Below are 144179 nucleotides of genomic sequence, written 5' to 3' on the forward strand. Positions count from 1 at the left end.
ATTTATTTCCAGAGTGGCTGTAACAGCCAACACTCCCACTAAGAGTTGAGTAAGATACTTTTTTCCCATGATGTCAGCATCTGTCATTTGCAGATTTCTGACTGGAGGCCAAACTCACTGGAGTTAGATGGAACCTCAACGTGCTTTTTATTCACTTTATCCTAATAGCTAAAATACATGAGCCTTTCTTCATATGTGGTTGGCCCTTTACATTTGTTCTTTTGAAAAATCCATACTGATTCCTTCACCCACTTGTTTACAGGATTGTTTGTTTTCTTGCTTTTGAGTTTCTGAAATTCTTTAAAAATCCTGCATATTAGTTCACTAGTTGTTGTGTAGTGTGCAAAGATTTTTCTCCCATTCTGTTGTTTGCTTGTTTTCTTTGTTGATAATTTTCTTTGCTATACAGAATTTTCTCTTCTTTAAGGAGTTTGAATTTATGGTTTAAACAGTTTCATTGGAGATATTGCTTATATGAATGAATCAAAACAAGTAGCACAGTAGAGGCATTTCTTTGATGAAGGGGCTATTGCCAAAAAAATCTTAATCAGCAGATTAAGCTGGAGCGCAATCTGAGAATGTGAAATATTTTGGAGCAGAGGGGTCTTCCTTCTGTTCAGGAGTAGAGACACATACTGCAACGTATCTTCACTTCCTGGAGTTCTAGGCTTCATTCTACAGTTCATCTATGATAATAACTGTATATATTTGTTAACCTATAAATTTGTTACTTCATAATTTGAGCGACGATTGCTGTACATCAGGGGGAGCTTTTATATTTGTCCTTTTGGCATTGACATTTCACTGAGCATAATGGTCTCTAGAATAGTAGAGTTTTATTCTTTTTAATGACTGAATAGTACTCCGCAGAGTACATATGTCCTAGGTCCTGATCCATTCCTCATTTGATGGTCATGTAGCTTGTTCTCATGTCTTCACTATTGTAGATTATGCTGTTTTAACTATAGGGTTACAGGTTATTTTCTAATATACACATTTAATTACTTTGGTTGTATTTCCTGAGATGGGACAGCTGAGTTACACAGCAGGTCAATTTTCAGTTCTCTTAGCACTCTTCATACTGACTTCCATAGTGGTTGTTCTAGTCTACATTCCTACCAACAGTGAAGGAGGGCACCTTTTTCCCATATCCACACGAGCACCTGTTGTTAATAGTGTTGTGAACATAGGCTAATCTCGCTGGAGTAAAGCCTCAATGTGGTATTGACTTATATTTTCCTAATAGTTAGGTATCCTGAGCATTTTTTCATATGTGCATTAGCCACTTGCATTTATTCTGTTGAAAAATGCATGCTCAATACCTCCATGGGTTTCTTCACAGAGTTGCTTATTTTGCTGTATTGAGTTTCTGAAGCTCTTTATAAATCCTGCATATTAGTCCCCCTTTGGTTGTGTAGTGTGCAAACATTTTCTTCCATTATCTTGTTTGCATCTCTGCTTTATTAATTGTTTCTTCTGCTTCTTAGTTTGATACTTCATGAGTTCCTCAGGTCATAAAGGGCATGGGAAGGGAAGTGGAGCAGCCAGGATATGAACTTGTGCCCAAATGGGATGCCAGTACTTGGAGCTGGAGTGTTACACAGTTGACCATTGCACTAGCTTCCACAGAAAAGTCTAATGAAATTTTTCAAAGATTTATTTATTTTTTACAAAGTCAGATATATAAAGAGAGAAGAGACAGAAATATCTTCCATCCGATGATTCACTCCCCATGCGGCGGCAACAGCCGGTGCTGTGCCAATCCGAAGCCAGTGGCCAGAAGCTCTTCTGGGTCTCCCACGCAGGTGCAGGGCCCAAGGTTTTGGGCCATCCTCAACTGCCTTTCCAGGCCACAAGCAGCGAGCTGGATGTGAAAAGGGGCCGCCAGGATTAGAACTGGCGCCCATATGGGATCCCAGCACATTCAAGGTGAGAGCTTTAGCTGCTAGGCAACAGCACCAGTCCCAAGTCTAATGAACTTTGAAAGACCAGATAATTCATTGCTTGTCAAAAATCTTCCAGGGAATTAAAAATTGCTACCAACTTTTTATTTTGTTTTTCACAATCACAATAGCTTAAGCTAGTAACACTAATGCACATTAGTATAAGAATCTCAGATTAAATTGCAAAAAGTAGGCTGGTGATATGACTGAATAGCAATAACCTCAGAAATCAATCTGTATCAGAAAGTCTAGTAATGAAATGAAATTTTAATTAGTTGCTTTCTGTAAGATCATTGCAATTTCTCTGCTTTTTAAAAACATTTAAAAATTATTTTTAGTGATTTTTTTTACTATTACAATTCAGGTTTTATTATGTAATTATCTGTTTAACAATAAAATGACAACCTCAATTACATACAAAATGTATGCATAGTTTGCATGTGAAATATTATTTGTGTTATTACTATGCAAGCTAATTTTTACCTTGTTACAAAGTTATATATTAAATCACTTAGGGAGTTAAAATATTATCAAATAAAACACATTTATACAAACATTTATATTCACTTGGTCCATTACTTTTTGGATGTTTTTTATTATTTCAAGTGAATTAAGGTTATTATCCAGTGTCTTTTATTTTAAGTCTGAAAAGCTCTCTTTTACACCTTTTGAATAAAAGATTTTCAGGGAATACATTATTACAATCTTCGTTTTGGAATTTGTGACTTTCACTTCTGAAGGATAACTTTGCCAGATTAATTGTCACTCAACTTATTTTTGACAAGAGCCCCAAGGTGAAGGGCTTTTATCAAGATGAGCATCATCTATAGTCCTGGCAGAGTAGTCTGTGACGCCCGGACATGTCCGAGTGTACTTCTCAGGAAGAAGACTTTAAAGGAACTGTGCAAGTTTTCAACCCAAGTAGTCTGCTCATTATCACAGGGATGACAAGGACAAGGTTTTTATTTGTTAAGTTTATTACAGGGCTGAAAGGAAACTGGAAAGAAGTCGAGGTAAAAGTCACAAAACTTTCTAGAATAGCTTGTTAATATTTGGAGTTCTAAATAAAGCTGATGTTGGAAATTTGTAACTTTTTTTCATTTGATCTATTTGGATAAGAATATGAAGAATTCCTTATTTCTTTATCTATAACCATGTGCTTGTTACCTGTATTAATTTGGTAAACAGCCAAATACGATCAAGTCAGACTCATAAGCAACTTATATTTAGTCCCTCAATTTTGGCTTCAGAAATATAAAGTCAAATAATAGTAACAGAATTGAACCAGGCTGAAAGGTGCAAAGAAAGTTTGTTCTAGGCCTGTCTCCCTGGACTAAGTTGTAATTTTAATATTTACATGTTGTCAGGCCCGGTGCGATAGCCTAGCGGCTAAAGTCCTCACCTTGCATGCTCCAGGATCCCATTTGGGTGTCAGTTCTAATCCCAGCAGTCCCACTTCCCATCCAACTCCCTGCCTGTCACCTGGGAAAGCAGTCAAGGACTGCCCATGCTTTGGGATCCAGGGCCCACATGGAAGACCTGGAAGATGCTCCTGGCTTTGAATCAGCTCAGCTCCAGATGTTCTGACCACTTGGGGAATGGATTCTCAGACAGAAGATCTTCCTCTCGGTCTCTCCTCCTCTCTGTATATCTGACTTTCCAACAAAAATAAATAAATCTTAAAAATATGTATTTCCATGTTTGTGTGACTGCTAGGTTTTCCTCTTTTTGTAAGGCTCACACTTACTATTTAAGGATCCACTCCTTTTATGTATGTAAGAACATCGGTTAGGGCCCGGCACGGTGGCCTAGTGGCTAAAGTCCTCGCCTTACAAGTGCTGGGATCCCATATGGGTGCCGATTCTAATCCCGGCAGCTCCACTTCCCATCCAGCTCCCTGCTTGTGGCCTGGGAAAGCAGTCAAGGATGGCCCAAAGCCTTGGGACCCTGCACCTGTGTGGGAGACCTGGAGGAAGTTCCTGGCCCCTGACTTCAGATTGTCGCAGCACCAGCTGTTGCAGCCGTATGGGGAGTGAATCATCGGATGGAAGATCTTCCTCTCTGTCTCTCCTTTCTGTATATCTGACTTTGTAATAAGAAAAAAATAAAATAAATCTTTGAAAAAAAAAAGAACATTGTTTAAATAAAGTTGCCATTCCCATATGTAAAGGGCTAGTATTTCAACTGATGGTTTCATGAAGCACAATTCAGGAAAGAAACGCTATTAATTCATCAAATGTAAAGGAGTTATATAATCAAAGCCAGTGTGGTGACTTAGTAAATTGATGCTCCATCTCAGATGTCAGCATCCTGAAACGGTGTTGATGATATCCAGCTGCCCCACTTCTTTTCCACCTGTATGACATTGTCCTAAGAAATCAAAACAAACCTTTATTTAAAAAAGGAAAAACAAAGTGGTTGGTGGGGGAAAGCCTAGCAACAAAAGTCCTCACCTTGAACGTGTCAGGACCTGATATGGGCACTTGTTCTAATCCTTGCAGCCCTGCTTCCCATCCAGCTCCCTGCTGTGGCCTGGGAATACAGTCAAGGATGGCACAAGGCCTTTGGACCCTGTACCAGCATGGGAGACCCAGAAGAAGCTCCTGGCTCCTGGCTTCAGGTTGGCTCAGCTCCAGCTGTGGTGGCCACTTGGGGAGTGAACCATCAGGCAGAAAATCTATGTCTCATGTTCTCCTCCTCTCTGAATATCTGCCTTTTCAATAAAAATAATTAAATGAGAAAAGAAAAGAAAAAAGAAAAGAAGTCAGTGGAGGGTAGCCCAAGGCCTTTGGACCCAGGCACCCATGCGGGAGACAAGGAAAAAGCTCTAGCCTACTAGGTTCAGACTGGCCAAACTCTAGGCTTTCCAGCCATTTGGGGAGTGAACCAGCAGAATATCTCTCCTTCTAACCCTCTCCCTTTATATCTCTGATTTTCAAATTAAATAAATAATTTTTTTTGAAACTAAAGTTATACAATTGATTTTATGGATCATGTTATAGTATAAAGACATATTAAAAGCAAACAAATTTAGAAATCTGTATCATGTTAACATAAAATTCTGATTTAAACATGTATACAGGTGCACATGTATTAATCATTTGGGTCTTCTTTTGATGGTGGAAAGTTAGAGGTACTCCTAATATGAGAAAAAAAGAACAATTGCTATTATTTTTACATCAGCTGTATTATCCAATGCAATTAGACAATAGAAAAAATCAGATATGTGGCAGTTTGTGGTAATAACAGGATTTTTGATTGTTGAATATTTGTGGTTACAGGAGTCACTGGGAGAAGTGAAAGCACACAGGAACCTAGTACATAACAACTGACACAAAATTCCACTTTCTCTGGGACTTCACTTCCAAAATTAAAAAAAAAAGTTTGTAGGCAATTTGTCTTTCTACCAAAGCAAGTACAAAGTGAAGATTAAAATCCAAACAGAAAATATTGAATAAAAATACATATGTTTAAAGGCATTCGAGAGATGCTAAGAATCACAAATGAATGTTCATAATCTTGAGATTTCAGCCAAGTATCTTTTATCTAATAGAAAATGCACTTTCTATTTACATTTCTAGTTAGACTTATAATCAAATCACTATAGAATTCAAGCTAGAAAGTGGTCAGAGTCCATATTGAGTTCTGGTGTGAGGTCTGCTTACTTATATTTCTGTTCAGCTTTGTGCTAGGGCAGATAGTGAGCCTCCATCACCCACGTAGGAGACCTGAATGCAGTTCCTCTCTCCTGCCATCACCGCGCTCCTATCAGGGTCTCCCGCCCCTATTGCTCACCCTGGTCTTCTCCTTCCTCTCCCTCCATCTCCTCTTGTAGGTTTGCCCTTCAGATAAGTAAACATATTTTTGAAAACAAAATCAATAAATGAAGGAATACAACCAAAAAAGAAGAGTGAAATTTAAAAAGCATAGGTTAATTAATAACCCTCCATTATAATGAAAAATGACTGTGATAATAAAATTGAGACATGTAATATATGTAAGAAAATCTAATGTAGGTCTAAATTAATTTTCATAAAATGGAATAGAAGAACAGTTGGTTTAAGAGCAACTCAAAATTATAATGAAAGTGTGTAGTTCAGAATTAGTTGAATTAATGAATTTTAGAATCAGACTATTCTATTTTAGGAGTAAAAAAGGTGAAAATACATGTATAGCTCAAACGATTCTGCAAGATCAGCCAAAGTTAAAAACACTGAGATCCTATAATCAAATGCATGTTTATCTTAATTGTATTATCTATTTATTTATTTAAGGGTGTGGGGAGAACCCTCCCATCTGCTGATACACTCCCCAAATCTCTGTCACTTCAGGGACAATGGGTGGGCCAAAAAAATGAAACTAGGAATTCAATGCAGGTTTCCCATGTGGGTGACAGGAAGTCATTTACAAGCGCCATCCCCAGCACTTCCTGGAAACTACATAAGCAGGAATTTGTAGTCAAAAGGAAGAACTGAAGAAAAATGTGGCAAACAGCCTTTTGACCATTAGGCTAACCATACACTCCAAAACATATATTATTTAGAAGATTCTCTTAGAAGACACATTACAAGATCATCATCATTTTTTATATTACCAACAGTGAAATGTAGGAGACAACAGTGTAGTGTTGCTAAAGACTGAAAGAAATTGATTGCAAAAGAGAATCCTACCTAGACAAGAAAAAAAAAAAATTACCTATAGCAATTTAGGTTATGTTATTAAAACATTCACCTGAAAACACTTATTGAAAGAATATCCAGGATACAGTTAATATTTACTCATGAAATATTTGATGCATTGCATGGCAAACTGCAATGCTATGATGCTATTAAAATGGCCTACCAGTTTGTCACTGCTGAGATGAAGGGGAAATGCCAAAAGAACAAGGGTGCACACATGTTTGCCTTAATTTGAGATGAAAAGATGACAATTTGGAAGATAGTACCTGTATATTGTCATATTATTGCAATCTCTAACAGCCTGTACCCAATGCAATGAGATAATGTGAGATTATCTATAAACCAACAATTAATGTCAGACTGCTTATGATCTGCATCGAAAAACTGTAAAACCTAATACACCCTCAATACGCTATGTTAATTTGTAATGGGGGGGAGTGCAGGGAAGTCTTTCAAAACCATAAAAGAGTGAGAAAAAAGTACAATATAGCCTATCAAGATCAAATCTGGTAATTCATAGACAACAGACTCAAAGCGGCACTAGATAATAGTAGAACTACTATAGCAACGCATGAGGGAGGAATCCAGACCTATCCTGACAACCTCTTAACAGGAGGTCATGTGCGTGGAGGGTGGGGGGCACTCCAGAGTGGAGCAGGTGGTAAGGAGGAAGCTTGGATTCCAACCATGAAGACTCCCAGACCTTCACCACAGACTATTAGTACGAACAACAAGGACTACATCCCAACTGCCAAGGTGGCCACAGGGAATGGGATGCCCTCGGAGGCCGAGTACTCTGAGGTCACCCAACCCCAACCAGAGCTTCCACAGGGGATGGAAGAAGTCCAAACACTACCGTGCAGAAACCAACGTCATCAGAACGACAACCAGAAGCCCTGGGCAGTCCGCAGAAACAGAAGAACAATAAATGCACCCCGGGACCAGGGAGGAGAGCTTTCTCTGGTCCTAGCCTGGCTTGGGCACTGGACCCCCACTCTCCCTCGCAATGACCATCGGGATCGCTCCGGAAACCCCTCATAGCAAACAATCATGCAAACTAAAAAAACAAAAACAAAAACAAAAACAAAACTAAAATAAGTAGACAAACAACAAAAAGTAGAGCTTGGAATCTGACAGGAAAGAGCTGGCATGGATTGGCTCATGCCTCGCTGGGTGGGACACAAAGATTAGTCACGCCTCACCATGGTGTTAAGGATTTTCCTGCAACCCCCCCAAAAAAAATGTTCTGCACCTTAATTGTCGACAAATGTCTTGTTAGAGTTACAAGCCAGTCTAGATTGTCCTAAAATCTGCCAAGTTCAGCAAAATTATACTTCAACACAACAAACGGCTAAATACTAAAATGAAATACGCACGAGACAGCTGAATGGTACCCTATAGCCATTTTAAGGTGTATAGCAGACGGTCCTGTATATAAACTATTACTCAAAACCATGTCAATTCCATAATATTGCAAATTGCTGTTGATGTTATATTGGGACTCTGGATTGATTGGGATGATATTCTACCAGCTCTAACTTCAAACCAGAAATGGTCTCCCCAAGAAGCTGTTCAACCCATCTGGACAATAAGTAGCTGGACTCTATGCTTGGTATACGTTTGCAAGGAAAGAATCTTGATTGAATTTGAACTGTAATGCTGCAATAAGGTGGAGGAACCCACCGGGGGGAGGGGCGTGCGGAGGAGTGGGGGGATTCCCAGAGCCTATGAAACTGTCACATAATGCAAAATAATTAATAAAAAAAAATAAAGTGTGGAGAAGGAAAAAAAAAAAAAAAGAACAAGGGTACAGTCCCCACTAGTGCCTTCTGAGAAGAATGAGACCTTTTTTTGTTCAAATTTGCTATTTCTCCCATGTTATTTTGCATGTAGGAGCAATTTGGAATGTTAGATATGGAAATGTTGTTTCTTTCATATTCCAAACATAGGATTAAAACCAATGAAAATGTATCCTTTTTATTTTATATTTATTTGATTTATATAAAGCGAATGGATTTCACATATATTTGGGAAATATATATAACTGTGTAATTTATAATATAAACTTAGGAGTATTGGTATACTTCCCAACTACTTTTCCTTCTGCTTCTACCCACCTTCAAATGGTTAATTATTTTTTCTTGTAAGTTTTACAGTAGTATATTTTCATTTCATTTCACAAACAGAGTTTTAGCAATGTATCATGTAAAAATTTCTACACATAGCAATAGCTTATAAAGTAATATATTTTTTTAATTTCTCACTTTATATTGACTTAAAATATGCAACTGTTTAACTTTCACATAGTTCTCTTTGGACATCTATTGCAGTGATTATGGTTGTATGTTCTTTTAAGTAATTGTTCCTCTTTGCATTCAAAAGTACAAATTTATCTGTGAAGTATGACTCAAATTTAGCTTTGACTCAAATTTAGCTTTATGAAAAGTAAGGTTCCTTCATTTATTGTAAGCTTGTTTTTGAAACTAATGTCAGAGGGACTTCGGCAATGTGATTTCCCTAGTTACTAGGTTTTTGAAAACCAAAACAAAAATGCTCAATAATTAATTTAACACATTTTTTTTATGGATAGCATTTTCCAAATACAATTTATTCTTGTGAATGAGATAATGAAATAGAATATGGAACCACAGAGCAACCTTTGATTTTGTTATTTAAATATCTCAGGAATACCTTATATATGTTTTTTCTAATAATCAGGAATATGAAATCTACCTAACATCTGAATATGGGAAACTTACTATAGATATTTGGTCATATTTTATAGTTTCTCTAACAAGATGTGATAAATAATTGCTGTTTATATCTGTGTTTAAAAAAGATGCCATCAATTTATTACTCAGTGTGCAGTAATGTGACATTAAGTAGTCTCACAGGCCTTGCTTCAATGATAATGGTTCTCTAACACAGTCTTAGAAGATTTTAAAATATACATATTTATAGTATGCAATGTCTTATGAGAACGTAATTCCTGTAGATATAATTTTTTCATAACATTCTAACTCTGCTTGCTGATTCCATGATCGTTACTTAGTTAAGATGTTTTGAGTGCTTTTATATGTATGAAAAATCATAATAAAATACATGTTGCCCTAATAGCATTGTAGCCAGTTTTTCCAAACAACAAAAAATTATTTCTAAATGTCATTGTGTTATTTGGCAGTGAGGTACAACAGATGTATCATATTGTGAAGTTGTATAAGTGTTGAAATTGCCTCTCAACGTCATATCCAGGAGTATGCCTTTGAGATTTGTAAATGATGATTTCATGGGGATATAAACAAGAGGAAATGAAGTCATTAAAAAACATTTTTCTTAGGTAAATGTAAATGTTTTTCATCACCCAGTGTACAGTCATTAAAACCAAAATAATTTCCCTGAGAAAATATTTCAAGCATAGTGTTTTCTATTTTTTTTAACTTTCAAAGGAAATGTGCTAAATTTTAACTATTTAAATTTGGTTCCTATCTTAAAAAATAATGGGACAATTACCTGCTATTCAAACGTAAAGATGTCAGTTTATCAATCAAAGTAATAAGTGCTTGAGTTTCTTCATAATATATTTGATTCTGGTATTTCTGTATTTCCCCAGCCCTTAGATTGCTTCCAGTATTTTATGAAATTTTCTGTGGCTGAAAGAGAGTGAGAGCACCTGCCAGACTGAGACATCTGAAAATTTACCAAACAGAAGAAAGGAGAAACCAAGGGTTTATAAATGGATGCTGTACAACATCGTCCTTAAATGATATAGAATCAAATATTTTAATGTATGGTTTGGTTCACAAAATAACAATACTAGTTTTACCTATCTATGAGACGTCAGAGATGCCATGTTAGCTGTCTTAGTTTTCTAAAACACCCAAAAATCATAGTAATGAAGGCTTTTTGGACTTCAAGTTCTGCTCAGCTTTGAATCTTACTACATATATCCACAATCATTGACTCTGAAACAAGGGCAAATATATTATTTGAAAGGTGTGAAGGCCATTGAGCAGAGAGCCAGATGATAAACATTAAAGGCAAACACAGCTAACCCTGTGTGCTACAAAGCTGATTAGCACCATGGCTGAATAGAGTTTAAATTTATGGAGAAAGAATGGGAAGTGAGTCAAAACAAAATTCAGAATCAGTCCTTACCACGGAAAGAAAGGTAGGAACAGATACGACAACTCTGAGTGCTTAATGCTCCCAGGCTGAAGCAGTGAATATTACCTTAATGAACTTCTAGACTCTCAAGTGGACATGATCAGAGGGAACTTTCCTGGGTGTACAGACATATATTTGTGGCATTATGTTGCAGACCCAGTTAGTTGCAAATTTCATTGAGCAAAGGAAGCCTCAGGAATGTAAAGAAGCACTGACAATGTTGTGTGCATACTGCAAGCATGGAAACATTTCTGAAGCCTGCATTATTTTCTTTTATTTATTTTTTATTTACTCTATTTGATAATCATGTTTTCTGCATTTATTTACTAAGATATTGAAAAGGAACTAGCAGTGGACATTCTGACAGTGAGCTTAGACTACCACATAGAATCAATGAACTTACTAAATGTCTGTGTTCATTGCTAGCACACGTTTCCCCAGTGTTTAATTTCATAGAAAGTATGAAGACAATTTTCATTCTTATGAGCAGAATTCCTAAATTCAACCTCACCAGATGATTCTTTTGAACATCAAACATTTGTCCTACTATCATTTATAAATCTAAGTCAAATAATATTTCACTTGAAGAGTGATTAACATTGATCAAATATCTGATTTTTGCTAATCTTTTCATTATGTAATGACCAGGAAATGGCTTATTTGAATTCTTGCAAAATTTTAGGAGTATTTACTGTGTCTGCTACAATTCAGTAAATTAAATTGAGTTGGAGAGTTTCTTAGTTTGTTCCAAATAAAATAATGTGTGTGAAATGTGTGTTTGCATTGCATATTTTGATTCTAAGTCCCCTGTGTAAGGCAAAATATACTCATGGAAGTAAAACAATATAATGCCATAGACATATAAGCATGATTTGTTATGAAGAGTTGTCTTAGACCATAAAGGAACTGTGTAGACAAACAGGATCTGTGAAGAACACCATGAGTCAATAGGCAGGGATGGAGGCATAGAGGAGCTAAGGTTTCGCATGTTGAGCTATGTGTACTCAAACCCCATCCCTGCACTATGCTGTTCTTTTTGTATATGTACAGTCTCACTTTGTTCTGTGCAATGTAAACCACAAATTCCACAGTTTTGCAACACAGAATCTGCATCAGCTAGAAATCCCCAAGAAGGTTGCAAGCTGTGTCTGAACACTGATATCTAGGTAATTATAGTGTCACTATATTAAAAAAAATTACAATGCCTTGTATTTCCACTTTCATCATGTATCTGACACCGTGGTACTTCCAAGGTTTCCAAAACAGAAGGCACTGAAATGGGAGGTACTTAAGCCCCACCATTATACTTTGCACTCCTTAGAATATTTAGTTAAGCTTTGCCCCAGACACCATCCAGCTCATATTCTATCTGGCCTACACTTATTCCTTGATTGTGGATTTGTTTAGAATGAATAATGTTTCTCTGCTCAATTATTTTTATCTCTTGAATTCTTCCTAATTCAAGGCAGCAAGGGACTGACTGCCCTACTGCATGAGAAAGGGTAGATAGGAACTGAATAAGTCTTCATTCCCCCAGCACCCCCCCCAAATAAAAGCTTTGTTTTTTGTTTTTTTTCTCTAGCACCCCCCCTCCACCACCCAGACATATCAACTGATCCTACTAGACAAACCCAGATGATATTTAAAAATCTTAAACCCAAACCATTAGCCAGGGTGAAGCAGAGAGGGCATACTTCAGGAAATAAAAGGACAGGTTGATGGCAGATGGGCACCTGGATACTGACAGACACAGGAAACAATGAGGTGGTGTTGCAGTGACCAGATATGACCACAGCATTCATCCAGAAGTGCTCTGATCCGCACCAGCAGCTGGAACTCCGCCAGCAACCAGGTGGGAATAGAGTTCACCAGGAACTCAGGAGGTGAGCCAAAGGATTGCCCATCCTGCTGGTTCATTTGATTTGACAAGGGTCAGAGACAGAGCAGCAGATCCCAAACAGGTGGTGTTGGAACAGGTTGTATTTCACAGCCCAAAACCCCAGTAAAGTTGAAGCAGACACCATCTTATGAAGCAAGTTATGGGTCAAGATTGTGCATGCAGTAAGCTGGTAGAGAACTTATTTCAGGCTGAGTTTTGCAATGATGTGGTATCCCACAGGTTCCATCCAAAATGCTTCTGGGTAGCACCCAGACCTAACAGCCAGCAGATCAAGAACTCCAGAAGTGGCACCTCGGGTGCCATTTTATAAAGTGTGGCAAACATTTTGAGACTGCAGGGACAACAGTGAGCTGCACATGTAATTAGCTGGAAGTAAACTCACAGCTCAGTTCATTACACTGGTCCCACATCAAAAGTAATGCTGACTTTGGCATCTTATGACTCAAAATTGATCAATGTGGCCAGCAGGTTCTAGCAAAATCTGCCCCGCCAACAATCTAAATTATTAATATTTAGGAAACCTGCTGTTTCCTTAATCCTAGGAACTGGTCAAACCAGAAGTGAGAGAAACATTGTACAGACAACGGTGCAACAACAGCATGGGATCACAAGAGGTAGAGCGCTGAGGCAAGAGCTGCAGCTTCAGAGTTCTTGGTGGAAGTCTAACATATGAAGCCAGATTTGAAACTCACTGGAGGGAGTGGCACAAATGACTGCAACCAAAGAATTGTGGATTTACCACAATAAGTAAAACCTAATTGAGACCTATTGGGCAACACAGCTTAGAAATCTGCTGTAAGGAGGAAGAATCTGCTAACCAGACGTACAATGAGCAAGAGTAAAAGAAGAGACAAAGGCACAATGAATATTACTGAAGACTCCCTTGCAAAGGAGCAAAAGCCTTTACCAACATCAGAGTTTACTGGGGAACACATCATGAAAATGGGAGGTACAGAATTCAAAACACTTGCTATAAAGCTTCTCATCAATGATAAGCAGCACTTTCAGGAGTTCAAGGAATAGATCACACAGGAAATAGCAACACTGAAACAAAGTAAAGCAGAATTATTGGAAATAAAGGAAACAATAGAGCAAATTAAAAATTCAGCGGGAAGTCTCAATAATAGAACAAAGGAGGCAGAAGAAAGAATCTCAGAATTAGAAGGGATTTCTTGTCACAATGGGTAAAAATGAAAAGCTGGAAGCAGAATTGGGTCAAACTAAAAAACATTATTGAAGAATTAAGAGACACTATTAGACTGCCAAATATAAAAACTATGGGAGTTTCAGAAGGCACAGGAAGCAAAACCTGGTTTAAGAATGTATTTAGTGAAATTATAGAATAAGATTTATCTAATCTGGAGAAATAATTGGGAAACAACATCCAGGAGGGGCATAGAATTCCCAATAGATTTAGCCAAAATTAGTGTTCACCACCATACATGATAATTAAGCTCTCTTCAATCGAACATAAACAAATCATCCTTAAATGTGCTTGTGAAAAAAAAATGACATGTAGAGAACTGGCAATTAAATTCACAACTGATCTCTCACAGGTAGGTAACTGTAGAGGTCAGAGCAGAATGGAGTGACATGGTCCAGATTCTAACAACACAAAAATTTGTAGGCCCAGGATAATGTACCCAGAAAAGCTTCCCTTTGTCTTTGAAAATGAAATAAAATTCTTCCACAGCAAAGAAACCAATTAACAACCCATTGCTACCTGACAGGACCAAATTCCCACTTACATTGGATTAAAAAACAAAACCCATCTATGTGTTGCTTACGGGAGATACATATCATCATCAACGATCAGCAGAAAGTACATCTCATGGTTTTTAATGTTCCTATTTTTACTTTCATTTCTTCAAAACACTTTTTTTCTCATTAAATTCATTAATGATTCATAGATCATACGGTAGCATAATTTTCTTCAAGAAGGTTCTTGATTTTCTTATTTCTTGAATAACACACTAACCATTCAGTAGCATGCTATTTAACTTCATGGCATTGTAAATTTCTGTTTTTCTTCCTGTTGTTGACTTTGTTGTGGCTTTTCACTTGGGGAGATTTACAAAGACTGTGCAGTGGAGACTGACATGTCCAGATGTGAGAATATGGTGCAGTGTGCATCTCTACTTCTAGATCGAGGAGGGACTCCCAGTGAAAATGTTGGATGTATCTTGACAATTCGATGGTGGACACTTTGCCATTGTCCATGACATCAAACATGCGCCTATGACTGTTTATGAGGAACTATGTTGTTGTAATGATATGGAAGAAACCAGTGTGTGTGAGAGTGGGGAAGAGATAAAATCCCAGGGTCTATGCAACTGTATCATCAAATGACAATAGTAATAAAAAATTTTTAAAAATTAAAAAATAAAAAATAAGAGAATAATTTTAAAAAGCCTGAAAGCCAGTTGATACTAGGCTGTAAACACATCTACAAAATCCCTTCAGAACACTTAGATTAGTCTTGCATGACATCATTAAAGAATACATTTTAGTTAGGAAGACATGTAAAACTGACCTCACAGCTGCTATCATTAAAGCATAAAACTTCACCAAAACGAATCAGAAATCTCAAGCTTAGCAATATCAAAACCTTTCTTTAAAATAATTGTTATTTTTCCTGCTTTCCCTATCTTATTCTTAGCTAGATTTCCTTATATATAAAAAGATAATCCACAGGCTTTCTGGATTCCTTTCAATACATAGCAACATGAATTTAAAATATTTTTGCATTCAGAAGCTATTTACATATATGAACATATATGTAATGTAAATTTTGACAAACGTCTGCAAAAACGAATATGTATGTATGTTCAGCACATAGCCCAATACTGTTATGAATGATTAATTTTATTAGTATTTTAAATAAATAAATGTAAAACAAACATATACATATATACATAGTCCTCCATTAATTACAAAAGACACATCCAATATATAGATATGTAGATGGTAAGTGGGACGATAGATCTTATGTTTCATTTTTCATATTTATTGTTACGAAGCATCAAGATTAAGATAAATAGCAGTTAGTTTTCTTAGCGTCAATCCATGGTTATTTTAATAGTGTGTGAAACAGGAGGCCAGCATTTCAGTGAAGTAGGATAAGATACCACTAGCAACATTAGTATCTCATATCAGGGGCTAATTTATATTCCTGTTACTATACTTCACTTCCAACTTTCTACTATCTTGACTTAGAAAGGAGTACAAGACAGTCCCAGCACTTGACTCTGTGATACCCATAATGGAGACCATGATATACAGACTGAGAACTGATCAAATTGGACAGATATGGAATAGACATTCTAAGAAATGTGACTGGATAGTTTAAAGGAATATATACTATAACATGACATCACAATTTCAAGCAGTTTGTAATTTCACCCATATAAGCACATATATATACAAACACAATTCCAAATATTTAAGCCACAAAACTGTTTGTCAGTTCCTGTTTAGAACAAAAAGCCGATCAATGTAAAATGATGGCAGACATATTATTATTTCATGGATAATAAATGGCTTAGGAAAATTCAATTAAGAAATTCAAGGCAATCAAGCTGGTTAGTATCTATAAATTTTGAGTTTTTATAGCAATTTATCTTACTTTACTAGCTACAGGCAGAGTAACAGGTGGATTTGCATGACAAGATGAACCAAAAGCCTGGTTTTATGCAGTGGCTTATTTTCAGTCTATGTTGAATAAAGAACAAATAAAATCTCAAGAAATGAAGGTAGGGAATTAATGGTACTCATTATATTTACTAAGCAGTTTGCTACTTAGAAATGAGAAGAATGATGACCATTGAAACAGCTGTACTTATTCAAATGAAATGTGATCTCCCTTTTTTGCTTTTTCACTTCTAAAACATGAAAAAAAACTTTTAATAAGTACTCATAAGGAAGAAAAATCATTGGGATAAGGATTGCCATTAATAAAATTTAAGATATAGCATATAATACCTTCAATCAATCAAATATTTTTCTCAGAATCATTAGCAATATTAAAAAAGAAACACTTTTGCATTTATAAATTGACTTTATTTCAATTTCTTAAAAATGATGACTAATTCTGAATTGTGTTTCTCTAATTTTCAAAGTTAAAATATGCATTTTTATTTCCTACCTCTCTGAGTAGCATCATTTGAGTGCAATAAGAATAACTTTGTTTCTTAAGATTATTAAGTTGTGAAGTAGGAATTGTATTTACTTACTGCACAGGATTATTTTTCTAATTCTGCAAAGATTGCCATTGAGTCTGTAGCTTGCCATAGAGAACACAGATAATTTAATGACACTATTTTTCCAATCCACGAGAAAGGGCCATCTTTCCCTTTTTCTGTGTTCTTCATTAATCCTCTTATATATAATTTTTAAATTTTCATTGTCAAGATCTATTTGGATTTTTTATGTTTTCAATGAGAGTTCTTTCTTGTTTGCCTTTCACTAAATTCATCATAGGCATATAAAAAAGCAACTGTTTCGTGTGTTTATTTACAACCTGAAACTTTAATGAATTGATTTATCATCAGTTCTTGCAGCTTTTTGATGAAGTATTTGGGTTTTTCCATGCACAATATTTTTCTTTGAAACATTGCTATGATGATATGTTTCTTGATTTTCATTTCCTTGATGTGATGAATGATGTTTATTGATTTGTGAATATTGACATACTCTCGAATTGTTGGATAAAATTTCATTTGATTGTGATATATAATCTGTTGGAAGTAGTGCTCATATAAATAGCTAGTACTTTTTGAGAAATTTTGCATCTGTATTCATCATGCAAATAAGTCTATAGTTTTGTTTCTTGTGACCTCACTTTTGGTATTACAGTAATGTCTGTCTTATGAAAAGCGTTTGGCAACAACCCATTCTCTTTCTCTATGGTAGGCATGGATGTTGATGGCTTCATGATATGCCCCCCATCTGTGATGCCTTAAGGCACCTTGTTCTGGGGTACAGTTCGGGATCTGAAGGCCTGGTCATGGCACCTCGCCCCACAAACCATGCAGATCCATCATGACGACTTGGATAGGTTCCCGGGGAGCTGGGGTGGGCCTTGGGTAAATGGCCCAAGGCACCGTCACTGCGTCTCTGACCACGCTGGACACCTTCGTTTCTCCCTGCTTCAGACAGGCTCCTTGGGGTTTAGGTTCCTTTCTTGCACCCGCTACTCAAGGTTCAGGATGATGCCAAGGTCAGGAGCAGCAAGAGCAGTTTGGTCTGGGGCTTTTTGTTGCCCAAGCTTCTTTAAAGCTTCAACCGATGTGGCGCACGCACAGACAATCCAGCACATTATTGGCCACGCTGAGTTCCTTCCAGGGATCTGCCTTTTGATCTGGCTGGAGAAGGTCCTGTGCAGGTGCAGGCCCACACTGAATTCAGCTCCCTGCGCTCCTCTTCCGAGTGGCCGGACACCGACTAAAAGTAAAATTCAGGAAGAAAGACACCGTTTCCTGATTTTTCCTTGATGGGAGATTTTTAATTGCTTCCTTACTTTTATTCTTCCTTGTTTAATATGTTTAAATTTTCTACATATTTTTGGCTTAATCTTGATTTGTTGTACGTATAAAGGAATTTACCCGTGTCATTGAGATTTTTCAGATTGGTATTGGAGATCTTCCTTCTTGATTCTGTATGAGATTATCTGACCTTCCTATATTTGGATACCAATGTCTTATTCAGAAACTGGAACTTTTAAACAATTATTTGATTTAGTAGATTTTTCGTAGCCTCCCGCTCTTCTAATAGTATTCCTATAAAATGAATATTTTCATCACTTAATGGTCATATCTCATGTCATTTTCTTTCTTTTCTATTTTCCAATTTTTATAGTCTTTTTCCCTTTACTTTTAACCTGATTGCATTATTTCAAAAGGTTGGTTCTCCAGATCAAAATTCCTTTTCTCCATTTGGTCTGCTCCAACATTAAACATTTTAGCTGTACATTAAATTCCATTGTCTTAAGTTTTCCTCTCCAAAATTTCGGTTAGGTTCTTTTTAGTAATCTCTACCTTCTCAGTGAACGTACCATTCTTTTCATCTATTGTCTTCATAATCTTTAAGCCATCTATATTTTCTTGAAATGTCTTGTACTTTGAAAAGCATCCTTTTGAATTTTTTCTTCCATTTTATGGATTTCCTTTAGGTCACAATCAATTTCAAGAGAATTGCTGTGTTGTTTTGAAGGTAGTGCTCTGCTTTGCATCTTCATGTTTCCTATATTTCAAATAAAAATCTGTGTATCTCTTATAATGGTTTCTTCTTCCTTATGAAACATATTTATAGACAAAATGTATTATTGAGATGGGATACAGCTGTGCTGTTGAGCTAAAATTGTATGTATTGCTGAGCGAGTTCAACTGCTGCTAACATTAATAGCTACAAAAGTTGTGGTTCTATGACAGCATTGTAAATTCTACCCTATCTGTAATTTTATGGGGTGACAATAAGATTTACATGTAATTTTGTATTTGTGTATGCATCTAAAGTTTTCATATTCTGTCTGGTTCTTCTCTAGGTTTCCACCAGTTGATTTCAATGGATTTGAGAAAATCATGGATTGTCACATTCCAGGTTTACCAGGATTCAGTGGAATTTGTTTAGATAGATTTCGAAATGTGAGATCCAGATATTGGGAATGATGGTAACCTCCTGAGTAAGCAGTTATGATTAGAGGAATGTAAAAATTTGTCCTGACATTGCAATACCAACACCAGTATTCCCAGATATTCATGGCTCAGAGAGAATATTGCATGCAAAAGTGAAACTGGGCATATGCCCAGTGATTCCAGTTGAAGGTGCACAGAGCATTTCCTCAGGTTAGATCCAAATCTTTATGAATTACTTCTTGCACTAGTCCCTAGAAGCTGTAGGGAGACACCTGGGTTACATGGATCAGGTGAATGCTGCCCCAGGTGTGAGGTCCACCACTTCTAGGGTATCTGCTTTTCAATCTATTTTTTTTTTCTTTTTTTCTCTGTAGATCTCCTGGCTTCTGACAGCAGCAAGATTGTTCTTTTAGTAAGGACTAATCACAATGGAGTGAGGCTGGCATTGTTAGAGCTGCTGAAAGGGAGGACGTCAAAGAAATAGGCTATAGAGAACTCCTCAGGATGGTCTTGGAGTCATTGTGAATTGTGGAATCTTCCCAAAGTTTGGGCTGTCAGTGGTGGTGCATTGTTCCCTGTCTTGATCCGCAGAGGAAGCCAGTTTCCAATCTACAACCCATGTTAGAATAGATACGATGTGGGTGGCAATGCTTTCTGGAAGTAGCAAATCTCTGCTTGCTGCCCCTGGGGGCTCTCTTTTTTGTTCTGTCACTTCACTGAAAATGTCTCTGTCAGTTTCCTGAGAACATCTTTGGTTTTCCCTTATCTTTCTGTTGGCTAAGATCAGTGCAGTGTCTCACTATTCAGCCTTCTTAAATCTCTATTCACGATTATAATTCATATTTTTGCTCTATTACTTTCCTTTAAAGTATACCAGAATCATTTAAATTATACACTAAAGAAAGTATAAACAAAATTACTATGACAAAGTTGTGTTGTTTAAATGTTAAAATGACTACATTCAGTTGTTGATTGTTAGTACATTTACAATAAAAAAATTAAGATTTATTTATTTTTATTGGAAAGGCAGACTTCCAGAGAGGAGGAACGACAAAGATGTTCCATTCTATGATTCATTCTCCAAGTGGCTGCAATGCTGGAGTTGACCTGATCTGAAGCCAGGAGCCAGGAGCCTCTTCCGAGTCTCCCATGCAAGGTCCCAAGACTTTGGGCCATCCTCTACTGTTTTCCCAGGACACAATCAGGGAGCTGGATGGGAAGTGGGGCTGCTGAGACACAAACTATCGATGATATGGGAACCTTGCTCATGCAAGGCAATGATTTTAGCCACTAGGCATTTGCTCTGGGACCTACAATCAACTTTGAAATTCACCTCTTGGTAGAGAATAATTTGTTTCTCAATGTACATCATTTATTTTAAATATGATACATATTTATAATTAGCATGGGCTAAATCGTCAAGCATACTGTGTACCTATCTTATTTTGTTAATTAGTGAGATCTCATATGAGTCCTAACTCAAAAATAACAGGTAAAAAGGACTCAGGGGGAAGAAGTAGGTATTGATCATTTCCTTTCTATGAATAATGTGTTGATGTTCAGTGTTTAATGTATGTATTTTAATTCTAGTCAGTTAATATGTTTGAGCAAAGAAGATGAGGACTAGCATACAATAATATGTCTTCTATTATTTTTTATTGAATCAGTTCTGTTCTTTCTCAAGCCTTGCATAGCCGTCAGCAGAGAAGCTATTTGTGAAAATCTGCTGAAATGAGCTGCTTTCTGCAGGGAAGCAGCATCTGATAGGAATCTCCACACACTTGAATTTCCACAGAGCCAACAGTTTGTTTATATTGGCTTACATAATGAAAGTACTCAAAAATAGCCACAATTAGAACCATCCCAGCATTTCTTGACAACTTTCATTGTTCCTTCACAGCTAGACGTAAAGCTTTATTAAATTATTTCCCTTTCAGAATAATTCATGCATTGATGGGAATTAGATTAAAAAATCACAAAAGTCTATTATTTTGCAGGGATCTTTTATTTCTTGTCATCTATAGAAAAGCTGCTGTAATGTCATCACGTTGAGATCTATTTCCTGGGTAAACGAGTATGGAAGAGACAAAAGGCATTAGACAATATTTTCTGCCATTTGTATTAACTACAAAAATGCAATTAGAATATTGGGTGTTGGAATATGAATGTCCCTTCCTAGGGACGTTTATGATAAAGTCTAAATACATTAAAGTTGATTTATGATCTAGCTTAAAATTTTATTACATATAGAATGTTAAATCTTTGGAAATTGTCGATAGACTAAAACAGTAATAAATGGATTAAAGTATTGAATTTGTGGAGCAATTGTCAGTAATATAAAGGACAATGTTGTGTAAAATAAGTGATTTTGTTTTATTGGTTGTTAAACAATTGTGTAGCCACAAAATAGTTATGAATTTTATTGTGAATTTATAAGACAATTTAGAAATGAAACTACAATTCTCAGCTGTGTAGCGATTTATGCAATGACAAAATCTGACAAATATCTCCGTGTCTCTATCTGAAAAAGCCCACACACTCTTAACTATTAATAGTGATATATTTTAAAGAAAAGCAAAAAAACTGTGGAAACCACATTTAAATTCTTAGGAAAAATGAATAGTAATTTTGGAAAATGTAATTATTTTAAGTTACAGGTCATATATAAAAAGATGGAAAATATAACAAAGAAAATAATGAAATTTCAAAACTGAAGAATGAAGCAGAATTTTAAGTCATTGAAGTATCATAGAATTTTGAAAGATAAAGTAAAAGACAATGGCATAATGGTTCCTGTATTCAGGCTTATTGAGATCTATTCATTTTTATTACAAATTTTATTGTCCTCATATCAAAAGAAAGCATAAGATTTGAAGAAATGTATGCAAAGAAATATGTGGTTTTAAAAAGCATCCTTTCAATTAATAAAACTGAACTACTTTATTTGGAAAGAGAATGTTTATGGATCATATAAAATGTTTCCTGTTTTTGGGTCAATGACAAAATGCAATGACAGATACTACACAAATGAAGAGTTTGTGCAGAACTGGAATGGCTGTTATGTGGGTTCATCTGCCACCTGCACATATCCATGTCTTCTGAGATTCTGGCTGATACTGACACAACATCTAGAATATTTCCAACATAGTCATGTGTACAAACCTAACTTAATTACTTTCTCCATCCTTTTCTCTTACTTGGTATCTGAATATGTAGATTCTATAATAATTTTATATTTATAATAATGGCCACAAAAATGTTATAATTTAGTGCAAGAAAAAGGTACACACATGAGAAAATTGAGAAGAACCAATTGATTTCCAAGATATTTTGAAAACATATCAAACATGAGAGAATCCATGCCCTCGTGAACTGAGAAAGACTTTATAAGACAAAACCTTGAGATACAGATCAGACTTTTGCGAATGAAGGGGAAGTAAGGGAGCTCCACCTAGAAGGAGCAAGAACAAAACAACAGACAACATATGTGTATTGTTGAATTTCCAGTTGCACTATAAAGTAGGAAATCTGAAAAGAATATATATAGGGCCCGGCACAATAACCTCATGGCTAAAGTCCTTACCTTGCATGCTCCAGGATCCTATATGAGCAAGGCTCTAATCACGGTCACCCCGTTTCTCATCCAGCTGCCTGTTTGTGGTGTGGGGAAGCAGTTGAGGATGACCCAAAGTCTTGGAACCCTTCACCAGCATAGGAGACCCGGAAGAGCTCCTGGCTTCTGGCTTGAGATCTGCTCAGCTCCAGCCATTGTGGCCACTTGCTAAGTGAATCATCATACAGAAGATCATCCTCTCTGCTTCTCCTCCTCTCTGTATTTCTGGCTTTCCAATAAAAACAAATAAATCTTTAAAAAATTAAATTACATACATTTTCTTATGTACTATGTGGTAATTTTTACATATGTATTCATCTAATAACATTCAATGTATAAAACGATATTCATTTGCTCAAATATTTAACATTGTTTATAAACATTCAAAATGCTTTCTTATAGCTTCCTAAATTATAAAAACATATGGGAAAATATCATAATCTTTATCCAACCTGCTTATTAATACCATATAACACCTTACTCAGGCCCGGTGTGATAGCCTAGCAGCTTAATCCTCACCTTACATCTACAGGATGTCACATGGGTGCCAGTTCATATCCTGACTGCTGTTTCCCATCCAGCTCCCTGGCTATGGCCTGGGAAGGCAGCAGAGGACAGACCAGAGCCTTGGGGTCTTGCATCTAAAGCAAAGCCTCTGAGGAGTCTCCTGGCTTCTGGCTTCATATTGGCTCAGCTGAGGTCATTGTGGGCACTTTGGGAGTAACCAGGGGGATAAGAAAACTTTCTCTCTGTCTCTCCTTCTCTCTGTATATCTGCCATTCCAATTAATAATAATAATAATGATAATAAAAAAACTCTTTTTTTCTCTTTTACAAAATAATTTCTTTTTTATTAAGTTTATTCATTAATTACATTGTGTTGTAATTTCATAGGAACTGGGATTCTCCCCACCTCTCCCCACACTCTCCCCACATGGTGGGTTCCTCCACCTTGTCGCTTAATAATAGTTCAAGCTCATTTGAGATTCCCTCTTTGCAAGCATATGCCGAGCATAGAGTCCATCATCTTATAGTCCAGTCAAGTCCAACTACTTATTGGGGAGACCCTCTCTGGTCTGATGGCAGAGCCAGCAGAGTATCATCCCGAGCAAATAAAAGCACTAACATGCCATCAGCAACAATTGACATCATTATAGAATTGACATAGTATTGAGCAGCCAACATGTTAAAAAATAAATGTGATTACTTAGCCACATTCTGTGACCCCCCCATTCACATTTCAATTTTAGTTTATATACGATATATGACATAACATCCATAATATAACATGTTATGCATAACATCATATCATCCTAAATTAAGGCAAACATGTGGTATCTAACCTTTTGGGATTGGCTCATTTCCCTTAGCATTATGGTTTCCAGTTTGGCCCATTTGGCCACAAAGAACTGCATTTTATTTTTTTTAATAGCTGAGTAGTATTCCATGGAGTAGATGAACCATAGCTTTCTTATCCAATCCTCTGTTGATGGGCATTTTGGTTGTTTCCATGTTTTTGCAATTACTGATTGTGTGGCTATGAACATAGGAGTGCATGTTGGTTTCTCATAAAACAAGTGTTCTGGATATATTCCTAGGAGTGCTATTGCTGGATCATACGGTATGTCGATTTTGAGTTGTTTGAATATTCTCCATACTGATTTCCATAGAGGCTGTACCAGCCTGCAGCCCCACCAGCAGTGGAATAGGGTTCCCTTTTTCCTGCAGCCTCGCCAACAAGTATTGTTGGTGCTTTTATTCATGTGAGCCAATCTTACTGGCGTTAGGTGGTACCTCATTGATGTTTTAATTTGGATTTCCCTTATTGCCAGGGAGCTTGAGCATTTTTTTATATGTTTATTTGCCATTTGGGATTGTTCCTTTGTGAAATGTCTGCCCCTTTCCCATGCCCATTTCTTGACATGATAGTATCAATAGACGCAGAAAAAGCTTTCGACAAAAGCTAAAAACGCTAACCAAGGTAGGCATAGATGGAAAAATCCACAACATAATCAAAGCAATATATGAAAAACCCATCGCCAGCATCATACTGAATGCAGAAAAACTGGAACCCTTCCCACTGAGATCTGGAACAAGACAGGGATGTCCGCTTTCTCCACTACTATTCAACATAGTTCTAGAGGTACTTGCTGAGGCCATAAGACAAGAAAAAGAAATCAGAGGTATCCAAATAGGAAATGAAGAAGTCAAGCTTTCACTATATGCAGATGACATGATTCTTTATATAAAAGAGCCAAGAGGCTCAACACAGAGACTCCTAGAACTTATACGAGAGTTCAGTGGAGTGGCAGGATACAAAATTAATGAACAAAAATCAACAGCCATAGTGTTTGCAAAGCCCTAAGTTGGAAAAAGATCTAACCAGCAAGATACCATTCAAAATAACAGAGAAAAGTATGAAGTATCTGGGAATTAACCTAACCAAAAATGTAGGAGACCTATTTGAGGAAAACTACAAACTACTTAAAAAAGAAATTGAAGACCTCAAAAGATGGAGTAACATCCCATGCTCCTGGATAGGTAAAATCAATATCATTAAAATGTCTATATTGCCAAAAGCAATATATACATTCAACGCAATCCCAATCAAATTACCCAAAACATTCTTCATGGAACTGGAAACAATGATCCAAAGGTTCATCTGGAAGCACAAAAAACCACGAATAGCTAGAACCATCCTGAAGAATAGGAACTTAACAGGGGGAATCACAGTCCCAGACCTCTGGACATACTATAGCGCAGTGGTTATCAAAACAGCGTGGTACTGGCACAAAGATAGAGAGGAAGATCAATGGAGCAGAATAGAAACACCAGACGGGAACCCACACAGATACAGCCAAATAATCTTTGACAAAAGGACAAATGATAATCCAGGCAAATGGGAAGGTCTGTTCAATAAATGCTGTTGGGACAACTGGTTGATTGCCTGCAGAAACAAAAAGATAGACCCACATCTCTCACCATACACTAAGATCAAATCTAAATGGATAAAAGATCTAAACCTACATCCAGAAACCTTCAAACTTTTGGAAGAAAATGTTGGAAATACTCTGCAAGATCTAGGGGTAGGTCCCTACTTCCTAAAAAGGACACCAAAAGCAATAGAAATCAAGACCAGAATAAACAAATGGGATCTCATCAAACTAAGAAGCTTCTGTACAGCAAAGGAAACAATCAACAAAGTAAAAAAGCAGCCCACAGAATGGGAGAAGATCTTCGCGCACTACGTAGGTGATAGAGCGCTAATCTCCAGAATATACAAAGAACTACAAAACAGCCAAAATGCCAAAAAAAAAAAAACTTGCTCTTACGTACTTATAAAACAGTATGTTCTAATCAAGCATTCCTTACCCCGTATTCCTTCCTAATTTACTCTAACCAGAATTTTTCTGAATTCCACAAGATGTCTGTATTTCTTTAATTTTATTTTTTATTTTATGATACAATTCCATAGGCTCTGGGGTTTCCCTTACCCCCTCTCTAAATTCCATCCCAACCACTGATTTCCCCCATATTTTCAATTGTACATTCTTTCGTAAGCAGTCGCAAGTACATCATTCTGCCATCTAAGCGTATCCTGAAATCATAGCTACAGATAATGTCATACAGTCCATCATCCTATTGTCAAGATATATTTAAGAGTTTCATTGGGAATCCATTTTTGGTTTGGAAATAGGGATGCATACTGCATTCTATCTTCAAATCTGGATATGATAGTCTGTAATACATAGTTATGACACATTCCTTAAAATGAACATCCATACAACAAAATCAACAACAGGAATAAAGTTAAAAATTTTGCAACACCATGAATTTAAATAACATGCTACTGAATAGGCAATACTTCGATAAATAAGTGAAAAATCAAGCAAAAAACCTTCTTGGAGAAAACAATGCTACTGTATGACCAATGAGTCTGAAGAATTTAATAATAGGAAAGAAACTACTTCTGAAAAAATGAAAATAAAAATATCAAAAACCATTAGTTGCAGCAAAAACAGCATAGAAAGGTCTATTGATTTTATGTTTTGCATGAAGGTTGCCTAACATCAGAGGGAACATATCATATTTGTCTTCTTGTAATTGACTTATTTCACTGAGCATAATGTTCATCTAAAAATATAAGAGCCCACAGATGACCAAAGCAATACTGGAGAATAAAAATCAAGCTGGTGGAGTCACAATGCCAGACCTCAGGACATGCCACAGGACAGTGGTCATAAAATCAGTAAGGTATTTGTACAGAGACAGAGAAGATCAATGGAGCAGAATAGAAACACCAGAATGAGGACCAGACATGTATAACCAACTAATATTTGAGAAGAAAATGTAAAATAATCCAGGGAAACAGCCTGGTCTCTTCAAGAAATACTGTTTGGACAATTAGATAGCAGCCTGCAAAGGTAATAAATAAAACCCCACCAGTGACATTACAAAATATCAGCACTAAATGGGCCAAGAAGCTAAATCTACACCCAGAAACCAGTAAACTATTAGAAGAAAACATAGGAAACACTCTCCAAGAAAAAGAAATTGGAAAAGACTTCCTGAAAAAGACACCAAAATACAGGAATTTAAAGCCAAAAGAAATAATGGGATTACATCAAGCTAAAAAGACTCTGTACAGTAAAACAAATGGAAGTGAACAAGGAAACACAGTGATGAAGCAACCAACAGAATGGGAGAAAGTCTTGACAAGCTACACAACTGATAGGATGCTAATATTCAGGATTTACAAAATGCTCCAGAAACTCAGTGACAACAAAATAAACCTATGAAGAAATGAGTGTAGGAAATGAAGAGAAATTTTTCAGAAGATCACATTCAAATGACTAAAAAATGCTAAGGCTTTCTAGCCATCAGGGAGATACAAATGAAAACCACATTGATGTTCCACCTAACTACAGTGAGATTGGCCTACAATCAGAACTCTACTAACAACCCCTGCTGGTGTGGATGTGGGGAGAAAGGTATCCTCCTTTACTGTTGGTAGAAGTGCAGGCTAGTACAACTGCTATGGAAATCAGTATAGAGAGAGCTAACTGAAGTGAAATCAACCTGTCATATGACCCAGCTATCCCACTGCTGGGAATATATCCAAAGGAAATGAGATCTACATATGAGAAAGAGATCTGTAATCCTATATTCACAGCAACACAATCTGTAATAACAAAGACATGGAAAAGGCCAGATGCCCATTAAAACAAGAGTGAATGAAGAAACTGTGATACATCTACTCTGTGGAATTCTACTCATTAAAAAGAATGAATGTCTATCACTTGCAACGAAATGATCCTAAACACAGATGTGTTTGTTTTAAAATTACATATTTATCATAAATTGGCTATTAAAAGATTATATCATGCTTGTGTTTATGTGCTTCGCCAGGAGCTCTTCCGGGTCTCCCACGCGGGTGCAGGGTCCCAAGGCTTTGGGCCATCCTCCACTGCTTTCCCAGGCCACAGGCAGGGAGCAGGATGGGAAGCAGGGCTGCTGGGATTAGAATCAGAGCCCATATGGGATCCTGGCGCATGCAAGTTGAGGCCTTTAACCACCAGGCCATCGCACCAGGCCCCAGGATTAATCTTAAGGCTGCATTTCTGAAAGCTTATTTTCCTTTTCCCACTGATTAGAAAGTGGATGATATGACTCAATTTCAATCATGCAGATGATAGAAGATCCTTAGTATGTAAAGAAAAAATGGACTCAATATGCGACCTAATTAGCTATGGGCTATTGAGCTGACCTACAAGCATGATTTGCTTCATTCCAAACTACATGACAGAGTAATGCTTTTTAAAGTTAACCTTGTTTGAGATTGCTTTTCCATATTAGATCAGATCCCATAAAATTTAAACAAATTTTGAAAGTGATTGGGGTGAAATCTTTAAGAAATACCTTTAACCTGACCAGTTTTTGTATATCATCATATTTTTCAATGCCAGTGTTCTGGATTAAAGAGTCTTCTTTTAGATCAAACTAGTTCTGGACTAAAGAAAACATGAAGCAACTCCTATACCAGTGCATTGCGGACACGTCGTAAATGAAAGGGAATTAACCTGTGTTACTACGAGCCCATGAGATACGGGACTTGTTTGTGAGTGGAGTGTTTAAGCTTTTCTTTGCTAATTTCAGAAATTTATCCCTGACTTGACTCAATTTGATTCAGATTTTCTTCAGTTTATTCTGTTTTGTTGTGTTACAATAGAAAATGAAAAATTCCATTATTACTTGCCTTGTAGTGAGGAAGAACACACATACTACAGAATCTAAAGTATATTTATTTTATAGTAAACGTAACATAAGAACATGCTTTCAAAAAATTCAGTAGAAAAGAGGAATGAAATGGATTAGTCCTAAATAACTGATAAAATCCAAAATGTATTCACTAAAAAACAATGGGAGAAACTGAGGTTACATTTAAAGACGAACACTAACAAGTTTCTATTAGAATGAATAGAAAAAATAAGTAAAACAAGTTTTTAAATAAAAGAATGATAAATAATGCTGAGTTAAAAGAGAAAAGTGAAAGTTGGGAATAATGATCCACCAAACTGTCTGTAAGCATAGATCTGTTTGGGAATAAAGAGATTCTTAGAGATGCCTGGAAGAAGTCATTGGACACAGCACATGTGTGACCCCCACACCGAAGCAATTTAGAGCAAACTCCATAAAAACTGAAGGAAGAGAATAGGTTTTCAAGTCATTTATAATTGAAAACAGAGAACAATACATTTAGAACATAAGAAAATCAAACAGATGCATTGCAAATATTCCTGGAGATGCTTGAAAGTAAAAACAAAATAACAAAAGTTGATAGAAAGGGGATGGGGACAAAAAAAAATCTGAAAAGGTCACTGCACAAGTGAAACAAACAGAGGCCAAACAGGGGTGAAGTGTGACAAGCAGGAACTTGGATAAATATGATAACTAAGAAAAGAGATCAATGGATGATAACAGATTCACAAACTAATTACCAGTTAAAAACAGTATAAATAAAACTAACTCTCAGTCCTAATATCCCTGACTTACTATAGCCACACAGTCTGTGTTCCCTTTATGAAATAATGCTACACACACTTTCATATTATTTTAGTTTATAAAAATCAGCTAATTTTACAAGACTGAGGTTGTTTTAACTTCTTTTTCAGCAGCTTTGTGGTGAAATTCAATAAACATACAGAAAATGATGGATAAAACATCCACGCATAAATAGATTGATTCGCTTTACTATACAGCAATCCAACTAATCAAAAATAGAATACTGAAAGCTATTTTAGACCTTCTCCACATCCTACCATGTTCATAATCATGCCTATCTCCATCCTACAAGTAACTTCCGTTCACTCATTTTCCTACTGTGTAATAATTTCTTGTAGGATTATTCCACAACATATCCATTTATGGCTTTGGGAATACTGAGTCATTTCTTCACATCAGGCCATAATATCAGCACCATATATATGCTCTCTCATATATATATATATATATATATGAGAGATGTTTTTGTCGGAGCACAAATTGTTGAGATGAATTTTTAATATTCTAATCTACTTTATGACAAGTGTGAAAATTGCATAGATTTATTTCAGAAATATCCATTCTGTTGAATTTTCTAATCTACAGTGCATGAACCAAAAATTTAATATTTACTATAAACAGCAGAGTTTCTTATTTAACATTGTCCCAAGTAGTTAAGCTCAGTTGTGGTGCACATCTAACACTTGCTCAGCTGTCTTTTTCCTTCCCCCAGCATTTTGAAACTGTGTAGCATAGCAGCCACTGAGCAGAAGATTAGTCTGAACAGTCCTCAAAAATATTACTGCCAGCAAATCTGGTTTGACCCCAACTTTGTTACATTTAGTTTGAACTCACTGAAAGATAATTTGGAAGAAAAAAACCTTACTCAAGGATGTTTGACAAAGTGATAATTATTTACTTTTATGGATTTTGGGGTGATACCCTTGAGATCCTGCACAGATGTGGGAGATCTGGAAGAAGCTTCTGGCTCCTGCTTTCCTGTCTGCTCAGCTCCAGCCACGGCCACCAGTGGATGGGAAATCTTTCTCTGTCTTTCCTTCTCTTGGTGTATCTACCTTTCAAATAAAAATAAGTGAGCCTTAAAAAAAAGGATTAAAGAGAAACCAATGCAGGATACCACCACCACAAAAGCATGGGACATAAAAGTCAACAAACACAGCCGCTTTAAAATTTTCTGTTATTGGTAATTTTAATAAAAGTAATAGATTAGGCAATACAATTACAGAGCAGAGATTGGACCACACTTCAAAAGAAAAACAGTCAGTTGTGTCTCTCTTTTTTTTTTTAATGAGGACACAATTTAAACCTCAGTGCACACACAAATGAAAATACATAAGTTAAAAAAAAAAAGAAAAAGAAAAAAATGTCATCCCGAAGTATTGGAAAGGAGAGTAGAAAGAGCTATGCACAAAGAAAGAGACTTGAAACGTGATTTTCCAAGATACAAAGGACACTTTGTAAGCAGAAAATGTCACTTCATTAGGAGGGCATAGTAATTTTTATATTATTACAAGACAGCTAACAAGACGGCCCCAAAATATAGTAAAAAAATATTGCAGCATAAAAATGAAATAAAATACAATTCTATTATATTACTTAAAGATTTTAGTATTCCAGTTTTAGCATTCAGAATAAACAGGAACATCTTAGAAAGGAAACATAAGACTTAAGCAATAGCATAAAATAATTAGGCTTACTCTAAGCTTTTAAATTTGCTTCCTAAAATTTCATAACTCCATTCTGGTGCCTTAATATTAAAAATCTTTCTCATTATCTGAGCCAGTGAAATGACATAGCAGGTTCAGCCTCCATCTTTGGTGTCATCATTTCATACGGACAACCAGTTCAAGTTCAGGATGCCCCATTCTAATCCAGCTACCTGCTTATGGCATGGAAGAGCAGCACAGGCTGGCCCAAGGCCTTTGGCCTCTGTACATTAGAAGGAGATCCAGAGAAAACTCCAGGCTCCTGGATCCTGGCTTGGGACAGGCCCAATTATTGCTATTTCAAGCATTTGGAGAATGAATCAGCAGATGAAAGATCTCTCTTTCCCCTGTCTCCTCTTTATTCACTCTGTTATCTCTGCCTTTTCAACACAAATAAATGCATCTTATTTAAAAAAAAGCTCGTTATTAATACTGGTATAATTAATTTAATTTGGTGATGCTGGCAGAAGAAAATGTAACATGGAAAGTACTTCTGTTTCTGGGTATCATATCATATGTGCATTATGCTATACTAGTGTTGCTATTGATATTTTAATGTTAACCAATATATTAATATGAATTTGAAAATATTTAGAAACTGCACAGTTATGTACTTTCTCAAAACTTATTCAAACTTTATAAAGCTAAAAGCCTATCAAAGACAACAGCAATTTATTCCATCATTACAAAATTCTGATTGAGCAGCTACTTTGGGGAACTGTGGTGGAAAGAAGCAGCACATTGGAGAAGAGCCTTCCTTAACTCTGCCTTACAGATACTAAAGGTAGTCATTCATAATGATGAAAATGTGGATGGTTAGGAGGACATGACCAAAGGCAAAGTACAGTTAGACAGTTAGAAAACAGTGCAGACTGTTCACAATACGTCATTCACAGCATACAATTGGGACATTTACTAGTTGTACATGCTTAAAATAAAATGTTTTAATTTTCCAAAGAAAATAGAATTTGAAAATCTTTTTCAGTCCCCAAACAGCTTGTTTTTGTTTTGCTTTAGTTTTTAGTATCAAGTACTCTTCATTTTTGCTTTCATAATATGCTGTCATGGAAATTATAACTTAGAGTTAAAATAAAACTAGTGTCCAATAAGCCTACAGTCATAACACCAAAGTTAATAAAAAAAAACCTGAATAAAGAAGTTAGTTTCTTAATTTCCTTTCATTTTTATTCAGTTATTCTCCTGTCTTAATCATAAGGAAATCAAATTAGCATGATTATATAACAAATAAAAATAAATCTTGGATGTATACGATTGTGCCTTTATAAATGTGACTTTATAAATAGATGTAAAAGAAAAAGGAAATGTGCCTAGTCATACCTCAGGTACAGGAAATGTTCCAAATTAAGTGACACATATGTTATTTAGGATTTTAGCATTTTTAAAAAATAACATGGTATTGGGGCCTGTGTGGTGACTCCACAGGATAATTTCTAGCGTGCGGCGAACACATCTCTTATGGAAGCCGGGTTTCTAGTCGGCTTCACATCCAAGTCTGTTCCCTGCTTTTGGACTTGAAAAGCTGAGGAGCATGTCTCAAATCCTTGGGTGTCTCCACTCAAATGGAAGATATGTCTTGTTAGAGTTATAAGCCAACATGGACTATCCCAAAATCCACCAAGTTCAGTAAAAATTACTCTTCAACACTATAAACTACTAAATACAAAAATGAAAACAGACATGAGACAGCTGAATAGTACCCTATGTCCATTTTAAGGTGTATAGCAGCCAGTTGTGTATAAACTAAAATTGAAACGTCAGTGAAGTAGTCACAGGACGTGGTTAAGAACTTGCATTTTCTAACATGCTGGTCACTCAATACCATGTCAATTAACTCCATAATGTTGTAAATTGTTGTTGATGTTATGTTGTGGCTTTTAATTGATCGGGATGATATTCTGCCAGCTCTGCCTTCAAAGCAGAGATGGTCTCCCCAAGAAACTGTTGAATTTATCTGGACAATAAGATGCTGGACACTATGCAAAGTACAGGCTTGCAATGAAAGAATTATGATTGGATTTGAACTGCAATGCTGTAAAAATGTGGAGGAATCCACCAAGGGGGGAGGGAAACAGGAAGGGGTTGGGGGAATCCCAGAGCCTATGAAACTGTCATAAAATTAAATGTAATAAAAAAAGAAGAGAAAAAGAGAAATACATAGTTACTCATCCAAAATTAAGTATAAAAATGAATACTGGGCCTGGCGCGATGGCTCAGTGGTTAAATTCTCTTTTTCCAAGCACGAGGATCCCATACAGACACTGATTGATGTGTCAGCTGCTCCATTTCCCATCCAGATCCCCAAGTATGGTCTGGGAAAGCAGTAGAGGATGGTCCAAAGCCTTTAAACCCTGTACCTGTGTGGAAGATCTGGAAGAAGCTCCTGGCTCCAGGCTTTGGATTGGCTCTGTGCCAGCTATTGTGGCCACTTGGGGAGTGAACCAATGGGTGAAAGATCTGTCTCTCCTCTCTGTGGATCTGCTTTCCCAATAAAAATCAATAAATCTTTTATAGGTTAATACCTATCTATTGTGAGAAATTAAATTGTAATCATTAAAAACGCTTAAAACTGACAAATATCACAAAATGCCTTACATAACATTTGTAATACTTTTTACCCTACCGTTTGCGCTACATGCTCTTTGATAATATTTTAATGCAATGACAGCTTATATTTTCTAAAGGGAGCACAAAGAAAATTGTACTTTTTAGCATGCTTACCTATAATTTATTTTTATTTTTATTTCACAATTTTTACAGGCAAATGCAAATTCAGATGAACTTGTTGTTTTTGAGACTGCTGTTGGTTTTGCCACACAAACATAAGAATGTTGAAATATTCTGCTTTGGCGCTACAAACAATAAAAATGACATGTGTATTAAAAAAAAAGACAGGCTAGAGGTCTTTCACTTGCTGACTCACTTCCCACATAGCCATGATAGCCCGAGCAATAAGAAGTTGGAAGTCAGGTGCCTCTGGTCTCCTACCTGGGTACAAGGGCCAAAGGACTTTAAATGTCCTCTCCTGCATTCCCAGGCTGTTAGCAGGAGCCAGATGTGAAGAGAAATATCCAGGACATTAACTGGTGATACCCATATTGTAATACTGCAAGTGGAACATTAGGCTGCCAAGGCAAAGTGCAGGTGCCCAAACTTCTTTATAGTAGGCCATTATTAAGTGAGTTTTAATCAGGGAATGAAATTTTTATTTGGTGTTTAAATGTTAATCATTATGATTCATAACATTGATAAATTAAAACAGAAATAAACCATACTATTTCATGCTGTTATAATCAGATGCAGGGACTGTCTTTAATAAAATTCAGCAAATATTTTAATAGTAAAAACTCCTTGGGCAAATGTTTAGGAAGCAGTTAGGATGGTAGTTAACATGCTGATACCCCACATCAGCATGCTGGGCTCAGTTTCTGACTGTGGCATTTCAGCCCAGATTTGGACTAGGACAGGCTGAGAGAAGCAGCAGGGATGGCTCCTGCAACTGCATTCTTGCCATTCACATGCAAGACCTCTGCTCCGTTTTCATTCCTGGAATTCGCTAGTCCAATGCCAATTTTTGCAGTCATTTAAGAAGTGAGGCAATGAATGAAACCCCTCTCTCTTTCTTTTAATCTGAATACTGATAAAAATAATAAGTAATAAAAGGCAAATTCTTCAATTTGAAAAAGTGTTTCAAAAAATGCACAACATTATGAGCAGCAATGCATACCTTTCTCCTAAACTAGAGTACGTGAATGGAACATACGCTCTACAGTTTATTTTTAATTGAATTAGATATTCCAGCCAGTTTCATAAAATAAGATGTTTTCAAAATAATGGATAGAAAATGATATTTAAACAATCTGATTTGGCAAATAAAAATAACTATACCTTCATAGTTGATCGAACTAAAAAAAATGTATACAAGTAAAACGGATTTACTAAAGGTCAACTGCATTTGTGTATCTTTGAGACAATAAAAATCACAAATACATCATTAAATACAATTTACTATAGTTTCAAACAAAGCTAGGAATAAACTTAACAAAAATGATAAAATATGTTTATTCTTTTGTAGATGGACCTTAACATAGGAAAGACTATGAAACATTTAACAGACATTTTAAAAAAGAAATGAGAATAAAGGTACCAGATAAAACAGGTATGTGGGGCCATCTCTGTGGCTCAACAAGCTAACCTTCTATCTTTAAGCACCAGAAGGCCATATCTGCAGCAGTTCACGTCCAGTCTGCTCCGTTTCTGATGCAGCTTCCTGCGTTTATCCTGGAAAAGCAGGGAAGGATGACCCTTCTCTGAGAGACCCTGCACTCACATGGAAGACCAGGAAGAAGCTCCTGGCTCCTAGCTTCAGATTCACGCAGTTCTGGTCATTTCAACCATCTAGGTAGTAATCAGTCAATGGGAAATCTCTGTGTTTTTCTTTCCGCATAAATCTTCCTTTCAGGAAAAACAAATTTTTAAAAGGAGATAGGAATAAGAAGAAACAGTACCATTTCAATTCTGTATTGTTTTTTAGATTCTAGATGCTCCAAATTAAATTTCAAAGAACTATTCATAGAAAAGCATCAAAAGCAGTTATAAGATCACAAGACGTGACCTGATTCCAAGATTTTCTATGAAGCCACAGTAATGAGGGCAGTGTGCTCAGGTTAAAAGCATTCACAAAGAGGTGAATGGCACTAAATAGATACTCTGAAATAGGCTTATTCATATGCATGCTCAGTTGATTTCCTAGTAAAACACCTGGCCAATGCAAAGAAGGAATATTTAATAGTTCAATTATATAAAAATGTAAAAAGTCTGTGGAATAAGAGGAACTCTCAAATACCAATGGAGAATAAATAAAACCACTCAATGACTGAGAGAGCCCAGTAACCCCTATTTTTAATATAATTAAACATTTCTACACAGTGGTTCAGCAATTGCATTTTTGTATTCTGAACAGAAATGTAAACAATATGTCTCAAATAACTTCAACTGTAAAAAAAGATCATTTATATTATGTAAATAAAGATACAATAGAGGGTGAACAGCTATGTTTTAACAGATTAAGCAGTCAGCACTTGTGGGAAATCTATGAAAAAATATTTGCACATGGGGCAAGTTTATCCCTTATAAATAAGAACCCCATTTGTCTGCAAAATACTTACTTCAGGAAATGCTAGATGATGGTGTAATTGGCCTGCAACTTTCTTTGTTATGTCAAATTCATACCAATTTCCAAATTTGTTAGGAAATTTATTCGGATATCTTATTCAAAATGTTTCTGATAAAAAGATTTCACTTTACTATAAAACACACCCTGTTGTAGCAAATCTTTTTTAATATTTAATTCATTTTTTATTGGATAGACAGATGTTCCGAGAGGACATGCAGAGAGAAAGCTCTTCCATGCATTGTTTCACTCCCCAAGTGGCTGCATTGGCCAGAGCTGAGCCCAGAACTAAACCAGCACCCATATAAGATCCCGGAAAATGCAAAGTAAGGATTTAGCCACTAGGCTATCATGCCAGGCCCTACTGCAAACCTTTACAAGGTCTTTAATCTATGTGGCCTATCACTGGGATCCTTTGTTCATTCATGGTTATAAGTTCTTTATTGATGAGAAACCTTGTGTATCTGTTAAACAAATAGCCTAAGAGGTTAAGCACTAGGACAACTGGGCAAGATGCTTAGATGATCATTTTCCCCATTGAAGCACAAATTTGAACATGTATTCATTTAAGGTCACTTTCCAAGGAGCTACAAAAGCATGTGAAAAACCAGAGTGTATGTTTTTAGTACAATATTAAGACAAGTCAAACTGAAGAAAGCAAGAAGGAACTGCCTATACCATACCCTTGCTGCTCCAAGTGTCACAGAATGAAAACAGAAGTCTGCAGATTAGGGTGGGGGGGAGAAGCTATTGCGATTTTGATTTGACTCCTATTGCCAGCCCGACTATTAGTTTCCAAGTTGATGAGGCCGTATGTAGACAGAGTAGGTGAACCCTGCACAGGCCAGAGACCAAAGCACCCAGGAAAGAAAGGTATCCTTCAGGCACAAGGAAGGGTAAAGCCATCACTGGACAAACAAAAGCAGACAGAGTTTGTCAACACAGATTTGTCCTGGAAGACATGCTAAGTGAAGTTTTTTAACCTGAAAGAAAAACACATTAACTAGTAGGAAAGTAGAAAACTCACTGGTAACAGACAAATTTAGCATGCTTAATGTTGTAAGCAGAGTATATGAATTATTTATATCTTTAGTATTAAGACTAAAAATCAAACCAATATAAAGTACAATAACTACATTAAATGTTAATAGCAATGCAACACAGAAAAAAGTAAGGTAAGGCCTCACAAATTCAAAATGTGCAGAACAGTAAAGTTCAAATGAAGGATTGCTCATAAATATTCCCTTTTTCTTCCTGTGTCATTGTTACTCATGTTAAATTGCTACTATTTTAGATTGGCCTTGTTATACTTAAAGTGATTATTTTAAAACCTTACGATAACAACAAAGTAAAACAAATGAATAAGTACTAATTTACCATGAATAAGAGGCAGGAATCAAATACATTACTAGACAAATCAATCATGTATGAAGAAAGATTGTCAGAGGATGAAAGGAATTGACTACAATAAAATTCCAGCAGGGGGAACATGTGTGATGTGGCCCTTGAAACACTGTTTGGAATGCCCACATTTCACGTCAAAATGTCTGGCGTTTGGTCCCATGTTTCTGCTAATGCAAACCCTGAGAAGCAGCAAGTAATGACTGAGGTACTTCACTCTGCCACCCATGTGGAAGACCCACATTGACTCTGGATTCCTCAGTTTCACCTAACGAACTAACTGTGGGCGCTTCAGGAAAGAACCAACTCTCACTTTCAAATAAGATGGAAGCAAAGACATTATAATTGGGGCAATTGAAAGATATTGTCTTTTTTTTTTTACTTCTATATTTTTCATGATATAATTCCTCAGTCAGAGATTTTCCCTCTCACTCTCCTCTACCCCTCTTTCACCACTCTTTTTCCCCACATAATAACAATAAATATTGCCTCTTAATAGCTGCCTCAAATATGAGTTGATGACACTAGGCAAAAGTTATAAAGTGATTAAATAGATAAAAATGCATGATGCAAATGTAGAATGCTTACAGAAATGTGTTTTAACTGTAAAATTATGCCCTATGCCTACCTAGATTAAATGTAAAAGGACACAATAAGACAGTCCATGAAAATGTAGCCTCCTCAAAACTAGGTATAATGATAAATTTTTCAGATAAAATATATTTTAAATGAGTTACAATAAAAAGAGACAAGAAAAGTCATTATCTAAGGACAAAGAGGTCAATCCAAAAAGAAGAGATAGCATATGGATCACTGTCCAGGAGAGGTTATATGGTGGGTCAAAAAAAAAATCTCAGAACTTAAAAATTTGAGTATATTGACTATCTCTTCTGAACACGATGTGTTCAAAATAAAAATCTGCAGTAAGAAGAGCTTTGGAAATCACATGAAGACCAGACAGTTTATTCTGCAAAAAACAATGGAACATAGATACACATATCTTCAATAAAATGCTAGCAAATCAAATTCCACTGCACGTTTTAAAAGAATATTCATTGTTATCAAGTGCAATTCATCTAAGTGTTGGAACGGTGCTTCCATTTGTGCAGACAAATATTGTGGCATACCACACGCACAAGATGGACCTGAATGCCAAATGATCATCATCATAGAGGCAAAGAAAGTATTTGATAAAATCTTACATCATTGGAGAAGACAGTAGGCCTAGCCATTAGAACCTTTGCATCTCATATCAAAGTACTTCTGTTTAAATTCCAGCTACAGCTTGTAATTCCAGCTCCCTATTAATGTAGATTCTAGAACATAGCAGGAGATGTCTCGGGTGTTGGGGCTCTGTCATTCTGTGGTTTTGATTGGGCCTGGTCCATCCTCAGCCATTATTATAAGTGTATGGGAACCGAACTAACAGAAGAAAGTACAACCTCCCTATCCACTTTATTACTCCACTCCTGGTTTCTGTCCCTCAAATAAGCGGATAGGAAAAATATCAGCTTACATTCATTACACACACACCCACACACACACTGTTAAATAGGTGTTAGGGTTAGGGTTTAAGTAGGTGTTTAAATAGGTTTAAATCGGTTAAATAGGTTTAAATAAAATAGGTGTTACAATGAACATACCTCAACACACAAAGGATATATACAACAAGCCAAGAAGTAAAATCTACAGTTATAATGATATAAAATCTGTAGAAAGAAATAAGATCTGTAAAAAATCGATTGTACTCTTCATAATTTTATTCCACATATTACTAGAAGTCCTTTCCAGAGCAATTAATAAAAAAGAAAAGAAATAAGAATGTTCAAAATTTTTTGAAAAGGTCACTGTTTATGAATAACATGCTTTCAAGTACAGAAAACTCAATCACCCACCAAAAAAGCTGTTACGATGCAGGGGACATCAGTAGTGGGGTAGAGATTTGGGGAAGCAGGAAGGGAAATCCCAGAGCCCATAAGACTGTATATCATAAAATAATAAAATAAGTAAACTGAAAAAAATTAACATGTAAATCCTTGAAGTTATAGCATGCAAAGTCAGTGTACAAAAATCAATGGTGTTATTATATAGCAATAGTGAATAAGTGAAGAAAAAAATCAAGTGGTCTTATTTCTAATAGCTACAAAGAAAATGCCTAGGCAATCATTTTTACAACAAAAGGGATAAGATAATGATGAAACGATAGAAGTGAATCCGAAGAAACAGAAAAATATTTTTCGCATTGATAGATAAAAGAGTCATGGTAAGTGCCAGCAATACAATACAACAAGTGAAGCCACTGCGTGTGATTCCAGCATCCAACATGAGTACGTCTCAGTCCTAGCTGGCTGATCTCTCTGCTATTGCTCCTGGGAAGTCAGTGGAAGATGATGCGGACACTTGTGCCTCTGCCATCCACATGGGAAACTGGGCTACAGTTTCAGACTCCCAGCTTTAGCCTGACCCATCCCAACTGTTGCAGCAATTTGAGGAGGACAATACAATACCCTTTATATGAAAGCCAAGTTTAGCTTTTTAAAATGTATGTCTTCTTGTAATTAATAACTATGTTATTTGCAAAAATTTCATCTGTTTTTTACTTAAGAGTATAATCTGTCCTCTTAAAAAGATTTATTTGTATTTGTCTATTTCAAGTACAGAATGACAGAGACATGCAGAGAACACTTAGATCAGTTGGTTCACTGTCCCAACTGGCTGCCAGTGCCAGACCAGGTCAAAGCCAGTTCTGGTCTCACACACAGGTGGCAGGGGCTCTAGTCCTCGGACCAGCCTCTGCTGCTTTCTCAGTCACTGTAGCAAGATAATGGATTGGAAGCAGAGCAGCCAGAGATAAAACTGACACTTCAATATGGAAAGCCAACTTTTAAAGTGGCTTTAATTTGGGAGACCTTAGTAGAGCAGCTTTCTTTCTAAATGATGGAACTAATTACATTAAAACACCAAACACAGCTTTGTGGAATTTTGAAACAAAAATATCACAGTGCTTAAAAGCATCACTACTATATGTGTGATAGGGGAATTTTTAAAGAAAAACAAAATGGATATTTACAGTAGAAATAAGAATTAATTGATTTAGTAATTCAGAAATCAAGAATAAATGTGTTAATATATAAGAAATGACTTCTTAAACCATATAAATTGTATAGAAAATTCAGCTTCCATTGTATTTATGACTGTCTCATGGGGAAGATAACATTGAGAACAATGAAATTGTCCCTTTGACAAGATTACACCTGAGACAGAACGTTATTATTCTCCTGCCCTCATTCTGAGATCACAGCTCCACAAGGAAACACGATCGAGCTGTTTCATTACAGATCTGATTTCATTCATCTTGTGATATCATTTTTTTTCCAGAGGAATTGTCACAGACACAGAGTTTATTGGTTTTTTTCATAAGATATGTGTATTTTAAAAGTGAGATATGAAAAAAAAATGGGTCATTCTTGCCTGTGTCTGTCTTCCACTTAGATAAGTCATTCTTCATTTGTGAGAAACACTAATGTGAAAACTAACAATAAACATTAACTTTGAACCAATCTCCTGCCTAAATTGACAGAATTGTATGTCAGGCAGAAAAAAGTAGTCTGGTTAATTTGAAATATAGCAATAATTTCCACACTTTCACAATAAACCTAAGAAAAATATGCAAACTAAGTTCACAGAAACATAATACAAAATATTTTGATAAACTATAGATGGCAGGCTTGGCAGCGTGGCCTAGTGGCTAAGGTCCTCGCCTTGATCCCATATGGCCGCTGGTTCTAATCCCGGCAGCTCCACTTCCTTTCTATCTCTCCTCCTCTCAGTATATCTGACTTTGTAATAAAAATAAAATAAATCTTTAAAAAAAAAACTATAGATGGCAACCCAATTACTTTTAATTAAAAATTTAATTAATTAAAATGACATCCACTCTTAATATGTACTTGTTGTTCATCCATTTTAGTGCTTTAATGATTTCTGTTCTGATTAACCATTGTATTAGTTAAAGCACTTTTGGAAATAACAGAAATACATACGTGGAATTAAAATTAAAATTAAGAGGCATCGGGCCCAACACAGTAACCTAGCAGCTGAAGTCCTCACCTTGAACACGCAAGGATCCCATATGAGCGCGTGTCTAATCCCAGAGGCCCTGCTTCACGTCCAACTCTGTGCTTGTGGCCTGTGAAAGCGGTTGAGGACTGCCAAAACCTTGGGACCCTGCACCTGCGTGGGAGACCCGGAAAAAGCTACTGGCTCCTGGGTTCAGATCAAGTGAGTTCCAGCTGTTGTGGCCACTTGAGGAGTCAATCAGAGGATGGAAGATATTCCTCTCTATCTCTCCTCCTCTCTGTGTATGTAACTTTCCAATAAAAATAAATAAACCTTTAAAAAATAAGAGGCATAATGATGTTTGATTTTATGAAACAATATGCTAGAGCATGGCACTCGGTTGTTTGGCAAAAGGCTCACCAAATCATCAGTGTGAAGACATTTGTTAATATGAGTCATGTGTAACTTACCAATTTAGAGTAAGCACATCACCCTTAATGTAACTGAGCTCTTCAGATCTGAAGGGAAGAATGACGTCTTTAGGGAATATCAAGAATTCTTTCTCCACTAGTGACTTCAGACTCTAGGGTGTGGCATGAGCCCTTCCAAGGCTCTTTGGCCAGCATACCAGCCTCCATGATTACCAGAGTCAATTCTTTGAAATTATTCTTTCTCTCCCTCTCTCTTTCTTCTTTCCCTTCCTTAATTCCTCCACATAAATAAAATCATCCTTTGTTTGTTTTTGTTTTTGTTTTTTTACTCGGGGGTAGTGAGAACAGATTCTGGCTCCATTTTTTTCCCTGAGTTTTTTGGTTCTATTCACTAATGATTTTTGGTGTTACTTTACACTGTCTCCAACACAAAATTAGATTCCTGCGGAGTCGTAAGATCAGTCATTTCTTGAAGTTTGATTCGGCCAGCTGTTTAATATTCTATAATTGGATTCATTGCTTATTGCTCTGTTTTCATCTACACTCTGAAAATAAAATAATGCCTGCTCAAATATATGAAATTTAATTGTGATGAAGATTCTCTAAGATCTATGCAAGAACAAGTTAAATTGTGAAAAACACCTGTGACAGTGTTATGTAATAAGGGCAACATTTGATTTCTGGCTGTTCTACTTTCAATCCAACTCCTGTTAATATATCTGGGATGTTAGTGGAGAATGACCAGTATACTTGAAACCCTGGACCTACTTATTAGATGTCAAAAAATCTTGGCTCTTGGTTTGGTCTGGCCCAATTCTGGACATTGTGTGTATTTGGAGAGTGAATCATCAGATGGAAGGTCTTTCTGTCTCCTTCCTTCTAACTCTTTCAAACTATCAAAAATAGCTTCCATAAATAATTTATATACTATTAAGGTAAAGGAAGAAAACCTATTTTGGCCATTATAGTTATTCTACGTTGTTGAGTAATATGCTCTATTGATCAAGCTGCACGATTTGCCGTTACTTTGCCATAAAGAAGAAGCAAACCAAGTTAAAGAATTTTCTAAAACTACTCAATTTCACAGCACAAGAACGGTCTGTTAAAAGTAACTGAAAACATGATCTGAGTTCTCCAACAAATGCCACATATGAGCGATAAATGTTACACTTATAGAGTTAATGTTATCAGTTCATTTAAAAGGATTTATTTATTTACTTATTTATTTATTAAAAAGAAGGAAAGAAAGAGAGAGACAGAGACTGAAAGAAAGAGATGTTCTATGGATTAGGTCACTTCTCAAACAGCCACAATAGAAAGGGCTCTGTCAAACTGAAGCCCAGAGCCCAGAATTCCAACTGAGTCTCACAGATGTGGAGCAAGTGCCCCAAAACATTGATTATTTTGATGATTTTTAGGAAAATTTGTCAGGAAGCTGGGTTTGAAAACTTGCAGCCAGGACTTGGCACTTTGATTTGTGATACTTGCATTTCAAAAGCCACTTAATCCGTTATACAAAAATGACAGCCTAGCTTTATATACACATATATTCATTTATGCAAAATCCAAAATGCCTAGCATTATCTTCCTGTTTTTCATGGGTATAAAGGGGCCATGTAACCAAATAATGAGCCATTCAGAACTGAAGTAATTTGCTTTAAATTTAATCATGAACACCTGTCAAATCATTACTATTTTAACTAATAATATATTTTTAGGACTGTAATGGTTCTGTGACTAATCTACTGGTGTCAGTTTTCTTAATTTTCTGACTGCATAATTTCATTTTGATTTCTAACTATATACTTGGTTTCAGCAAAGATGTGAAGAAATAGGTTTCTGTAGCAGAAAAACAACACTTTTTTGTTTGTTTCCCCAAGGAGAGAGATGTTGCAATCAAAAAATGCCCTGGAGGAAAATACAAATCTTTAAAAAAAAAAGTTACACTACTGCACAGTAAGTATAGATTGTATGTTATCACCCTTAAGGCTTAGTTGCTGAACCTTGAACATTTCAAATCCCATTTTCAGTATAAAGCAACCAAGTTCCCTAAACAGAATTAATCACAGATTCACAAGGTGCCCTAGAGGACTTAAGTTCTAACCTCCAACTTCATTATTAGTATTTTTTCATCTTTATGTGATAAAGGTTATATTCGATATTTTAGTTTGGGAAGAAAAGTCCACTGTTTGTTTATTGCTCATATATCAGCCAAGCCAAGGAAACATGGATCCAGAATAATACTAAATCATTCTAAAAGTACATTATCTCAATTGAGTCGAAGTAAAATGGCATCACAGACAGAAAAAAAAGGAAAACATATCAAAGTAAATAACCATTCTGCATTTTGAACACAGTTTTCAAAACATAAGCTAGATAATATCATACAAAAATCTATACTTACCCACTCTGTGCAAAAATTAAGGAAATATTCACACAAGAGAGTCCTACTAAAAGGGATGTCATTTGGCCCCAATGACCTAATGTTTTACAAAACCTATACTAAATTTTTTTTTTATTATTTATTATTTAACTTCAGTAATTACATTGTATTATGTGACACAGTTACATAGATACTTGGGTTCTCCCCACCCCTCCCCAAACCCTCCCACCATGGTGGATTCCTCCACCTTGTTGCATAACCACAGCTCAAGTTCAGTTGAGATTTCCCCATTGCAAGCGTATACCAAACATAGAGTCCAGTATCTTATTGTCCCGTCAAGTTCAACGGCTTCTTAGGTATACCCTCTCCGGTCTGAAGACAGAGCCAGCAGAGTATCATCCCAGTCAATTGAAAGCTCCAACATACCATCAGCAAAAATTTACATCATTATGGAATTAATTGACATAGTAATGAGTAACCAATATGTTAAAAGTAAATGCGAGTTCCCAGCCACCTTCTGTGACCACCTCATTGACATTTCAATTTTAGTTTATACACAACATACAACATTCAAAACATAACATGTTATACATAACATCATATCATCTTAAATCAAGGCAAACATGTGGTATTTAACCTTTTGGGATTGGCTCATTTCCCTTAGCATTATGGTTTCCAGTTTGGCCCATTTGGCCACAAAGAACTGCATTTTGTTTTTTTTAATAGCTGAGTAGTATTCCATGGAGTAGATGAACCATAGCTTTCTTATCCAATCCTCTGTTGATGGGCATTTTGGTTGTTTCCATGTTTTTGCAATTACTGATTGTGCTGCTATGAACATAGGAGTGCATGCTGGTTTCTCATAGAACAAGTGTTCTGGATATATTCCTAGGAGTGCTATTGCTGGATCATACCGTATGTTGAATTTGAGTTGTTTGAATATTCTCCATACTGATTTCCATAGAGGCTGTACCAGCCTGCAGCCCCACCAGCAGTGGAGTAGGGTTCCCTTTTCCCCGCAACCTCGCCAACAAGTGTCGTTGGTGCTTTTATTCATGTGGGCCAGTCTTACTGGCGTTAGGTGGTACCTCATTGATGTTTTAATTTGGATTTCCCTTATTGCCAGGGAAGTTGAGCATTTACAGTTTTTTTTTTTATTCTCCCTATGAAGCAGAATTTATGGCAAGTATTTTATATCACAGAGATTTGTTTTCAGCTTCCTTCTTAATGAGGTTAAGAAAAAAAACCTATTCAGAAAATTATTTGGAGTTGAAACTAAACATGTTAACAACCCAAGAAACATGGCATTTTAGAACTTAAGAAATATAATATCAGAGACATATCTTTATCCTATATGCAGGTTCCTAAATTTTATACTCAACTCCAGTTTCAACTTCCATTTCCTGCTAAATAAATATCTGATCTCATAGCAATAGATCCTGGGTGTCCAACATGGCAAACCTGAACCGAGTCTTGGCCTCACCCAGTCAACAGGCGGACATTGGAGGAATGAATCAGCCGATGATAGATATTTGTTTTCTTCTCAAATAATTTTTGAAAAGATGAAAATCTTAATAGATCTATGCAAAACAGGTAACGAAAGACCACTGCAATCCATCGCTCTGGGTCTATAGTTTAGATGTCTGTAACGTGAAGTCTGTGTTAGCTTAATCATATGCATTCAGCTCTGAGAACATTTGCTTCCATAGAAATACAAGTACAGTATGATCATACTCATATATCCACAAATGTCATTGGCACCTGAGAAAAGAAATGAGCACATAAAACCAGTTTTCATTCTTTGTGTGATGGCTCCTGAGGATATTACTAAATATTCTTTACCAGGAAATCAATGCAATAAATTTCATTAGCTCTAAGGGGAAAAAATTCCCATTAAATATAATGAGACCTGGATAACTCATATTTCTCATATTCCTTGGTTGCCAATTTTCTTAGCTTATCTTTGTTGTAAATTATAAGAATGTGAGGTAAGATTTTGATTCAATATTTTTTATTTAGCTGTGTTAATTATCTTCTTGGATTTTTGTCACTTCAACTGTACCGTATGGACTTTTCAAATGATAAATAAAAGATTTTTATTATGTTAGAAAATATTAAACAATTGTGAGACTATGTAGATGGATAAATACCTATGTACATATTTATAAGATTTATGTAGCCATTATTCATAATAACATATTTAAAAATTTTACAAGTTAGCCTTATAAAATAAAATAGCTTAATTTTTCATGTAATTAGTGTAGCATTAATAGAGCATGTTTAATAATTTAAAAGTCATTTCTACTGACTTCAACACACATCATGTCATGAATAAGTCTTTACTATCAAGTCTTTGAGACCATTGAGTAATCTTCAATTTTGTACTGTATAAATATATTAGTAACATACTTATTCACTTTTTGTTCCATTTTTGTTACATTTATTTATTTATTTGAAAGCAATAGAATAAGAGAGAAACAGAGGGAGAGAAAAAGATCTTCCATTTCCAAATTGCTGCAATGGCTGGGCCTGAGATAGGCATAAGCCAGAAGACAGGAACTTTACCTTGATTTTAGTATGCTCTGCAGAACATTAGATTAAATTTTAAATTTTAAATAGTACCACAAGTTTGATGTATTTTGGTGCAGTGCGATGACATCAGTATGGATATGCACATATCAGATTAGAATGACCGAGTTCAGTTGTGGCTCCATTTTCCCTTCCATCTTGCTGATGATGTGGGCCCGTTAAGGCCACAGGTGATGGAGCAGGTCGATTTCCTGTTATCCACGTCGGAGACCTAGATTGAGTTACTGTTGTAGGCATTTGAACGGCAAACCAGCTTATAAAACAATCCCTCTCTCTGCTTCTCTCTTCCTTCTACTTAAACAACTTTTCAAGATAACACCATAACAAAACTATGTACAGTCTATAAATGCGTATTTTCAACCAATGGTGGCCTTTCCTAGCAGTTCAGATGTTAATTTCCCCCACTGATGTAGCTCTATATGATTTTGCTTCAGCAACTGACTCTAGTATTTGACTCTAACTTCTTACTGAGATAAACCTTGGGGGCCCTTGGTGATAACTCAGGTAAATGGGAACCTGACATCAACATTCAATAAACAGTTTGAGTTCCCAGCTCTGGACTTTTACCCACGTCGAGCGCTACCCATTGGCACATCAGACCAGTGAACCAGAAAATAGCAGCCGCCATTCTCTACATAGGTATCTATATCTTCTGCTTCTGAAACAAAATTTATTTTTAAAAATGTAAAGGGAAATGCTTCAAAATTCTTGTTTTCAATTGCATGTATAGTATCTTTTCATTTATAAGGATAGCGAGAGTCATATTATTTAAAAGTTCACTAAGTTATACCAGGCAAAGCGGCAGTTGTCGCTAATCCAATGAACTCCATTTACAGTGAAAATGTACCACTAAAGCATTGATTATCTTATTAATGCTAATACTTATCCTTTAGAGATTTAATACACCATTCCATATCTGTTTTTATGCATGTAGCTTCAATAAATCAAAAAGTTAATAACAGACATGACTTGATAAGTTAGTTTCCTGAATACATGAATAAAATAATAAAAATAGTAGGTACATGTTAAGCAATAAAAACAATAAGACAATGTAAAATACACCAATAATCATCAGCATAAGCCATTACACCACATTAGAAACTGATCAGGAAAGTAGTGCTGTTTATGAAGAGAAAACTGGTTTAGTGAATTGTGCTGATAAAAGATATTATATCTTAAAATGGAGACAATTACATAAAATTTTACTGAAATATATATACAAATCAAAATCTGCATATAAATGTTTATAACAAATCAAAATATGCATTAGAAAATGCAGAAGCTTTTTGCTTTTCACACAGTCATGGACCACTGTGTTTGCTGAGTGGTTTGCTTGCGGTTGTTATTCAGGGATGCGGGATGCTTACATCCACCCAAATTTCATTTATAATGACATCAGCATAAGTGAATGCAATGTATTCAAAGCTAGCTGGTTATCTTCCACCTGCACCTGACTGAAAACAGGAATTTGGGTGGGTCATACTTGTTTTCTTAAATCTTGCTTCATGGGCAGCACTTACCGTTTTCTTTGGGCCCATTAACAAAACATCCAGTTACACAGCAGATAATAATGTCAATGCTCTGATAAGCTTAAGACAAGGGAGAAATTGTTGTAAATGGACATCTAACAGCATTTACTAAGAAAAAAAACAATGTGAATAGTGTTACATGTAGCATGTTAATATTTTCAAACTAATATGTTTTATTATATAATAAGTACACATAGATATTATGGACATATCTATCTATCTATCTCTAGATATATTGGGACATCTATCTTGTAACCAATTTTTTGAGAAGTGTATACAATTCTCTGAGTTTTCCATCTTCCTAGATACAGCTGCACATCACTTTCTATACAAGATTGATGAGTAGCTGGCAGCAAGTATTCGAGCTATCACCGTAAACCTTCCTAGGTGCACATTAGCAGAAAGCTGGATTGGAAATACAGTCAGAATTTCAAAACATGGGGCCCAGCGGCGTGGCCTAGCGGCTAAAGTCCTCGCCTTGAAAGCCCCGGGATCCCATATGGGCGCCGGTTCTAGTCCCGGCAGCTCCACTTCCCATCCAGCTCCCTGCTTGTAGCCTGGGAAAGCAGTTGAGGATGGCCCAATGCATTGGGACCCTGCACCCGCGTGGGAGACCCGGAAGAGGTTCCTGGTTCCAGGCTTCAGATCGGCACGCATCGACCCGTTGCGGCTCGCTTGGGGAGTGAATCATTGGACGGAAGATCTTCCTCTCTGTTTCTCCTCCTCCTCTGTGTATATCTGACTGTAACAAAATGAATAAATCTTCAAAAAAAAAAAAAAGAATTTCAACACATGAATTCTGATATAGGATGTTTGTGTGTTAAGCGCTGTACAAAACCCTGCCACTAGGCCCCTTTTGATAGATGTGTGAATTCTGTATAAAGAGATAACTTTACTATTATTGTTATTATTACTATTGTTATTTGCTATCAGTTTCCTGTCAAGATACATCAGCCTTCTTTTTGTCTCATTTAATTGTCTAATCCATTGCAACTGTTGACTACTACTATTGATAAATGTGGAAGTGCGTCCGTGAACCAGTTTATTGGATGCCAGTGGACCCCAGAACTCATAAACTCTCAGCCGGTTGAGAGTGCTAGCAGGAAGCCGACTTGCTGTGTGGGACTGTGGCTGCCTTGCTGGCCAAGCATTGCGGGGATGCGAAGCACCTCTCTGTGCCCCCTTCCTCATTAGTTGCTTGGAGCCAAGTGAATCCCCTTCCTCAGTTAATTGGTTTGACTGTCAGAATCGTTCCAGAAAAGCAAGTTTACTACTTTGACGCTATTAGGTCTGGTAATTGTTACTTAATTCCCTTGTTTGCTATAGTTAGAGGGGCTTTATAAGCTGCCTAATATTATATATCCTGTTGAGATCAATAAAATGTGTGTGGCTTCAGTCACCTTGCATCCCTGTGTCTTGATCTCTTTCTGTATGGTGGTAACACCTCGGGGCTAGGTCCCCTCAGAGGGATCACCACAGATACACAATTGAATTGTCATATTTGAAATAAAAGGTTTGAGTTATCAAATCATCCATTAAATGGAGAAGCAGAGGGCTGGTTTGATAGGGTAGCAGCTACAGCCCTCACCTTGAACTGCAGGGATCCCATATGGGCACTGGTTCAAATCCGGGGAGCCCTGCTTCCCATCCAGCTCCCTGCTTGTGGCCCGGGAAGGGTAAGCAGAGGAAAAGCAAATAGGGCACAATCTCAGGAAGTAGGATTGGGAAGGCAGATGGCAGCAGGGCACCTGGAGACCGAGGGACATTAGGGAGCAACAGAAATCACGGGGAGCTCAAAAGCATTAGTTCAATATTCTGATGTAATGAAAATACTGCCCAGTGATGTGTTCAGTTAAATTAGAAGGTAAATGTCTTCTAGTAAGATATTTGCAATTATCATTTACTTAAAATTAGTTACTATTTTGTCATTAAAACCCAATGAATAACTAATACACATTTAAAATACATTTAGATGATTAAACTGAAACAATAGCATATACATATATATTATGGCATATAGATTTTTCTCATATCTTTTAAAACTCCAAGTCTTCCTTGAAATAATCCTTCATTCCTGGTTTGAAAAAAAATAACACAAAATAATTGATTTTATCAAGTCCCATTCATACTAGTATTCACTAAGTTCAAGAAATAGATACTTGATGTAGTGTTCATAAACCCAGATCACCTGATCACACTTGGTTGTCACTGCCCTCAGGTGAGACCGTCATACGGGAGATGCTAATGTAAGCAATGACATCCTCATTGTCTGTGGCAGTGACTCTATTTCACAAACAGATCCGATGTACTTTGCATCAGAGAACTCTCCTGAAGTGTGCCGTGAGGGCTAAGCTTGATGTTGTACAGTTGAATGTTTTGGCTGACGTGAGGATAATTCTCTCAGGTAACCCTATAAACCTGATAAAAAAGCAGGCTATAAACACTGTGTTGTAAAACTGAGAGAAGCATCACTTTGCTTCTAAAACCTGTATTGTGAAATACAAAATGTCTGTTCACTTTAAAGAAATAAAAAAGCATTTAGATTTTTTTTAAGGTTTATTTAGTTTTATTGTAAAGTCAGATCTACAGAAAGGAGGAGAGATAGAGAGAAAGATTTTCCATCCAATGATTCACTCCCCAAGTGGCCACAACAGCCAGAGCTGAGTCAATCCAAAGACCGGAGCCAGGGCATACTTTTGGTCTCCCACATAGGTTCAGGGTTCCACGGCCTTGGGCTGTCCCCGATAGATTTCCCAGGCCACAAGCAGGGAGTTAGATGAAAAACAGGGCATCAGGATTAGAACCAGTGACCATTTGAGATCCCAGTGTGTGCCGAGGATTTAGCCACTAGGCCGCTGTGCCAGGCCAAAAAATATCTAGACTTTAAAAAATTGAAATTTTTTTAATACAGTCAAAAAACTAAGTAGAGTTAAACATATTTAACAAATCTAACAACCATCATTAAGTATGATTTTTCAGAAAATAGATGAAAGTTATTGAACATTCTGAATGTTAAAGAAAAATAAATCAAATAATCAAAAGAAGTTATGGGAATATTTCAGAATAAAGCAGTGTAGCAGGAATAATTTATGTGTAAGAGTGAGCCAAGAAGAAATAGCTAAAAAAAAAATACTGAATGCACTGTTATTGCATTCCTCCTACACCTATTTCGTCACGGAATGTGATAATAATAAAAATGGTTTCAAAGAAGAAATCCTATAATCCCAACTAACTGCTATAACAAAATTAACTTAGGCGCCCACACTTTCTTCACATGGCAATCTCTTTTATAAACTTGTATGTACTTAGATAGCAAACATGAAAGAAAACATTTGATGTTTTTCATGAGGTACTTTTCATTTCACCTGAAAAATAAAGTCAACATGTTAGACAAATTTTATAATGATTAATTTCACATTTTAAAAAATCTGTGTAGAAAACAGTAGAGTAGGCATTATTTCAGAAACTATTAATTGGAGGTTTTATTTAAAATATTCTGACATAGATTAAAAGAAGATATTTATCTCTCATCATATAATACTATGATAACATCATCATATCACTATTTCATCTTTGATTGCCTGTCATTTCTGACATTGTATTGATCCATTCATTAATTAGAGTCATTTTATTTCAAAATTAACACACTAGAAACATTTTTCAGCTATAATGCAAATATGTCCTATTAAAGATTAAGTTAACATTTTACTGCTATTGACCAGAAGCAATGCCTCATGAAAAATTAGATGACTTTTCCAAAACTCCACATTCCAAACTATTTTTATTTTAACTTGTCTATGTATGCTTATAAATAAAACAGAGAAAGTGCATTTTTTTCATTCAGTGCTGCCAAAATAAAATTTCAGATTTCAAATTGCTAAGGCAAGTTCTGATTTCAATTATCTTAATCATATTTAATATCAATAAAAAGATTAGATTTTACTCCTCAACCAAAGTTGTGTTAGTGACATAATGTATTTATATTAAAGATAAGCAAATTTATAGGAATCGCTGTTACCTTTACTTGTTTTTTCCTGATTACATCAAGTAATAACATTTTCAAGTATCATTATAATTTCATCACTGAAAAATAATTAGATGAAAAAGAGAAGCAAAACTTTTGTTCATGTGTGTGATTGGAATTGGTAAGCTTTTTACTTAGCAACTTTCCACAGGCAATAGTTATGCATTAGTGTTCACCCAGAAAAATTCTGGCTCCCAGCCCTTAGGGGTTTATACAGCAAATGTCACATTTTCCAAGTACAGATAAATTCATAAATCAATGAGTACAGCTCATATTGCCTGAATCTTTATAGCAAATATTAATCAGCCAAACACAAACAAATGTTTTTCCACTTCATGCACTGCACTGATGTGATCGGAATGGAGCAGATGTATGATAAAGAAACATAGCAATTAATGTCCCACAGATTCTGAATAAAAAATTTTACAAAAATGCACTTAATATTTTTTTCAATGATTCAATGATGCACACACTCTGTAAAACAGATAGAAAAGACAATTTTACTGTTTGTATAAGAACAGTTTCAGACATTGAAAAGTAACTTTGTAAACATTTTACTAGGTCAAAATCTTTGGGAATCTGATAAGAGCTACATAGGCAGAGAAGAGAAGGAAGGAGAGAGAATTACAGAATACAAACGGAGGGGGTGTGAAGGCAATTTATCTGGTGCAGATGTTAATACATCCAATCGAGATGCCCATATCCCTTTATACAGTGTTGGAATCAGAGATCCAGTTCTGATTTTGATTACATCTTCCTGCTAATATACACATTGGAAGCAGTAGGCAATGCCGCAAGCACTTACCTGCAGACCTAGACTGATGCTCTGGTGTCTGGATTCCAAGTGGCCGAGTCTTAGCTGTTGTGGCCAATGATGAGTGAACTGATAATGGAAAATATCTTTTACGTCCTCTCTCTCATTAGCTCACTCTGTCTCTCTCTCCTCCCTCTTTCTCTCTCATTTTCCTTTTTCTCCTCATCCTTCTCACTTTCCCTTCATCCTCTTTGTTTTTCTTTGTTTCCTCTGTCTTTTTTACCTTGAAATAAATTTTAATAATCTCAGTCTGCATCTTTTGAACAGAAGAAAAAATTGGGAAAGAGTTCTACACAGATCTGTGTCTTAGACAAAATGAAAGAATCTTTGGGGGGAAATGGGAAAGAATGGATACCCAGGATAGAAGAGGCAATAATCCACCAAGTGACAGACTGGTTGATTGACCCTAACTTGGGATAGTGGGTGGCTCAGAGTCTGTACTCAGAGAAAAAGCATGTGAATTCTGCATCAGTGTTTGCTATTGTATCCATTTTCAGAATTCTGAAACGTGATCTTTCAGTATTAATCATTAAATAAAGAACACATTCCTATATAAAGGATGTATATCTATGTACTCACATTCAAGTGATTCAAATGTTTGAAAATGCGCCATTCACCCCATTGAGTCCTTTAAGCTTTTAGTTTCAAGAGTTAAAGGACTCAATGGGGAAGACTCAGTTTTAGCGTACTGATAGATGTTCCACAATGCTGCAGTGTTGTGCTATAGGATATAATTTCTACATATCAAAATGCACAAAAGTCAAAGTGGTATGAATCTCCTAACAATTATCAGCAAAATAAGTTTTTCTTTCTCATAATACTAAAGCTAATACACTGAAGTGTTGGTGCGTGCTTGTTCCAATGAAGTAAAAATTGAAAGAACATGCAGCTGATATTCAAATCTTAGCACTCAACAGAAGAGAAGAAAATGTGTGGTCCTGACTATCACCAGTTACATAAAATGGGAACCACCAGAAAGTATTACTAGAATCAAAGACTCCATCAAGGCCAGACTACCATGGACTTCTATTTCTCCATATTAAGATTCATTTTTTTCAAGCATAAAATGTTGAGAGTAGTTGCCAAGGGGTAAATCTCTGTACTGTGGTTAAGAGCTGTTTGTTTCTCCAGATCTGTTCTTCCCTTCCAGTGACTCTGTGCTCCAGAAAATTTGATTTCTATAGCTTCCATTTGAGTTCAGTAACCGGGATCCTTGGAAAAGAGGACATAGAGGTCAGGTATTGATTCCACACTTCAGCAATTCCTGAATTCTTTTTTAAAATTTAAGTTTTATTTTATTTGTATTTGAAAGGCAGATTTACAGAGAGGTGGAGAGGCAGAGATCTCCCATCCATTTATTCACTCCATAATGGCTGAAATGCCTAGAGCTGAGCCAATCCAAGGTTAGCAGGCAGGAGCTTCTTTTCGGTCTCCCATGTGGGTGCCTGACCCCAGGAACTTGGATCACCCTCCATGGTGTTCCCAGGCAACAGTAGGGAGCTGGACACAAGTGGAGCATCCAGACCCGCACCAGTGCCCATATAGGATTGTAGAGCATAACGGTTGGGGATTAACCTGTTGAGTTATGATCCTGGTTCCAATTGCAGAATCCTTTATCCCAAACCCTAGCTTTTGTCTGAATCCTACTCTCAAGGAAACAGCCCTCAGTAGATTTCAGAAGCTTCCCACTCCATATCCTTTCAGACTTGGAAGTGGGATAATCTCCTACACTTGGTGTCATCCAAATTAAACATCATTTCTCATTTTTTAGTGTCTATACTTCTATCATAGCTTACTATTGAAATATATTGTATTCACCTGTTGAGTTTCAGACTATTTTGTCCTATTAATCAACACCGAAAATTATGCATTCTGAGAAAAAAGTAATTGAACGAAATAATAAAAAAGAGTGAGGGTTTCAAATTTTCCATCAAAATAAAAATACATTTTAATACTATTTTCATACAACAGCTATGACATGTAATAGCATATTTCAGTTGGTATCAGCAGAAAGTGTAGATTAGAGAGCTATCTGAATTATTTCTTTAAAACTACTCTTTTTATTATTTTGAAAATGAATATCTCATAGACATGGTGGTTTTCTTTTGGTTTTTCCTTTTTTGTTTTAAGATTTTATTTACTCATATTGGAAAGGAGGAGAGGTGATACGGAGAGAAAGATCTGTCTGATACTTAACTCTCCAAGTGGCTAAAGGGCCAGAGCTGAGCTGTTTTGAAGCCAGGAGCCAGGAGCTTCTTCTGAGTCTTCTATGTGTGCAGGGACCCAAAGCTTTAGGACATCTTCTGCTGTTTTCCCAAGCTACAAGTAGGAAGCTGGAAGGGAAATAGGGCAGCCAGGACAGAAATCAGTACCCATATAGCATCCCAGAGCATGCAAGGTTAGGATTTGTCTGTTGAGCCATCGAGTGAGGCCCATTCTAAAAAAATCATTCAGAATTTGTATATTTAAGCACTACAACACTGTGCTACCTTTGCTAGTCAAACATGATTATTATTATTAAAAATAAATATTATCTAGAGTATCATTCATCAGTAGATAAGTAGAATCTGTGGTTTTAATGCTTCATTGTGAAAAGCTTTTACATTATTGATTATGATTCTTCTGAACATAAAATTATAATATTTCTGCTTTTGTTTTACCCAGTGAATATTATTTTTGATTGATTATGCATTTTGAATCGATGTGTATATTTTTGAAATATTTATTTACTTATTTTGAGAAGCAAAGTAATAGAGAAGTGAGGGAGCCATGCAGCTAGGGCAAATGGAGCAATAGTGTGAGGAACACAGCTCAAGGCTAGGAGGAGTTTCTTGCTACATGGTAAGGCCCAGCAGAATGTTTCTAATCACCTCATTGCTGCCTCACCCCATTGTATGGACACTCGATCACCTCTCTGATATTTCATGGAATTCTCCTGAGTGTATTGTTGTTTGCCTGAAAATGTGAAATGATTTCGGTAACCAGTTTAACACCGGAAACAGATTTTATCAATCATGTTATGGTAAAATGGACTGTAGCAACTTAAGCCATTAAGACACAGCTTAAAGCATACAGTAGCACAATTGAGCCTATGTTGTTCCCAAATGTCTAATTATGTGCCCATTTTTGACCTGGAACTTACTCTAAGATATGTGATGTTCTCCATAAGAAATCGCTTGATAACATCTTGGAATAGATGGCAATCATGGAGGTACAAGAGTTTATTGTGCAGCCTCAAACTATTACAACACATGAAATGACACATTTTGGCTTCCCACCACATAAAGCAGAAAGTACACGGAGCATCTTCTAAAGGGAGACAAATGTTGTGAGCTCCCAGAGGAAAATAAGTGCCTTATATTGGCACTTATATTTAGGGAGAAAAAAATAGTTTAAAGGGATAAAATGTTTCTTTAAAGGGATGAAAAGTTTTTTAAAGGTCTTCTGTGCATAGAAAGGCTGAATTGGCCTGATCCTTTTCACTGCCCTTTAGCAAAAGAGCAAAAGACAATTGAATCAGACTAGGTGAAGGTGATGGTAATTAGTGGATGATTGATTATAAGATTTGATAAAGAATCTATGATATGTGCCTTTTAAAAGTCATTTCATTTGTAAGCTTTCTTTTTAATTATGTATTCTTGATATTTTAAGTAATATTAGTTTAGTTTGGTGAAAATTCATTCTGGATATAAGTAAACTAACTGTCACTATGCAACCGCATATGCTGTCAACCATGGAGTTCCTTGCTTCAGCCAGGTGACTACAGATTTAAATGAGTAATGGTTTGTTGAAAATGTTTTCTTTGAACTATTGAACTTACCAGAACAATAAGATGCTGGACTTATGCTTGGTACCTCCAATGAAAGAATCTCAACTGAATTTGAACTATGGAAATGCAATAAAGTGGAGCAATCCACCGTGGGGGGAGGGTTTGGGGAGGGGTGGGGGGAATCCCAGTGCATATAAAAATGTGCCACATAATGCAATGTAATTAATAAAAAAAATTTTAAAAAATGTTTTCTTTGAAGTAAAATAATAATGTTTTTAGGATTGTTTTTGTATTCTTTTGACCATGAAGTAAAAATGAAATAAATAAATGTTGTGCAAAAGCTTGTGATGATTTCTGTATAAATAAAGGAGGCACCTTTTTGAGTTGTCCATTATGAAGAGCATGCTGTAGTGGTCCATGTCTCTTCTTGTCTTCTCAGCAATCTACTCATCCTTTGCAAGCTCTGAAGTCAGCAAGATCTGGCCTCCAGCAAAGAAGGAGAGACAGAAAGAAATGTATTCCTTTGCAATGACCAGTGCTTGTAAAGGCTGAGGCCAGGAGCCTAGAACGCCATCAGATCTCCCATGTAAAAGGCAGGTTTCCAAAGACTTGGACACCTTCTCTTGCATTCTTTGATTCATTATTAAGCAGTGGGGCAAGAATCAGAGCAGTTGTGCCTTGAAATCGCACCCAATAGGGAATCCCAACTTTGTAGGCAGCAGCTTAGTCCTTACATACGATTCTGGTCTTTCTTTTGTAAGAATACTTTATGATTTTCCATGAAACATCTTACAGTTGTAGTGAATGCTATCGTGCACTCTCTTTCTGCCTCCCAATTTTCCCTTCCTACCATTTTCCCTCATATAACTAAAGCACAATAGTCCTTTAGTAATAGTTACATGTTTGACAATATAGACGTTGATAGAACATCTAGTGTCATACTGTTTCATGATGCAACTTAGAATATGCCTTCTATTCAGGAAAAAGACGCCTGCTACAATAAATGTTCACTTCCCAGCATGCTAGTCATCATTACATAGTTCATCTATGAGAATATGTGCATGTACATACTCACCTATATATCTATCTATCAATTTGTTTTATGATTTGCATTATTTGTTCCTTATTACATGAAAAAATATGATATTTGTCCTTTTTGTATTGACTGAATTCATTCAGTATTATGGTCTCTAGTTGGGACCATTTTGTTGCAAATAGTAGGATTCTGTTCTTTTTAATGTCTCAGTAGTATTCTATTCCTCTTGGGCCTCTAGATTATTTCCGTGTCTTCACTGTTGTAGATTATGCTGCTATAAATTTAAGATTTCATGTCACTTTCTCATGTGCAGATTTCACTTCCTTTGGATATATTTCCAGAAGTGGGGTACCTCAGTTATATGGTAGATGCATATTCAGCTGTGTGATTACTGCCCACACTGACTTCCACAGTGGCTGTACTAGCCTACACTCCCCCCCAGTATGGGAAGACAGTGTGTTTCTCCTCACATCCACGCATGTGTAAGATTTCTGGTTGTAGGCCAATTTCAATGGAGTTAGGTGGGACATCAATGTGGTTTTCATTTGCATTTTCTTGACTACTAGGGAGCCTGAGCATGTTTTTATATGTCTTTTGAAAAACGCATTTTCATTTCCTTTGCTCATTTCTTTTTTTTACAAGATTTGTTTATTTTTATTGTAAAGTCAGATATACAGAAGGGAGGTACCATATATCAATGATGACATGACATCGTACAAGAGACAGAGAGGAAGACTTTCCATCCGATGGTTCATTCCCCAAGTGACCACAACAGCTGGAGCTGAGCCAATCTGAAGCCAGGAGCCAGGACCTCTTCCGCATCTCCCACGCTGATGCAGAGTCCCAAGGCTTTGGGCCGTGCTCCACTGCTTTGCCAGGCCACAAGCAGGGAGCTGGATGGGAAGCGGGGCTGAAGGGATTAGAACCGGCACCCACATGGGATCCTGGCGCACAGAAGACCAGGACTTTAACCACTACGCTATTGCACCAGGCCCGCCTTTGCCCATTTCTTGACATGGCCATCTCGTTGTTGAGTTTCTGAAACTCCCATTCTGCTTGTTTTGTCCTTCTTTATCACTTCATTTGCTGTGTAGAGTCTGTTTAGTTTGGTACAGATTTAGATCTTTGATATATTTAAAGCTGGTTCTTCTATAAGGTGGACAGGTGGTGGTCTTGCCTCTTTGTTCTGCATGTGGAAATCCAGTTGTCCCATCAGCATTTATTGCAGAGAGGAATCTTTTCACCAGAAATATTTTCAGTTCTCTTGGCAAAGCTTAGTTGGCTCACTCCTGGGTTTATTGCCTTGATCTTCTTCTGTGTTTCTGCACCAATACCAGATTGTTTTGATTTCTTTTAAAATTTTTAGAGTAGAATAACTTTTCAATACTAGATAAAATTTAAGCTTACAAAACCATGCAATCTCATCATTTTCTTTTATTTTTGGTATCTCCCAGTCATTTAACGAATTTGTTCAAATTCACCATATTTGAAATTCAAATGAAATAGTGAATTGATAGGTTTTTGCTTTTCACCAAACTGAAATAATTATATACATTAACCGTTTATACCAATATTGGCCAAGCTGTATTTTCTGTACAATTTTGTGGCTGTATTGCCATAATTATAAGATGTTACACAGATCTTAAAGCTATATATTTTTGGCTCAGTCATTTTTATCTCTGACTTTCAGATGTCATGATTTCTATGAATCTGTCTTGAAATAGATCTCTCTGTTTTAGATCTCAATTTTGCCATTGAGTTATTCTTTGCCAATCAGATGTTTCTTTTAGTTATTTTAGTCTTACTTTTTAAAATGGAACTGTATTATTCTTTGCATTTACTATTTACTTGGTGACACTTTTACTTCTTCATTTGTTGAAGAGTATTTGTGCTTACGTGCCTTATATTGCAGTGTTGCGAGTGCTGACAAAGGCTCCGGGATATAATCCTGACTTCAGCATCTTTTTTGGTGAGACTTGCACTGATCCCCTTTTCTCAGGAAAGCTTACATTTTCCCATTTTGACAGTAGGATTTATTTGAAAATTTTTTTTGTGAATAAGTTCTTGGTCATATTTGAATTTTGTGTAGAGTGTTGATATTTTTATTTTAGCAAGCAGTCAGATTGATACAAGGGAATGTGCCCTCTGCCTTCTTTGGGTTTTGATTACAGTATCAATATGTTTTCCCATTTTTGTTTGTCCTGTGAAAATATTACCCAGAGCCCAGAATAAAATTCAGGTATTGCTCATTTGTTAGTTTATTACTTTTTTTAAAAAAAAGATTTATTTTTATTGGAAAATTAGATATGCAGAGAGGAGGGGAGATGGAGAGGAAGACCTTTGACCCAATGATTCACTCCCCAAGCAGTTATAATGCCCGGAGCTACACTGATCCCAAGCCAGGAGCCTCTACCAGAGCTCCCCCACAGGTGCAGGGTTCCAAGGCTTTGACCATCCTCAACTGATTTCCCAGGCCACAGGTAGGGAACTGGATGAGGTCCAAGGTAAACAGGCTTTACCTGAGTTTTTTTAATATTTGTTTAGCTTTTACTGGAAAGTTAAAATTACAGAGAGAAGGAAAAATAGAGAGAAAGCCTTCTGTCTGCTGGATCACTTCCCAAGTAGCTGCAACGGCCAGAGCTAAGCTGATACGAAGCCAGGAGCTTCTTTCTTGTCTACCAAGCAGCTGCAGGGTCCCAAAGCTTTGGACAATCTGCTGCTGCTTTCCCACGTTGCAAGCAGAGAGTGGATGGGAAGCAGTACATCCAGGACATGAACTCGTGCTGATATGTAATCCCAGTATGTTCAAGACGAGGGATTTAGCCACTAGGCTAAGGTGCCAGAACCAAATTAAATTTTTTTAAGGAGAAAATAGAATAAGTATTAAATGTTGAAACAGCAATATATGTTGCAGGAATTCTTTCAGTTTCCAGTGTTTAAGACTTGAAATAAGCCTAGGACATTCTCAAGATAATGAATTTCTTAAATTCCAGATTATTATTTAGGAGTTAGCAGCATTAATGGAATATCTATATTAACTCTAACCTTCCCAGAACTAAATCACAAGACTTGTTCTACGTGTTCACGGGAAGAAAAATAATAATAAAAAAATAATCTTCCAATGTAGATGAGGCTGTTGCTGATTCAATTTAATAAAAAAAACTAATGTCTTATTCTGCTGGTTTTTTTAACATTGTCTTATTTAGAAGATTCTTTGAATAGTTCTTGTTTCTTTTCTGATAAAAGAAAATTTAATACAACTAAAAAAGTATAAAACACAAGATCATGCCATCACTGAGATTATAGACCATTGACTGAGGCATTACACAATGTGAAGGCAATACTGACCACTGGGGTACAATTGCTCCTTCAATTTCTTCTTAAAGAAATCATCATTCAGTTTACCTTTTATGACCAAGAACAAGGAAGATTCTCCACTACAAATCTTGAGGGAGTGAACTTTTAAGATACTAATGTAATTCTTTAGCATATCTCAAATTTAGTACCTGTGATCAGGTTAAAATTGAGCAGGTGGTGAAAATATGTACAGTTACATGTTACAGGACATGGCTATGAGACTTTTTTTTGCAAAAATTCGATAATTAAAAAATTATATGCAAGGCAATTTTATTCTATTTTCCTCTTGTGGTTTTTATTTTTACCTCCAAAATGGGATACTGCCTAAAGCTTCGTGAAGCTAACTTGTGACCAGGAAGAGACAAGTTTGCTAACAGATGGCAGTTGACAAAGAAAAATGAAAGAATTCAATAACAGAGCATCTGAAATATAGTCTATACATTTCAGTTATTACTGTAATCAGAATACTGCACATTGAAAAGAATACATCTCATACAGAAGTGTCTCATTCACAGAACACTGTACTTCATCCTCAAAGTAGCTTGTTCTCCGGAATTGCTCGTATCCAAGCAAGGCTTTCTCACTCAGCGATGGAAAACATACAATGAGATTTTTCCCCTCAAATTCATCATATTATATCCTTAAAAATTGTTTCTGGGTTTTTTCATATCAACTTTCTAAAACCTTGAGATCCCAGGATAGCTCTGGGCATTGAATAGCTAGATCTTTGAATGTTCGAACAATGTGGCTGGACAGTGATGCAGGGACAATCATCTCTAATGAAACCTTTTCCTGATCTTACAAAAATACAATGAAACAGTAAAACACCATAATTTCAGACATGTTGGTTATGATTCTGGAAAATTACTTTTTAACTTTTCAAATTTTAGGGAGTAATTTTAGGTATTTAATACACAATTTTAGAACATGTTTCTTCCCAAATTATTCACTGTCCCTCACCTCCACCGTCCTTTATTTTGTTTGTCATTAGCATTCTTTATTTAACGGAGAGTTAAAATTTTTGCAATTGCAATCTGAAAGTAATTCATCAGAAAGTTCTTCAAAATGATATGGGAATGTAGTACACTCAATATTTTAATTTGGGGGAATTAATTTTACTGTGGCATGATATCTATGAAAACATTTTCATAATGCATATTTTTCTGAACTTTTTTTATTAATATAAATGATTTTATTTTATTCTACAGAAAAGTTTTTCTGTTTTTTTTTCTTGAACTAGAGTTCTAGTTGAATTTAAGTGTGGTTACATGTATGATATCACTGAAGAAGATGAAATAGATAAAATAGATTAACATTTTTAAAAATTAAATAGATAGGTGATTTTGAAGATATAAAAAATAAATGTGTTAATGCCCTGAAGTGTGCAATGATTGAGGTCAGAGTATGAATCTGAAATAAAATATTATTTTATGCTAATGTCACATAATCTTATAGTTACTAAGAATAATCATTATGATACTTCTCTGAAGATTTTTGTTACTACTGTAAAGGTCAATCACATTTAGATCAGTAAATATATTTGTGTTTTATTCATTATGTGCAGGATTTAGCTCAGTGACATTTTCGAAAGCCTATGAATAGGCATTTAATAAGATCTTACAGTTGAATAATTATACCTTTTCTGGTTATTAATGGGATTTACAAATGAAAATAAAGCATTGATTAGTGAGCTTTATTTTTACAGAAAGAAACATTGTCAAAGATTCTTTGTAACTACTCCTCACTAAAGTCAATCTGTTACATAATCAAGCTTATTAAAAGCTATAGAATGCAATAATCTACCAGTTTAGTTGTCTTGAATTTTTGACAATAGAGATTCTCAGAATTTTTATTTTCTGCCATTTGTTAAGGTAAGCAATCCTTTTTGCTGGATAAAGCTTAACATTCCAGAAACAGTGCCATGGCTCCTGGCTACTGGTTTTCAATTGGCTCAGCTCTTGCTGTTGCAAACACTTGCAGAGTAAACCAGAGGATGGAAGATCTTTCTTTGTCTCTCCTTATCTCTCTGTAAAATCTGTCTTTCTAATCAATCAATCAATAAAACCTTTTTTAAATGCTGAAACATTCAATTACCTTAAATATTACCTTTTTATCACTTACATGTTCTGCTTGTGTGTTTGTGTATGTTTGTTGGTGTGGGGGGAGGAGGAAAGAGAGAAAGGATGAGAGCATGAGATATACTTTATACCTTCAGTTTCATGGGTGCAGGAAGCCAGATTCTGTTGAATTTAATATGTGACTTTAAGGTTGTCCTAACATTATCTTTCAAGAATAAGGGGAAAAAAATGCAAGCATAAAGATCTAACTGTAAAGAGCTCTAAAATTGAAGTGATTCATCACTGAATGTAAAATATTTTCCTAGAGGGACCAGTGCTATGCCTTTGCCTGGAGTGCAAGAAGCCCATATGGCCACCTATTCCTGTTCTATCTGTTCTATTGCAGTTTTCCTGCTAAAGCCTTATAAAAAGGTGAAAAGGAGATGCCAAGTGCATGTTTCATGAGAAAAACCTGGGGGAAGCACTGGCTTCTGCCATCTTAACCCTAGCCATTGCAGCCATTTTGGGAGTGAAGCAGTTGGTGGAGGATTTCTCTCTCTGTTTATGAACCCTTTAAAAATGTAGGGGGAACTGTCCATTTTTATATCAGCTAGATGCATAAGCACAAGACTATGGTCTAACTCTGCACTGAAGTAAAAAGGGAATGGATCTGGTTTTCATAACAAAGTACATGAGGCTGAGATTTTAGAAAGAAATTTTGTAACTCAAAGTTCTGGAAGCAGAAGAGCATGGCACCAAGATTATGTCTAACCTTCCCTACTCCCACTTCTCCCGCTTTACATGTTGAGCAGAAAGAGGACTGGCTGTGTTAAAAAAAAAAAAAGTACAAATGCATAACTTGCTGCACTTATAATAAACCTTTCTAATAAGAACTAACCCACTCAGAATCATCAGTAAGCTCTTCCATGAATACTTTCCTGATGACCTAATTAACTTCTGCCTCATTATTTCCACACCAGGGACTAAGATTCTGTAATATGAACCTCTGGAGTACCCTCTCAAACCAGAAGCAAACCAGGAAAGTGATCATATTGATGATTTTGCCATTTCTTTCTTTCAAACATAGTGGTACCAATAGTCTTAAAGTTTAATTAGTGTATTAATCAGTCTTAAAATTTAATTATTGTAAAGACGATGCATGTATATTATTTTCAGTTTCCATCTTGGTCAAAGATATTGCTTCCCAAATAAACTTTACCATTGTTACTTTTAGAGTGATTCCAAACCCATGAAAAATATTTTTAGAATTATATTTATTTTACTTGAAAGAGTTAGACAAAGGGAGATCTTTTATAAGCTGGCTCACTCCCAAAATGATTACAATACCCAGAGCTGGTCTAGTCCAAAGCCAGGAGCCAGGGACTACTTCCAGAATTCCCACATGGGTGCAAGAACCTAAGACTTTGGAAGCAAGAAAAGCAGAAACCTTCTATTCTGTTTTTCCATAGCATTAACAGGGAGTAGGATAGGAATTGGGGCAAGTAGGACAGGAATCAGTTCTGATGCAAGATGTCATTGATGCTGTTCTGTCGTTGCCTTATTACACTCCATGCCACAGTACAGGCCCTGAAAAATCTCCTTCTATAATAAAAGAAATTAGGGATGACTTGTATTTGCTGCAATATTAGTGTTAACAGATTTTACATTTTAATAAACACCTTCTTTAGAATAGAGTTAATACAATTTTTAAATAAATGTTCTCAAAAATGCATATTAGCTATGTTACTAATACCTTATTCCTAGGGTATTGTGGCCTGATGAGTTAGCATATATTTGCAAGTAGTTCTCCAACTATAATTTAAATATTTTGTTTTGAAATATTTTTGGTAGAAAAGTTATATGATTTTGACATTTTTGGTTTTGATATTTGAAAGGCAAAGTGACAGATACAGAAGGAGGGAGGGAGACAGAGAGCTCCTATTCAGTGGTTTACCCCCTATATGTCCACAACAGTTCAGGCTGGCCTTTCATTGCAGTCAGAGCCAAGGTCTTCTACATGAGTAGTAGAAAACAGACTAGTTAAACCATTACCTGCTGGCATCCAGGGCACACAGCAGCAGACAGACAGGACTCAAATTCAGATACTTCAATATAGCATGTGAATAATCCAAGCAGCATCCAACCACTATGCCAGACACCTACTTCAGTCTGTTGTTTTATTGTTGGTTGTGTCATCACTTAAGCTGTACCATGAAACTGACAAAGAACAGAGATGTTCTGAACCACATGAGTCCATGAGAGTGTGTTACACTCTAAAAGAAATGGTGATATCTATACCAGGGATTCTCAAACTCACATTCCAATCTTACTGTGTCCCAAAGTCAATGGACTGCAGCATGATGAACATATTTTTTCTAAATAGAATAATGATAGAATAGAGTAATAAATAGCAGGGTGTACATTTTACATTGTAAAAGTAAGCATCATTCATCAAAGCTTTTCCTTGGAGACACTGGATTATTTATTCAGAGCATTCAAAAACAGGACAATAGAATTTGCTCAAAATCTTGATGTGGGTGACACTACTCTGCTTTCTCTCAATATGTATTCTGTAGGATTCTGGAATCAGAAGTAAAACCAAAGTTTGAAAAAAAAGAGAAAAAGAAAAAGAAAAAAAAACTTGAATAAAAAAACTCTGGAGTGTGACAAGCTGTCCCTAGCATCACCTTCCCTATTGTACAATATACCTGCCCCTGGAAAGACATTCTGGCATGGAAAAAACAAATCCCTGGCAACCTCATTCAATAACATTTCAATCCAATCTAATAATTTTACTACCTAATAAAATATTAAAAATTTAAAAAGATTTTATTACATCATTTTTATTGAAAATGCAATTATAAAGAAAGAAGAAGATACAGAGAGAAAGATCTTCTGTCTGGTGGTTCAGTCCCCAAGTGACCACAAAGGCTGGAACTGAGCTGATCTGAAGCCAGTAGCCAGATTCTTCCTCCAGGTTTGTCACATTGGTGAAGGGTCCCAAGGCCTTGCCCATATTCTATTGCTTTCCTAGGTCACAAGCTGGGGAATGGATGGGAAGTGGAGCAGCAGGGACACAAGCCGGTGCTCATTTGGGATCCTGGTGCGTTGCAAGGTGAGGCTTTGGCCACTAAGAAATCTTGCTGGGGATAATGATTCAATTTTAATGGAAATAGTCCTGACAGGTTTTCCCATAATTTATTATTATGACTTAAAGAAATCCTAAAGCTATCATTTTTTCCCACATTAGAATCTACTATTTAGTTTCATGACTGACTTATTTAAACTTTTCATAAAGTGCTGAAAACGTTGATTTTTTTATATATTATTTTTTATTGATTACATTGCATTATGTGACACTGTCTCATAGGCTCTGGGATTCCCCCAACCCCTCCCCATACCCTCCCCCCTTGGTGGATTCCTCCACCTTGTTGCTGTATTACATTTTAAATTCACTCAAGATTCTTTCATTGCAAGCATAGAGTCCAGCAGCTTATTGTCCAGATAATTCAACAGTTTCTTGAGGAGACCATCTCTGGTCTGAAAGTAGACCAGGCAGAATATCATCCTGATCAATTCAAAGCCACAACATAACATCAATATTAATTTACAACATTATGGAATTAATTGACATGATATTGAGTAACCAATATGTTAAAAAAAATGCAAGTTCTTAACCACATCCTGTGACTACTTCGTTCACATTTCAATTTTAATTTATACACAGAACTGGCTGCTATACACCTTAAAAAGGCCATAGGGAACTATTCAGCTGACTCGTGTCTATTTTCATTTCCGCATTCAGGAGTTTATAGCGTTGAAGCTTAATTTTGCTGAACTTGGCAGATTTTGGGATAGTCTATACTGGGTTATAACTCTAACAAGACATATGTCAACAGTTGAAGTACAGAACAGTTTTAGAAGGGGTGTGCAGAGAAATCTTCAATACCTTAGTGAGGAGTAACTAATCTTTGTGTCCTACCTAGTAAGGTATGTGTGAGTCCATGCTGACCATTTCCTGTCTGGTTCCAAGCTTTGCTTGTTGTTTCCTGTCTATCTATTCCAATTTGTGTGTGTGCATGCATGCATGTGTGTGTGTGTATGTGTGTGTGATTTGGGGTGGGGGCTCTGGAACGACCCTGATGGTCATTGCAAGATAGGGTAGGGATCCAAAGTTGGAACTAAGTGAGGACCAAAGTTCCTCTTCCTAATCCTGAAGGAAGCTTACTGTTCTGTTTCTGCAGACCTGGTAGTTGTTCCGATGACCTTGGATCCTGCAAAGAAGGATTTGGGCTTCTTTCATCCCATGTGGGAGATCTAAATGGGAGTAGATGACCTCGGAGTTCTTGGCCTTTAAAGGCATTCCAGTTCCCCGTGGTCTCCTTGGCAGTTGGGATGTAGTCCTTGGTGCCCATACTGATAGACCTTGGTGAGGATCTGGGAGTCCCCAGGGTTGGGATACAAGCCTCCTCTTGTCCCCCTGCTCCACCCTGGGGTCCCCCCCCCTACATTGTGCATATGGCCTCCTGTTAAGAGGTTGTCAGGACTGCTCTTGATTCCTCTGTATGTCTTTGTAGTTTTACTATTGTCTAATGCTGGTTCCAGTCTGTTGTCTATAAGTTATCTGGTATGTACCTGATAGGTTATACTTCACATTTTCCTCACACATTCTAGCAAGATGGGAGATTTCTCTGTTCTCCCTTCCCGTTTTTGAGTAGTATAGAGTCTTAAAAGTATATTAGGTTTGGAGGAGATCGGCAATATGGCTGACCTAGGAGGACGGGCATAGAGGAGGATGCGGTGAAGGAGGGACAGGGTGTAGCTGAGGGGAGTGTGGCAGACCAGAGAACCGCAGGGAAGAGTGCCCAAAGCCCCCTGGACATTGAGAAGCCAAGAAGAGTACCATAACTTGGAAGGAATCCAGAGAAAGAAGGCAGGGAACACAGTGACATGCTCGAAACTTGGTGAGTCGCCCCAGGTGGAGGGAGTGCCAGTCAGGAATCCCAGCCAACTCAGAGGAAACAGAGAGAGCTGGACAGTTCGCCTTTTGCAAGCATCCCCACCAGCAGCAGCGGCATTCTGCGGGAGGGACAGAAGCTCCAGTGGAAGGTGAACTAGGGGCATGCTTCCTGAGAGTGCCACACAGAGTCCGATCCCACTTGTGCCTCTCCCCCTGGTGGAGTTTCCAGCGACCAGAGCTGTGGGAGTGCTTGACACTCCAGGTGGCACGGGCCTTGGGCAGAACCTGGCTTGGAGGCTTCTTGGCGCCTGGGTGCCAGGATGCCCAGAGCTCCAGTGAGGCAGGAGTGGCTGGGGTGAAGGTCCCCTCAGATCTTTTTCCCTGAGAGAGCCTCATGGAATCTGGTCCTGCTTGGTGTGCCCCTCCCCTCCAGCATTCTCTGAGACTGAGGCTGTGTGAGAACAGGACACTCCAATTGGTGTGGGGGCTGGGCGGAACGCTCTTACAGGTCCTCCCAGTGGTGCGCTACCTCACTCTCTCTGAGAGACTGCCCTTGCCAGCCCCTCAGAGCACCAGCACCTGCCTCTTGCATCAAGACAGCGTCATGCTGCTCCACACCTGAAGACTCCGAGGCAGTGCAGCACTGGAGGCGTGTGCTACCTCTCTCTGCATGACTGCTTTTGCATTTAGTGTCAGGCACCTGCATTTAGTGTCAGGGCAGGGCCTGGCTATTCCACAACTGCAGGCTCCAAGGCGGCAGTCCTGATGCCCATAGCTTGAGCCCCTGGTACCCTGACGCATACTCCCTCACAGGCGTGAGGGGCGCTGTGGGTCTCCCAAATCCACCCAGACAAGAGTCACGGAGCCCTGAAGTTACAAGGTGCTGCTACTACACCCTACCTCTGAAGAAGCACACGGAATGATGCCATAGCCTACAGACCTTAGAGAACCCCAGTTACAGAGGGCTATCTACATCCAAGGGCTAACAAAACTACCCTACCCCCCAAGCTAACCAAACATCCCCAATAGAACTAAGAGAAATTCTCTTCCATATGCAAACCAAAAAGCAGTAACAGAATCACACCTACTCCAGACTACTGCACTGAAACCAGAAACTGAAAAAAACAAATCAGAGAATAAATCACCCAAGTCAACAAGAAACAATAACGCAATGGGAAAAGGTATCAGAAAAAGTAATGATGCAGACGAGAGAGACAGCACTCCACCAAAAAAGGACCAAAAACCAATATCTATTTCGGAGATGTGAGATGAGGACATGGAACTGCTACCAGACAAGGAATTTAAAAAAATAATGATAAAATTCGTCAGAGACAATGAGGAGAACTGAGAAGACTTCAAGGAATTCTAGAACCACATAGTCACAGAAATACAACAAGTGAAAAGCAAAATCTTTGACTTAGAGAACTAAGTTGAGAGTCTAACCAACAGAATAAATAGAGCAGAAGAGAGGATCTCTGAGACTGAAGACACGCAGAATGAAGGTACTCAGCTCATTAAACAGCTGGAGATAAGTCTGAACAAAATCAACAAGATCATACAGGAAATGAAAGACAACCTCAGAAAATCGAATATCAGGATTATAGACCTTCCTGAAGGAGCAGAGAGTCAGGAATGCAAAGGCTGCTCGACAAAATTATACAGGAAAACTTCCAAAACACTTGGAACATGAGCCCAACCCAAATCCAGGACAGGGAGAGAACTCCCAACAGATACGATCCAAAGAGATCCTCACCCAGACATATGGTGCTCAAGTTCCACTCCAACAAAGACAAAGAAAGAATCCTGAGACAAGTATGAAGTAGAGAAAATATCACATATAGGGGAAGACAAATCAGAATCACTGCTGACTTTTCTGAAGAGACCGTACAGACAAGGAGAGAATGGACAAAGATCTTCCAAATCCTGAAACAGAACAACAGTCAACCAAGAATATTGTACCCAGCAAAGATGTTATTTGTATTTGAGAAGGAAATCAGATATTTCCATAGCAAAGAGAAACTAGAATATGCTAGCACAAAACCAGCTGTACAAAATCTCCTTAGAAATGTGCTAAATCCAGAAAAAAAAGGAGGCAAACCATAAGCGAAGATGGCAAACAAGAAGGTCTCCCAACTAAAGTTCACACAGGAGGGGGAATTAGGCAGATACCAACACCCACAAAAATACACACACATGGCCGGGCAAAATCGCAACCTCTCAATATTAACACTTAACACAAATGGCCTAAACTCACCAATCAAAAGACAGAGATTAACGGAATGGATCATCAAACAGGACTGAATTATCTATTGCCTACAAGAGACACATCTAACCAGAAAAGATGCTAAGAAACTGAAAGTGAAGGGATGGAAAAAAGATATTTCATGGCAATGAACAAAAAAAAAAAAAAAAAAAAAGCCTGGGGTAGCTGTCCTAATTTCAGATGACATAGACTTCAATGTGACAAACATCAAAAGGGACAGGGAGAGACATTTTATATTGGTGAAAGGAATGATCCCTTAGGAAGTAATTACCATCCTTAACATTTATGCTCCAAGTCCAGATGCACCTAGCTACATGAAGCAATTACTTACAGACTTGAAGGGAGATATAGACGAACATACTATAATCCTGAGAGATCTGAACACCCCATTAACACCAATAGACAGATCAACAAAACAAAAACTCAGCAAAGAAACAACAGAGCTCACACAAACTATAGAACAACTGGACTTGGCAGACATTTATAGAACTTTTTATCCTAATGCCACAGATCATACATTTTCTACAGCAATGCATGGCACCTTCTCCAGGATAGACCACATGATAGAACACAAAGCAAACTTAAATAACTTCAAAAAGATTGGAATCTTACCATGTACCCTCTCAGACCACCATGTAATGAAACTGGAAATCAGCAATTCAAAATGCCCCAGGAATTATAGAAACTCTTGGAGGTTGAACAAATGCTATTAAATAAACAATGGGAAAGAGAAGAAATTAAAGACGACATCAAAAAATTTATGGAAACCAATGAAAACTCAGATACAACAGCTGAGGAACTTAACTGGCCTATAGGATGCTGGAGTCTATGTTTGGTATATGCTTGCAGGGAGGGAATCTCGACTGAACTTGAACTATGGTTATGCAACAAGGTGAAGTAATCCACCACGGGAAGAGGGTGTGGGGAGGGGGAGGAGGAATCCCAGTATCTATGTAACTGTGTCACATAATACAATGTAATAAATGAATAAAAAAAATTGTGCGACACCACCAAAGCAGTGCTACGGAGTAAGCTCATTGCAATTGGAACTCATGAAGAAAGGCACCAAATACAGGAATTTAGCACACACCTCCAGCAATTAGAAAAGCAGCAGCAGAAGGACCCCATACACAACAGGAAACTAAAAATCATCAAAACAAAGGAGGAGAAAACCACATAGAAATAAAAAACTATACACAAAATCAAGGAATCAAAAAGCTGGTTTCTTGAGAAGATAAATAAAATAGACACCCCACTGGCCCAATAGACAAAGAAAAAACAAGAGAAAATGAGAATTAACAGCATCAAGGATGAAAAAGGCAGCATAACAACAGACACTACAACCATTAAGAAAATAATCAGAATTTATTACAAAGAACTGTACTCCAACAAATCAGAAAAACACCAGGAAATGAAACAGTACTTAGACTCCCACCACCTTAGCCCAGAGGCAAAAAAGAAGACCTGAACAAACCCATAACAGAAGCAGAGATTGAATCAGTCGTTAAAGATCTGCCAACAAAGAAAAGCCCAGGCCCAGACAGTTGCACTGCAGAATTCTACAAAACATTCTGAACAGAACTAACCCCAATCCTCTACAAACTCTTCAAAACAATAGAAAAAGAAGTAACCCTTCCAAATTCATTCTATGAAGCCCACATCACCTTAATCCCAAAACTGGATATAAAACTAACAGAGAAGGAAAACTACAGACCTATCTCTCTGATGAACATTGATGCTAAGATTCTCAACAAAATCCTAGCCAAGAGAATTCAAAAAAACATCAGAGAGATCATTCAGCCGGAGCAAGTAGGATTCATCATTGGAATGCAGGGAGGGTTCAACATACAGAAATCCATAAATGTGAACACCACATCCAAAAACTGAAAAACAAGAATCACATAATAGTACTATAGATGCAGAAAAAGCTTTCTACAAAATCCAACATCACTTCATGCTAAAAACCCTTACAAGGGTAGGCATAGAAGGAACAATCCATAACATGATCAAAGCAATATATGAAAAACCCACAGCCAGCATCATACTGAATGGAGAAAAACTGGAACCCTTCCCACTGAGATCTGGAACAAGACAAGGCTGCCCACTATCACCACTGCTATTCAACATAGTCCTAGAGGTACTCGCTGCGGCCATAAGGCAAGAAGAAGAAATCAAAGGAATTCAAATGGGAAACGATGAAGTCAAGCTTTCACTATACACAGATGACATGATCCTTTACATAGAAGAACCAAGAGACTCAATACAGAGACTCCTAGAACTTACACAAGAATTAGGTAGAGTGGCAGGGTACAAAATTAATGAAGAAAAATCAACAGCCATAGTGTATGTGAACAGCCCCAATATGGAAAAAGATCTAACCAGCAAGGTACCATTCAAAATAACAGACAAAAGCATGAAGTATCTATGAATAAATCTAACCAAAAATGTAGGAGACCTTTTTGAAGAGAACTACAAAATATTTTAAAAAGAAATTGAACAAGATCTAGAAAGATGGAGTAACATCCCATGCTCCTGGATAGGTAAAATCAATATCACTAAAATATCTATACTGTCAAAAGCAATATATACATTCCATACAATCCCAATTAAATTGCCCAAAACATTCCTCATTGAACTGGAAACAATGATCCAAAGGTTCATCTGGAAACACAAAAAACCACGAATAGCTAAAAACATCCTGAAAAATAGGAAGTTAACAGGTGGAATCACAGTTCTGGACCTCTGGACATAGTATAAGGTGGTGGTTATCAAAACAGCCTGGTACTGGAACAAAGATAGAGAGGAGGATCAATGGAGCAGAATAGAAATAATGGAAGGGAACCCACACAGATACAGCCAATAAATCTTTGACAAAAATACAAACAGCAATCCAGGCAAATGGGAAGGTCTTTTCAATAAATGCTGTTGGGACAACTGGTTGATAGCCTGCAGAAACAAAAAGATAGACCCACATCTCTCACCATGCACTAAGATCAAATCTAAATGGATAAAAGATCTAAACCTACACCCAGAAACTTACAAACATTTGGAAGAAAATTTTGGAACTACCATGCAAGATCTAGGGGTAGGTCCCTACTCCCTAAAAAGGGCACCAAAAGCACTAGCAATTAAGACCAAAATAAACAAATGGAACTTCATCAAACTAAGAAGCTCCTGTACAGCAAGGGAAACAATCAACAAAATAAAAAAGCAGCCCACAGAATGGGAGATCTTTGCGCACTACATAGGTGATAGAGGGCTAATCTCCAGAATATATAAAGAACTCCAAAAAAAAACAAAATACCAGAACAAACAAGCCACTCAAGAAATGGGCATGGGAAAGGAGCAGACATTTCACAAAGGAACAAACCCAAATGACAAACAAACACATGAAAAAATGCTCAAGTTCCCTGGCAATAAGGGAAATCCAAATGAAGACATCAATGAGATACCACCTAACACCAATCAGATTGGCCCACATACAAAGGAACTCTATTCCACTGCTGGTGGGGCTGCAGGTTGGTACAGCCTCTATGGAAATCAGTATGGAGAACACTCAAACAACTCAAAGTCTGCATACAATATGATCCAGCAATATATCTAGAACACCTGTGTCACGAGAAATATGTCCAAAACACCTGTTGCACGAGAAACCAACATGCACTCCTATGTTGATAGCAGCACAATCAGTAATTGCAAAAACATCGACGCAACCGAAATGCCCATCAGTGGAAAACTGGAAAAGAAAGCTATGGTTCATTTACTCCATGCAATACTACTCAGCTTTTAAAGAAAAAGCAAAATGCAGTTCTTTGTGGCCAAATGGGCCCAACTGGAAACCATAATGTTAAGGGAAATAAACCAATCCCAAAAGGCTAAATACCACATGTTTACCTTAATTCAAGATGATATGATGTCAATATAAAAAACAGTATATGTATGGGCCCAGCGGCGTGGCCTAGCAGCTAAAGTCCTCGCCTTGAAAGCCCCGCGGTCCCATATGGGCGCCGGTTCTAATCCCGGCAGCTGCACTTCACATCCAGCTCCCTGCTTGTGGCCTGGGAAAGCAGTTGAGGATGGCCCAAGGCTTTGGGATCCTGCACCCACGTGGGAGACCCAGAAAAGGTTCCAGGTTCCCGGCATCGGATCGGCGTGCATCGGCCTGTTGCGGCTCACTTGGGGAGTGAATCATCGGATGGAGGATCTTCCTCTCTGTCTCTCCTCCTCTGTGTATATCTGGCTGTAATAAAATGAATAAATCTTAAAAAAAAGAAAAACAGTATATGTGAAATGTAATATTATCTCATCCTCAAACAGACTATGTCACATGCAATAAGATATTGTGAAGTAACCAGTGAACCAACGTCAATGTGAGTCAGACTGCTTATGATCTACATCAAAGAACTGTAAAACCTAATATACTTTTAATACCCTATGTTGTCCCATAGTGGGGAGGGAGAGCAGAGAAATCTTTCATCTCCCTAGAATGTGTAAGGAAAATGTAAAATATAACCTACCAGGATCATAACTGGTAACTCATAGACAACAGACTTGAATCAGTATTAGACAATAGTAAAACTATAAAGACATATAAGGGGAATTAAGAGCAGTCCTGACAACCTCTTAACAGGAGGTCATATGTACGGAGCAGGGGGGTACCCCAGAGCGGAGCAGGAGGACAGGAGGTGGCTTGTATCCCAGCCCTGAAGACTCATGGTTTCTCACCAAGGACCATCAGTACCAGCACCAAGGACAACATCCCAACTGCCAAAGAGACCACAGGGAATTGGAGTGCCTTCGGAGGCCAAGAATTCTGAGGTCATCTGCTCCCGCTTGAATCTACCACATGGGATGAAAGAAGTCCACATCCTTCTTTGTAGGATCCAAGGGCGTCAGCACAACAGCCAGGAGCCCTGAGCGGTCCTCAGAATGGGAAGAACAGTAAACCTCCTTCAGGACTAGGAAGAGGAGCTTTCTCTGGTCCTCGCTTGGTTCCAACCTTGGGTCCCCACCCTCTTTTGCAATGACCATCAGGATCACTCCAGAAACCCCTCAAAACAAAGAAACAAACAAACAAAACTCTAGAATAGATAGAGAACAACAAGGAAAGCTTAGAATCAGACAGGAAATGGTCAGCGTGGATTCACTTATACCTTACTAGGTGGGACAGAAAAATTGGTACTCCTCACTAGGGTATTGAAGATTTCTCTGCACACCGCTCCTAAAACTGTTCTGCACCTAAACTGTTGACATATGTCTTGTTAGAGTTAGAAGACAGTCTAGACTACCCGAAAAAAAAAAAAGCCAAGTTCAGCAAAATTATGCTTCAATGCTATATAATGCTAAACGCTATGATGAAAATAGACGCGAGTCAGCTGCTTAGTAATCTATAGCTATCTTAAGGTGTATAGAACCCAATTGTGTATAAACTGAAATTGAAATGTCAATGAAGAAGTCACAGGATGTGGTAAAGAACTTGCATTTTTTTTTTACCATATTGGTTACTCAATACTATGTCAATTATTTCCATAACGTTATAAATTGTTGCTGATGTTCTGTTGGGGCTTTTAATTGATCGGGATGATACTCTGCCGGCTCTGCCTTCAAACCAGAGATGGTCTCCCCAACAAGCCATTTAATTGGTCTGGACAATAAGATGCTGGACTCTATGCTTGGTATATGCTTGCAATGAAAGAATCTCACGTGAACTTGAACTGTGGTTATGCAACAAGGTGGAGGAATCCACCATGGAAGGAGGGTTTAAGGTGGGGTGGGGTGGGAGAAATCCCAGTACCTATAAAACTGTGCCATATAATGCAATGTAAGTAATAAAAAAAGTATATCAGATTTTTTCTTTTTTTATTATTTTTATTCATTAATTACATTGTATTATGTGACACAGTTTCATAGGTACTTGGGTTCTCCCCACCCCTCCCCAAACCCTCCCACCATGGTGGATTCCTCCACCTTGTAGCATTACCACACTTCAAGTTCAGTTGAGATTCCCCCATTGCAAGCATATACCAAACATAGAGTCCAGCATCTTATTGTCCAGTCAAGTTCAACAGCTTCTTAGGTATACCCTCTCCGGTCTGAAGACAGAGCCAGCAGAGTATCATCCCAGTCAATTGAAAGCTCCAACATACCATCAGCGAAAATTCACATCATTATCGAATTAATTGACATAGTAATGAGTAACCAATATGGTAAAAGTAAATGCGAGATCTTAACCACCTTCTGTGACCACCTCATTGACATTTCAATTTTAGTTTTTACACAACATATAACATACATAACAGAACATGTTATACATAACATCATATCATCTTAAATTAAGGCAAACATGTGGTATTTAACCTTTCGGGATTGGCTCATTTCCCTTAGCATTATGGTTTCCAGTTTTATGGTTTACCATTATTTTAAGGGAAATGAGCCAATCCCAAAAGGTTAGATACCACATAAAAATGTTGATTTTAATCCCAAAGTTTTGTTTAAAGCTAATTTTCTAAAGCAACTTGTGTTTCAATTAATTAATATTGCCCAGAGATGTCCAGCTTTGAAGGACAAACCCTCCTGGTCAGATTTCACCAAGGTTCATGTTCCAGAAAAATTCCTCCTCATGCTGCTGATATTCTCTTACATAGGAATTAGATCTGTTTATCCAGAATCCCACTACTTCATGCAATTCAAAGTTAATTCATAGGGTAGTCAGCTTCAAGACACCCCCAATAACAGGAGTTTATATGTAGAAGATGGACACTAGAATCATATCATGACCATTGGTGTTGTCAATCTACAGTCACTCATTGTACTTTCAGAGCAATAGACTTCATCAAAAAAATAGACATTGTCTTACAAACACTGTACATATGTTTATATTAAAGATCAATTTTTGTTTCCTTTTGCTACTGAATTGTATGTTTTTCTCTGTTTTTAACATGCAAATATTTTAGCACTTTTCTGCTGTTATCTTCTACAGAACACATTTTGTTATATTCCTTTTTGTTACTATGGATTAACATTAGGCACTCTTGACAAATTATAGTGCTACAGATTTCACTTTTCACACTCCCCACTGTGTTCTCCTACAGCATAACAATAGCATAATCCCTCAGCAACAGTCACAAGTCTATCATTCTTCTATTTATGTGTACCATGACATTGTAGATATAGACAATGGTAGAAAGAACAGCAAAAGCTCATAAGCCAGAAATTTGAAAGTTTTATAACTTTTATAATTCTTTGTATTATAATATGATTTCTGTTTATATTTAAAATATAGTGTACATATGAAGGATCTCCAAAGCCTTTACAAAAGGGTGTTTCATGAAAACATACATATATAAATTTTAAAAATTCTTGAACCAAGTAAATTTATCTTGATATCATTTCCCAATTATTTATTTATTTATTTATTTATTTATTTAATAATCTTATGTAGTTGATTAGAGTACAAAGGGTCAAGAGCTATAGGAAAGTGCGTAATAGCATTGTTTCCACACTAATACCATCACTATTTCCCTGTATCTGAGGTCAGGGGAGAAAAAAAGGGAGAAGCCCTACCAAGCCTCCCACCCATCCCAAGCCCCCAATGTGAGACTTGCTCTGAGGGTCCTGCTCAAGCAGTTTTGATAGTTCAACAGTTCTGATTGCTGCCAATCTCACCATTCCAATCGCAATGAAATCTATTTAGAATTCACTGGCTGACATAGTCTTTTCATGGTTGAGGTTCTTAGATCAGCAGTTCAGTTGGAGGGATCTCCAAAGAAACTTCATCTGAGGTGATCCCAGACCTGATTCTTGTATGTGTTTGCCAGTACAGGGTCCAGCACAATCTGTCGCCCCAATCAGCTTATGCACATGATGGTGGTTGCAATTGCTGAGTCAGTTCTGTTTCCAGCCCTGTCTTCCACGTGAACCAATGGGTGTTATAGTGTAGCCCGATCCTGCCCACTTCATACTCTGCCCTCAGGCAAACCAGTGGAGCTGCAGCCTAGTTGGGGCAACTCCCCATAATTCCCAGGAGGCCTGTTCCCTACCCTGGTTCCCATGCATGCCAGTAGGTACCACAGACTTGTTCAGTCTGTCCCACATCCCATTTAGCTCTCATACATATTAATGGGCATTGAAGCCTAGTTCAACCCAACCAACCCCACTATCCAGCCCATGCACATACTGGCAGCTGCCTTTCTGTCTAACCAAACCTGCCCCTGTCCTGATTTTCATGCTCTTCAGTGGGAGTGGTAGCCCAAGAGGGAGGTGCCAACTGTCTCCCTACTAGGCCACTCCCAATCCCAGATTATGCACTCTTCAGATGGTTTCGGAGTTTGACTTGAAAGAATAAGCCCCAGTGACAGCCTCTGCCAGCTTATGCTGCAGCAAAGCCCAACCAACCCTCACCCAATCGGAACAGTCGGCCCAACTTGGCTTGTCCCTGGTCTAGCTCACACAAGGCTCACAAGTGTTGTAGTCCTGCCTGGTCTGGTCTGCCCCCATCCCAACTCATGTTCTCCAGTGGGAGTGGTTGTCCAGCACAGGAGCCTACATTTCCCCTTTCCAGCTTTGCTCCCTACCCCCTGGTTCTCATGTGTGCTGGTTGGGTGCTGTGAACACATCTGGTATGGCTCACCCTCACCCCACCTTGACATTCCATAATGTGCACTGATTTGTGTCGTGACCAATCCTGGCCTGATCTATACTCTATTCTGGTGCTCAGATTCACCAGCGGATGATGTGGATGGATTCAGCCTGGTCTGTCCCCAACCACGCCATATGTATGCCGGTGAGTATCTTTCTCTGGCCTGGTATGGGTTGCTCCCTATCATGCTTTTTGTGCTCACCTATAGGGACTGTGTCCTGACAGAGAAGTTTCCCAAGCTCTTCCATCAGACCCTCTCCCTGTGCCAGATCTTGCGCGTACTGGTGGTTTCATGGGCCAGCCCTCTTTGCTAGCCTTCAATACATTCCAGTTCTTATTGTCGGATGTTTCAGTCCAGCCAAGGCTTGTCCATACCTAGACACTGGCTCAGTAGGGGCAGAGACCTTAGCCTGATCCATCCTATATCTACCCAGTTTCTTTAGAGCACCAGATGGTGTGGGCGTCTAGCCCAGCTTGGTGTGCCCAGTCCACACTTGTGCCAAAGGAGATTACAGCCATATGCAGACCAGAACGCAGCCCCAATCTGGCCCCTGCACTCTCCCATGGAAACCCCAACCCAGCAAGGGTGTACTCTCACAGCTCCCCAACCGAATCTATTCCTAGCCCTAGATTATGTGTGTGCCAGTGGATGCTCTGACACAGTGAGTCAACCCCTAACCTGTCTCAGCTTTTGCCTTCAATGCTGTGGTCTAGTATCCATGGCTTATGTAGACCAGTCGGTGTAAGAGCATAGTTCAGCATGACCTGTGCTCCATCCTGATTTCTGTTCTTCCTTGTGAGTTAGTGTTCGCTTGGCCCTGACCGGTCTGCCACCTTCCAGTTGCAGCTCGGTTCACCCCACATCCTATTTTAGGATGCACATTTGGGTGCTGCTGCCTTGACCTACCCAGACTGCTATCAGTTCCTTTACCAGTATGTTATCGCAGGTGTCATGGTCATACCTAGCTCAGCCACCCCAATGCATGAGCTAACCAGTGGGACTTGAATTTCCACAGGGTCAGAGTTGGGCCCACAGAGTCTACTCCCAGACCTAGTTCTCTCGCAAGCTGGTTAGTGTCTTGTCACTGCCAAGTGTGACCAGTCCATTATTCTACCACCCAGTCAGGTAGTGGTGCCTGGCCCTGCCAGACAGGCCCCCATTCATAGCTTTGATGTGGACTGGTGTTTGGCAGTCAGTGATACTTTATGCTAACAGCCCATCTCAGAATTCCTAATTGGGTTGGTAAATCAGACTGGCCCAAATAAATCTTATGGACACTCCCCTCCAAACCATCAGATCACAGTCCCCACGCTTGCCTGAAATTTTCGTGACCCTGTTACTGTGAGTAACCCAGAATTCATCTCTCATCTACACTAACACTGGCCTGATTCGTGGGTGTCCCAAGGCAGAGCCTGACACCACTTGGTGCATTGGCTGCCCAAAGCCCAGGACTCAGTCACTGCCTTTCGGCAGTGGTTTTGGCCTGAGTCCCCAGCCTTGGGTCCCACTTTTCACTTTAAAATAATAATTAATTAACTTGTTTATTTGAGAGATGGTGCTATGGAGAGATAGGGAAGGAGAAGTCTTGTGACTGCTGGGTTATTTCCCAAATGGCTGTAAAGGTAAGGGCTGGGTCATGTTGCTGCTAGGAGGCAAGAGTTTTATGCTGGTCTCCTACATGGCTATCAGAAGCTCAAGGACTGGGCCATCTTGCTCTGTTTTTCCAGGTGCTGAGAGCTGGATCAGAAGGAGTTGGATCAGAAGTGCAGCAGGCAGGACATGAATTGGTGCCCATACGGGCAGTTGGCTTCGCAGGTGGCAGCATAAATGACAATGCTACATCGCAGTTCCCTCCAATAACTTCTAAATACCTTTGGATGTTCAATATGTGTATAGATATTCTATTTTTTTTTGTTTTATTCACTGAACTGTCATCAAATGATAACCATAGAATTACCAGTTCCATTGTTATCCAGCCTTAATTCCTTCAAATATTTCTGTGTTTCCACCTGAAGCAGATAACCTTTATTTGCTCAGGTGGAAAACAGAACAAAATAAAAGCCAAATAACCTTTCTTACTCATTCTAATATTAGTCTACTAGCAATGAAACCTCAAATTTTGTCTGAAAAGTTCTTTTCTTCATGTTCCTGTTTGAAAGACATTCTCACTTGGATTAGTATAACTCTAGATGGAAGTTTTTCTCTTCGACAACTTTGAAAATTCTCTGCAATTATCATTTGCTTTTATCTTTTTGAGAGACCAGTTGACAGTTTGCTGTTGCTCTGCTGAAAGCAAAGTGTCATTTTTCCCTCATTGATTTTCTTGTCTTTTTTTTTTTTCAGAAATTGTACTTTGATGTACAGAGTGAAATTTCATCACATTTAATTTAAAAGTGGAGTTCATGGTGGTTTTAAATCTACAGGCTGGTATCTCTTTTCTGTTTAGTAACTTCTCAGACACTGGCTCTTAGAACATTCCTTCATCTTCTCTCTTCTGGAATGTCAAATATACATATTGTATACATCTTTGTGTCTTCCATGTCTTTTTACTTTATGATACTGTTTTTTTTTTCTCTTATTGGTTTTCATCCTTAGTATTTTTTAATGATTTCAAGTATATTTGCCTTCCATTTTACTGAATTATTTGTAACTTCACATATATATATTCAAGAATTATTTTACTTGTAATTACCAGTTATTTAATTTTTCTGCTAGCAACATTTTTCATTTATTTGTAGTCATCACCATATCAGTGTCTGGTGTGTTTACACACATTCCACCAACAGACTTTTAAGATAATTTTTCCATTTCCCCTCTGGGTGTAGCATCCTGCTATAGTGGGTGTGTTTCTTAATATGTCTGCCATGGTGGTTACAAAATTGTTAGTTTTTGTCATGCTATTATTACCCATAAATGGTTGCTATTTTCTTATTAATGTACCTGGTAAGTATAAATAGATCATATCCATTTATTCATAATCTGAACTGAGATGAGAATAATTTTTGACATTTGAACAACCAGACCAACTCTAGATATCAAGACATATTGCTCAAGGTATTAAAATTGACAATGTGAGGATTTCCTGTTCTTTATCTTGCTATTTGAAGCTACTTTTTTAAATCAACTAGACCAATGCAATAGTACTTCAGAAGTTTACTTTAATACAGATTGTCTATAAATTTTTGAATATCCATTGCATGCAAAAACAGTTCCATATTCCAGAATTGTGTTAGCTGCTCTGTTACATTATTTCTACACATATGATAGAGTATTACAAATATCTAGAGAGAGAAAAAGATCATGGCTTGTAACTCAATGTCTACCTCCCATCTCCCTGGATCTTATTACCACAATTTTTTTTTTGCTTATTTGTTTGTTTTTTTGTCTCATGCTTCATAGATCCATATTCCAAGCTTTCTAATCTGCCACCATTTGACTGACAAAACTTTGGCTGACTTCTCTCAATCTTCTCTAGTGTCTCTGTCTATATTCTCTATGTAGACTGTGCCAAATGAGAATAATCAAATCTTCCAAGGATAAAGACAGTAGCAACACACACACACACACACACACACACACACAATTTCACAAGCATCTTTTCCATCAAATCCTGACTGACAAAGCAGTCCTTCTATGATGTTAATGTGATTTTTAAATATATATATATATATATATATATATATATATATATATATATCACATTGGACTTGTAAGTTTAATCATGCAGTGCAAAGACTTTATTGACACCAAAGTTTTCAACTCATGAATGGATAATATCTTTGCAACTCATTGAGTCTGATCACTTCTTCCATCGAGACTTTATAATGGGCCTGGTGCGATAGCGTAGTGGCTAAAGTCCTCATCTTAAATGCGCTGGGATCCCATATGGGTGCAGGTTCTAATCCCGGCAGCTCCACTTCCCATCCAGCTCCCTGCTTCTGGCCTGGGAAAGCAGTTGAGGATGGCCCAAAACCTTGGGACCCTGCACCCGCGTGGGAGACCTGGAAGAGGTTCTAGCTTCTGGCTTAGACTGGCGGAGCATCAGCCATTGCGGCCACTTGGGGAGTGACTCATTGGATGGAAGATCTTCCTCTCTGTCTCTCCTCCTCTATGCACATCTGCCTTTCCAATAAAAATAAATAATTTTAAAAAAGAGAAATTTGATAATGGCCATTGTATAAGTTTTGCACTTCCATTTCATATTAAATCCCAAACATCTGACACTTAGACTATATAATGTGGATGGGAGTTTTCAATGTTTTTGTTTGCGATTCACTAATTGCTAGGCCTCACAGAACCCAGATCTGAATTCCCAGGGCTGAAATGTGCTAACAGGATATCCCCTGGCTTCCCACAATATGGACATAGGATTCAGCTAGGTTTACCAACTGATAGGTATGAGGTTTGATCACTAGAATACCCATAGACTATTCCCTACATTCTGAAAATTATGTTCTAACGATCCTTAGGAATAAGTCTCTAGCAGTCACAGTCCTGGTTCTTCAGCTCACAGAAAGTTCTTACCTAGGTCTCAGAAAGGAAATGCCAGTTATTCCGGAAGTGTGGATATGCACTCACCAGCCTGAAGTGTACCAACACTGGTATTCCCTCTATAGCCCACAGATAATTTTGTATTATTCCTGTGGATTTAGCATGAGCAACAAGCATCCGAGCTGCAGATTTCAGGGGACTCTGTGCAGAGCATGTATTTCAACACCATGCTCATGGCTCACATTTCTAACGTAATATTCAAGTATGAGATAGATTTTGTTTGAATCTTTTCTACTCCTCACAGTAAGTTGTCTCAGTATTTGGGAATCTTCTAGTTACGTCTAGTTGCTTCTTTATTCCAATACTAAACATGAAGTACAGATTGTATTATTATTATTATTATTATTTCTTTAACTTATAAAAGACTCACTTTCTTAATTTTAAGTGGTAGTGGAGGAATTGAGAAGTGTATCTCTTTGGTCACGTGACTCATAATCTTAGAGTTGTTTGTCTTTTAAAGAAGTAGAAGATGCACTTGTAGGAGGCTTCAGTAAAGGCCACTGTCTAAAGTTCTGTGCTGAGAGTTCATTCTCAATTTTTATTATGCCCATTCAAATTCTGATAATTTTTACCTAGTAGATATTATAAAGCAAACAAAAAAATGAAAGACAACAGAATGCAGATTTGAATGAAAATATTGCAAGCCTACTCACAAATATATAAACACTTTCCATTAATTTCACTTGGTTACTAATGTCACATTTATTACCATCTAATTACAGACAGTTCTCAGTGTAAATGACAACATCTCCTTTGCACAGCAGCTCTGATTCATTATGATAATTCTTATCACAATGAATTAGTCTCTGTTTCATCCACTTCTTTGTATAAAGCTGCATTCAACTCTCATATACTTACACAAAATGCATCTTTTCAATTTAATAATGCAGAACTTATGATGAATTACAGAATGAATAAGCTTATTTGGCTGTCAGTTTCAAGTGACACATTCAAATAAAAATATTTATTGTCCCATGTATTATTTGGCACTTTGTTATCATGTAACCAAATTCTCCTTGTAAAATATTACCAACAGAGGGAAATTCATGTGGCTACACATTTGATTGTTAGAGATCAAGTATATTTTCTAGTCTTAATTTACTAAACTTATGAAAGAAAATATTTAACAAATTTAATATGATCCTATAATTATAAATTGACAATCGATGGAAAAATACAGTAATTGTCTTGATGACATTTGTTACCATTAAAATATAAAACAGTCATACCGATATATTATGAAAGTTTATTTATAGAAAACTATTCAAAAATAATAACTTTTGAGTAAAATGTTGGTGCATCTGTTTTGATGTGATTTTATTTCTAAATTAATTTTCTGATTTATCTACAAAAGAACTTGTACATAGTGGTGCTAATTTCTGAGTATTTGGAATACAGAATGCATGGAGTTGGCCTCTCTGATACCCCACAGTTCAATTTACCTGAATCTTGGGAAGATGAAAGGAAAAAAATGTAATAGAAATGGTATGAGTCATTTCTCCTTGGATAATTAACACTAAACTCAATGAATTATAAGTAAACATTTTATTGTCTTCTGTATCCCCTATACAGAAATGTTAAGGATAACTTAGACAATTGTGTGCATTATATTCTCTGAAAAAATGAATATTGCTTTATGGCTTTATTTTTTCTCTGTTGAAGCTTGGATTATAGTCTATACTAATTCCCTTTGTGCTTTAGAAGCATTTATTTTTCTCTGTTATTTACTGCCAATAACAATAAACCTGAGTTGATAACAGTAAAATTGAGTCTTTTTGTTACTTACATTTCTAATTCTAGCAATATTGGTAAATTATTGTGATTATCAGTAAAGAGTAGGATTTCTGGACTAGAGTTGTATCATATTAATTTTTCATTTCCTTGAAATTCTTAACTCGAATGTTCAATATTATGCTTCCTAGATGCATACTGTGGCTATAAACAATTTTTTGAATTAAAATTATTTCTATGACATCTTCAAACTTAAGTCGCATAACCTGCTAATTAGAATTGTCTCATGTTCCAAGAGAGGATAAATAAAAATATACTCAGTTAAACACATCACTTGTGCAGCACATTATGTTTATTACTCTGTTAAATACGTATGTCACGTCTTAAAAATACATGCAAATATTTATATAATTTTGAAGTATTTACCTGGAAATTATTTGTACAATTTCATTTTTAAGGTATTTCATATAGGAAAATGGACTCTAACATTTTGTGGAAAGGAAATAAGAAAAAGAAAGTACTTACTCGAAATCTACAATAACACTGTAGATGTTTGAATGATATATGTTATAAAGGACTAGAGACTTAGAAACAGAAACGAAATATGCAGAAAGCACTCAAGTGGAAATGTATTAAATACTATTAACCTTTTCAGAGCACACTATCAATGTATTAGTGGTAATACATTGTCATCTCTGGACAATTCTCAGCCACCTCATATAATGAGTTAAATATCTGTTAATTTTGATAAAAAGATGTTTTTAAATTGCATCCCATTATATGTAATCAGTGAGAGTTTGTCATCAACGAGTATCCAAAGAAGATACCTCTAAACTAGTCTTTGAAAAAGCAAGAATGCATAAGTCCCTTTAAAATATCTATCTATCTATCTATCTATCTATCTATCTATCTATCTATCCATCCATTCATTCATTTCAAATCAGAATTACAGAGAGAAAGGCAGAGGCACAGAGATATCTTCCATTTACTGGTTCATTGCTCAAATGGCCAAGATGGCAGGTGCTGGGATGTAACAGAGCCAGCATCTGGAGCTTCATCTGGATCTCTCGCATGACTTCGGGGGCCTAACTACTTGGATCATCATCTGTGGCTTTCCCAGGTGCACTAATAGGGGCTAGGTTGGAAATGGAGCAGCCAGGATTTGAATTGGTGTTTATATGGGATGTTGGTGTTGCATGTGGCAGCTTAACTTGCTGTGTTACAATGCTGATCCTAGAGTGAAGTGTACCAGCTCAGTTGCTGTATGCTTGCTTATGTGTTGAATTTAAAAAAAGAAAAAAAAAAGAAAAGAAAGCTGAAAGAAGGTGGTAATGAAAACAAGATGAGAAAGAATTTCTGAAGCTGTTTCTAGCCATCTTGATTTCATGACCCCTTTCTTTTTAGTTTTCTTTAATTGATGCTTATGTGATAATACAAAGGTTTCTATGTATTCTTCGATCTGCTTGCACAGTTTTGCATTGTAATTCATATGGTTCAGTGGTTGAATGGGTAACTTTTACGCAGTCAAGCAAAGCTAAGACCACAATGCTTTGTGAAATAATAAAGTCCTCAATTTTCCTTGTTATTGTGTATGCGTGAACTCTGAAAAACACAACCTGTTCAATGAGTGAGAAAGCCCAAGAACACTAGTACTCACCAAGATTTATCCTTCCACTAATATACAACCAACTTGGGTGTGTTATTAATTTACATGAGTTGGGTGACCAGATAACCAGAATATTCACCACATTGTCTATTCTGGTATTTTTCTTTAAAGATGTTAATCACATGAGTTTAGATACACCTCCTTATGCCCTTATTTAACATTAATTGCTGCATCTTCTCAAAAGTAGTCAATCCGTGGCCCAGGGTGGTGGCCTAGTGACTAAAGTCCTCACCTTATACACACCAGGATACCATATGGACGCCAGTTCTAATCCTGAATGCTCCGCTTCCCATCCAGCTCCCTGCTTGTGGCCTGGGAAAGCAGTCAAGGATGGCCCAAAGGCTTGGGATCCTGCACATGCATGGGAGACTAGAAAGAGGCTTCAGGCTCCTGGCTTCAGACTGGCAGAGCTCTAGCTGCCATGGCTGCTTGGGGAGTGAACCATCAGGTGGAAGATCTTCCTCTCTGTCTCTCCTCCACTCTGTATATCTGATTTTGCAATAAAATAAATAATTCTTCACAAAAGAGTCAAACTGAAAGTTATGAATTCGCACATAAGTATTTTTGGCGAAAAAAATCTGGCTTTGTAAGGTATGTATGCGTAGGAAGAAATTAGATAAAATGTTATCAAAACGGTATCACTGCTTAAGAAGGATAGCAGAAATGCATCTAGATGTATTAAAATTAGACACACTTTTACCCCATATTCTGTTGAATAAGATGAGAAAGGGCTAAAGCCACAGAAAAAGAACAAGTAGAAAACAAATCTTATGCTATTAATTATACCTTTACCTTTAATACTATACAGTTACAAACAAAATCACTATGGAAAGTTTACAAGAGTTTTAAATCTTTCTGGAAGTTTATAGATGCAAGACTTAATGAAGCATTACTTTTTCCCCATAACCTTCCAGAATATTTCCACGTTGAGCTGCAAATTGGTGCTTATGTTTTTTCAGTCTGCTGCTTGGTGCTTGAATTTCCATCAGAACTGCCAAGCAATGCCATAGCCTGAAAAGACAAGATCAGCACTGTCACTTCACTGTGACCAGCTTATAAGGAATTAGATCTAATGAGGAATGACTTCAGCAAGGAGGGGACACAGAGAGCTGAGAAGGTGGTTCATGAGTGCTCACCTTGAAAAGGAACTTCATGATGAGTAGAATACAGGGCAGAATTTTCAAAAGTTAAATATGGCATTCATGATCAAGGGAGGAGTGCAGGAGGTCATTGACATTTATGGAGCGAATACCGTATTTTATCTAAATGACAGCAATTTATCACTGGTGGTTTTCAGGAAGGAAAATAATTGGGTGAAAACAAGAAGCACATAAAGCAAATGTGAGTAGAGATAAGGGCATCCATAGACAGAATCTGTCAGACAACGGATATTTTGAGAGCTAATTAGGCAGTGGAAAGGGTTCTAAAATGAGTGTTAATTGATGATAAGGAAACAATGGGGGGAGTTAATTTAAGAGAAAAGGATGTACGATGTAAAATGTAGTTTAAAATGGAATCAGGACAGTAGTAAGTGAATGACAATTTGATAGTAAAGGATACATGTAGACAGTGAAAATCAGCTGTTTCTGTTTTTCTTGGAATGTCTAGTACTGGGGGAAGCTTTAGAAAACACACTGAATTACACCGAATGTTCAATGTTACTTCAAAACATGTGGAACTTGGAAGCTAAATTTTCTTTTTTTCAAATTCAAATTTTGTAATCACCAAAATTCTTCTCAGAATCCAAAATTCCCATGAACTTTCTTAATTCCCATTATGTTATACACCATAAGTGTATAAATTATACATAAAATATACTTTTATGATAATTATGCGGACTTATTCTCCAAAATCATTTAAATAAACTACAGGATTAAAATTCTCTAATTGGAAAGATGATTAATTAATAATAATTTGTTCAAACTAAAGTAAGTAAGGTATAGATGGAAAGTTGCTACCTGATTAATTAAAATATAACCTATATTTCATCTATAGAGTGCTCTTTTCACATTTCTTCGTACTTTTTCTTGGTTTTTAAATTTGGTGTGCTAGACAAGAAGTCTAATATTCTTTTCTGAGTTTTTATATTTTTAATTTTTTTATTGGAAAGGTAGCTATACAGAGAAGGAGATACAAAAAGAAAGATCACTATGTACTGTTCACTCCCCAAGTGGTCACAGCAGTGAGATCTGTGCTAATCTGAACACAGGAGCCTCTTTCAGATCTCACACAGTTACAGGGTCCTAAGGATTTGGGTTGCCCTTAACTGCTTTCCCAGGCCATAAGCAGTGAGCTGTGTGGGAAATGGAGCAGCTAGGATGTGAACCAAGGTCCATAAGGGATCCTTGGGGATGCAAGGTACAAAATTTAGCTGCTAGGCTAATGCACTGAGCCCACATTTTTTTCTGAGTAATGAAAAATAAAACTAGTGTTACGATGCATATATATATACAGTTTCCTAACAAGGACCATGTTGCCATTTAGTCACATATGAAGTCTCAATCTGTACAAAATACAGAACTAGTAGTCAGGTGTTTTGGAAGTTAACTTAGATTAGTTATTGCTCATTATGATCTGTTTGAAGTAAAAAACAATATTTAGCATTTTCTAATCTAGTCAAGAAAGCTATTTGAAGCTTAAAATATGTCTAGGACAATGGTTTATTAAGAGCAGAAAGTAAATCCTATGATGAAATTGTCCATCATTCCTAAGGACTTATGATGAACAAGAGCACAGCCTATTCAAGGAATCAAAAGACCCAGTATACTTGAAAAATAAAGGATAGGAGGAGGAATATTACAACAGAAGTTAGCAGAAGACATAAGGTCTATATTCGAAGGAGCATCAAAGGTCATTTGAATTTTTAGCCTGGGAAACTTTTCATTCATCCATTGCTTCTATCTGGTTTGCAATAATTATTAAGTGATTAGTAGGAATCAAACTATTCTGCATGAAGATTTTAGTAAGAAACACAGTAAAATTCTTCCTCATGAACCTCTGTTCTGGTGCAGAAGTATAATGGAAATGTTATATGAATAATAATTGCATTTTGTACTCAACAACACATGAAATGTTTTCAGGAATACATTATGTCTATGTTTCAGAATAGATAGAATGTGGTGGGTCACAAAACAAGCCAGTAAATTTGAAAAAAAAAACAGAAATCATACAATGCATTCTTTTCTCTGGTCACAATGCAGTGAAACTAGAAATCAATGACAGGAGGTATAGGAGAAAACGCATGGGAAAGTAAACAAAATAGAACAACTAATAAAGAAAAACTTAAAATAAAATTGGAAAATATCTTGAGATATATTAAAATGAAAATAACATATCAAAGTTTGTGAAATACATTAGAAACAGTACTCAAAAAGAAACTTTAGTTGCAAATGTGTGTATTATAAGCAGACGTCCCAACTGAATACATTTAAGGAAACAGAAAAGAAGATCAAATTAAACCCAAGCCACCAGAGTCAGAAAAAGGGGATTATAATACAGATAAATGAAACAGAGAGGTGTTAACCTCTATCAATATTAAATATAACAAAAGAAATACAACTATTAACTCCCAGAGAAAAATATTTAAGTGAAACCAAGGAAAGAGACCAAGAGCATGAAGCTGAATTATGGAGCTAACACATATATAACCCATACAAAACCTGCAACATTTTGTTCCCATGGATCAAGCATTATAGTGTCAAAATATGAAGCAAGCATAATTGTTAAAATTAGTTGGTTTCAAACTAAATACTATCTAAATATTAAGTATATATTTATTTACACTTTCTGCTGTGAACCCATAGATAGAATTTAGTAGACAGAAATATTAGTTAAAAAGAATGAGAACAAGAGAAAATGGGCATGTGATACTGTGAACAAAGTGAAGGAACAACACAGGAAACAATAGCAGGTTTGAGGGAAATGATACTGAAAGGTGGACAGACTTGAAGTGGCTGTAATATAACATGGTGTGCAAGAAAACGGCTTGCCATTGAGGAAGAAAGTGAGCATATTGGTTCTACCTTATATGTCCAGGCTGCTATAACAAAATACTGTAAACTGGGTAGCTTATAAACAACAGACATTTATGTTTCACAGTTCTTGAGACAAGTAAGTCCAAAATAATGGTATTCATAGATTGACTATCTGCTAGGAACAACTTTCTCACCCACACAGACTGCCTCTTGTGTCCTCTCATAAAGGGATGGGTGAGGGTGCCTCTTTGACACTGAGCCTATTCATGAAGGCTCCAAGTCTGTGTTTTGTTTGTTTTTAAAGATCTATTTATTTTTTATTAGAAAGGCATATATGCAGAGAGGATGAGAGACAGAGAGAAAGATCCTCCATCCAATGATTCACTCCCCAAGCTGGAGCTGAGCCAATCTGAAGCCAGGAGCCAGAAGCCTATTCCTGGTCTCCCATGCAGGTGCAGGGTCACAAGGCTTTGAGCCATCCTCAACTGTTTACCCAGGTCACAGCAGGGAGTTGGATAGGAAGTGGGGCTGCTGGGATTAGAACATATGCCCTTAGGGGATCCTGGCACATACAAGGTGATAACTTTAACCTCTACACAATTGCGCTGAGCCCCCAAATCTGTGTTTTTATTGTAATGTGTCCCAAAGACCATCTTGTCTAAATCTTGACAGGTTAAGTACTTAAATTTGAGGGGACATATATGTGAATTTATCAGCAAATATACACATTTGAAAGGATAAAAAGTAAAAGTAAGTTTATAGCTAAATATTAAGCGGAATGACAAAAAAAGATTTGGCTGATAATGCCTAAAAAGGTTATTATTTTTTTTTTCTTTATAAGTGCAGGCCCCAGTCTCCCAAGGATTAACTCCACAGCTTAGCTTGTTTCTCAGAGGGTAACAGGATGAGCAATTTTGGCCTGATACATCTAGCCACTGGCTTAACCACAAGTTCCTGCTTCCTATTTGTCAAGTTATCTGCCAAGGAATTGGATAAACACTGGGAGGAACTCAAGGGATTTAGGGTGGCCACTAGAGGATTGGATAAACACTGGGAGGAACTCAAGGGATTTAGGGTGGCCACTAGAGGATTGGATAAACACTGGGAGGAACTCAAGGGATTTAGGGCGGCCACTACTGGCAGGAACTCAAGGGATTTAGGGTGGCCACTACTGGGAGGAACTAGAGGATTTAGGGTGGCCACTTGAGGACTGGATTAACACTGGGAGGAGCTAGACAGAGTATAAAAGAAAGCCTGGAGTTTCAATAAAGATCAATCTGTCATCGATCGGCATTCGGTGTACTGTGTGTTGTCTTGTGTTGGCTCTCTGCGTATTGTCTTTTGTGTAACCCTAGTCCCTCAGCTCGGCTCGGCTCGGGGTACGTGGCGACAAGGGCGTTGCCAACAATAAGAACAGATAAAAGTCTGACATTCAACAATTAAAAATAGATACAAAGCTATCTTAGGACATTGAAGCTACTTTAAATCTAATTTTAAAGTAAATCAAATTAGAAGCTGTTACTAGGAAATGTTTCTAAACAGAAAGCCTAAGACTGGAGATGGATGGAGTAAGCAGCAACTAATTTATCAACTCTTTAGTACTGTTGGATTATTTCAAAAACAATAAATCAAATCAACAGCATATAAATAAGAGGGAAAATGTCTATTCAGTAAATAAAGAAAGATTATTTTAATACTGTGTCTTCATTACTGTTTAAAGTTTCCTGAGGAAGTCGGTTGTAAGTTGTTTCTCCACGTAAAGGACAATTAGAAAAAGATCTCAAAGGGCAGAACGGCATTGATTTCAAAGGCTTGAAGAAAAGGACAGGAGCGTGGTTTTGGCATTACCATGCAGCAGGTGAAGCTGCTGTTCATTAGCAACACCCCACATCAGAGTGCTGGTTCAAGACCTAGCAACAAAATTAACCAACCCAGTTGAGAAATTGCAAAGGACTTCAATAGGTAGTTCTCAAAGGAACACAGATGACCATATACTGTATGAAAAAATTGTAAATAACTAGCGATAAGTGAAATAAAACTCAGAATCACTATGAAATATAACATCACTCCTGCTAGAATGACTAAATTCCAAAACACAGAAATCAATAATTGTTTGGGGTTGTGTAAATTAGTGTGGTTCCTATGGAAGGCAATGTGACATTTCTTTAAAAATTAGAAATAGACTTGACGTACGATCCAGCAATCTGACTCTTGGGTATATATGCACACAACTTGAACACAATGAATCAAAGTGTTTATAGTAGTGCTGCTCATGATAATCACATTTGGGATCAACCAATGTGCCCACATTCAGAAGAATGGATAAAGAAAATATGGCAGAAATACATAATAAAGTATTTTTCATCTATAAGGAGGAATTACATTATAGCATTGACTAAAGGCTCAATACGAAGGCATCATGTGAATGAAATAAGCAAGACTCAGAAACACAAATATGGCATATTCTTCCTTATATCTTATATAAGGCAGAATATAACATTTAAGAATATAACATTTAAGAACAACAGAAAGATATATATCGCTGCTGCTGCAAAGTTTTGAAAACTTTTATTTTATTTTTGTGAAAACAATGGTTAGAACTGTTCCACTCTTGTGGTTTCAATAATCTGAGATTACATTTAAAGAAAAGAAAGAAAAGGAGAAGGAAGGGGCTGGAAGGCAGGTAGTTATATCTACACATGACATTAATCTGTTAAAATACTTAAAATTCTAAAATTAAAAATAAACTAAAAAGTATATTAAAAATAATACATATATATGTATATATGATGTTAGTTGCCAAACAAGCAGAACATTTTTATAGAGAACAAAGGTGACAGAGATTTATCGTGTATGTAAATTTCTAAAGTCATTTTCATTTTAACATTTTTTTAATTTTCAATGGAAAGGTATACGGACAGAAAGACAGAAAGCCCTTCCATCTGCTGATTCACTCCCCAAGTGGCTGCAATGGCCAGAACTGAGCTGATCCAAAGCCAGGAGCCTCTTCTGGATCTCCCATGTGAGTGCAGGACCCCAAGGCTTTGGGCTGTCCTCCACTGTTTTCCCACGCCATAAGCAGGGAGCTGGATGGGAAGCAGGGTGGCTAGCACATGAAACAGTGACCATATGGGATCCTGGAATGTGCAAGGTGAGGACTTTAGCAACCAGGCTATTGCCTACCGCCTATGTAAATTTCTGTAGGGAAGGTTGGAAAAACTTAGTGGTGTCAGAAGCAGAAAACAAGGTTGAAAACTTAAGAACTGTGAAGTTTACTGTTGTGCTAGGCAGCAATAACGAAAGGAGTTTCACCTTTTGCTACTTAACCAAGAAGAAAATACAATGATAACACAGAAAATAGAAATTGATTATGATACAGAAGCACATATGGACACCAAATGCAATAGTATAGAGTCAATGACATGGAATTTGAATTGACACCTAAAGAATGACTAATAACTAAGAATGTATAGGGAAGAGTATTTTAAGCAAATAAAAACATGTTTAAACATTAAGAGAAACTTTATATGAGTTTATATGACTGAAAGTCACTCAGTATGGTCGAATCACTGACTGAAATTTATACAGAGAAATAAGGGTAAACAATCAAAGATCATCTTCTATGTGTTGAGACCTTATGTTAAGGAGACATGATGAATCATTGAAAGGTTTTGTGTAGAAAGACAACAGAGTAAGAGTATCATATTAAAGAATGCCACATTTTGCTGACATGAAAATTACTGCAAAATTTTAAAATGAGAGAAAACTAAAAAAGAAAAAAGGGCAATAATCCGTACAACCAGAATCATAGACATAAGATGGAGAATTAACAAATACCAGGCATATTTAGGATAAACAATAATTTCTTTAGTAACTCTTTAAGATGAACTTAGGTATTAATTATAAAAATTAGCAAAAACAATTTGTTAGACTGAGGAAAAACAGATGTATGAGTTGAGTATTGGACTTGAAATTCTGAATTATACAGATGTACTGATGCTAAGACATTGCACTGATACATGGAATTAGAGAGATCAAAAGCTCCCCACAAGGAGCATGGCTTTCAGGACCTGGAAGATATCTAGCTGAATGTGTCCTAAACTGCCAAAAAGTAGTCTAGCTTTATATCAGTATTTTGGCAATCATCCAATGAAGGTGGAAGTTATACAGCAAGGACTTGAGTTAATTTTGTAGAGTGACAAGATACGGAAGCCAGAGGTGAACACTAATAAGTTCAGTAGCATACAGAATTCCAAGTGAAGACACAGGCAGAAAATGAAATAATATATTTACAAACCAAGAAATTCTGAGGATTTCTGGCAACTGTCAGATGATAAATAATAATACATTTTATTATTTTGATTTTGATTTTATTTATTATTTATTTACTTATTTATTGGAAAGTCAGAATTACAGAAAGAAGAAGAGACAGAGAGAAAGTTCTTCCATTTGCTGGTTCACTCCTCAAGTGGCCAGAGCAACAGCATGAGTGGAGCCACTCCAGAGACAGGAGCCAGGAGCTTCTGGGTCTCCCATGTATATGCAAGGTCCCAAGGCTTTAGGTCATCCTCTATTGCTTTCCCAGGCCACAAGCAGGGAGCTGAATGGGAAGTGGAGCAGCTGGGACACAAATCAGTGCCCATATGTGATCCCAGTGAACGCAAGGCGAGAACTTTACCAACTAGGCTGCTGTGCTGGGGGCCTAAAAATGCATTTTCTTACAGAGAGTTCAGATAATACACCGTCCTTCTCTTTAACTGGTTTTAGACTGGCAGCCTCCAAAATTATAAAGGGACAAATTTATGCCGTTCTGAGCCACCTAGTAATTTGTATGGTGGTTCAATGAAATTAGCATACACTGGAAAGCAGGACAATAATTATTGATAGATTTTTTATGCAATTCAAAATCTGACTGCATTACTATAACTGCATATATATATATATATATATATATATATATATATAGACAGAGAGAGATAAAATCACACATTCATGTATATAGGTAGTTATATATACTGACATATATATGTGTACATATATACCTTAGTTCTTTCAAGTATGTGGGTATAATTACAAATTTATCACCCAATATGTGAATACATCTTTGATTTTGCATCAAAAATACGGGGTCAGCATCATAGTGCAGCTGGTTTAACCACCACCTGAGATTCTGGCATAGGCAGTGTTTCAAGTCCTGGCTGCAGCACTTCTGATCCAGCTCCCTGCTAATGCAACTGGAAAAACAGACAATTGCCTATGTTCCTTTACTCTTGCTATTCACAAAAACTTACCCAGATGGACTTCCAACACCTGTCTTCATATTGGCCCAATCCAGGCCATCTGTAGCCACCTGGAACATTAACCATTGGATGGAAATTCTATCTTCACTCTGTTTCTTTCTACCTCACCTCCCTTTTCCTCTCTCTCCACAAAACTCATTGAAGCAAACCTTCAAATGAGTTAATTAAACCACATACTGTTAGCAATTGTTTTGCATAGGATTGCTGATAGCCTAGTCTTAATAATTAGAAGCTTATTACCGAATACAGATGAATTGAGAGATGGCTGAATCATGATTGCTATAAAAGAGTTAATTCATAGGTTACTAGGCTATCACAGAATGGCTTTCATGTTCAAGGTGAAGTCTCAGGCATGCTCGCTCAGCTCAGCAGGTGATGTCCCATTTCAGGTTCAGATGAAGCAGTACAGTACTCAATAGAAATTGAACAGACACTAGTATTAGGGCCTTGGGCTTCTCAGAAACCAGAACTGTGAAACACATAAAAATTGTATTATTTGTCAATTGTACAGTCTGTAACATTCACTTACAATCGCAAAAATCATAGTAGGACAACTCTTGAGGCCAGGTTCCTGATGCTAGCATTATATGTATATAGGGATTCTCATAAATCATAAGAAACAGTGCCCTAAAATCATCTAAAAAAACACTTGCCATCGTTGCTTACACTGCTTTTCCAGAACAAAGCCTCTGCTACATGGAGAAGTATTTACAAGGAAATGACTAGGTATTATCTTTATTAATCACTTCAGTAAAGAGTCAGTATGTTTCAAATCAGAATGACATTTGTTTCAACTGCAGTAGTTCTTCAGGAGTTTGCTGTAACTTACACATTTATTTTACTTACATTATTGATTGGGAAGGACACTAGATACACACACACACACACACACACTGCCCAACACATTTCAACTTAAAAAGCAAAAAGAATGCCTGTTTAAATTATTATATCTCTATATGGAATGTACAAATTAGTTTGCTTAAAAAAAGAAGACAAAGTTCCTATTGAAGTGGAAAAGAAAAACTTAATTTTGCTGGCTCAACAAAGCTTAGAAGAGGAGGTCAAAATGACTTATTTTTCCTTTTGTAATATTTGTGCTTTTGAAGGTTGTTTGACTTTTGTGTGGAAAATATCTCTTAGTGATATTTCCAGTTGGCAGTTCAATGTTAAAAACATGAAAACTTGAGAACTTGGTGAGAGCCAGGACATTACCTGACAGAGTTAAAAGGTCACCATCCATGCTTTATCCACTTCTACAAACACAGATACCTTTGAGATGCAGTTCAGGAAATCTGTCAGAAGAAACAGCATGAAAAGCAACCCTTGATCAGAGCTGTGTTAATAAGCATAATTGTGCTAGTACACCCGATGAAATGTTGCATTGGAATTCATTCCTGAAAAAAATATGGGAAAGTACACTAGTCTGAAAAAAATACATTGGAAGTAAATTTCAGCTTAAGTTTTCCTATTTGATGTATCTGCTAAGTTAATTGCGCACACACACAAAAAAATCCAGAAACAACAATTATATAGATGGGCAAATGACATAGAGAGAAAACAATTCTGTCTGATGAAGAGATATTTCAGGAAATACGTTATTGCAATGCGAAATGCTATTTTTTTCTGTATATTTTCAAAGTAAAAACTGCTTTCTTGTTGTCATGAATATAAGGCAGGTTTGGCTTGTTTTCAGGACACTGATTTCCCGGGATCGTTTTTGGTCTGTGGCAGTCTCCTCCAGGGAGCAGGTAATAAATCAGGTAGTAAGTCAGGTTGGATCCCTGAAGAAGGTAATGCTTCAGCTATCGGGCAGTACACGTCAGTTGAGGGAAATGTTTGAGACGATGACCTTGTAGCTGCCAATGTGTTTCAGATGGCGACGGATAGCACAGACAAGGCTGACAACACTAAAATGAAGGAAAAAAACAAAGCATCCAGGGTAACCAAAATCATTTCAGTCTGCTCACTAAGATGCATTTTCTCATTGAGATTTGGTGTCACAGGGCTGTAAAGATAAAGATGGCAAGGTAGTTTATATGTTAAATCTAGGACACTTGATTGCATATTGAAAATGTAACATGTTGTTCATATCAGGAATTTCTGATGTTACCATTAGCATTTATAGAAACATAGGCATTGATTCCATCATCTCAATTTCTCTCTTTGAAAAGACAGTGAAAGTGTTTCACCACATCAAAGGCAATTTTAGTTTTCTTTCTTCTTTCTAGATTTAGTAAATAGTTATTGATCAGAAAAGTGGAGAGATTTTTCTTTTCCTAAGGAAAATTTAATCAGTGCTGTGCACTGAATTTCTTATCAGAAAAGTAGAAAATGGTGAAACTTCACCACATTTGACCTAAAATAGGTAAAAATTCACATCTGAATTTTCAGAAAAACATAAAAATATTTTGATTATTATAATAATTCCCCCAAATATAGAGCTGTATATTATTTTAAGGCTTATTCGGACTTACTATTTACTTGTATCTTAGAAACACCTACCCCATAAAGTGTCTGGCTTCCGCTACATTTTTACAAATAACCCATCTTTTAAATTTTCAAAAAAATATTTTTGCCTAATGACCATATGACTTTCCTTATTCAGTTTTCTTCAATTAAGGAGAAGCTAATTTTGGAGCATTAAAATGCCTTTATCATTTGTTTATTTTTTATATTATTTGATATTTAAGCTTTAAAAATCTTATGACCAGATAGTTTCAAACTTATCTCAGATTTTCTCAGTTTCTATTCTGTATAACCATCCTGTGACACTTGAGCTGAGTATCAACACAATTTCTTAGCCCTTACACTTGCCTGATCCTCATAATTCTTTTATTTTGAAAAAATAACACTTTGTGCATCCCTAACAGTAATAAAACTCTTTGAAGCAAACAGAAGTAAAACACAATATTTTTCTTGAAAATTTTAATTTGAGAAATTTCAGTTTGTCTTCTTTTCTTTTTTTCTTTATTTTTCTTTTGTTTTTCTGGATCTGTGTGGCTTTCAAGGGGCAGGCACCCATAATTCTGCTCCTTTGGAAACAGGCTTATCCTCTGCCATGTGTAGAGCAGACTAAACCTTCAAGAGAACACAAGTGCTCCAGCAACATTTTCAGTCAATAACTAATAGGAGATAGTATACCAATTTGTCAACCATTGTTTCCTTTTGGTAGGGTAATTCTGCTATTTCTCTTTACCCTTGCCTGCTGTAATTCTACAGTGCAAGTAGAAGTTATCTTTAGGGCCTCACGTGGCAGTGTAGCACCTAAAGTCCTTGCCTATCATGTGCTAGGATTCCATATGGGTGCCGGTTCTAATCCCGGCAGCCCTGCTTCCCACCCAGCTTCCTGCCTGGGAAAGCAGTTGAGGACTTGCCAAAGCCGTGGGACCCTGCACCCACGTAGGAGACCCGGAAGAGGTTCCTGGCTTCTGGCTTCAAAATTGCTCAGCTCAAGCCATTGCGGCCTCTTAGAGAGTGAATCACCAGAGATCTTCCTCTTGGTATCTCCTGCTCTCTATAGTATATCTGACTTTGCAATAAAAATAAAATAAATCTTTAAAACAAAAGAAGTGATCTTTAAAGCATTCACTGAATAGTTGTAGTTAGAAAAAATTATTCATGTATCTCAAAATATTTTTCAGGAAAATTCATTGTTTAATTTAATTATCCCTGAGTACTTGAAGTACCAATGTAGTAGCTTGCTTCTAGTAGTGTTACCAAGCTGTAACATCATCTTAATTGGCAGTTTTCCCTTTGTATTTTAATTCCTGTATTAGTTTAGAATCCTACAGAAGCAGGTGGTGAAACCTGCATTCAACTATTTATTTGGAAGATACAAAGTAGTATAGGAAAAGGGATTAGTAAATTATTTTGGGAAGGAAATAAACAAATCCAGTACTCATGATTATGCTCTTAACCTCAGACATCACTTCACTCTGAAGGGAAAAGAAAATAAATTCCTCAAATTTAGGGAAGGAAAACTGATAAAGCACCAACTCTCCTGCATTTTCTAATTAAGAGATTGTGAGGTGTATTTGACTTGCTGGTGCTGGTGCTCCACTCACTGTGCAAGAGGAGTAGGCTCTAAGTTTAGAAAACCTGATGCCTGAAGCGGCAGCCTCTGAAGTCAGAATGATTCCAAAATTGCCTGAATTAATTCCTAACAAAGTGCTTGCATTAGAATTTTGGTGCCAAAAAATGCTTTTGCAGGTAACCAATAGATGTGCGTCTAATTATGAAAATACCTAAATTGCCACAATCTAAAATACTACGATAAGCAGTGTGTTGTATACAGAAGAATAAAAAGATGTCTTCCAGAGAAGATAAAATTTGAATCAGAAGTTTGAAATTCAGTATGAATTTGGTAACTGAAGATAAGGAAAGGGGACACATTCCCAGCATTTGACATCAAGTGTCACTGCATCATCAGGAGCTGGATAGTAGTTGTCTACCTCATGTGAAACCAATCATGGCATACATTTTCTCGTGGAGAACCCAAAATGACTCCAAAATAATCCATATTATTATCACATGTACTCAAAATTCTAATGGGTATTAATGATGCTAATGTGTATTTATATATATTCTAAATTTTTACTGAGTTACATGATACATTTATGTGTTGCATGTTTCTTATTCTTTAATAAATATTATATTTTATATAGAATGTAATCTGAATAAGCCATACATACTCAATGGTCAGATACGTATGTTACTTTCAAGAGATTGTAGCAGTTTACAGTGATTTGAACCTTTCTTTTACCACAATTTGTGTCTTCCATCAGTGATGTGATTTATAATCCTTCGTAAACAATAGATGTGAACCCAATGATAGCACACTGAGCGTAAGATGTAGAAACAGATACGGAATTGTCTTTTTGGATCTGGAGTATTTCAATATTTGTTTTTTAAAGATTTTTTTATTATTATTGGAAAGCCGGATATACACAGAGGAGGAGAGACAGAGAGGAAGATCCTCCATCCAATGATTTACTCCCCAAGTGAGCCGCAACAGCCAGTGCTGCACCGATCCGATGCCGGGAACCTGGAACCTCCTCCAGGTCTCCCACGCGGGTGCAGGGTCCCAAAGCATTGGGCCATCCTTGACTGCTTTCCCAAGCCACAAGCAGGGAGCTGGATGGGAAGTGGAGCTGCCGGGATTAGAACCGGCACCCATATGGGATCCTGGCACGCTGCAGGTGAGGACTTAAGCCGCTAGGCCATGCCGCCGGGCCCGATCTGGAGTGTTTCATTAAGCTTGATAATTTCAGTTGCAGCTATTTTGTTGCGAATGATAGGATTTCATTCTTTTGTATGGCTGTTGTATCCGGTGTGCGTGTGTGTGTGTGTGTGTGTGTTTCTACCTTTACATAAATCCTTGAATTAATACAATATATCACCTATTGTGAATTCTGCTGATATAAATGTAGAGATAGAGATAACTTTCTTGCATTTCAGTTATTTAAAAAAAATTGTTACAGAGTCAAACTTTGGGAGTATTTTTAAATTCATTTTATTTATATAAAGTGAAAAAAAACTCCTGCATTCCGCAGTACATGTTTAGAAGCACAGAGACTTCCCTAACCTTTTTTGTTTTTGCCACATTCCGTACCATCATTCTTCCTTCTCTCCCTCCTTCCTTGCTTTTTCTATCTGCATCAGTGCTTAATGACTTAGAAGTTTAGATATCAGTCATCCCAACTGGGTGAGGTGAAAATGAATTGTACTTTTCATTTGAATTTCAGTGACGACTCTCAGTTATCCTTAGCATCTTTTCATATTTCTGTCAGCCACTTATCTAACATTCTTTGAAAAACACATATTTATATCTTTAACCCATTTAGCTGGTTGGATTTATTGGAGTTTTATATGGTCATTTATTTGATGTATAGTTCATTATTGTTCCTTCTCTTCTGTCAGTGGCCTCTCAGCCTTGTTTAGTGTTTCCTTTGCAATGTAGAAGCTTCTTAGTTTAATGTATTCCCACTTATCTGTTTTTGCCTTTATTGTTTGTTTTAAGGTTTTATCTAAGAAGCCCATGCCTGTGCCAATCATTCCCCCAATACTTTCCTCTGCTAATTGGATAATTTCAGGTCTTAGATTTAAATACTTGATCCATTGTTAATTTTTTTGTGTGTAGGGTGTACTGTCTTGTTTCATGCATCTGCATGCAAAGGTTCAGTGTTCCCCATACATTTTGTTGACTAGATTGTCCTTTTTCCACGGAGCTAATTAGCTTATATGTCAAAGATTATTTAGTTGTGTAAGCTTCAGTTAATTTCTGAGGTTTCCAATATGCTCCGACATTCTGAGTCTCCATTGCGCCAGGATGCAGCTGCTAGGATTATAACCACTCTAATGTAAGTTGACCTCTGTAGAAACTATAAAACCATGCTTTCAGTTTTATACTTATTGTTTGAGATTGCTTTAGGTTATCAGTGTCTCTTTTTATTGCACATGGATTTTATGGATGTGTTTCCTAAGTCTGAGAGGAATGCCTTTGATATTTTGACCGAGGTATCATGGAATCTATAAACTACCCTGTGTATTATGGACATTTTAATATTAATAATACCAACCCATAAACATGAAAAAATTTTACCTATTTGTATTTCTTCTTCCTTTCCTTAACATTCTGTAATTCTTATTGTAAAGAGGTTTTATATCCTAGTTCAAATTTATCTCAAGGATTTTAATTTTTTTGTAGCTCTTGTGAATGAGACTGATAATACAAGTTCTTTCTCAACAATGGAATAGTGTATGCCTAAATATGGCATTGAAAAAGTTTTCACAAAAATCAATGGCATAGATATTTTTCTTATGTTTACTCTAGTTTATAGTTCTATTTATCATATTTCACAGTTTCACACTGTTACAAGTTGAGATTCAACTCCATACCATTTATTCAAGAAATTAAAATTTCCTCATTGATTACTGTTAATGCCTTTGCTGAATATTTATTGACCATACATGTGTGGGTATATTATTTTTTTTCTTATTCCTTAGTGACAGAATAAACATGTGATAAAATTCAGTATCCTTAAATGATTTAAAAACAGATATATAAAGATTGTAAGTCAATACAGTAAAGGATATATATCTCAAGCCAACAGCTCACTTTATAATGAACTACTGAAAGTTAAAAAATTTCCACAATGATCAGCATTGCAACATCAAGCATGATTGACATAGCAGTATTTAGAAGTGCTAGGAATTCAGTATTGCTAAATTAAAGTTAAAGAAATTTCAGGAGATAAGTATAATGTAGTATGTATTTTAGCTTTTTTGAACATGTCACCAAAAATAAAACAAAAAAAAAATTGTGGCATAAAAACCTAAATTTCCAGCAATTTGTTTCTCCATGACCACACACAGAGTGGTATATATCTTGTCTTATTCAACTCTAAGTATGGCATGTGATTCTTGTTGGCCAAGAAGCTAAGGATATAAATAACGTGTAATGCTTCCTAAACCGAACTAAAATGGGTAAGTCGCCCTGTCTCCAGGCTTCTCCTTCTCATTTAGTTACATGCAAGCCTCTATGATAGAGGGCTTTAAGATAGCATCTTGGGTGCCCAGCTCAGTGGCCTAGCAGTTCAGGGCCTCACCTTGCATGTGTTGGGATGCCATACGGGCACCAGTTTTAATTCTGGCAGGCCCAATTTCCAGCCAGCTCCCTTACTGTGGCTGGGAAAGCAGTCGTTTTGAAAAATGTCACTTCATTCCCTTTGCCCATTTGTTGACAGGGTTGTTTGCTTTGCTGTATTTGACTTGCTGAAGCTCTTTGTGAATCCTGGATATTAGTCCCCTATCACTTGTGTATTATGCAAATATTTTCTACCATCTGTTGGCTGCTTCTTCACTATATTGATCATTTCCTTTGTTGTGCAGGAGCTTTTTAGTTTGAGTTTGTCCCAGTGGTTTATTTTGTCTTTGACTTCCTGCGCTTTTGGTGACTTTCCAAAGAAGTCTTTCCCAGTTCCTGTATCTTGGAGAGAACTTTCTATATTTCCCTCTAGTAGTTTGATGTTTACTGGGTTCAAATTTAGAACCTGATCCATTTGGAACTGATTTTTGTATAAGGTGAAAGGTTGGGTCTCTTGTTTCTTAAATCTGCAGGCTAGCCAATTGTTTCAACAGTATTTCTTGAAGAAACCAGGATTTTTTCCCTGGATTTTACTCTGTTTCCTTATCAAGCATTAGTGGGGTATACATGTTTGGGCCCCATTCTGAGGTTTCTATTTTGTTCATTGATTTTTTTTTTCTCTGTTTCTTTACAAGTACCAGACTGTCTTGATGCCCACTGCCCTGTAGTATGCCTTGAGGTATGGAATTGTGATTTCTCCAGCTTGATTTTTATTCTTCAAGATAGCTTTGACTAATCATGGTATTTTGTGCTTTCAGATAAAATTTTAATTTTGCTTTCTATTTCTGAGAAGAATGTTGTTGGGATTTTGGTTGGGATTACTTTGCATCTGTATATTACTTTTGGTAATATGGACATTTTGACGATATTGATCCTGCTGAACCAGGAACATGATTTCTCCATTGTTTAATATTTTCTGTTTTTAATGTTTTATAGTTTTCATCACAGACGTCCAAGTTATTTAAGATTCTTCTCCACCATTTGACAGGAGATTGTACGAACAAGCTCTTTCTCAGCCTTGAAGTTACTTGTGTATACTAGCACCATTGATTTACGTTCATCAATTAAGTATCCTGCTACCCTGCCAAAGTTTCTATGAGTTCCAGTGTTGTCCTCAATGAGTCTTTTGGTTCTCCTATGTAGCAAAATATGCCATCTGTAAACGGGGATAGTTTTTATAGATATTAATAATGTATTGCATTAATTTTAATTTCTCAGGGTTTATTCCTGCCAGCAGGCCACAAGGTCACCGAGGGAGAGGCAACAGTGTTCTTGAGCTGCAGAACCACTGGAGCCAAACTGGTGAGGAATATTCACTTATTTAGTGAAAATTCCAAGGTTGTAAAGGTTAAGGAAGGAGAAGGCAGGAGGGCATTTTGCTTCAGTCTCTCCGCCCAATAATGACACTGTGACTGGCTAAAAGGCACATTATTTCCCTTGACCTGTCAGTCATCTCAGAGGTCATGTTCCCTATGCAAGGCTGGAAGCCGTGCCTCAGGTAGGGGTGGATAAGTTGTGAGCCATGCCCACAAGGTAGCAGGTAAGGACAATTGCCCACATTAATTAGAAGGAAATATTTTGAAAGCTTTCAGAATAAAGAAGTGATAAAACTGGAGGTGAATGTCTTTTCTGTGATATGAACATGTGCAATCTTATACATGAGTCAATATATCAGGTGGTTAGAAAAGTGTTGTGGTACAAGGGGATCGGTGGTCACATCCTGCATATCTCATATTGGGATAGTGGATCCAGTTAGTTGTTTTACTTCTGATAGAGCTTCTTACTGACTTTTCCTTGGGTATAATGAATGATGACTCAATTATTTGGTCCCTGTCACTCACGTAGGAGACTACTTGGCCTTCTGCTATTGCCTGATCCATTTTAATTCCGATTTTCAACTAGATGGAAATATAAGTGAATAAACAGTTAAGATACATCACGTGATACAACATAACTAGGTCTATTTCTTATGTTTCAATTAAAAAATATTTTAAAGTGCTCTATTTTACTAGATATTGTCAAATAAATACAATAAAATTAGCTCTCACTGTGTGGAGCTGTGAAAGTGATAAATTTTAGCCTGACTTCAGAATCACTGTTGTGGCATCAACTATTCCTTGGTATCCAGGCTGCTGGTCTGCTCTGAAGCGTCTAAAAATATTGGACCACACAATAATAAACCACACTAGCTTGTGCCCTTTATCCATTCCACCTCCTAGTACTGTGTTCATTTAGTTGATTTCATATGTTCACTAGTATCAAAAAAATCAGATATTTCAAGATGGGCACTTTCTACAATGGTTCTTATTTTATTTAAGTATCATGTATTGAAAATGAATTCAATGCAAGCATTGTTCCTGGAACTAAAGACACAGTGTTGAATGGGACAAAGTTTTCATTCACAAGAAATTCCCACTTTTATATACTCATAATGAAAACTTTTGTAATTCAAAATATAGTAAAGAACTCCATAATAGTCAATTAAGTTTTAAATAGTCATTATTTGAATTAATATCAAACATAGCTGCTTAAACCAAATTGTTCTAAATAAAATGAACATGCTTCTATTTTATTATTATTATTATTATTATTATTATTATTAGAAAGTCAGACACACAGAGAAGAGAAGGAACAGAGAGAAAGATCTTCCATCTTGTTGATTCAATCTCCAAGCAACTACAATAGCCAGAGCTGAGCCAATCCAAAGCCAGGAGCCAGGAGCTTCTTCTGGGGTTCCCACATGGGTGCAGGGTACCAGGGCTTTGTGCCATCCTCCACTGCTTTCCCAGGCCATAAACAGGGAGCTGGATGGGAAGCAGAGCCGCCAGGATGAAAAACACTGCCATTATGGGAACCTGAGGCATGCAAGGCGAGGATTTTAACCTATAGGCTGCCATGAGGGTCCCTGATTATTGAATCTTAAATAGAACAAACCTTATATCTTCACTCACATTTTTGTAGATCTTTGCAGATGAAATGATTTTAAGCATAAGAGAATAAAAAGTTTCAATTAAGAGAATATTAGAACTCATAATGAAGTCTGGTATGATAGCAGGGTAGAAAATCAATGAACATAATCAGCGGCCCTAGTATACATAAAAATACTCCATGGCTGAGGAAGGACTTGTAAGTATACTCCTTTTAAAATTGTGGAGACTCTTCAGTAACTTGGAATAAATCTGCCCAAAGAAATGTTTTTCATATGTGGAGTGGTTATACATCATTTTTCTCATTTTAAATGCAAACTTCTCTCTTTTTTAAAGATTTATTTATTTTTATTGGAAAGTCAGATATACAGAGAGGAGGAGAGACAGAGAGGAAGATCTTCCATCCGATGACTCACTCCCCAAGTGACCGTAAAGGCCGGTGCCATGCCAATCCGAAGCCAGGAGCCAGGAACTTTCTCCAGGTCTCCCATGTTGGTGCACGGTCCCAAGGCTTTGAGCCATCCTCGACTGCTTTCCCAGGCCACAAACTGGATGGGAAGTGGAGCTGCCAGGATTAGAGCTGATGCCCATATGGGATCCTGGGACCTAAATACAAACTTCTACAAAGCCATCACCATATTCATCATCAGTATCACTGAACACAATCACAAGTAAGCCATTCTCGTATTCATGCACATTGTCTCTTCCCTGTATTCCAAGCATCAACAACAGCAAAACCAGTATCCCCTAATGCTAAACTGGTTTAAAAACTTTTTCACATTCGTGTCTCCATTCACTGATATTAAAATGTGGTAAAAAAAAAGTGTTCAATATTTATTTTCATTGAACTTGGATTTTCACAGTCATCTGGCTGAAGTAATGAAGACACATTTGGTGGAAAGAGCATGCCATAGATATTACTTCTGATGCAAACTGAGGTTTGTATATGAGCAGAACAGTTGACAGCAAATAAGAGAACCTTATTTGGTTGTCATAAAGCGTCATAAAACTAAACTAAACTAAAATTAAATTAAATTAAATTAAAATAATGATTGCAAAATCAGTCAGAAAAGATACCCCTGATGGTCGATGCCTTTTTGGAAGTACAATGGTAAGCCAAGAAATTAAGATCTTTACAGCAACAAAGATACAAACTTTTGTATGCACCAGCAACTTTACTCTTTTGCTTTCTTGCTGCATTAGCACATGTCAGCATAGTTATTCTGTCCTTGGCATCCTCAATTCCAGTAGGGGTTGTCTCATCAGCTGTAGAATATGTCTTTCTGGGGAAATTATGCCAAAAAGTAATGTTTCATCAGCATTATAGAGTTGTATTGGAGCAGATTTCCATAAATGTTGACCATGTCTTATTTATTAATGAAATCTCCTTTGCTTCACTATCAGCAGATTTTTTTTCATTACAAATCCCAAAAGTCTAATTCTGTTCTGTTCTTAAACTTTGTTTTGATCATCATACTTCTATTTTTGGTTTATCTGAATATCTTTGCTTGTTTTGTTATTACTATACCATTAAATGACATATATGCAATGCCACACTGAGAGATTGATTCTCTCTTGCAATACACAGTCAAGAATCATTCTCAAATCATTCTCATTTTTTTTCTATTTCTCAGTGTTGTCTATTAGTTAATTCATTATACAACCTTACCACTTTAGTCTTCCTTTTTTCTTCAAGTCATTTGTAGTGATTATTCCAGAATTACTCTTCTGAAACACATTTCACAATGATATCACTGTCCAGGTCTTGAACAGATGTAAATAATTAAAATGTTAGTAATTAAACATAAATTATTCCTCATTTTATTATCATTGTTATCCATAGGAATATTATTTTTGAATATTTATTTCTAAAATTAAGCAACACTTAATTAAGCAACACTTAATTTTACAGAGCAGCAATTAGGAAAAAATGGAGAACGCTCCCCTTTTTTGAATCCCTGTGAGGCAGTGTGGACAGCCTGCACAGTGTGGACAGCCATTCATGCAAGCAGGCCTCTATTTCAATTGTGGGCATGCTTACCTGGGGGAGCCAGGACATTAATAGAAATGAGAGGTTGTAGCTGAAAGGGAAGTAATGTCTTTCCCCTGCTGGATATGTCAAAAACATTGTGATGTGTTTCTATACAACAGTGACCCATAATTAAAGGTAAGTTGTGGGCCCAGCGAGATGGCGTAGTGGTTAAGGTCCTCGCCTTACACGCGCCCCGGGATCCCATATGGGTGCCGGTTCTAACCCCGGCAGCTCCACTTTCCATCCACCTCCCTGCTTGTGCCCTGGGAAAGCAGTCGAGGACGGCCCAAACCCTTGGAACCCTGCAAAGCATGGGAGACCCAGAGGAAGAGTGTCCTGGTTCCCGGCATCAGACCTGCGCGCACTGGCCCATTGCGGCTCACTTGGGGAGTGAAGCATCAGACAGAAGATCTTCCTCTCTGTCTCTCCTCTCTGTATTTCCGCCTTTCAGGTAAAAACATAAAATCTTAAAAAAAAAAAAGTAAGTTGTGGCATTTTGCACATGTGACCTCATGTCCCTAACCAAAATGCTTAGGTTTTTAAATTTTGAATGTGTGATCTGCATGACAATGTGCATGGTACAGTAGTTCAGAGAACAAAGGAGCACTGAGAAAGCAGCACAGGAGACCAGCATTGATACCACTTTCAATATTTATCAAGGAAATTTTCAGAACCCATATGTGAGGAAATTACCTGAAACCATGGGAAGACCATCTGAAAGGATTAAAGCAAGCTAAGGTCACTATAAACAATGCCTGAAAAGGTACCTGCCTCAACAAAACAGTTTTGGAAAACTCATAGTTCGGAGTTATCCACTAGCGCAGAAGGCATTTGCCTAAAAATTGAGAAATAACTGCACAAATACCATAAGCTGTTCCAGATAGCAATAACATATCTTTAAAAGCAACAGTCACACTCTGCCAGCTCTACTTCAGACTGGGGAGGGTTTCCCAATGAAACTGTTGGATATGTCTGGACAATGAGATGCTGGACTCTGCATGGTCCATGCCTCCAACGAAGGAATCATTACTGGTGATGATCTGTACTAATGTAATAATATGGAGGAATTCAATATGGGGGGAGGGTTTGGGGAAAGGTTGCGGGAATCCCAGAACCTATGAAACTGTGTCATAAAAAGAAATTAAAAAAAAAAAAAAAGGACAATCACAAGGGATAAATTATTTCCCAGCATCTCAAGTGTGCCCCTGAAAGATTCTCAAAGGTATTTGAGGGGATTAAAAAAATCTGCAAAGAAAAATTAAAATAAGCAATGTTCATTGTGCAACCAAATATTACCAATTACAAAAATGAGCTGGGGAAAAACAATACATAATGGGGATAAATAACAGCATGAAAGCAAATCAGATAACCTACAGGAGTTTGCACATATATGGAACATACAAATTGATTTTTTTTGCAGATGTGTTTAAGTTAAAAAATAGGAATGACAAATAATATATTTCAAACACCTAAAATTAGAGATATTTGATATAAAAATAATATTTTAAGCAGTTTTAGAAACATCATGACAGAAACATTTAATAAAATTAAATAAAGAACTTTGGAGAACATTGGGACAATTTAAACCACAGGAGGTATTTTTATAGTTAGCAATCATCTACTAGAGGAAAAAAAAAGATGATATTAAAAATGTTAAGAACAAATGACCACAACATTTTCAAATGAAATCGAAATTACAAATTACAGAATCCCTGGGGTTAATGAAGCTATATGTATTCAAAACTGTTAAGAACAAGAGACAGAAAAAAAAAATAAGAAAAACTTTACTAAGGCACGTCATGGTGTGGTTGCTCTTCATTACTGACATGGAGAAAACATTTAAAAAATCCAGACAAAACAATGGATATAGCATACAAGAAATGAAAATAAGGATAGCCACACATTATGTTTAGAACATGCTATGTTCACTTTATAAATATAGAAGAATGTAGAAGAAATATAGAAGAACATTGTAAAATTTAAGGAAGAAAGAAATTCTTGTCAAACATTACTCAATGGTCACAAACATACTCAGGACCAAAATAAAATCCATTTTATATATAACAACTGCAAACATTTCAAAGCCACCAAAATTCCACTTCAACAATTATTAGAGGAAGTTTTTAAGCAGAAGGAAATTGATATTGAGTGAAATTTTGGATCTGCTTAGAGAGAGGAAGAAAATTGGGAATGGTAATTGCGCGGGTAAATAACAACACTAAAAGTAGGCAAAGTCTTTGAATTGACACTTCACTAAAGATGTACAGATGGTGAATAAGCACATAAAACAATGTTCAGCATCATTAACGTTGGGAGAAGTAGAAACTAAAAATAAACATTACACTAGTGTATTTTAAATTGTCTAAAAAATTGGCTGCAGCAAGTTTTCATAAAGGTATTAAAAATGAGACGACATTGCACTCATGGTAGTATTATACAATCGAATAATTGGGAAAAACCATGCTGCACCTTAGAAAAAGTTAAACATAAATTTATCACATCATTTAGCCATTTTGTATCTTGGGATTCACCTGAGAAAAGCATAATGTCCTTCAGGAGGTGATGGATAAGCACACATGATACGTGAATTAAGTGAAACACCACCAGTAACAAAAAAAAGAGCTCGTACGTAAAATTCTATGGATGAATATCAAAACAAAAATTTATTTGAAGAAATACACAATAAACAAAATTTTACATTATATAATTTATGACATATATGATCATCATCACTTATGAAATGTTTCCATTTACATCATTACATTAAGTTCCATAAATACACACAAAGTTTCTGATATGCTAAACAACAGGAGGAAATCAAACCTATATGCCTTAACCAAAGTAATTAGCCAAGAAGTAGGACAAAGAAGCACGCCAATATGGCTCAAATTTCTTTCCCAGGCCAGGTTTAGAAAACAGGTTAAAGGAAATTTTAGGAAGAGAGTGGACAGGAATCTTGTTTTTTAAGTTGAATAGCTTTGACTCCCAAAATCCATGTAGTTGTATAAACATGGAGCTTTAATATTGACAGCTGACAGATTAAAGGTGGCCTTTTGGTCAAACAGTGGCCGGTAGGAGATGGGGGCAGTAAGACGTCTTTATGCCATTCCAGATATATCCTGAGGCTGGTTCTCTGGGAAGGTTGACTAACTTGAGTTCATGTTGGTCTAGGCATTCCCTTTCTCTTTCCTGGCCTCCAGATGTATATTGCAACCAAACCAAGCATGATTAACCTCCTTCAGATCATGGAATATCTTTACACCCTCCATGCAAAAATTCCTAAGAAAAAATTTCTTTGGTCCATTTTATGAAGTTATAATGAAATTTTAAATTCATATCTTTTCATTTGTTCTGCTTCTAATACTTTGAAGGCAGAGCTATATATTTTATCCTGATATTCAATCCTTTGAAAGCATTTATGGTGAATTTTCTTATTTTAATTTTTTAAAATAGTGATTTGTTTTTATTGGAAAGGCAGATTATCAGAGAGAAGTAGAGACAGGGAGAAAGACCATCCATATACTGATTCACTCCCCAAAAAAGGTCAGAGCTCCAACCAAAGCCAGAAGCCTCCTCTGGATCTTTCTCATGGATGCAGGCTCCCAAGGATTTGATTCATCCACAATTTTTTCCCAGGTCACAAGCTGGGACCTGGATCAGAAGTGGAGCAGCTGGGACATGAACTGGCACCCATATGGGATCCAGGTGAGTACCAGACAAGGATTTAGCCAATGAGCCATTGCACGGAGCTCAGATACAAAGCATTTAATGATACAACTCTAAGAGTATGGTGATATAATCTTCTACACTCTTTTTCTCCATTCTTCTCTATCACTTTTTCCAAGTTTAAGATATCAAACATTCAATTTACATTATATCCAAAGCCTTAGTGCACCACTTAATACATGTTCAAAACTAAAAAGGCTTATTATATATGAATAATTGGCAAGAACTATAATCAAGTGAAAAGGTAAACCTTCCATTCGTATACACTAAAATTTTACTAAATCACAGATACTAGACATATAATAATACATTATTCTTTTTAAGATTTATTTATTTTTGTTGGAAAGTCAGATATACAGAGAGAAGGAGAGAGAGAGAGGAAGATCTTCCATCTGATGGTTCACTTCCCAAGTTACCACAGGGACAGAGCTGCGCCAGTCCAAAGCCAGGAGCCAGGAGCCTCTTCCAGGTCTCCCATGTGTGTGCAGGGTCCCGAGGTTTTGGGTCATCCTCGACTGCTTTCCCAGGCCACAAGCAGGGAGCTGGATGGGAAGCGAGGCTGCCTGGATTAGAGTCCATATGGGATCCTGGTGCAAAGAAGGCTAGGAATTTAGCCACTAGGCCAATGTGCCAGGCCCAGTAATACATTATTCTTAATCACTGCTTTGATAAAGATGAACAATAATATTTACAAATATATATTTGTAGCAATAATGACATAATAGACATTTTATTTTTGTTTTGCTTTGTATGTATATTTTGTTTTTACTTTTAGCTTTATAATGTGGGAGCTAAAATTAAATAAATCATTCAAAAATAAAAGACAATGGGGATAAACAAGCTTTTGCCAATGAAGAAGACATATTCTGAAAATAAGAGAATCAATAAAGGTACAACTGAAGAAAAATCTGCAAAGAGAAATAAACCAACGCAACTCGAGTGAAGTGAAGATGCAGAGACGTAACAAATAGAGGGAAAGAATACTTAGCACTTTTCTACGAACAGATACGGCAGATGTACAGATCATGGTAAATTTCCAGTTCTGTGTTTCAATGCTTAGTTCAAAAGGTGTTAGTGGCTTTAAAGTAAATAGATGCAGACTTCTGATAACCTGTCTATGTACACACTGCCAGGGGTGATCATGAGACACAGATGAGCAACAGTGAAGTTCTCGAGGAATGATGCCTACTATTAGAAAGAAAACATACTGAAAGAATCTGTACATCTTAGGAAAAAGTATTTGCACAGAGCTTAAGAATACCAATGAGGTGTGTGTTAATCTATTCAGAGTTAACAAGAATTGGTACAAAAATAAGAAATATGAAATGAATCTCCTCTTTGTGCAACATATTTTAACATCCATGGTCCAAAGAGAATGTAGTGAATCAGAGGACAAAAACAAGGAAAATAGACTTTGTATTGTGTATGTAAGCCTATGGTAGAAATGATATTGTTGTTTGATTATTTTATAGCTCACAATGTTTATAAAATCAGGGTTCTTAAAGATTAAATTGTTGAGAAAGTGGAATTTCAGTTGAAATGTCAGCTGCAATGTGTGATATACTATTTCTTACTCTTAATCACATGTTCTTTTTACAACATACCTCCTGCCTTGACTGCTGAATATGAAACATTGCCGACACAAGGAATTTATAATAATTTTTACTTATTAAAAACACATTAAAGGTCATTAATCAGTTTGTATTGCTGTGTAACAAAGCAGAAAATATTAATACTTTAAAATGATGAATATTTCATATGTAATGATTCTTTGGGTCTCCAATTTAGACGCTAGACCCGATGATACGGTTTAAATGAGCTTCGGCTATAGCTCCTTCTTCAATATGTAGTCAGGATGGTGCTTTACCTCTTGGTTCTTGGTTCTTGCTGATTTTGGGGTGGAAATACAGTGGTGGACAGGGTGACTAGGTCAGGTGCCATTTATTACCTAGCTGCCAAGTCAGGCTCATTAACATTTTGGATCAAATGTGCCTCAAGAGAGAAGATGAAAACTGAATGTCCTGATCGTAACCTGTTCATTTTACCAGAAATTTAACAATGTATAATTAAGAGAGGCTGCTTTCCAACAATTTATCAGCTGTCAAATCTAAATTCAAATTACTAGCATAGTGAGAAAGAAGTCTGTGTTTTTGATACCTTGAATTGTTTATACACAGGACAGGTGACAAAAAAAAGTTAAGAGTAATCTAGTTAGTTGCCTCTAGCCCTTCAGCTAGTGTACTGATTCAATTCATGACTTCAGAGTCCCCACAATATAATCACTTTGGTATTACCTTCCAAGATTTGACTTTTAGAAGAACACATACATTCTTAGCAGACCTCTTTAAGCGAAGTTTATAAATGCACATTTGCCTAATCGTGTTGACCAAAGCCCACCTGACTTAGTTTACTCTTTTCTCAGCAGAGGGAGAAGTCACTGCCCTATATTATTTCTGCACATGCACCAAAGACACAAATTCTAGAATTCGACAGTAATTTATTAATTACATGTTGTCAAGGCAGCAGGGAAAAGAGCCAATGTCACAAAGGTCCCAGACGCTACATTCAGGGTGGACAAGCTAACAATATACATGGGAAGCCAGGTTTGTGGCGCTGAGAGAAAGGGGTATACTCTGGTTCCTTGGGCGAATGTAGTTGCGTTGTTTCAATAATTTGATGAGCTAATTGGTAGGTGGCACTCATTAGATCAAAAGCAAGCAGTATAATTAGACTAGCTTTAAAGCAAATCAGGCATTGTGATGTAATTCATTAATCAACCATCCATAAGAGCCAGATTGTTTTTCATCACCTGAGATGGTCAATGTCTCTTTTGTCACTGTTATTGGTACTGCCCATAAATAACAAAGATCTAATCCTCATTGCACCTACATTAAGGCCCCAGGATACAAAAATGAACCCACAATGAAATTATGACAGTCTTTTACATAGTTGGGAGGCACTCCAGCAGCACCGTGATGGACTTGGAAAAATTTACAAAAGACGCACATTGTCAAACTAGTGGGGAAAAGAGAGGGGATGAAAGAGAAGTTGGGGGAGGGAGAAAGGAGATCCCATTGCCAAAGAAACGGTATCAAAACACAATCAAATTTCAAAAATGCAAAGAAAAAAGGAAATCAGGCTATACTGTGAGGTTTTTCCCATAGAATAAGAGGTATATCTGAGAAAAGTGAGACAATATGTGGCTATTGGGTCACAGGTATTGATTTTAGTAGAAGTCTAATGCTGCAAAGACTAGATTACATTAACAGAGAAACAAATTAAACCTCTTCACTGGCTATGTACTTAATAAAATAATCTGAATATAATAAGACAAGCTATGCTAGAATTCTACCTTCTTTCTCATGGATTTGGGCAAATATTGTCCACAAGAGGAATTTTCATTATCCTCAGAAGCGGTGAGTGAAACCAAAACTATGTTAATGTTGGGATGTGAATACACGCAGCAAGTCTTCCAGCATTAAAGTGCAGGAAGTTGTCCCAAGGGTGCTGGTTTTTCGCATTGAGACTCCTTGTGGCATTTCATCTCTGTTCAATTAGTTTTTCTCAAACTAAATTATACTCAGTTTGTAATCTAATAAAATATCCTACTGAATGCTGGCAGAAGACACTATATACTCAATCGGAATTGAAGTTCATTGTTAATTGTATCACATTGGACATCATGGATTTAACAGTTGTATGACTTTTCCTTGTGCTGTAATCCATAGTCAACAGGATTTCATGGAGGAATTGTAACTTTAATATTTCTTTTAGATGGATCTCAAGCATGTACAATCTATGCACCAGGGGAAGAGAGCAGCTTCATTATTTTTTCATAAGATTTATTTATTTTCACTGAAGGGCAGATATATAGAGAGGAGGAGAGACAGAGATCTCCCATCCATTGATTCACTCCTCAAGCAGTTGCAACTGCCGGTGCTGAGTCAATCCAAAGCTAAGAGTCAGGAGCCTCTTCCTAGTCTCCCACTCATATGCAGGAACCCAAGATTTAGGCTGTCCTCTACTGTTTCCCAGGCCATAAACAGGGAGCTGGATGGGAATCAGGGTGACCGGGATTAGAACCAGCGCCCATATGGGATTCCAACGCATGTAAGGTGAGAACTTTAGCCACTGGGCTACTGTGCTGGGCCCAGCACCTTTGTTATTTTAGTCAGAAGAAAAATAACTTATATGATGTTGAAATCAGAGGATCCTCTATCTTCCAAGTGTTTTTGCTATATACCCATCCTTAAGAAGATGTATAAAAAAGTAAATGTTTCAATATCCCCTTTCAGAAGATGTGCAGAGGTTTGTGTGTTCCAACAGTTTCTTTTCAAAAATCTGTTTTTGCAGTTTGTCCTTCCAGAGTTGACCAAATATTTAGTTTCTTAATTAATAGCTTCCTATTCTATGTGTTACCTACTTCACTTACATTTGAAGCTTGTCAGCAGTAAATGGAAATGTTGCCATGTGTTATAGGTTATTCCTCAAAGTTCCAAGTTTACCCTACCTTTCCATATACATGCCTGGTATTAGTTACAGAAACAAATGACACTTAGTTTCACGAGTTCCCACAGCTTTGGTGCAGTTTCCTGCGATGAATCTCTTATGCTATCTCAACTCCACTATTTTCACTTCTCTTTCCAAACTTCAACTGATGCAAGTTTTAATTAGTGGGGCTGCAAAGTCACAGTGCAGAAGTGTGGTTAAAAAGAGAGGATGTACTATGTGTCACAAGCTATGAAGTAAGGATTGATTTGTACTTTGAATCTAAGCACTATCATTAATTCAATGCATTTGAAAGGAACCTAATTTCAACTCAATAGATATGACAATTTCCTAAATGCCATCACCATCCGAAGGTGAAATTTATTCTCAGAAACTAATCCTTTTATCCTTCAATGTCTTCAAGTTTAATTTAGATTAGCAGCTAGCAAGAATACTATCGAAAGGAATGAAGATTTTGTTATTTCAAGCACATCTCTAAATGTCAAGTACCAGGAAGAATTATACAAAAGTCAATTTCTGGGATGTAGTATCAATCTGAGTTTGGAAAATAAGATAGTAAAAAAGTAAGGCTGCCAGATTTAACCCTAAGACTTCAAGATGGAATATATATATAGCTGAGCTAATGACATTAAAAGTATTAAAGAAGTGATGATTAACAAATGAGGATTCATTTTCAATATTTATTTATTTTTATTCAAAATGCACATTTACAGAGAAAAGGAGAGACAGAGTGAAAGTTTTTTTCACCAGTTCACTCTCAAATGGCCAAAATGTCCGGAGCTCAGTCATTCTGAAGCCAGGAGTCGGGAATTTCCTCTGAGTCTTTCATGTGGATGCAGGGTCCCAAGGTTTTAAGCCATCCTCCTGATTTGCCAGGCCAAAACCAGGAAGGTAAATGGGAAGTAGAACAGCTGGGACATGACCAGTTTTATAAAAGGGTCCCAGCTCTGGCAGGCAGAGGATTAGCCACTTGAACCATTGTTCTGGTCCTAAATGAAGACTTAAAAAAAAAAAAGACCAAATGTATATAAGAGAAAATAAGGAAAGATAAATATTATGAATACAAGAAACTATAAAAACAAGATGAACTTTATAAATCTGTGACAAGTTTGTATTTTATTCTTAAAATATTTCACCATATTCTATGGGATAAAATTCACTGCATAGAATAGTTCAGTATTATTCAGAATTCATTCACTGGCTCATGGATTGCATGGTACCATCATTTTATCCAAGAGGCTTTTGTGTTTTCTTCACCATGCCTTAGTTATTTAATGGAGTGTTTTTCAACTTCCTGGTACTGTAAATGCTTTAATTTCATACCTGCTGTTGACTTTGCTTTGCAGGTTTTCATATAATGGAATGTGTAATGATGTTGAAATAGAGACTATCATATTCAGATGTGAAACAACAATATAGTAGGGCCCCGGCACGATAGCGTAGTGGTTAAAGTCCTCGCCTTGCACGCCCGGAATCCCATATGGGCACTGGTTCTAATCCTGGCAGCCCTGCTTCCCATCCAGCTCCCCGCTTCTGGCCTGGGAAAGCAATTGAGAAAGGCCCAAAGCCTTGGGACCCTGCACCCACGTGGGAGACCCGAAAGAGCTCCTGGCTCTTAGCTTCGGATTGGCTCAGCTCCAGTCATTGCGGTCACTTGGGGAGTGAACCATCGGACAGAAAATCTTCCTCTCTGTCTCTCCTTCTCTATGTATAACTGCCTTTCAATAAAAATAAAATAAATCTTAAACAAAAAGAAAGAAACAATACAGTATGCATCCTTACTTTCAAATCAAGGATGGACTCTGATGATACTGCTGGACATATCTAGATAATGAGACGCTGGACTGTCTGACATTGTCTGTGCCAGCAATATTGGCGCACAATTAAATACTAGACTGATAGACTTATGACTGTTTATGAAGGACTGTACTATTGCAATAATATGAGAAAAATCTGTCTCGGGTGAGAATTTAGGGGGAGTGGGAAAATCCCAGACCCTACAGAATTGTACTATAGAATTTGAAATAAGAAATGTAAAAAAAGAATATTGCTCAGTATTAAAACAGTTACCACATAAGATTAATATAATTATAGAACTTCATTGCCAACTGATGAACTTGGTCAATTTATATTGTGAAAATTTTGTATCAGTAGGTCTACTCACTGATGCAGTTTTAAATGATTAAATAAAAGCTGTCCACTTTCTTGAAATAAATTTCTGTCTCCCTGAGCTATCCCAGGCTGCCAAAATAAGGCTACAGGAACAAAAGCAGAAGATATACATGCAAACAGCACTCTAAGCTTTTTTATACAGTCTAGCACATTCTAGCTCTATCTACAGTGTATATTTTTCCATTAACTTTGTCCTTTCCTCTGTATTCATGCTATTTCACAGTACTTTCATGTCTGAAAAGGTATTAAACCTTGATTTTCTATTCTAAAAAAAACTTGCCCAATTACTTAATGCAGAAAATTTTAAATTGTATTTGCTGAGATTCTTCCTGTGTCACAATTAATCTGTAAATTAACTTAGAGGAAATGAGAAATCCATAGTTTTCCATAATTCTAAATTTTTTTTCATATTTTTCTGAAAATTTTTTCATAAGTTATTTCTCTCATATCCAATGTTTCATTATTATATAATAGAGTTATATTTCCACAATATATGCATTTATTTATGCTATGGTAGAAGGGTTAAATTGTATTTATTTTAATGCCTTCTATCTGTTATTACTAAAAAATTATAAGTTTATAAAATTCATTTCAAATACCATAGTCACAATTCTAAAATCAAACCTTCATTCCAAAATATCACTCAATGTGCATTATTTCTTTTTATTTTTCTTTTGCCCCTTGTATTTTTGATCCTGGGAAGGAGGATTTAAGTTAGGTAAATTTCTGAACTCATAATCTTTATGCTTTAAAATTACATAAGTGTGTAATCTCAAAATATAGTAAGATTTAGAATTTCTCACTTCCCCACTTCCGCTTTATTTTTTAAATTTAATACATTTACTACTAGATTACATTGATGCTGAAACACCAATGTGTAACTTCAAAACAAGTTAACTTTTTTATTTACTTTTATTGGAAAGGCAGATTTACAGAGAGAGTGAGATACAAAGAGAAAAAAATCTTCCCTTCACTAGTTCATTCATCAAGTGACCGCAACAGCCAGAGCCAAGCCTACCTAAAGTCAAGAACCAGGAGCTTCTTCTGGGTCTCCCACATGGGTGTAGGCTCCTAAGGCTTTGAGCATTTTCTACTGCTTCAGCAGACCACATGCAAGGATTTGGGTGTGAAGTGAGCAACTGTGACACAAACCAGTGGCCATATGGATTTCCAACATATGCAATGCAAGGGATTAGGTACTGAGCCATGTGTCAGGCCCAAAAAATCAAGTAATCTTTATCAACTTTATATTATTTCTTAATAGTTGTGTGTACTCTAGATTTTTCTTTGCCCTCCATCAGGTTACAGTTCTAATCTTTTTGACTTGTACACAAAGTTCTGTAACTTTGTTATATAATATGAATACTTATTCTTTTAATTTTCATGTAGCTTTAATGATTTCCTATTTCTTTTGATGAAATACATTTATTTTCTTTTTTTCATGTAATTACAATCTAAGCTGTACCTTCTTGTAGACTAACAAGCAGCCTGACAGACTTCAGGTAGATGCAAAATCGAAAATTTGCTCCAAGTAAAAGTTGCAGCCAGAGTAATCGCATAGCACAATGTCAATTTAACTCATGACAACATATTGTAATCAACATGATCACAGAAGTATATTTCAGCAGATATGTGGAAATTATGAAACACGAACATTATGTAGGAGTTACTAATCTCTGTCTTTGAAAATTGTATAGATCAAAAAGATACAGAAATGGAGATGGCTTTAGATGAAGAAAGATGGAGCTGGAGCTGGACACAGAGATGGAAATAGGGATGGACGAGAATAAATGTAGGAATGGGAATGGGATGGAATTCCTACGGGAATGAAATAAGAAGAGAATGGAGGTGCGAGTATGGATGTTTTGCAGAATGATGTACACTTACTCTTGTAGTTAGTGTAAGAATTTGGGGTTGATGAACTTCACTCAAGATACTCTTTTCCTATATACAATATGATTTTTATATATTTCCTATGATAGCTAGAATTAAATAGAAAAATAAAACAATAAGAATGAAAATGACATGTTTATGATTTGAATATTGTTCATAACTCTCGACTTTATTCCTGTGGGAACTGTCGTTTCAGTGTTTTACTAGTTAATCATTGTGGTTGGTTGTGTATTAAGCCTGTGATTATAAAGAAATGTGAAAGCATCGATGGAAATTTTAAAAAAGAAAAAAAAGGGGATTCAAAACTTAAACAGAAAAAATACCTTGCAATTAAATTTAAAATGTAAGTAAATTGCCTATTTATTGCCACTATTTCATTTATATATTCCAAATAAGTAAAACTAAATTTTGTAGATACATTTTCTAGTTTAGAATTGTGACTTGCTCAGACTCATTCACACAGACTGCCTTCTCACATTTTCACTTCTGTTGCGATTGCTGGCTTCAGAGATTTTTGCGATTACAGACAAGAATAAAGTTGATTGGATACTAGCATCTTATCAAATCACTTCAAAAATTACTATGAATCTTTTTCAAATATTTCAAGATTTTGCCTTGGATCCACCCTTTGAAATCAGTGACAAATTCCTAAAATTACAATTCATTCTTGCTTCTTGGGGACACATATACTCAGATTTTGATGAGTTTTTTTTCCTATAAACACTGAAGTAGAAGTTTCTACCTAGTTAATACCTGCAGTTAAAAAGAAACCACAAATTATACTAATATCTAATACTTTTTAAAAAAATTTTGCTTCTTTTTATTATTATCATTTTGTGATAGTTCAATAGATCGTGGGATTTCCCTTATCCCCTCTCCAGTACCCTCTGCCTTCACTGAATTCCCCTATATCATTACTATAGTGTAGTTCTTCATTCACAGCCATATGTCCATCATTGTGGGCATGGACAATGACAGAGAGTCCAGCATCCTATTGTCAAAATATACTAAACAGTTTCATTGGGAGTCCATCTTTGTCTGGAAGCAGAAATGCATACTGCATTGTATTTTCACATCTCAGTTGATTTTTTTCACATGCACATTTAAGGACCTTTTCCTTCTGTTCAATTGAAGAGAGCTTGATTATCATGTGTCTTGGTGAAGATTGCTTTTGGTCAAGCCTGTTGGAAGTTCCAAGCCCCTCCTGGATGTTGTTTCCCAATTCTTTCTCTAGATTGAAAAAATTTTCCCATATTATTTTATTAAATGTATTTTTAAACCCAGCTTTTACTTCTGCAACTTCTGTGACTCCCATAACTCTTATATTTATACTTTTTAAAAATTATATATATTTTTTATTTTGAATTTTTGAATTATGTGGTACAATTTTGTATGTAAATTATATTTCCTGTTTGAAATCATTTTCATTCCTTTTTAATTTTTTTACTTTAATTTTTAAGTTAATATATGGGCAACAGTTTCTATGCACTGTCAAGGCACAGCTCCAAGACGCCATCTGCACGTTCCTCTGTCCCTTGTGTTCCGCCCCCTACACTCTTCCCTCGTTGCCCTTTCTCAGCACGTTATTCTTATCTCAAACAGCAATTCAAATAAAGGTTTAACTGTATCTACCTTAAAGCATTCCTTTAAAATCTCCTGTGTTGCATTTTATAGAAAGTAATATTGCTTAAACTATCCAGTTTAAACAAATATTAATAAGACTCTTGTCACAACAGCAGGAAAAAGGAACAAACTTTCAACTAACCACATTAAAAGTCATTTATTAAGCTTTCATATTTTAGACATACAGGAAATGAAATGCAAACAAACTAGCTAAATATAGGTTTTTAATCTGTGCCTCAGCAGTGTGTACATTCAGCAGAAAAAAGTGTTATTGTTACTTTAATGATTTGGACTGGAAACATGGACTTATGAATAAAGAAATTGTATAAATGATATAACTCTTCATTATATTATTTTGGTCAAAATGTTATTAAAAGTAATACAGAGCAAAATTTTCACCTACGCTAAGAACCAAAGTCCTGGTGTGGAGAAAAAATCCAAGAGAAATCTTACTTCTTTCATGCTACAACAAATAATGATTGTTTCAATCACACTGAAACTAAGTTAGCTCTGGACTCATATTTCTTCATTCCCACTATATTCTACAGTTTGGACATAATTTTCATTTTCCACTTAGCTCTATGATTGAAAACAAGTACAGATAAAAGTGCCCAGTGCAGTAGCCTTGTGGCTAACGACCTGGCCTTGCAAGAGCTGGGATCCCATATGGGTGTAGATTCATTTCTAGGCTGCTCCATGTCACTTGCAGCTCCCTGTTCTTGGCTTGGGAAAGCAATCAAGGGCAGATTAGCTCAGTTCCTGCCACTGTGGGAACCTGAGAACTAAAGCAGCAGATGGTGGAATTTTTCCTCTTTGTCTCTCCTTTTCTCTATAAATCTGACTTTCCAATAAAATAATAACAATAAATGAATAAATCTTAAAAATATACAAATAGTAATAAGAACAACTAGGGAGTAGCAAGAAAACGAGGGAAGTGTGATTGTCCTCATGAGTTGCACATATGCATAAAAGCTGTTATTTTCATATTCAAAAAAACAAAAATTGCAGGAAAAGAGATACAACCGTATTCTTTATTTCTAAGATGGGTAAAAAAATTTTAAAAAAAAACTAGAAATTAGGTTATCAAATTTGCCTCATTTTTTTACGGTACTGAATTGTCTGGCATTTTTTTTGGAATGGTCACTTTAAACATTCCTGCTTCCTACATTCTTGGAGTTGCTGTTACTTACCCAAGCGGGTGGAAACATTTGGGCATATTCATGTAAAAGGTCCAAAGAAATGTAAAAATCTTGTTTTTGAAATGACATTTTTCAAATCCAAATGTGTGGTGTCACACAGCATATTTTCATTTTTACCTATACATATATAAATATGAAGTGTGTGTGTAGTGTGTAAATGATGGCGTATGTGAATGAACATGAATTATTTGGCAATGATGCATGTTAATGGGCCATTTTGAAAGACTTTAAGTAATAATAAAGTCCTGTATAAATATACGTTTCACTAGTTCTTAAAGCTCTAAAAATAAGATGCCATTTTCATTTTTAAGGATAAATTTAGCAAATTATAAACTTTCCTGCTGTGAAGCATCAAAATAAACAGAGATTAGAACACACTCAGTAAATATCAGAAAATAATACTATAAGACAAACTCCTATCTTAATGATAAAACACAAAACATTCATTTAATTGCGTCACATATATATATATTACTCCTGATGACTATTTTCAAATAAGATTACTGTCTTCAATGATACCTAAAATTAAATTTTAAATTAGTAAAAGAATATAGTAATGTTTTTCATACTTGTTATACATGATACAAGGGACATTGTTTATATCTAAAGAAGTCCTTTTAAAAGTGGGTCGGAATAAAAGAAGCAAAGAGGGAGTAATAACGCGCACCACCCTAAAAACTAGCAATAAAAACAGCATAGGGAGTAACAAAGCAGAATCACAAGCATGTTAAAGATCTTTAAATGACTCAAATTCCAACAGATCAAAAGGTAAAATAAAACATAAAGCAAGCAAAGATTTCTATTAAGATCAAAGCAGATGTCTGAGTTGATACAACTTAAAGTATTGTAGAAATATTTGCTGAATGTGGGAAATGCATTTTAATTTAAGGGCAAGTACAAATTACTTTGCAATTATGTTGCATTTGAGGAGCCAAAATAGCATTTCCCTGAGCAGTACCTCAATTAACAAGTAATTTGAATTGGAAAATAAAATAAAGAAAAACACCAGTTACTTATTTCTATCTTGTCATAAATAAATCTGTTCCTATGAGTCTATTTTTAATATTATTTAGCTATACTTATTAAAAATATTCTTTGATTTGACATTGGTCGTCACGGTGATCATCCTCACTGAAGCTTTTTGAGTAGAAGAATCAGTAAGATGGTGCATCAGGAATTCTTTTGTGTCTTGAAAGATGGGTCCTCAGAAAAGCTATTGATGAAAAGATAACAACTAATCATTGGAGATGGAAGAGAACTCAGAGTAGATGTTGATGTGCAGGGGATTTGAGAAGAGAATGACTTGGTAAAATTTGTCTCAAATTTCATTAGACATCAGTGAAAAGCTAGCAATAGAAGACAAGTAATCATAGGTATCCTATCAGGTGAAGTAAATGGTGGTATGATAGAGGTAATGAATTCATTTCTCTTATTTACTAAGTTTTAAAAGTGAAATAAATGGCAGAACTAAGAGATGAGAGGCAGGGTCAGTTAGAATACATTACATCAGTCAGATAATCTGTACACAAAAGCAATTCATTTGCTATTTTAATCCCTTGGAGCAGCAAGTCTTTATTATGTTAGAAATGACTACCACTTCAACCCCCCACTCCAACAGAAACACGATACTCCATTACCATCCAAAAAAAATTAAATTCTCAATTGGTAAATGCAATCTCATCATTTTTGTCCCCTCCCCCCAAAATTGTATTTCTCACTCTTATATAGTAGAGTTGCCACTCCTCATTTTAAACCCGTTATCGAATATACTCAGGTCAATGTACTAGGGAAATTCTTGACAGTATCCTTGACTCCATTTCTCCCTTTAATTAATTTTGTTTGTTAAATGTGTCGCTATTTTAAATGAACTGTCAGAAGCTTCATGCAGGTTGCTTTGGAAAGTGACAAACTAGCAAAAGCTTAGTTAATGCTAACAAAGATTAATACTTGAAAGCCAACTTCAAAACTGTTTTCACGTTTTCCTAGATTTCCAAAATTTTTTTTTATTTTTCTTACTTTTACAGCAAGCAAATTAATCTATAGCAATATCTACATATCCTTTGGAATGTCTTTCCCACTCATTACTTTCGCATTATTTAGAATCTCTTTTGTGTCAAAATGTTTTATTCTATCCCTTATTACTCACACCTCTGAAAAAGAGTTTTACAGACATAATATTGTTTCCCAAATTGTTTTTTTTGCTTCAATCACTTGGATCATTTTCACATTCCTGCTTCAATAAATAAGTCTAAGAAGACTAAATATTTCTCTATAGGTCTTTAGCACTTCTGTAACTATATATCCAGGTGTGAATTTCTCAATTGCCACTTCTACTTTAGTCTATGTTAATTCTCAAATAAGCACTTCAAATTAGTTTTCAGTGCTATTGACTTACAATCCTCACCCTGAAATATGTTTCTCAATCTGCACTGCCAATCTCAGTGAAATTTATACAACTTTCTCCTCAGTGTCTCATAGACAAGCTTTCATCTCAATTTAAAAATATTGACACCTTACCACATAGGTAAATGTGTCACCAAATCCAATCAATTTTTCTTGTTCAATTTGAAAGCCACCCATTACGCTTGTGCTCCATTTGCACTAAGCTAGATATTTTTTCACCTGCATGGTTACAATTAAATATATATACATACATGTATAAATATAATGTGTATAATCATACATATAAATATATCACATACATATATAGACAGAAAGTCAGGCACAGATTAGACTGTTAATTTTGCTTAATCCATTCACAGTAATGAATTCAAGAATTAAATCAATACAAAATATACATTGATTTCCTTACCTTGAAAATAACCTCACTCCCATGTTGTAGTAAACACAAACACCGTAGTATATTCTGTAGTTTCCTTCCTGGGTCCCAATTGTAAGGCCATCTCCTGCAAATCTGGCCTTTTCTATTCACACCTGTTTGTGTTCTTATTACTCCACTTCTGCTCCAGGTCTGTGCTAATGACCTAGGAAAAGAAATGGAAGGCAGACCAAATGTTCACATCCCTGGGGCCCACATAAGAGACTGCAAGAAATGCCAGGTTCCTGGCCTCAGCCGGTACACTCACTCGCTCTCTTTCTATCTGTATAGCTCTAACTTTCAAATCATAAAATCATATTTAAAAATTCACCTCGGGCCCAGCAGTGTGGTCTAGCAGCTAAAGTCCTCGCCCTGAAAATGGCAGGATCCCATATGGGTGCTGATTCTAATCCCGGCAGCTCCACTTCCCATCCAGCTCCCTGCTTGTGGCCTGGGAAAGCAGCTGAGGACGGCCCAATGCATTGGGACACTGCACCCGTGTGGGAGACCCAGAAGAGGTTCCCAGCTTCGGATCGGCGCAGCACTGGCTGTTGTGCTCAATTGGGGAGTGAATCATCGGAGGGAAGATTTTCCTCTATGTCTCTCCTGCTCTCTGTATATCTGACTTTCCAACAAAAATAAATAAATCTTTAAAAATAAATAAATAAAAATAAAAATTCACCTCATGCATCTGTTGAATTTATCTGGATAATAAGATGCCTGGCTCTATGATGGTGGTACATGCTCACAATGAAAGAAACATGACTGGATTTGAACTGTATTACTGCAACAAGGTAGAGGAATCCACCTTTGCGGGTTGGGGGAGGTATGGGGAGGGGTTGGGCAAATCCCAGAGCCTATGAAATTGTGTCATAAAATGAAAACAAAATCACCTAATGAACCCCAATTATCTAACTAGAGGTAGGGTTACCAACCTTCACTCTGTAAAGTGAAACACATGATGAAGTATAATTCCTAGCATTTGGGCTTTCTTGTACTCATGTATCCTTTTATAAATTCTAATAATCATTCAGAATCCAGAGTAGCTGTCTCTTACTGAACATCCTTAAATTCTGTAGCCAGTGGTTGATTCTGGATTTGGTTTGATAACATTGACGTTAACTTGTTGTGGTATCCCTTAATTTTGTCCTTCTCTGTTAGAGTCTATAAATTGTATCAGATCATTTATACTTAGCATATGTAGAGCACCTGCATCAGGACCCATTTTAGGGCCCCATAGAAATGTGCTAATCATGAGATTCAGCAAATATAATATTTATACAGGAGAGGAAATGCTTGATAGAAGGAGAAAAGAGAGAAGTCATGCAAATATAACTTCTCCAACCATTAAGAATGTGCTGTCTGTTCCATGGGTAACTAGCTAATACTCACTAGATTTACAATAGGAATCACAGAACACTTGTAGAATGCCTGCTTCTTTCTCATGGTTCTCTGTCGTGGGGAACGTGGCTCTGCGGCGGATATTTGCAGTGTCTGTACGTCTGATAGTCACAACAAGACCTGGAAGGAGGTGGTTATTTGCACATATGAATACAGGCCACACCAAAATACCCAACAAGCCATTTAGAAACTCCACAGCAAAAATTAAGCCAGCACAAAGTATAAAAGTGTAAGGTTAATGTGGTATAAAATCTAAAATCTAAAATTAATACTGCCCTGAGGTTAAACCTCCACCTGTAAGCACCAGCAGCATTTTGGAAGCTGCTTTGTGTCCCAGCTGGTTCACTTCCAATACAACTTCCTGCTTAAAGCCTGGGAAAGCGGTAAAGATCAGCGCTAATCCTTGAACCTCTAAATACCCACATGGGAGAACTGCAAGAAGTTCCTGGCTCCTGGCTTTAGGTTGGTGCAACTCAGGCCATTGTGGCCTCTTGGGGAGTGAATCAGCCGACCAAAGATCTTCCTCTCTGTCTCTACTCCCTGTCTTTTCAATAAAAATAAAATAAACATTTTAAAAAAGTGTTTTCATAGTTTAAATAAACTTTTTGAAGACACTGCCCTATGCTTGAAAATACATATGAATCTGCTTGCACCTTTTTTACAGTATAAGTAAAAACACTAACACCATTTGAAGGTAAATTTTCAAAATATTTATTAACTCATTGGACAAAGTTACAGAGAGATAAGAAGCACAGAGAGATATTCTCCTCCCACTGGCTCATTCCCCAGATATCAGCAATGGCGAGGTTTTGCCAAAGCCAAGTATCAGCTGCTTCATCTGGGTCTTTCACATCAGTATTAGAGGCTCAATTACTTACACCCTCACCCAATATATTTTTCAGACCTTTAACAGAGTGCTGGATAAGACATGGAGGCGCTGACAAATAAACTAGTGCCCATGTGGAATCCTAGGTATTGCAGGATACGACTTTACTTACACATGGTGCCTAAAGGTAGATTTTGATAAGTTAAAAAAAAATGTATTGCAAGTGTCGCAGGAATCAGTAAGTTAAAAATGCACTAAATTGTGTTAAAAATGGATATCCATTTTAAAAAATGAATCTGTATTTAAATAACGCAGGAACGGGGTGCAGTGCTGTGGTGTGATAGGCTAAGCCTCCCTCTGCAGCGCCAGCATCCCCTATGGGCATAAATTTATATCCCAAATGCCTCACTTCCAATACACTTTGCTTATTGCCTGGGAAAGCAATGAGGATGGCTCAAAACCTTAGGCCATTTTACCCATGTGGGAGAACTGAAGAAAGCTTTTGGCTACTGGTGTCAGAATAACTCAGCTGAGGTTGTTACAGCTAAATGGGGAGTGAACCAGCAAATGGAACATTCTTTCTCTCTCTCATCTTTTTTGGTAAAACATGTCTCTAAAATAAAGACAAAGTAAAATAAAAATGATAATCCAGGAAGAACAAGAAAAAGGAAAAGAAAAAATGGAAAAATTGGAAAATCAGCAAATTGTTACATTTAAATTTAACAATGTTAATAACCACAACAAATAAAATACTGAATTATACTAAAAGTATGCCACAATTATATTAGAGACATTGTCAATTTGGAAAAAAAATACACTAATTTACATTTCACAGAAAGCCAATTGAAATACAAAAATGCATGACATTTAAAAATTGAGTTGTAGAAACCCATATACCAGTCAAAATTATCCTAGAAACAAAGATTTTATAAGATAATTTTACCTAAAATATGTTAAAATATATCCACAGGTGCTTATTTCTCAATGTTAATTTCAAACAAGTTAAAAACATAACATTAGCTTTTAGAAAATTTTCTTGGCAATATTTGAGAAAATTCATCAACCGTCAATGTAAAAAAAAAAAAGAAAGGCTGCTCATTAGCAAAACAAAGGGAGGTTATTAACAGCTCACATTATATGCTAATAACACATGCTACTGAAAAGCTGGTCAATCTCACCATCAACATAAAAATTTATACTGTAAGGATTAAAAACCATAAGGAAATAAATAAATAAAGAAAGAAAGAAGGAAACGAATGAATAAAATACCTGATGTGGAAGAAGGATTTTCCTCTCTCCTCACACATGACGCACAGCTTTCTAAGAAGATGGGAAGTAATCCCCAAACAGCTTGTGGAAATAAATGAACAATGTGGCATAACAGAAGACTACAATCTTTCCAACTGTAAACAGGGAAAAATAAAACTCAAAAGCAAACACCTCTTATACTTACAGCAAAATGGCAAAATGGTAATAAAATTTAAAGGAATGTTTTGTTGCTGAGAATAAATAAATAAATAAAACAATTAATTAAATGGAAAAATAGAGCATATCTGTAGGCCAGAAGACAATTTTTTAGGGTGCAGACATTCAGCACAGTCTCAATGCCCCCAGCAGAGCATTTCACAGGAACTGACAAAATGGTCATATTTTCCAAAAAAAAGAAGTATAATGCGTTCAACAAATACTGCCTGGAAAGCTACGTAAGCGTAAGTGAAAGGAGAAAGGGATTCCAAATGTAACTAAGTGATAATGACATCTACGTCCCACGTCAAACCACCTGGATTCCATTTACTACCCCAACATTTGACACAGGAATAATGCAAATGCGTATCTGGAAAGAAAGCTGAAGTTGTTGGATTCCTTCCACCTCCTGGGAGACCTGGACTTTTGTTCCTGACTCCTGGTTCAAACCATGTCCAGGTCCAGCTGCTGGGAAAATGTAGGGAGTGCACTCCCTCTGTCTCCCTGCCTCTCAGAATAAAAAGCAATAAATACTAATAAGAATGGAAACTAACCTAAACCCTTGATTTGCACACATCACAAAAGTGCAAAAGTGAGTAATAAATATTTCATTATGTTTTAAAATTATTTGAAAGAACACAAATCAAACAATTTTCAAACTTTGACAAAGTGCATTTTATAATTGGAAACACACATTGCGAGAGACCTTGACAAAGGTAAGATTTCCAACAATAGACTGGTAGTAAATATTTATATGTTTGTTCTCAAAGAATATATATATACACATATATGCGCACAGAATACATTTTATATATGTATACAGAACTTACAATACTCTTAGAAATTGGTACTAATGTTGCAAAACAATACGTAAAAAGTAGCAGAAAGCGTTTTCACAAATAAATATGTCCAAATAAGCAGTAGGCAAACTAACGTCTGTACAACATCTTTAGGCAATAACCAGTAAGAATTTGAGGATATAAATGGAAATCAAACTGATATAATATTTTATATGCTCCAAATAGTTAATATTAAAAGAGATTCATAATAACAAATAATATTTTTGATAAGCATGAGAGAGTTCAAATTCATATGTATGGTAAATAACATAAGTAAATAGAGTGAATTTATACATAACCATCATTGCCCGGGGTAACATAGAATTTTAAAAGAGTTAATGTAATTTTTTTTTGCTAGAAGAAAAAGGGTAGCTATATGTACCATGAAAATTGAATTAAATGGTATCTGTAGCAAATCATTTAAAAATATTTTGATGATACATATGTAACTTCAAATTTTGAATTTCATAATTTTAAGTATGTGTTTCAGTTTAATTAAATGCACTCATGATTCTGTGCAACAGTTACCACTATCTCTGTAACTTTCAACCAAAGAACACTGACTGTATTGCCCTTTCCCCCCAAGCTTTACATATCAGAAATTATCTTCCATCACCATGATTTTTACTAATCTGAGAAACTCAATTTTGTCAGATTACACAATAAATGTTCTTTTGTGTCTGGCATACTTTGCTTCAAGCATATACCAGAATTTTTTTAAGGTTGTAACCATTATACAGATATAAAATATTTCATTATCTACACTTCACTTAATGAATATATACATTATTTTCATTTCCATTTTCTTTTTGTAAAAGTTCCTAAGAACGGGCCTGACATGATAGCATAGTGGTTAAAGTCCTCGCCTTGAAAACACTGGGATGCTATATGGGCAATGGTTTTAATCCCAGCAGCTCCATTTCCCATCCAGCTCCGTGCCTGTGGCCTGGGAAAGCAGTCCAGGATGGCCCAGTGCTTTGGGATCCTGCACCTGTGTGAGAGACCTGGAGGTGATTTCTGGCTCCTGGCTTCAGATAAGCTCAGCTCTAGTTACTGCGGCCAGGAGCCAGGAGTTTCTTCAGGGTCTCCCACCCAGGTGCAGAGTCCCAAAAGTTTGGGCTGTACCGGACTGTTTTCCCAGGGCACAAGCAGGGAGCTGGATGGGAAACGGGGCTGCTGGGATTACAGCAGGTGCCCATGTGGAATCCCCGGGGAGTTTAAGGTGAGGACTTCAGCTGCTAAGCTATCACGCCAGGCGCTCTTATGTTGTTTCTTGATTCAGCTCTTTGGATATATTCTCCACAGTGGAATTGCTCAGTCATATGATATTTCTATGTTTAGTTTAGGTTTTATTATTTCCATAGATGCTTTACCTACTAAATCTCTTCCAGTAATAAGCAGAGTTCAGTTTTTTTTTCTATATCCAAACTAATTCTTTTCCCCCGTGCTCTTTAAAAAAATGATAGTGATCCTAATAGATACAAAGGGATATCTAAATTTATGGTTTTGAGCTGGATTTCCTTTATATTCAATGATGACATTTTCCTGTGCCTATGGGCCACTTGTATATCTAATTAAAAGCATCTATATAAATTATTTGAATAACTCAAAGCTCCATTTTGAATTAATTGATTTTCTTATTGTTTTCATTGAGCTGTAAGGGTTCTGCATATATTCTGATTATTAATTCTTTATTGCCAATATTGTATCCCATGGTATGAGTTGCCTTTTTTATAAAATTGTTATTGTCCTTTGATAAACAAAGTTTTAGTTTAGTCTTTTTTTTTTTTTTTTTGGTTTTTTAACTTCTGTTGCTTGCGATTGCATTGAAAATTGCAAGATCCCTGTAAATTCTATGTTTTCTTTCCTGTTTGTAAGAGATCTATCTTTGATTCTCACATTTGGGTCTGTGATCCACTTTGAGTTAATCTGTGTACATTGTAAAAGAAAAAAAGTCTAACTTCATTGTTTTTTTAACCGTTTTTTACAAAAATAATTTATGTATATTTAGTATATAAAGAGAGATTTACAGAAGGAAGGAGAGACTGGGAAAAAGATCATTCCTCAAGGGTCTGCAATGGCCGGTACTGAGCTGATGCGATAGACGGACAGAAACCAGGAGTTTCTCCCCATCTCCCATGTGGGTGCAGGGTCTCAAGGCTTTGGGCCATCCTCCGTTGCTCTGTCCGGCCACAAGCAAGGGTTGCTGGATGAGAAGTGGAACAACAGGTACGCAAACCGTTACCCAGATAGCATCCAGGCATTAGAGGGGAGGAATTAGACAACTGGGGCATTGCACCAGACCCTCTGTTTTGATGTTGATATCCAATTTCCATAATTTCATTTATGGGGAAAGAAAATCTTCCTTTCTCTCACTGAATGATCTTTGTAGCTTTGCCAAAATAATTTGACTATCTAAAGGTTTGTTTTCTATGTGATCAATATTCTGAATAATGCCAATGCCACATCACTTGATAACTGCCGTTTTGAAATTAGTTTTTGCTCATTTTCAAGATCATTTTTACTATGTGAAGTTCCCTAGGGCTTCAAATGAGTCTTAAGATAGAGCTTTCTAATTCTGAAAAAAAAAAATAGATTTTTGAGATTTTTATAGTATTTGCAATTAAACCTTAGATTATTTAGGGTTTTCTCAATATCTACATATGTTGAGTGCTCTGTTTCTTTAGCTGGAGTGTTGATTTATTGAGTCATTCAGTATTATTTAATAGTGTTTCTTTTAGCAATCTCTCATCAATATACTGAAGCTAATCCAACGTATTTTAGTCTTTTCAATACTATTTTAAGTGAAATTGTTCTCTTAATTTTTCTTTCAGTAATTTTTAAAAAACTTTCACAGTAGCACATTAAACAGGAAAAATGGGATAAATTAGAAAATCTGATTCAATATTTGACGTAAAAGTTCAAATAAAGTAGAAAATGAGAGAATCGTGACAAAAATATAAAGCTTGGGTTGATCAACAGAGGCTCCTGTGTCCAATACTATTTTCCATCGGTTTTATAAATAAATCCTTATCATTATGTAGCTACTACCAAAACCTATGTGCAGGGGACCGTGCAGTAGGTGTGGATGGCACGAAGGTGTGAAGAGAACAGCTCCGCTGCTTGGCAGGGCCCGGGGGAGCTTCCAGCTGTTTGGCAGGGCAAGGCGGATTTCTCTCTGACCACCTTGATGCAGTCTCACCACCCTTTTGCATGGACACTCAAGCACCCCACTAAGAATCCTGTAATCTATTGAGGCATTGTTTGCCCCTGTGAGATGGCTTTGGCAAGTAATATGAGCTTGAGAGTTAATGTTACTGATAATGTCTTGGTGAGTGCGCCTTTAACTGCGCACAGGAGTACAATTAAACCCATGCCATTTCTGGACACCTTGTTGTGTGCCTACCCATTGTCCTGAAATCTGGCCCAGACATATAGCATGCCTTCTGGGAAATGGCTTAATAAGAATTTTACAAACTAACAGAATTGATGGGAGTATGAGTGGAAACTGCTATGGCAAAAAAAAAATATATAGTTACTGTGACCTTAAAGGTTAGCTTGTCCTTGCAACTTTTAGAGCATAGAAAATGCAGCTGTTTTAGCCGTTTTTATAATTTTTAACTAGAGGAAATTTAGGGCAATTCTACTAACATCATAGAGATATACTTTTGATTATTGTTTAATTGTTTATGGGGTTGTAGGGTTTGCAGTTGTAGGGGGATTTAACGTTTGGAACTTTTTGCCTTAGATCCTTATGTTCTTTTTCTTTTGATGTATCTTTCCCATTATGTGATAGATAACTTGTGAAAATAAAATGTAGTAGGTAGGAATGTTTTACTGATTAGTAGGTAACCATCTGTGCCTCGGCCTTGGAGTTCTGGCTGTCACCTAATGGCTACTTCTAAAGAATGAATAATGGTTTGCTTTAAAGAAACTGATTATAGTAACTTACAGAATTATCTTTAAGAGCACCTGGTTGACCATGAAGTAAAAATTAATTGAACATCTGTGTATGCTGTCTTAGTTCTAAAGTTAAAGATAAAAAAAATCAAACGTTTGTGAAGAGGCTAGTGATGTGTCTAAGTAAATAAAAAGGACAGCTTCTTTTGGAGAAAAAAAAGCATATAGCAAGAACGCACCAAGTGTCAGTGTCTGTGTCTTTCTTTATCGCCGACTCCACGCACCCTTCCCAAGCTCCGAACTCTCGGCTGGAGTTGGACTCCGGCACCTATGTCCCCCATAACAAAAATATTTGATTTCCAACTCTATAGAAACATGTTTGCAAAAAATGAAGTTGAGAATTAGACTATACTTTAAAAAATAATTATAAAAACTATAAAAAATGACATTTATAAATATTTATAAATAAATGAAAATTAATCTCTTCCATAAAATCTGGATCAGAGGGGATGACAACATTGAATTTTATGATAAACTAAGACAAATAAAACTATAACACCTTTTCATCAAGATTGAATTGTATTCAAAGGGAAAATTTTAGATGCATCATTATACACAATAATAGAGTAAATTAGGCTATTAAGTAAAAATGTGCATCTATCATATTAATCAAACTGATTTAGGCTTACAGAATGAGCATGGGAATTAAAAAAAAACACAGGTGCATACATATTTCAAGTGTGAGTGTGTGAACAGCAGGATTTTAGCTTAGTGGACTTCCTGTTGTCCTCTTCATAATACAAAAATAAACACATGGCTTGATTTTCTAGCCAGTGTGCCCTGATTTGGCCTCCCAAATGTTTACGGACACCATCTGCTCAGAATGATGGAGGCACTGGTTCTTTAAGAATTATGATTGTCACCCTTGCAAATTTTCAAATGCTATTAAGTTTTAATATTAGACAGTCACTGGTAACACAAAGGAGATGTAATTGTCAAATGTAATTGAAGAGAACTCAATTGAAACGAAAACATTTGAATTGATTTCCATCACCTAATCTTAGTTCATATGCCTTTTTCAGCTATTAAGCCAGCTAAAATACAAAGGTTAATTCTATAACCAAATGAATCTCTGAATACTTCCTTCTTTCTCATCTGCCTTGCTCTCTGCCTCTGTTCTATTCCACCTTCCCTACTCCTCTGTTTTTGTTCCTTCATGGTTTGTCCAGTGAATTTCATAACAGGCATTTTATTCTTCCCTGCTTGGAATATATTTTTTTGTTTTTGGTCATGCAAGCTGTACATTGGGGTGCAGTAAGTTAATTTTTGCTATTTTTGGTATTATATTTGTGCATAAGAATAACTGTATGGAGGCTAAGCTGGGTATATCATGCTATCATACTTAATAGGTAAGGCAAAAACTAGAAGATGATCATTTTCCTGATTAGGGAGGTACAAATTGAAAAGCAGCATAAAATTATCAGTTATTTACATAAATGAAAATATGTTTGAATCAACATTTCTTCTCTAATTCAGACGTGATGAAAGCAAACACTAGATGCTATGCTAAAAAGAATTGAGCATCAAGAATCAATCAATTACCAACTAATATTCTGCAACATAATCACTCTGCTTCCTGTAAATTAAACAATCGTCATAGATGCATAAAAAACAGTTTAGAAATATCTAATGTAATTAATCAGGAAAAATTGAAAAATAAAAGTATAAAACATTATGAACAAAAAGGAACTATCCTTGTAGTTATGGAAAGACATCACAGTACAGCAATTATGAGAGAATACTGAGGCTCTGTGCTCATGCATTTGAAAAACTTTATGCAGTGGGTCATTTGCTAAGAAAACATGCAAAGTAAAATTATTCACGCAGAAAAAATATATATAGTCACATATAATTTACGTGGTGAGAAAGAATGGCTGAAAAGCTATTCCTTAAAATAAAAACTCTTGTCCATATTAATTCATAAATTGCATCTTGCACTCACTGAAAGTTTTATTTTGTTCAAAGATCTGTCTATGGACCAAAAGTAAGCAAGAGCCATAAGGAATATATTCAAATATATGCTAAAAGGCACTGTTAATTCCATGTTTATGAGTGGAACTCACAAGGTTCTTGAACAAACTATGAAAAATTGTATAGAAACTTCATTGTTTTAACTTCCTTTTTTGGAGATGCCTATGTTGAATGTATTTGAATGTATTGGTTTATTTCAAAAAATGCAAGATGCAGTTCTTTTCTGGGTTTTGAGATAGTAGTCATGAGTAGTTTTACAAAAAAAAAAAATAAATAAAAATAAAAACTTTCTATTTTTCCTATTTTGTAAAGACTTCCTAGAAAACGGCTTCCCAGAATTTCACTACTTTTCAGATTCTCCAAGCTGTTGTAATTCTAGGTAAAGTTATGTAAACCAGCTCTCACTAACACAGTGTGAGAGAATAATTCAGGATGTGTGACACTGTGAGAATATGGAGGCCAAAACACACACACACACACACACACACACAAACACACACACACACACACAAACACACACACATACACACACAGAAACACACAAACACACACCCACAAACACACACACACAAACACACACACAAACACACACACATACACACACAAACACACACACATACACACACAAACACACACACAAACACACACATACACACACACAAACACACACAAACACACACACATACACACACAAACACACACACATACACACAAACACACACATACACACACACAAACACACACACAAACACACACACACAAACACACACACACACATTCTCTATGCTAATTATGAGGGTGGAAGACAGTAAGTCACTGAAGAATTACAATAATGACAATGTAGGTTCATTAGCTGCTGCAATAGTACTGTGATGGGGGGATTGCGGAAATGAGAGGGTCTGTGGATAGTTAGGACTAGGGAGTATATGGGAAATCTCAAATTGCCTTGTCAAAAATATTTGAAAGTATCAACATAAAATTACAACATCAAAGCAAAACAGCCAAAAATAACTTAGCATCAAATGTAGGACTACTTATAATTGAATTCGTAAGCAGCAACTAAGCTGTAAAACCCGGAGAACATCTGTTAGCCACTCTTATTTCAAACTTGTTTTTGAGTGAATGCATAAGAAAATATTTTAAAAATACAAAAAAATTATACAAAATAATGCAATGCCTATTTACTACCACAGGCTCAAGAAATTGCCATTACTGTGTTTTTCCCTCGTATATCTATTATACTCTTATGCAATTTTGAACATACACTGTAATTCAACATTCTTATGATACATATATGTATACATTTCATACTAGGTTGTATGTGCACTCTTTTGAAACATTTGCTTTAATATTGTAACAGCTTATTCTTTACCACTTTCCGCTGTTATGATTATATCATGTTTGATTTCCCATTTTCTCTTATTATTTATAAAGTGCTTGATGAGAATTACTCTAAACTATAAATCCATGCAGATCATTTCATATATCACTGTGACAGACATTGAAGTACGCGTTTAAGATTCAAATTCAAAGATATCAAATACACACCGTCAGTTTTACTCAATAGCATCCGCTAGCGTTTTCAAAGTAGATCAATATTCTCTCATTTACACTACTCAGGCACTACCATTTAGTCAAACACATTATATTACATCTTTCAGAACATTTTTTTAAACTAAGCCCTGAAAATGTTTGCCAGATTAATGAACACTGAATCACAACTCATTGTGGCTTTAAATATATACTGTCATGATTGCAAAGGACAGGAAGTATGTATATATGCTTTTTTACAACTTGTATGATTATTTGTTTTACAATGCAAAATATTTTTAAAAATATTTTCTCTTTGACTTTCCCACAAAAATAAAATAAATCCGTAGGGCCTGGCATGATAGCGTAGTGGTTTAAGTCCTTGCCTTGAAAACACTGGGATCCCATATGGGTGCCGGTTCTGGTCCCGGTGGCTCCACTTCCCAACCAGCTCCTTGCTTGTGGCCTGGGAAAGCAGTCAAGGACAGCCTGGGACTTTGGGACCCTGCACCCGTGTGGGAGACCCTGGGGAGCTCCTGGCTTCTGGCTTTGGATTGGCGTAGCACCGGCCATTGCGGCTGCTTGGGCAGTTGACTATCGGATGGAGAATCTTCTTCTCTGTTTCTCCTTCTCTCTGTATATCTTCCCAATAAAAATAAGTAAATCTTTAAAAAATTTTTAAAAAATAGGTTATCTCTATGGATTTTCTTAATCTATACAATCTATTTACAATAGTAGAGACAGTTAATTATGTTTCTCCTCTCCCAACCACAATGACCTATTTATTTTTCTTGCAAACCTACAATAGTGGTTTCTGAATGTCTTTTATGGAGACAAATACACTTCCAGCTTGTGTTAAAGAAAATACCAAAAATGAAAGTAACAAAGCCGGGACAGAATCATGTTTGGTACGACCTAAAGCGGTTTGAGAAAGGCTATCAGATTTGAGGCTAAGTATGGTTTACTTATGAAAATATAATCACATGAAAATTCATTTTGTATTCAATAGCTACATTTTTTTTTTTATGGGAACAGCATTGCGGTAGAGTGGCTGAAGCCACCTCCTGCAGTGTCAGCATTTAATATGGGCATTGGTTTGTGCCCCAGCTGCTTCTACTTCCAAAGCAAATCACTGCTCATGTGCCTGAGAACGCAGTAGAGGATGGGCCTGTGCTTGAGTCTTCGCCATTCACACCAGCGACTGGTGTGAATCTCTTGTCTCCTGGATTCTGCCTAACCCAGCCCTGGTGGTTCTGACGCTCTGGAAGGTAACTGTACAGCGGGAAGGTATTTCTGTTTCTGTCTTTTGGACTCTCCTCGTAACGTTGGCTTTCAAACAACAAATAAGTGAATATTCAAAAATCAACACATTAATTTTTATAGTATCTGTTCTAGAATTCTGTGTTAAAAGAAAATATAATAACACCATCTTTTTTTACTTTAACATGTTTTAGTGGGCCTGATGGCGTAGCCTAGTGGCTAAAGTCCTCATGTTGCAGGCACCAGGAGCCCATATGGGATGGGTTCATATTTCAGCTGCTCTATTTCCCATCTATCCTTGCTTGTAGGCTGGGAAAGCAGCAGAGGCTCGCTTTGGAACCCTGTACCCACATGGAAGACCCAGAAGAAGCTACTGACTCCTGGTTCCTGGCTTCGGATCGGCGCAGTAGGGCTGTTGCTGCCATGTGGGGAGTGAAACAGTAGATGGAACATCTTCATCTCTGTTTCTCCTCTCTGTCAAAAAAACAAAACAAACAAAACCTGGTTTTCCAATAAAAATAAAATCTTTTTAAAAGTCTAAATTATTCTGAAAAGTTCATTGACACTAGTAAATTTCTCTGAAAGAACTTGGCATCTTTTTTGCTTCATTTTAAATAGCTATTTTATTGTTATTGGAAAGGCAGATTTACAGAGATAAAGAGGCATACAGAGAAAGATCTTCTGTCCACTGGTTCACTCCCTAAGTGTCTGCAAACCTGGAGCTGAGCCAGTCTGAAGCCATGATCTAGCAGCTTCTTATGGTTCTCCTACATGGGTGCAGGATCCCAAGGCTTTGGGCCGTTCTCGACTGCTTTCCCACGCCACAAATAGGGAGCTGCATGGGAAGTGGAGCAGCCAGGACAAAAACAGGTACCCATAGGAGATTGCAAGCCATGGATTTAGCCACCGAGTCATTTTGCCTGTTCCAAAACTTGACATCTTCATTAAATTAAATTAACTCATGTAGTTATCTATGATCTGAGTTTGATAAACTGCAATGTGACCAGTTTATTAGGAGATGTAAACATGACAGTGCTAATGAGACAGCTTAGACACAATGAAACAGCAGTCAAGGACTAATGAGCCTGTATTCTAAAACATTGTTCACACACATATTGTAAGCTCTTGAGAATTTGAAAAACAGGCAGAATTATCCTGTTATGAGTCCATATAGACAGATATACGATACACCAAAAAAATCCACATGAAGATTTTATGTATGAAACTGTCATCTGCAAGATCTGTCTAAACTGATCCTGACTTAATCAGGCCTATAACGTGCTAATTCAATCCTTGGTCTTCATTTACATTCTAATGAGCTATGGCAATGACTGAACTGCTTAAGTACCAATGATTGTAACAGCAAGTGAATAATTGAGAGTTTCATTTGGGAGAAAATTTCATTATCATCTCTGGCTATTGAATAGTGTCAGTTTCACAAAATATACAGGTACATAATTAGCTAGGAATTCATATTTTGTGTGGTGTGCCTATTCAGTTTTGCTTTAGATCAGAAGTCTTAAGGAAAATAAAAGCAGAATGCCTCAAATAAAGAAAATATGCCTGGAGGAAAATGTTCTCCAACAATTGCAGCAAAATGTGAAAAATTTCAGGAAGCTTTAAACCTTAATTGAGAGTGAAAAATAAGCACAAAGCAATTAGTAAAGAATAAAATTAATAACTTAATGCAGGATAAATAACGGACCAATTTCCTTCACTAAAGAAAATTGGATCTCTCTTAATGAGATTAAAATCCTCACCTGTGTACTATATCGATCTTATTTTCAAAATGAGAGTACATTTTGAAAAGTTGAAATACTATTCTCTTTGATTTTTTAGTCTACTGTAGCTTATGGAAATAAATATAAATTAAAATGTGCATGCACTAAGCTTCTACTGTACTTGTGAGCTTACACAGTTTGCATGCTTTCACAATGCAGTCTTAAACACTGCACTCCATTTACTGTGATAAGAAATAGCATGAGGCATACACACTCTATATGGCACTAATAGTAGTGAATTATCACAAATCAACACCCCAAGTTAATCTATAATAACTGTTATTTAAAACAAAAGTAAGTTTTTCAACCTCTGACAGATTTATCTGTGTTCATAAGTCATGATACTTGCCAAAAATGAGTAGTATTTGAATCATGCTTACTCTGGACTAACAGATGAGTTAACTCTAATTAAGCCACATGGCATTATAAGCATCAGAAACTGAAAAGATCAGTGAGCCAGAACACACCTCAGATCAGAGAATTTTCTCTGCAGGGCCAGAGTTAAGCTCTCACATTAAGTAGAATGTTCTTGGCTGTAGGACGGGGCAAGAAAAAATATTTTTGTCATCTACTAGCAGGAAAGCAGCATAAATATATGAACAAATATATGACAATTTGTATAAGGACTTCAAAAACTGACCACAGATTTCACTTGAGTTTTGAACAGACTGTTGATTTTATATTAGTCTTTATGAGACATGTTCTCCAGTGGACTGCGGTACGGAATCACAAGGAAACCAGTACTGATACTGACTCCTAACTACTCACAAAGAGATTTTAATGTAACTGATCAGGAGATTAACCCAAGAAGCAGTATTTTCACAAACTAACCAAGTGATTTAAAAAGCCATTATATAAACACTCTGCCTGGGATGGGATGAGAGCAGAAGGAACAGTGAATGTTTGGCTCAGGGGTAAATGAAGTTTAGCACTAACACATCCCAAATGAGAGTGCCTGGGATCAAGTCCCAGCTCTTTCCACAAGTCCACGTTCACCCTAATGATTTCCCTGGAAAACAGTGTTGACGTCCCAAGCCGTGTTGGGCCTTTGCTACCCACATGGGATACTTGTACTGAGCTGCAAACTCCTGAGCTCCTAGTCTTAGTTGCGTCCCTCTCAGAACAAACGGATAAAATACGGTTCTCTCCCTCTCTCACCTTCTCTCCCTCCCTCCCTCAAA

Source organism: Ochotona princeps, chromosome 1 (assembly GCF_030435755.1).
Source record: "Ochotona princeps isolate mOchPri1 chromosome 1, mOchPri1.hap1, whole genome shotgun sequence".
Lineage (NCBI taxonomy): Eukaryota > Metazoa > Chordata > Mammalia > Lagomorpha > Ochotonidae > Ochotona > Ochotona princeps.